Source organism: Caretta caretta, chromosome 2, assembly GCF_965140235.1.
Source record: "Caretta caretta isolate rCarCar2 chromosome 2, rCarCar1.hap1, whole genome shotgun sequence".
Classification (NCBI taxonomy): Eukaryota; Metazoa; Chordata; order Testudines; family Cheloniidae; genus Caretta; species Caretta caretta.
Genome location: NC_134207.1, coordinates 76,876,400 through 77,020,578, shown reverse-complemented (window position 1 = coordinate 77,020,578; position 144,179 = coordinate 76,876,400). Strand labels below are relative to the sequence as shown.

General features: G+C 42.0%; 3 protein-coding genes across 12 annotated transcripts; all 3 read left to right on the top strand.

The window, feature by feature from the left end:
• Positions 1 to 20,592: 20,592 nt before the first annotated feature.
• RNF125 (ring finger protein 125) lies at positions 20,593 to 38,509 on the top strand. The gene is made up of 6 exons (XM_048837178.2): positions 20,593 to 21,111; positions 30,462 to 30,615; positions 32,902 to 32,996; positions 33,530 to 33,620; positions 36,396 to 36,503; positions 37,567 to 38,509. The coding sequence occupies exons 1-6, from the start codon at positions 20,945 to 20,947 to the stop codon at positions 37,657 to 37,659; spliced, it is 708 nt and encodes a 235-aa protein (XP_048693135.2). The 5' UTR covers positions 20,593 to 20,944; the 3' UTR covers positions 37,660 to 38,509.
• Positions 38,510 to 48,065: 9,556 nt separating this feature from the next.
• RNF138 (ring finger protein 138) lies at positions 48,066 to 86,544 on the top strand. Of its 8 annotated transcripts, XR_007355296.2 has the most exons (11): positions 48,569 to 48,699; positions 49,138 to 49,264; positions 50,312 to 50,477; positions 51,838 to 51,953; positions 53,531 to 53,602; positions 54,004 to 54,109; positions 54,961 to 55,068; positions 56,774 to 56,845; positions 86,177 to 86,195; positions 86,372 to 86,422; positions 86,520 to 86,544. XR_007355296.2 is itself a non-coding variant. In XM_048840561.2 (9 exons), exons 2-8 carry the CDS (start codon positions 49,158 to 49,160, stop codon positions 56,840 to 56,842), a joined length of 744 nt encoding a protein of 247 aa, XP_048696518.1. In that variant the 5' UTR covers positions 48,569 to 48,699; positions 49,138 to 49,157; the 3' UTR covers positions 56,843 to 56,845; positions 77,617 to 79,318. The 8 variants fall into 8 exon arrangements, 7 of the variants coding, with proteins under 7 accessions (XP_048696517.1, XP_048696516.1, XP_048696514.1 ...); XM_048840561.2 differs by lacking the exons at positions 86,177 to 86,195; positions 86,372 to 86,422; positions 86,520 to 86,544 and adding an exon at positions 77,617 to 79,318; XM_048840560.2 differs by lacking the exons at positions 48,569 to 48,699; positions 86,177 to 86,195; positions 86,372 to 86,422; positions 86,520 to 86,544 and adding an exon at positions 48,066 to 48,188 and having other exon boundaries at positions 56,774 to 59,655.
• On the top strand, positions 79,396 to 140,999 carry MEP1B (meprin A subunit beta). 3 transcript variants are annotated; one of them, XM_075125250.1, is made up of 15 exons: positions 79,396 to 82,870; positions 86,177 to 86,195; positions 86,372 to 86,422; positions 86,520 to 86,563; positions 87,990 to 88,062; positions 92,091 to 92,208; positions 98,148 to 98,326; positions 101,064 to 101,282; positions 103,258 to 103,410; positions 105,556 to 105,771; positions 109,272 to 109,733; positions 111,207 to 111,386; positions 112,028 to 112,178; positions 115,252 to 115,456; positions 136,301 to 140,998. In XM_075125250.1, exons 1-15 carry the CDS (start codon positions 82,808 to 82,810, stop codon positions 136,619 to 136,621), a joined length of 2,454 nt encoding a protein of 817 aa, XP_074981351.1. In that variant the 5' UTR covers positions 79,396 to 82,807; the 3' UTR covers positions 136,622 to 140,998. The 3 variants fall into 3 exon arrangements, with proteins under 3 accessions (XP_074981351.1, XP_074981350.1, XP_048696507.2); XM_075125249.1 differs by lacking the exons at positions 79,396 to 82,870; positions 86,177 to 86,195; positions 86,372 to 86,422; positions 86,520 to 86,563; positions 87,990 to 88,062 and adding an exon at positions 89,692 to 89,822 and having other exon boundaries at positions 136,301 to 140,999; XM_048840550.2 differs by lacking the exons at positions 79,396 to 82,870; positions 86,177 to 86,195; positions 86,372 to 86,422; ... (1 more) ...; positions 87,990 to 88,062; positions 136,301 to 140,998 and adding exons at positions 89,693 to 89,822; positions 116,557 to 117,524.
• The last annotated feature ends 3,180 nt before the right edge of the window (positions 141,000 to 144,179 follow it).

Genomic DNA, 144,179 nt, shown 5'->3' with positions numbered 1-144,179 from the left:
CAGATACACATTCTATGCACCTTTTTATTGGGACTGACCCCAGGATCCATTAAAGGTTGGGCACTGAAATTGGAAGGTAACTGGGAGAAAGTACTCTGACTTTTGACAGGCATGTTTGGGGGGAACTGAAACAGTCCAAATAGCCTTTTAAAAGGCTGGAAGTGAATTATCTTAATTTGCCATTCCTGGATACTTGCTATTACTATATGGATACAGGTCATCTATATGGATACAGTCCATAGCTGGGAGAGGGAAGTGGGGTGTGAATGAAGAGGAGCATGGCCAGAGCATTCCAGGCTCCATCACCTTCCAGCCAGCATAAATACCTTTGGGGGCCCATTACCACTGGTAATGGAGCAGTCCAAATAATTCTGTCTTGTGCTAGAGGACCAAACTGAGCTCTGGCAGTCCTGGTTCCCAGATCGAAGAAGCAAAAAATATGGCATATAAGCACTCCTTCCCCCACTCCTTGTGTCATGTGCCAGCTGCAGCCAAACCTATCAGGGCCAATATCTCAATATTTCTCTAATATTTTTTTAACAAAAGTTAAAGTATGCACCTACCTAGATCAGGTCAGAAATTTTCTAACAGAACATTTTTCTTTTGGAAAATGATTTGTCAAAAATCAAAATATTCCACAGAAATATGCCAATTTGATCAAATTTAGTTTTAAAAAAATTGAAAGAAACTTTTTCGGAAGGGAACATTTTGATTTTATGTTTTGAAATGACTTTGTTATGAAATTTACTTTATAATACATTGTAAATTATAATATGAAATACAAACCATACATTACAACAAAAAATTACAAAAAATAAAAATAAGTCAACACTGAAACAAAACATTTTTATCGAAAAAGGTTTTTGAACATTTTGTTTTGTGGGAAGTTGTGAAATTTCTGCTTTTCGTTCCATTTCACAACAAACTTTTTTTTCAAAGTGTTGGAATCTCCCACAGAATGGAAATTCCAGTTGCCAACCACCTCTACACCTAACATTTCACTCAAGTCCCCACACTCTCTTGAGCCAGGATTGCCCCCTCTCTTTAGAAATGGAGCACGCTCTGGGAAAGGAAAACCTAGAATTATTCAGCTGAAGGTAGAGTTGTCACATTCTTTGAATGAGCAATGATTCTGCCCCCAGAACTCCCAGATGCCTTGACACACATACAGATTCCAGTGGGTCCACGGAAGACCAGGGCAATTCCACACAGAGGCCTGATGCCAGCTCTGGGGTCTCCTGGCCCCCCCTCTATCTAGTTCTCTGACAGCACACCTCCTGTGGAGCATGCTGCCAGGAATCCCCAGCTAGCTGCTGCCACAGATCCCCATTTTCAAGGGAAATTTCCCATTGTGATGTGCACTGGAGAGGGGGCATGGAAAATGCATTGCAGCTTCAGTCACGCATTCTCACACTGAAACAGAGGCAAAATTAATTAAATGAATCAGTGAAAAATAATTTGCTCAGCTCTACTTCAAACTGATCAGGGTAACCAGGAAATTAGCACCACACCAGATGCTGCTGATTGCACAATAGTACGTGAGGATGAACAGAAAGTCCAGAAGCCTAAGCTAAGGAACATGGAATTACTGACTCACAGAGAGAATGTGGATGGACTAATGTACTGTATGAAGGGTGGTGGCATAAGGCATAAGAGTTGGACTAGAGTTATTATATATAGGACAATCAGAGGAGAAGCTCATGATTTCAGATGAAGCTAAGAACAAGTGGAGTGAATGGCATGTCTGGTTGACGTGGGAAGTGAGAGAGAAAGATGATTCAACCTGGAGTAACAGTAGCAGTTGAGGTAGTAGTTCCAATTATGCAGAGATTCAGAGATACAGCTGTCTTATAAAAAATGGACAGAAATGACAACACAGAATGAGGATGGTTTTACTATTATTTGTCTGCAAAATACTTACTTCCACATATGTTGATAACCAGAAATATTAAAATTCCAGTGTTTTCCCCTCTGGTTATTTTTGTGGCACTTTCTCATATAAAACAAAGACAAATTAGGGGTTATCAATAACTCTATAAATCAGTGACACAAGATTCGGATTGTAAAGCGCTCTTAATGTTCCAGGTATAAAACAAATGCTTGTAGTCATACGAGTTCTTTAAAAATGATCACTTTATCTACCTTGTCCATTAAGCAGATCCTTGTCCATTAAGCAGATAAAAGGGCTTATACCATTGGTGCTATTAATGAACAAGCCATAAAAATTAAAGATTACACCATTATTCCAGGAAATTTGTGAAGAACCGGCTATGTGGCAACAGTACGTTGTTAGTGGGAAATATTTGTCTACCCAAAATTGCCTTATCCAATTACTTAATTGTATTCTTTAGTTGTAAAATATTACTCAGGATAATGAAGGTTAAAGTTGTTAAAAATTTAGAGAGATGAGCTGAAGTAACATCCTTGTTATAGCTGCTTCCTTATGCAATAGGCCTTTCCTAGAGTGTTCTTTCCTATAGTATATTCTACTAAAGCAAACCAGGTAAAATAGGTGAATAGTCATCATGCAAACAAGGTTACTGAAGACTGAATTCACATTTAAAGGAGACAACCACATAATCTGTACACTGTTCTGATGCCTGTGCGGCACCTGGCTGTATCCTTCTTTTGGGAGCAGGGAATATTTGCCTTTTGTGACTTGTGTAAACTGCAGGAAAGTGATTTGAGGAAACCCCCCAAGGTGTTAGTATATTTAATTGTGTTTATACAGTTGGCAATAAGGAGAGGCAGCTCAGTGTGTCCACTGTGATCTCAGTCAACCCAGGAGCGATTACTCTGTGGGTCAATATTGCTATACAGATCACACAGAGTCTTACAAGAGAATATGAATATAAGTCCTGATTTGGACGTGTAGCGGATATAAAGAAAATGAGTTTGTTTGTTTCTTTTTTGTTTTTGTCAGAGAGGGGTAAAGTACCATTATGTTCGGATTTCTTCTTCACATTCCTGTTGAGACAGCATTAAATTTATGAGGTTGCCTTCTGTGGGAGTGCCTCCTTAACTCTACATCTCCCTGTTTTCAAACACTTCCTCTTTGGTTTTCTTTGTAATTTTACCTTTTTAAAGGTATATTTTAGGACCGTAACTCTGAATTTTCCAGTTTACCAGCTCTTGAAATTGGCCAAGAATTCAAAATGAATCCTTCCCAAAATTCAAAGGGGCTCCATTTCAAGATTCTGGTTTTGACCCACCTCCAATTTTTATTATAATATGTATTAAAAATAAATAGAAGTAGAAATGTACCTACATTTTGGCAAAAAGTATTAATTTAGTTCTGATGCATCAGTTCTGATTATTTATAAAGTAGATTTTAAGGCCAGAAGGTACCATTAGATGATCTAGTCTGACCTATAACACAGCTGTAGAATTTCATCCAGTAAATCTCACAATGAGCCCAATAACTTTTGTTTGACTAAAGCATGTCTTACACAAAGGCATCCAACCTTCATTTGACGATTTCAAGCAATGGAGACTCCATCACTTACCTTGGTAGTTTGAGCCAATAGCAAATTACCCTTGTTGTTAAAAATGTGTGCCTTATTTCTAATTTATATTTGTCAGGCTTTAACTTCCAGCCACTTCAAGTTGTACCTTTCTCTGGTAGATTAAAAAGAGCCTTTGTAGCCTGCATTTCCTTCTTGTGAAGGTACTTATACATGGTGATCAAGTCAGCTCTTGATCTTCTTTTTGAGAAACAGATTAAGCTCCTTAAGTCTCTCACCGTAAGGCATTTTCTCCAGTCCTTGAATCATTTTTCAGAGTAGCAGCCGTGTTCGTCTGTATTCGCAAAAAGAAAAGGAGTATTTGTGGCACCTTAGAGACTAACAAATTTATTTGAGCACAAGCTTTCGTGAGCTAAGTGAGTTGTAGCTCACGAAAGCTTATGCTCAAATAAATTTGTTAGTCTCTAAGGTGCCACAAGTACTACTTTTCTTTTTGTGAATCATTTTTGTGGCTCTCCTCTTCACTCTCCAATTTTTCAAATCCTTTTAGAAATGTGGATACCTGAACTAGATGCAGTATTCCACTATCAGTCTCACCAATGCCATATACAAAGGTAAAACCACCTCCCTTCTACTCCTACTCCCTGTTTATATTAGCCCTTTTTGGCACAGCAGCGCACTAGCTGCGCACGTTCAGTTTTTTGTCTTTTCTGACTGTGACACAGAGCTAGACAAGAATGTGATCCAGCACTCTGGTCATGGCAGCTCCAATCAAACAATGCAGAGTGGAGTTGGTTAAACAGAGCTGTGCCTAATTTGTGGATGGAGCAGAGCTGGAAGGCTGATTAAGCCATTAGGCAGAGGTTACAAATCAGCACAGGAAGGAAGTAGAAAGGGGGAGAAAGCAGGTAGCAAGGGGAGGATGTCTTCCTTGCTTATTGCAGGAGGTGGGGGCTCCCTAGGATTGTTGGAGCAGAGCTGTATATAGTATTTAAGATGGTGGGAACCCATATTAGAAATAAAATACACAAAATGTTTGGCCAGCACAAGGGTCTCTGAGCAGTTTGTGAACCAGAATAGAGGCAGGAGCCACATCCTTTTCAGCATCGCTGTTTTCCAGGATCATCCTGTAGGTACTGCCTGCATTCGTTCCTAGATGTACAGACATTGCATTTGCCTGTATTAAAACACATTTTGTTTGAACAGGCCCAGCTTACCAACAGATCCAGACTGCTCTGTATGAATGTCCTGTCCTCATTGTTATTTATCATTCTGCCAATATTCGTGTCATCCACAAATGTTATCAGCAATGATTTTATATTTAGTTAATTTTATATTTACATAATTGATAAAAATATTTAATAGTATCAGGCCTAAAACCAATCCCTACGTACCCCACTAGAAAATCCTCATTTGGTTATTCTTCATTAACTATTATTGTTGAGATCACTCAGCTGGTTAGTTCTTAATTTATTTAATATGTGATTTATTGATATATTATGGTGCTAATTTCTAAATCAGAATGTTGTGAGGTACTAAGTCAAATTACTTATGAAAGTCTACATGGTTACCTTTATCCGCTAAACTTGTAATCTCCTCAAAGAATAAAATCAATTTGTTTGACAAGACCTATTTTTCATACAACCATGTTGACTGCCATTAATTATAGTCTTCAGAGTAACAGCCGTGTTAGTCTGTATTCGCAAAAAGAAAAGGAGTACTTGTGGCACCTTAGAGACTAACCAATTTATTTGAGCATGAGCTCATGCTTAAATAAATTGGTTAGTCTCTAAGGTGCCACAAGTACTCCTTTTCTTTTTATTAATTATAGTCCTATCCTTCAGTTCATTATTGACTGAATCCCACATCTGCTTTTCCATTATTTTGCCCGGGATATATGTCAGGCTAACTAGGACAGAATTACCTGGGTCATCCCACTTGCCCTTTGCGAATATTGGCACAATATTAGAACTCTTCAACTCTTCTCAGATTTCCCCAGTGTGTCTCAGGACATGCTTATTTGCACCCCTGGGTGACACCTGGATGTATTCAATCACCACTCTCAAAGAAGCTCTCATTCTGGTCTCTCTTGCCTAAAGGGCTCAGCACTCAGGTCCAGGAATGTGGCCGTCTGCATCCAAAAGTTCTGCAGCCACTGATGATTGTCCCAGATATGATAAAATTCCATTTCCCGGTGCTTGTTTTGGGGCCCAAAAGTGCCACTCCGCCTTGTGCAGCTGGCAGGGGCAGCAGAAGCTTCCTAATCAGGAAAGGGGAGGGGGGGAAACGGTACGCACCAGCACCTGAACCATGGCCCCACCCCCGAGCCACCCATTGTGCCCGAGGTCCTGCCCCTTCCCGGCAAAACACCATGCTGCCCCTTCCACCCAAGGCCCTGCCCTTGCACTGCCCTTTGCCCCTGTGATGGGTTTGGGCCCTTTGGGGTGTCACCTGATATGCTGGGATGCCACTGAGTCAGCCTCTTCTGTCAGCCTGGGTCCCCTTTACTGGCCTTGCTGGGTTAGGCTCACAAGCCTCTTCCAGCAAGGCACATAGGCAGGGCCACACCCAACTGCACAGAGAGACAGAGATCCACTCTGGAAAGATTCAGCCTTAGGGGCTCACCCCAACACTCTGGTGCCCACTCCCTTTAAGGGGTACAAACCCAAAGGTTTTATGAAATTCACCCCCTCCCTCAATGTGGAGGGAGATACGCACAACTTCTTGCCCCCCCTTCTTCCCCACCAGTTAGAAATTACAGAAACTGGATTTAATAATAAACAAAGCAAATTTTCTTAACTACAAAGGTGAATTGTAAGTGAATACAAGAGATAACAGACAGAACAAAGCAGATTACTGAGCAAATAAAGTATGCAAGCTAAGCTCAATATATTTAAGAAACAGGTTACAAAATGTAATTTCTTACCCTAAATATTATTTTAGGCAGGTTGCAAAGTTTCTCCGGTTCAGCATTCCAGTTATATTTCTTTTCAGACTGGACCTCTGTCTCAGTCTGGACTCCCCCGCACCTTCCATTCAGGTGGCTTTAGCAGTCTTTCTTCTTGGGCAGACAGGCCATGGAGAGGAGGAGTTCTGTTTGCCTTCCTCCCCACCCTTACATAAGATTTACATAAGGTGGGAATCCTTTGTTTCCCAAACTTGACCCCCCCTTCCCTTCCAGTGGAAAGTTACAAGTCCCAGGTAATGTTTAGTATCAGGTGACAAGACCACCTGCCTCTGTAGTGTCCATGAGTCAGTGACAGTATGGAGCTTCCACAAGAAGGCCAAGCCTTTTCACAGTCCATTGTACTCACTGGTGGGCCGTCCGCCCTGTCTGGCTTTTCCATCGTTGTACCTGAAGTGTTAGCAGTAGGCGTCACCCAAAGTTGCATAGTTGAAATACAGATACATAGTCAATATTCCTAACTTCAGATACAGAAATGATACAGACATACAAATTGGATAATCACATTCAGTAAATTATAACTTTTCCAATGATATCTTACAAGACCCCATCTGCATAAAGTACATCTCAATTATGTCATATTCATATCATAAGCATATTTTCATAAAGAATATGGAGTGAAACATCACACCCCCGAGCCCTTGCGCTACCCCTGAGGCCCTGCCCTTGCACCACACCTTCCCCTAGGGAATTTTAAAAAACACCACAAAGATTATGGGATGGAAAAAAAGGAATTGTGCAAACTTGACCCCAAGCTCCCACAATTCCCTGATCCCAGTGCAGTGCTGTTATCCAACAATGCACTGAAAAATTGTCACCCAACGCAGGGTCCTGGACAGTGGCACTTGGATGCCTACTTTGGGTGCATTGTGTCTTTTGCAAACACAATCTCTCACAGTGAGGACACATGTCTCTGGCAAAAACAGCCAAGTGTGCACATGCTCTATCAACATAGCCCTGTTGGCAATTGCATGCCAGCAAAAGTTGTACCGGTAAAACTTTCTAGTGTGGACATGGCCCAAGATTAATTGAAAAATAACATCTGAAAGCCAGAGATCTTCTCAGACAACTCTTTTAGGACTCTTGGGTGCAAGTTATCCAGGACTAATGATTTTAAAATATTCATCCCTAGTAGAAGCTGTTTATAATCCTTCTTACTGCATGTCTACACGACAAACTTTTGCCCACACGTTACGTTGGCATAAAGCCACTGCAGTTATTATGTCATGCGTGTGTGCATACATGGGTCCCTGTGTCAGTGCTGCGCATACTCACCAGGCATGCTTGTTTTGATGCACAGTGCAGAGCACCATGGGCCGGTATCCCAATGTGCAACTCGCCAGCATCCCGTTCACTGACTTTTGGGCAGTTTTGGCAATGCATGGTGGGGCAGAAAGGAGTCACGCAGGGGTTACTGGGATTGAGGGGTCAAGTGCCCATCATGTAACTTTCTCTATCCCATTATGCCAAATCCATCACATAATTTTCATGCCTATTTTAAAAATCTGATGAATCCACACAGGACATTTTGCTGTCCACCATCTCTGACAGAAGCATGGACCTACACAGCTCTGTGCTATTGTCATGAGTTTTGCAAGCACAGGACGCATGATCCTCTGGTATTTGCAGAGTCTCAAGAAGAGCCGTGGAGAACATGATGATTTCATGGAGGGCAGATTGCTATGGGGCATAGCAAGAACCAGTTCAAGATGTTAGTGGCATTCACTGAGCAGATGTAAAATGGTGGAGCCCACAAAACAAGCACTGACTGGTGAGATTGCATCATAATGCAGGCTTGGGATGACAAGCAATGGTAGCAGAACATTTGGATGCACAGCTCATGTTCCTGGATCTGTGTACCAAGCTCACGCCAGCCCTCCAGTGCAGTGACCCCAGAATGAGAGCTGCACTGAGAGTAGAGAAGTGAGTGGCGATTGCACTGTGAAAACTTGCAACACTGGATTGCTACCAATCAGTGGGAAATCGTTTTGGTGTTGAAAAATCCACTGTGGGGCCATTGATATGCAAGTGTGCAGGGCCATTAATCGTCTCCTGCTACACAGACCTATGATTCTTGGCAGTGTGCAGGACCTAATGGCTGGATTTGCAGCAATGGGGTTCCCGAACTGCAGTGAAGCGATACATAGCACGCACATCCCTATTTTGGCATCAGACTGTCCTGCCACAGAGTACATCAACAGAAAGCTACAAGCAGGGACTTTCTTTCCTGACTGGGGGATTATCATTGGTGATGTTGAAATGCCAATAGTGATCCTGGGCAACCCAGCCTACCCCTTGATCCCTTGGCTCATGAAGCTATACACCAGACACCTCCATAGCACCAAGGAAAGATTCAACTACCAGTTCACCAAGTGCAGAATGACAGTTGAATGTACTTTTGGTAGATGGATGGAGCACTGGCATTGTTTACTCACCAGATTGGATCTCAGTGAAAAAAAATATCCCATTGGTTATAGCTGTCTGCTCTGACCTGCATTCTATCAGTGAGGCAAAGGTTGCCCCCAGGGTAGAGGGTGGAGGTGAAGCAGCTGTCTGCTGAGTTTGAACAGCCAGATACAAGGGCTGTCAGAAAAGCTCCATGAGGGGCTCAACAGCTCAGAGAGGCTTTGAAAGAGCACTTTAGGAGCACACCATAGTAATGTGGTGTCATAAATATAAAGGGAAGGCTAAACCCCTTTAAAATCCCTCCTGGGCAGAGGAAAAATCCTCTCACCTGTAAAGGGTTAAGAAGTTAAAGGTAACCTCACTGGCACCTGACCAAAATGACCAATGAGGAGACAAGATACTTTCAAAAGCTGGGAGGAGGGAGAAAAACAAAGGGTCTGTGTGTCTGTATGCTGCTTTTGCCGGGGATAGAACAGGAATGGAGTCTTAGAACTTTTAGTAAATAATCTAGCTAGGTATGCGTTAGATTATGATTTCTTTAAATGGCTGAGAAAAGAATTGTGCTGAATAGAATGACTATTTCTGTCTGTGTGTCTTTTTTGTAACTTAAGGTTTTGCCTAGAGGGATTCTCTATGTTTTGAATCTAATTACCCTGTAAGGTATCTACCATCCTGATTTTACAGAGGGGATTTCTTTACTTCTATTTACTTCTATTTCTATTAAAAGTCTTCTTGTAAGAAAACTGAATGCTTTTTCATTGTTCTCAGATCCAAGGGTTTGGGTCTGTGGTCACCTATGCAAATTGGTGAGGATTTTTACCAAACCTTTCCCAGGAAGTGGGGTGCAAGGGTTGGGAGGATTTTGGGGGGAAAGACGTGCCCAAACTACGTTTCCCAGTAAACCCAGTTAGAGTTTGGTGGTGGCAGTGGATATTGCAAGGACAAAGGATAAAATTAATTTGTACCTTGGGGAAGTTTTAATCTAAGCTGGTGAAAGTAAGCTTAGGAGGTTTTCATGCAGGTCCCCACATCTGTACCCTAGAGTTCAGAGTGGGGGAGGAACCTTGACATGTGGTATGGTGTAACGTGCTCTCCCTGGCCCTGAAGTTTGGGAGCCTGTTAGGAATTACGTGGTATTTGGTGCACAACTGTATGGATAACACTGACAATGCACCTATTACTTTTGTGGTGCTTGCTGCACATTTATGATTATTACACTGTGTTTGTCACTGATCCTATGAGTTGTGTCAAAGTGCACAATCACAAGTAAGTGGGTGATTTCAATACCGCCAGCCATTCTGCAGCATATCTTGGGAATGAAGACAGATGAATTATTTTCCAAACAATAAGAGCTTTATTGAGTAAAAAAACACATTAATATTCTATGCAAGTTACAAGCAAATACATTAAAACCTTAACAAATGTATGGAACAGAGCTTAAAGAAGAGGGAGGAAGATTCATGTCCATTTTAGCCACACATACATCAACTGTGGCTCTCACAGATCAGCATATATGAAGCTATGGTTGTCCTTAATATCCTTAGGGGTGGAGTGCTAGGGGTAGGGATGCGACTCCATATGCCATGTGTAATGTTGAGGGGGTATGTGGGAAGGCGCTAGGCTGCAGCTGTCCATGGACTGCAAAGGCAAGTGAGCTTGGGATTGTTGAATCTGTTGGTCCACAAGAGTCTGCAGCTTCTGTGTTTGCTGCCAGAGAAGTCCCATTATGTCTTGGTGCATCTCCCTATCCAACTCCTTGGCCTTTCTCCTGACTGCTCCTTCCTTTTCCATACAGCTTGCAATATTCATCCTCCAGACCTTCTGTTCATGGTCTGATACCACACTGGCTTGCAAGATCTCGCTGAACATGTCATCCCAATTCCTCTTCCTTCTTCTCCTTATCTGACTCAGGCATTCCTCAAGTGTCGAGGGGGAACCCTTCAAGTCTGCAATGGCAGTAGCTACAGGTAAAACACACACTGTCGGTATAGGCCTCAGGAAACCAAAAGTTAAGATTTAGAACGCCTTTCCCTGGCTCCCCTAAAGCTGTAAACAAGACATACTTATTGATACTTTTGCTTCGGAGTGCTTGTGCACGGCGCCACTCACAGCTCCAGCCGTGGTGAGTATGACCCACCAGGGCTGAGGGAAATGAGGAGGGAATTGCTCAGTTGCATAAAACTATGGGTATGAGACCAGGGCAATGGTACTAACTACTGAAGAGGTGGACAAACTATAGCCTGTGGGTCACATCTGGCCCACGGGACCGTCCTGCCCGGCCCCTGAACTCCCTGCCAAATGTGTCCACATATCTATTCAGGGGACACCATCATAGGGCCTAACCACACTATCAGAGGCTTGTTCACCTGCACATCTACCAATGTGATATATGCCATCATGTGCCAGCAATGCCCCTCTGCCATGTACGTTGGTCAAACTGAACAGTTTATACGTAAAAGAATAAATGGACACAAATCAGACATCAAGAATTATAACATTCAAAAACCAGTTGGAGAACACTTCAATCTCTCTGGTCACTCGATTACAGATCTAAAAGTGGCAATTCTTCAACAAAAAAACTTCAAAAACAGACTCCAACGAGAGACTGCTGAATTGGAATTAATTTGCAAACTGGATTCAATTAACTTAGGCTTGAATAAAGACTGGGACTGGATGGGTCATTACACAAAGTAAAACTATTTCCCCATGTTTATTCCCCACCCCCACCGTTCCTCAGACGTTCTTGTCAACTGCTGGAAATGGCCCACCATGATTATCACTACAAAAGTTTTTTTCCCCCCGCTCTCCTGCTAGTGATAGCTCACCTTAAGTGATCACTCTCATTACAGTGTGTATGGTAACACCCATTGTTTCATGTTATCTGTGTATATAAATCTCCACACTGTATTTTCCACTGAATGCATCCGATGAAGTGAGCTGTAGCTCATGAAAGCTTATGCTCAAATAAATGTGTTAGTCTCTGAGGTGCCACAAGTACTCCTTTTCTTTTTGTGAATTGATATATACTGAGTATTGGCTAATGACATTTTTATCATGTAGTACTTGTGGCACCTTCGAGACTAACAAATTTATTTGAGCATAAGCTTTCGTGAGCTACAGCATCCGATGAAGTGAGCTGTAGCTCACAAACGCTTATGCTCAGATAAATTTGTTAGTCTCTAAGGTGCCACAAGTACTCCTTTTCTTTTTGCGAATACAGATTAACATGGCTGCTACTCTGAAACTTATCATGTAGTATCACTAATGTCTGCCATTGACTTTGAGCTGACATAGGGTGAGATTACACCCATAAAATGACTCCACATTTACACAGGTATAAATTAGTTTAGAGCAGCGGTTCTCAAACTGTGGTTCAGGACCCCAAAGTGGGTCACGACCCCGTTTTAATGGGGTCGCCAGCACTGGTATTAGACTTCCTGGGGCCCAAGCCCAAGCCCCACTGCCCGGGGTTCAAGCCCAAGCCTAAACCTGAGCCCTGGGCAGTGGGGATCATGCTTCAGCTTCAGCCCTGGGCAGTGGGGCTCAGGTTACAGGCCCTCCGCTCTGGGCTGAAGCCCTTTGGCTTCAGCTTTGGCACCCCTGCCCGGGCAGCGGGGCTTGGGCAGACTCAGGCTTCAGCATCCCCCTCTTGGGGTAGTGTAGTATTTTTTGTTGTCCAAAGGGGGTCAGAATGCAATGAAGTTTAAGAAACCCTGGATTAGAGTTTGGCCCATAACAGAGAATATACACATTGTGTCCTTGCTCTTTAGCAGCATGTAAAACTAAGGGAAAACAGTAACTGGTAAAAGGAAGTAAATTTACTTACAGAAAATACTAAATTCAAGGGATCTGACAGGAATGTAATCCTGACCTGATCAATTTTTTAGCACCAGCATTTGAACTCTTAAAATATATCATATGCATTAAGGCATGTTTAGCTTCAATTTTTTAATAGAAAAGTACATCATTTGATATTTTGCCCGCTTATTATTTGTCATGAAATATAAATATAACTCCTATTACACTTATTGTAATCATTCATCAGTAGTGTGATGTATGAACATATACTACATGAAGAGGAAGTATTCCTTTTACTGTCATTACATCTTTTATTTGGTAAGTTAATAATAATATTACTATAAAAGTTACTAATATTTAAACATTAAGGAGATGTAATCACCCCTGTAAAGTATGATGCCAGAAAATTGGAAAATTTTTATTTTACTTCCAAATCAAAGCTGTCACTTAAATTTACAAAGAAAACCACTTTAACAAGAGCTGGCTAATTCCAGTCAGGTCTGGATACAACTATGTAAGTTATCTATATGAGAGAGTACTCTGGTTATATCTGGGATACGTCAAACATTTTGGGTTCTCATTTTTATTTCTTACTAAAAAGTGGGTCACATTTGGTTTTTCTCATGTAAAGGTATTAAACTACAGAAAATATAGACTGGAATTTGAATACTTATCCATGCTTCATGATAATTTATTTATATTTTGTTAATATTAATAAAAGGGTCCCATTTTCTTGGAAGAATATGTAGCACAAAAAAATAACTGGCACAACCCAAATATATCTTACATATCAGTTTCCATTCTTAACTGAATATTAAAAATCAGGATAAAAATCTGGATAAATTTCTGTGCATTACTAAATTTGGAAGATAGCAATCAAAAACTTAAAACTTCCAGTACTCGTTATATATGAATATTAATAATTTTCAGAATAAAAAGAAAAGGAGGACTTGTGGCACCTTAGAGACTAACAAATTTATTAGAGCATAAGCTTTCGTGAGCTACAGCTCACTTCATCGGATGCTGTAGCTCATGAAAGCTTATGCTCAAATAAATTGGTTAGTCTCTAAGGTGCCACAAGTCCTCCTTTTCTTTTTGCGAATACAGACTAACACCGCTGCTACTCTGAAATTTTCAGAATGCCACCTTTGTTCAACACATACTTGCATATTAACAAACACAAAGGGTGAAATTCTGCTTTCATTTTTATTGATGCAAGTCCTGAGTATCCCCACTAGCATCAGTTGCTCTGGGTTTATGTCACTGGTATGATTACACTGCAGTCAGGAAGTGTGATTGATCTCGCTACATGTGCTGCAAATCTAACTCCAGTAACAAGAGCAGTGACACATCAGCAGCACAGAGCGTCATGCGCTAGCCACTTTAGTATGTACCCAGAGTTCTGGGCAGGTGGGGCATGCCGTGTTGTCTTCACAGCTATTGTTATTCCAGCTAACTACGTCAAAACTAACTCTGGTATGTCTGCAGATGGTGCAATCACACCTCCTGATTGCAGTGCAGACATACCCACAACAGAGAGCAGTATTAAGACCAATGTGAGAAGCTCAGGCTTATTCACCTTTTTCATAATTATCCTCCTGTCTCTTACAAATCCATCAGTGGTAATTTACATGTGGGTATGGGAGATCCAGGTATGGAGGGACTCCTCTATGAGAGAATCTGGCAGGAATAATCAAGGCCTTGTTGCCCAATCCTGCATTCCCTGTGCCTCAAAAACTCCCAGCGCAATCAGTGCCCATTTTAGGTGGGCAATGAACACAGGATCATGCCCTTTGTCCAGCAACAGCTAAGACAGTGGTTCTCAAACTTTTGTACTGGTGATCCCTTTCACATAGCAAGCCTCTGAATGCAACCCCCCCTTATAAATTAGAAACACTTTTTAATATATTTAACACCATTATAAATGCTGGAGGCAAAGCAGGGTTTGGGGTGGAGGCTGACTGCTCGTGACCCCCCATGTAATAACCTTGCGACCCCCTGAGGGATCCTGATGCACAGTTTGAGAACCCCGGAGCTAACACAATGCACTGCTTATATCTTTCTGGTAAATAATGCTAACTATTTTTATTTGCCACACGAATTTCTAAAGCGCTTAACATCAGGGTATTGAGTACAAAATCAGAAGTTAGGACAGGTAGAATAAAAAAATAAAACCCTTCAAAAATTCTACCAGTGTAGGAAGCAAGACAATGAGAAATCGCTGCAATGCTCTACAGATTCCTGTTGTCCTTGTTTATAAGCTTTATCTCCCAATTAAGCTGTTTCCTGAATTTGAATGATTAGTTTTAAAAATCTGCTCCACCTTCCCTGCATGTGACATCTAAGTCATTAGAAATGAAAGGGCTGCTTTCAAAATGATCTGTCAGCAGAAAAGCGAGTTAAAAATCTTCTCTTCATTAATTTAACTCTACAAAACAATAGTAAACTGCATCCTAACATAATACAGAATGAATGTACTGACCTTTCAAAAAATGAGAGGTTATTTTATTTTCAAGACCATTAATCAGTAAAGTAACGATGCAATTCTATCTGATAACCCACAACCTACAATTCTATGCACTGTAAAATACTTACAGATTTTAACACATGACAAGAAAAAGTAAGCATCATTTGCAAGAAAACATGTCTGCTTGCATCGTTTCTTTGTTTTGTTTATTCTTCTTACATTTGAGGATTCATTCCAGGATTCTTTTGCTCAGTCTTTTTAAAGGTATTGAGCTTGTTCCCCATTTTTATTTCATTATAACACATGCAGAAAGGCCCCCTCTGACTCCCCAAAAAGTATCCATTTTCTGCTTATTTCTTACATGATAAAGTCAGGGTTTGTCTATCCGGCAAGGCTTTTTAAAAAAAATAGTGAAGCAATGACACCACAAGTGACAACAAACTGAAAGTTGTGCAGTTGAGAGGTAAAAGGATTTTTATCCATTTAAAACTTTGGTGTTTGCTAGCTTTTGGAAGCAGTTTTATAATTACGGTGTCTAATGAACTCTTTGGACAAACGATATCTTTGTTAAAGATTCAACACCATAGGCAAATTCAGGCCATGTCTACATTACAGGGACTATAGTTAAGGCTATGATTTAGTCACAGAGGTTGTGGAAGTCACGGAATCCGCAATTTCCAGCAATCTCTGTGACTTCAGCCAGCAGGGGCAGGGAGCTGCAGGGTACCCCCACCGCCTCCGGCGGCCCCCAGAGTTCCAAGCCACCACAGGTGGTGGGGTATCCCGCAGCTCCCATCCCAGCTGCAGTGGGCAGTGGGGGAACCGCCCCCCTCCTGGCCATCATGGGTGGCAAAGGAACCCCTGAGCTCCTGGCCGCCACAGGCTCCCAGAGCTGTGGGCACCTGGGGTACCTTGCAGCTCCCAGCAAGGGTGGGCAGTGGGGGAATCCTCCAGCTCCTGGCCACTGTGGACAGTGGGGGAACTGCTGAGCTCATGGCTGCTGCGGGCCTCTGGAGCTGCAGGCAGCAGGGGTACCCGCAGCCCTCACTTAAGGTGGGAAAGCTCAATAACATCACCCCAAAGACACATACACACACAAAGTCCACCAGAAAAACCAGGGAAAGGCCAGACTTGAGATATCTGATAGTTTGAAGCTAAGCAAACAAACAGAAAAAAAAACCCTTAAATAAAAAAATACACGACTTTACAGGCCTCCTTTATACATCATAAAGAAGCAAATAAAAAAGTGCCCAATCCCAATTTTTCAATATCTTTTACAGGTCACTTTAAGAATCTTCACTGGAAGGCATTCTAAATCAGCCAAATGGAGCAGCTCAACTTGGGTTACGCTGTGATTTACTGAAAGGCAGAGAGCTCTGCTTCCGCCATTACCTCAACATCTCAGACTGGTACTTTGGAGTCTAGCCTGTTGGATTTTGAATTCCAAAAGTTTGGTCCCTTTTCACACACTGGATAATCTGCAAGCTAGCATGGTTAGTGGGAAAGGTTTTTTTAATAGGTAAATACATGCCCTTCCTGCATGCACTGCATGCCAGTGCAGCTGCTCTGTGGTTGAATTAGGCAGGGGTAGAGAGGGATGGGTGTAATTTGCATTCCTCCTGTGCCCACAGAAGTGAATCTGGCCCATGGCTGTTTGCATCTGAAACAATAACTTAATACTAAGGAAAATTTCTTAAAAATGTGTTTGCACCTATGTTAATAGCTTCAATAGGCCTAGCATAAAAACCTGCTAACTGCTGTCACCACTTTAAGCATGCTGTCAATTAGACCAACACCAAACAGGGTTACGTGGCAGAGTGGTTAAAAATCATCTCTTTTCAAGAATCCTTATATCTTATTTTATAACATTATTACTCATGCATATACTGCCTTCAACCCGAGCAGCTCTATGATCTCATTGGGTCATATTTCATTTTGATCTTTGTCATACTCTAAAAATATATACATAGATAGATGCCTTTAAAAGGTGAGAATCAAATCTATCACCACACTGTCCAGGTACCTATATGCAATTAAGGAAAGTAAAATGTCATCCAAAAGGATTATTATTCCCCTCCCCAAAAAAAGATTTTGCCATTTTCTAAAAGGGGTCATTCTTTCCAGGACTGTCTTCTGGGTAATGGAACTCTTCTGGTAATATAATGTGGATCCATCACAAAACAAATTGGTAACCAACTGTTAACTGAATTTACAAATTCCCTGTGCTTATGAACCCCTCCTCCCCCAATAGCACATATGATAATACTGTACCTGCACAAATATCTATTGTGTACGTATTGTTTAGACTAGAATTGCTAGAAATAAAATAGTAAACAGAGCATAATAATAATTTAGGGCCATATTCTGCCAGCCTTACTCACACTGAGTTCAGTAAGAGCGGTAGAACTGAGACCTTAGCGAGTCTAAGAACCAGAGTCATGGAAGCAGAATGTAAGAGAAGGAGAAACACACCTTTACAAACACAATTCACTTCATTTTAAGATCCACATATGAAGCTATTAGCTTACCCCGGAGCTAAGCAGAGGTATTCCAGGGGGTACATCAGCTCATCCACATATGCCTAGTTTTACAACAGGCTACATAAAAAGCACTAGCAAAGTCAGTACAAACTAAAATTTCATACAATGAGTTGTTTATACTGTTCTACATACTATACACTGAAATGTTAGTACAATATTTATATTTCAATTGATTTATTTTACTATTATATGCTAAAAATGAGAAGGTAAGCAATTTTTCAGTAACAGTGTGCTGTGACACTTTTGCATTTTTATCTTTGATTTTGTAAGCAAGTAGTTTCTAAGTGAGGTGAAACTTGGGGGTACACAAGACAAATCAGATTCCTGTGATACAGTAGTCTGGAAAGGTTGAGAGCCACTGTTCTATAGTGCAAGAACGTGGTACTTTACAGACACATATAAAGACAAGATACCCAGTGATCAAACATTTACAATCTAGTCACAGGGAGACCAGGAGTCCGGTTTTGATGGTGTCCAGTTCTTGGATCATATTAAAGAAGTTCTGTATTAAAATCACAAATGAGTTTGATTTCCCATAGTTTAAATTCCAGGGTATTACTAATTAAGAGGTCTCTTGGTTTTTGGTACTGTTTCTCTCCCTCTATGTGTGAAACTTGCAAGCTGCTAATTGCGTTAGTACATTCTAAGACAGAATCTGTTCTCAAAGCAATTCACACAGAGAGAGACTCAAAGCAATACTCTAACAACAGAAACAGCACCTAGAGACTCCCCGCCCTTTTGTTGTATTGACAATTGTGATTAAAATAGAGATAGAGGATGTATGTGGATGGATGCTTGGTGTGGATAATAACTGAATGATCAGGGAGGTGCCAGCCTAAGAATCCAGTGTCCATCGGCTGAAGAAGGCGTCAAGTGGAAATAACCAGAGGACCCCCCCCCCCCCCCCCCCGAGGGCAGACTGGAATCCACCCAACAGCCTCAAGAATGGGAGAACCAAAGAACAAGATAACATCTAGCAGCACGGAGCCCTCTGGAATGTGCTATCTGCTGATTGATTCAGCAACAGCATGATGAAGCAATTCCCACAGACTGGCCTAGGAATAAATTCCTATAAAAATAGACTCTAGAAAGTGAGAACTTTGTGTGGGGGTCTGATTCTGCAAACCAACTTCCGGGAGCATCAGATGAGCATCTGACAAGGCCCTGCTCCCTCCTCATGTCCAGGCCACCTGGCCAGTGGCTTGGCATGAGCAACTCTAAGGCTGGTAACTATGATAACAACCTTGCAGAACCTGTGTGTGTGTGTGTTTGTATGAATGAATGAATAAGTAACAATACAACAGTGTGAGTTTTGTATATATTTCTTTTTATTATTATATTTACAATAAATGTGGCATTTTGCCTTGTCCCTTTAATAAGATCCTGCTGTTTTTTATTTTATTGGTACAACACAGTCAGATCTACTGACCGGACACCCAAAGTCCGGTTACTGCGGGCAGGGGAGGTGGGTAGTCACCAAGTGATCACCCGCACCAGCCCCTACTCAGCTAGGGCCACTTCCTACCTGCATGGGGTGGCTGCAACTCCCAGCCCCACCTTTGTAGGTGAGTGGGGGGAGAGAGGAAAAGCAGTGAGCGACACAGGGAGGGGGAAAGAGGAGTGAATGGGGGGTGGGACCTCCAGGAAGAGCGGGGCAAGGTAAGGTCTGGCTGACGTGGTGGGCAAGGGGAGGTTCCAGCACTCCTGCTGGAGTGTCCAGTTTTTAAATATTACAAAGTTGGCAACCCTATCTAGTCACAATACAGAGGGACGAAGGGGGAAAGGGATGCAGGTACAATATAAAGGCAAAAAGAACAGGAGTACTTGTGGCACCGTAGAGACTAACAAATTTATTAGAGCATAAGCTTTCGTGGTCTACAGCCCACTTCATCGGATGCATAGAATGGAACATATAGTAAGAAGATAAGGTGGAAGTTGCCATACAAACTGCCCCGCAACTTGAAGCAAATACTCTCCAGCAACCACACACCATACAACAAAAACATTAATCCAGGAACCTATCCTTGCAACAAAGCCCGATGCCAACTCTGTCCACATATTTATTCAAGTGACACCATCATAGGACCTAATCACATTAGCCACGCCATCAGGGGCTAGTTCACCTGCACTTCTACCAATGTGATATATGCCATCATGTGCCAGCAATGCCCCTCTGCCATATACATTGGCCAAACTGGACAGTCTCTACGCAAAAGAATAAATGGACACAAATCTGACATCAGGAATCATAACGTTCAAAAACTGGTAGGAGAACACTTCAACCTCTCTGGCCACTCAATAAAAGGTTTAAGGGTGGCAATTTTGCAACAGAAAAGCTTCAAAAACAGACTCCAACGAGAAACTGCTGAGCTTGAATTAATATGCAAACTAGATACCATTAACCTGGGTTTGAATAGAGACTAGGAGTGGCTGGGTCATTACACATATTGAATCTATTTCCTTATGTTAAGTATCCTCACACCTTCTTGTCAACTGTCTAAACGGGCCATCTTGATTATCACTACAAAAGTTTTTTTCTCCTGCTGATAACAGCTCATCTTAATATAGCCTCTTACAATTTGTATGGCAACTTCCATCTTCTCTGTATATATATAGATATATATATATCTTCTTACTATATGTGCCATTCTATGCATCCGATGAAGTGGGCTGTAGCCCATGAAAGCTTATGCTCTAATAAATTTGTTAGTCTCTAAGGTGCCACCAGTACTCCTGTTCTTTTTGTGGATACAGACTAACAGGGCTGCTACTCTAAACCTCTAAATATAAAGGCAGAGGCTGAAGGAAGTTGAACACTCATTGAGTTAGTGCCCCCTAGTTAGTTTGGGGTGGTGTTGGTATCTGTGCTACCATGGACAATCGTGTCGCCGTCTGAACTCTTGCCAATGAAAAGAATCAGCATCTTCTTTGGCGTGGGGGGCAGGGAGGAAGAGGGACATAATTAAACAGCCAGAGCCAAAAAGGGAAGGCTGGCGCCAGGCCTCTTGTGTGCAGCTAAACTTCGGTGGGGGGGTGGATCGTGGACGCTAATCTCTGCTACGGTGCTTGTTTTAGCATCTGCGGGGCCTGCGCCGCCGTGTCCCCCTCCCCAGAGCCACACCAGCCTCCCAGTGGCTTCGTCTGACTCGAGTTGCGGAGAGGATGAGGGGGGAGGGCCGGGGCCGGCCCCCTCCCGCCCCCGCCCCATTGCTGCGAGCGACACAGGGAAACAGCAAAACCACCAGCCCGGCAGGACTGTCCGGCGGCCTCGCCGCCCGCGACCCGCAGCCGCTTGCCTCGCGCGATGGGCTCCCTGCTCAGCAGCGACAGCCGGGGCGCTGGCGCGGCTGCCCCTCGGTGCGCGCGGGATCTGGGGGGAGCTCCTGAGCAGCAGCAGCGGGTCCCGTCCTTTGACTGCTCCATCTGCCTGGAGGTGCTGCACCAGCCCGTGAGGACCCAGTGTGGCCACGTGTAAGCGCCGCCGTTTTGTGTCTGGCTCTAGCCGGGCAGAGTGGGTTCCTCCCAGCCCGGGGAAGGGGTTGGGGTACTGGAGACTTCCTCCCAACGGACCACCCGCACGCCCCTTGTTGGTTTTGGCTGAAGCCCGTCTTCTTCTGCGTGACAGATTGCCAAGAAAGGAGCAGGTCTTGGCGTATCTCAGTTGAGCCTCATGGTGTTACACCAGGACGAACTTGGCCCCAAAGAGTGTAAACAAACTGGATTTTTATTAGGAAGGAGAATTGGGCTAGTTTAGGATCAAAGCCAATGTTCTGTTTTTCAGCAGCGCCAAAGATTAAAACAAAAAAGTGAGGTTTTGTCTCTAAAACGATTTAAACCCCACCCCCCAAAGAGCTGGTTAACCTGGACTTTAAGGCAAGTGAGCTGGAGATCAGCTGAACAAGGGACGCTGGGGTTCTGTACCCAGGCCATCTGTACTAGCAATTTACTGTTTCCAAAGGGGGGTGATACCTTTGGGTGGAAAGGTGTGTTAAAAGTGGGAAGAATTATTGTTACTTTTTATCATTGTTATTCTACAGCCTATTCTTAACGTTTTTGGTAGAAAAAAGTCTCCAGGGAATTTGTCATCAATCAGTAACCCAGGCACATGCTAAGGTTTCAGTTCAGTTTCAGTGTCTAGCAGTTGTGTGATCAGCTACCTGGTGTGTTAGCTCGTTTTGGGCCTTTTCTATACTAGGATTTTTCTGACCTGTAATTTTCAGTGTGCAGCTCCACTAGAGTTGGTACTGGGGGAGAATGTGGGTGGCGTAAACCAGGTTCAAACAAGTTGAGGCATTTTTAACAGCATGTCAGATCAGGGTCAGATAGTATAGTGGTAAAAATGCCTGAGCCGTGCCTGTGTTACAGCCTCTGTTAATGCTACCTGTTGGAAATTGTGGGCCCAAAAGATTCCTACTGCAAACACAGCCAAAAAGTTGCTGTGTGTATTTGTCTCTCCTGGCTGAGCCAAGCACACAAATGCTATTAGTAGGATTTTTACACTTGAGGCAGCCAGGAAAACGAGCAGACCTTGAAACTAGGAAATCATGCCAGTCTGCACAAATACTTATTTATTCTGCCAAAGTTGGTAACAAAAAGCTTTGTTTAAACCGTGCTTGTGTTTGGAACTCCAAAGGAAGTTTCCTTTTGATTCAATAATTTAAATGGGAAAATTCTTTTCCAGAAGCACAGGAAAGAAAGAAAAAAGATTTGGGGCCTAATGCAAGAGTCTTTGCGCAGGTGAATTTCCAGTACACTAGTAACACACGAGAGGAAGGGCTGAAGGATAAGACTCAAATTTTTTGACTAAAGATTTAATATTTGGCCACAGGTGAGTTTTTAAAGCAGAGCAAGAAATACAAACCCAGAAAAAGCTCTATGAATTAGCTCAGAAACAAACACTATGAATGAAGTAGTCAAGTAATAAAAACCTAACATAACCTATGGCCAAAAATTTCCTCTTTAAAGGAAGGTTTCCGAGTAGCAGCCGTGTTAGTCTGTATCTGCAAAAAGAAAAGGAGTACTTGTGGCACCTTAGAGACTAACCAATTTATTTGAGCATAAGCTTTCGTGAGCTACAGCTCACTTCATCGGATGCATGTAGTGAAAAATACAGTGGGGAGATTTTATATACACAGAGTCTCTGTGACTCAAGTCCTGCGCCTAAATCAAGTTCTGACCAAAATGAAAACCCCTTAATTTCAAACTGCTGCTGCTTTTAACTCAAGTTGGTTGGCCTAGTAGCGGGTACAGGCTAAAGCTCAACTTGGTACAACTCATCACACTACGCAGGCTAAGTCTACTCATTTTATGCCACTGTCCTCCCAATACCTTCCTACAATTCCTCTCCATGTGCCCCTGAAAGACAAGTTCTTGCACAAGATTTCAATCAGTCAATCAATCATCCAGAAACTGTATTTGGAGAGCAGAGGAATAGGGCCCTCAACAAGATTCAAGGACAACATCCTGAGAAGCTCAGCATTTATTTCTTCTACCCCCATCCTGGCTGTTTTGTGGTATTTATGTATTTACATTTGTATTGACCAAATAAAACTGGAGAGCAAACTGTTTTAATGGTAGGACTCAGCTGTAGAGTAGTTTATGTTGTAGCCTGAAATGTATCCAGACTGCTTCCTGGTTAGTCAGTAGAGGGAAGAAGTCACTGCCCAGTAACAGAATATTATCTTGTACACAATAAATTCTTGTGTTTCCATCTGTCCTGATATGCTATATCACCCTTCCCCAATGGTGATTTGATAGGTAGGGTGGACAAAGGACAAACCGGTCTTATACCATGTGACATTAACGGGGCGGGCCCCTGACAACTCACCTGAACCATGATCATGGATGTTTATAGAAGACTATTAAACCCTGTCTAAAATACAAAAGTAATCCAGATTAAAACCTGGCTGTGAAACATGGCTGAGGTCAAATCATGTTAGAACATGGTTTATTCTTGGATAGAAAACATGTTAGGCCTGATGTACCACTCCCTGGTGCTTTGTGTAGTTGTTTACACCTGGCAAAGTAGGTGCAAAATGTCACCACCAGCCTGAGAATTCTGATTTGGTAGTATTCCACCTACTTTGCCTAGGTGTAAATTACTGTACAAGGGGCAAGGCAGTGGAGATTCAGAACCACTACAACTATTTACATTTTGGACATTCTCCAAAGATTTCCCAGTGTTGCTAACACCAGCTGAGCTCCAGCACCGTTAGCAACATTTAGAGCCCTAGGTCCAAATTCTTAGGACCAGTGTTACTGCACCGGGAAAGAAAGAAAAAAACGATATTATAATACAATTTTCCTGCATTCATATTCAAATGTGGTGGGTTTTTTAGTGCAGCTAGGTCCTTAGACCTTTTTAAATGTATAGTTTGAGTAAAGGACATTTATGAAAAACTCATTGTTCTCAGCCAATTTTTACATACTGCAGACCCATTGATTAGATTGCTATGATAATAATCTTTTTACTAGGGAAATATAAACTTCTGGTAACATGAGACACAATTTTTTTTCCAGCTTGTAATGGGATATTTACTCTGCCAGTAACTATGCTGCTTTGGATTATTGACCACAGGTCCATTGACTCCTTAGATAAGTTTGTCTCCTAACAGAGGCACACCTAGATTGCTAGTTTAAAAACGTATATATTTATCTGGATTAAGTATTGGTTGAAATGCAGTATCTGAACCTGCGAGTGATGGTTTAGCACATTCTGGATCAAAAAGGGAAATTTGAGGAAGCTATATTTGTTGCCCATTTTGTGCAATATACAGACTATGTTTCCTCACTGCATTTTTGGCTTTTGAACACATTGAAGGAGGAGAAAATGGAAAAATTAAGGTAAAAATGAAGTGAAAATATCAAAGTTTATTGCTTCTGTTCTCATTTCAGCAAGCCTAGACAAAACATCAGTAAAAGCTTTCAGCATGCTCACAGCATGATCTCAGAGAATCATGTGGACACTCTCTCTGGCAGTCTGCCATTTGTCAAGCATGTCCACAGAGAAATCTGATAACAGTTTTTGTGCACTTGCTGTTGAGAGCTTCACAGTGTAATTTCCATAGTCCTGACTTCATCCCATCACATCCTTGACAGCTTCGCTAATCTTAACAAACCAAATCCTGGTGTCTCTCATGTTAGTAGTAAGTCTCCTACTGACTTTAATGAGAAGAGGATTTAGTCCAGACTACCTGCTATTTTCAAACCTTATTTAACGTAATGAGGGTGGCAGGCCCTACCCCCACAATTGTTTTTTAAGAATCTGCTTAAGACTTTTCTTTGGTAACTCCACAACACAGCAAACAGGAGATCAAGAATGAGCTCTCAAAACTGGAGACTCTCATACAAAACCAACCTTCCACACAAACTTCCACGTGGCTGGACATTACCAAAACGAGACAAGCTATTTACAACACACACTTCTCTACAGAGGAAAAAGGACAGTAAACTATCAAAACTCCTACATGCCACAGGGGGCTACAACAGTAATACACTTAACTCACCCAACAATATTGTTAATCTATCCAACCACACACTGAGCCCGGCAGAAGAGTCTGTCCTATCTCAGGGATTCTCTTTCTGCCCCACCACCCCCACGCACATGGTACAGTTCTGCGGTGATCTGGAAGCCTACTTTCACCGTCTCCGACACAAGGAATATTTTCAACACACCACTGAACAGTGCACTGACCCACAGGAACCCTCCTACCAGCACTACAAGAAGAAGAACTCTGCATGGACTCCTTCTGACGGTCGAAATAACAGACTGGACTTCTACATAGAGTGCTTCCGCAGACGTGCACAGGCTGAAATTGTGAACACACAGTATCACTTGCCCCATAACCTCAGCCATACAGAACGCAACGCCATCCACAGCCTCAGAAACAACTCTGACATTATAATCAAAGGGGCTGACAAAGGAGGTGCTGTAGTCATCATGAACAGGTCGGATTATGAACAGGAGGCTGCCAGGCAACTCTCCAACACCACATTCTACAGGTCACTATCCTCTGATCCCCACTATCCTCTGATCCCTCTGAGGAGTACCAAAAGAAATTACACTATCTGCTCAAGAAGCTCCCTGCTATAGCACAGGAACAAATCTCCATAAACCTGGAAATCCTGGACACCCCATCATCTTGGGCATTGGCACTCTTACAGCAGGATTATCTGGCTATTTGGACTCTCTCCTCAGACCTACACTACCAGCACTCCTAGCTATCTTTGAGATATTTCCTGAGGAAACTACAATGCATCGGTGATCTTCCTGAAAACACCATCCTGGCCACCATGGATGTAGAAGCTCTTTACACCAATATTCCACACAAGGATGGACTACAAGCTGTCAGGAACAGTATCCCTGATGAGGCCCCGGCACACCTTTGTGACTTTGTCCTCACCCACAACCATTTCACATTTGGGGACAACTTATACCTTCAAGTCAGCGGCATTGCTATGGGTACCCTCATGGCCCCACAGTATGCCAGCCTTTTTATGGCTGACTTAGAACAACTCATCCTCAGCTCTCATCCCCTAGTGCCCCTCCTCTACTTGCGCTACATTGATGACATCTTCATCATATGGACCCATGGGAAGGAGGCCCTTGAAGAATTCCACCTGTATTTCAACAATTTCAACTCCACCACCAACCTCAGCCTGGACCAGTCCACACAAGAGATCCACTTCCTGGACACTACAGTGCAAATAAGTGATGGTCACATAAACACCACCCTATACCGGAAATCTACTGACCGCTGTACTTACCTACATGTCTCCTGCTTCCATCCAGGACACACCACACAATCCATTGTCTACAACAGAGGTGGGCAAACGACCGTCCTGCCCGGCCCCCAAGCTCCTGGCCTGGGAGGCTAGCCCCCGGCCCCTCCCCTGCTGTTCCTCCTCCCCTGCAGGAATGCCGCCGCGCGGGCAGCGCTCTGGGCAGTGGGGCTGCCTGCTCATGCAGGGCAGCACAGCAGCATGTCTGGCTCCAGCTGGGAAGCGGCGGCCAGACGTGCTGCTCGGAGCGGCGTGGTAAGGGGGCCGGGGTCAGGGGGTTGGATAAGGGGTAAGGAGTCCCAGGGGGCAGTCAGGGGACAGGGAGCAGGGGGCAATTGGATGGGGTGGAGGTTCAGGGGGTGGTGTTCAGGGGACAGGGAACAGGGGACGGTTGGATATGGCAGAGGTTCTGGGAGGGCAGTCAGGGGATGGGGAGCAGGGAGAGTTAGAGGGGGGGTTAGAGAGGGGGTGGGGTCCTGGGGGGCGGTTAGGGGCAGGGGTCCTAGGAGAGGGTGTCTGGGGACAAGGAGCAGGGGGGGTTGGATGGGTCAGGGGTTTTGAGGGGGGCAGGCAGGAGGCAGGAAGTGGCAGGGGGCAGATGGGGGTGGGTGCCAGGCTGTTTGGGGAGGCACAGCCTTCCCTACCCAGCCCTCCATACAGTTTCGCACCCCGATATGGCACTCAGGCCAAAAAGTTTTTCCCACCCCTACTCTACAGCCAAACCCTAAGATACAACCTCATTTGCTCCAATCCCTCAGACAGAGACAAACACCTACAAGATCTTTATCAAGCATTCTGAAAACTACAATACCCACCTGGGGAAGTGAGGAAACAGATTGACAGAGCGAGATGGGTACCCAGAAGTCACCTACTACAGGACAGGCCCAACAAGGAAAATAACAGAACACCACTGGCCATCACGTACAGCCCCCAGCTAAAACCTCTCCAGCACATCATCAACGATCTACAACCTCTCCTGGAATGTGATCCCTCGCTCTCACAGACCTTGGGAGACAGGCCAGTCCTCGCTTACAGACAGCCCCCCAACCTGAAGCAAATACTCACCAGCAACTACACACCACAGAAACACTAACCCAGGAACCAATCCCTGTAACAAACCTGGTTGCCTACTCTGTCCCCATATCTACTCTAGCAACACCATCAGAGGACCCAACCACATCAGCCACACCATCAGATGTCATTCATCTGCACATCTACTAATGTGATATATGCCATCATGTGTCAGCAATGCCGCTTTACCACATACATTGGCCAAACCAGACGGTCTCTACTTAAAAGAATAAATGGACACAAATCAGACATCAGGCATGGTAACATACAAAAGCCAGTAGGAGAATGCTTCAATCTCTCTGGACATTCAATAACAGATTTAAAAGTAGCCATCCTTCAACAAAAAAACCTTCAAAAACAGACTTCAAAGAGAAACTGCAGAGCTACAAGTCATTTGCAAACTTAACACTATTAATTTGGGCTTGAATAGGGGCCAGGAGTGGCTGGCTCACTACAAAAGCAATTTTCCCTCTCTTGGTATTGACACCTCCTCATCAATTATTGGGAGTGGACCACATCCACCTTAACTGAATTGGCCTTGTCAACACTGGTTCTCCACTTAGAATCATAGAAGATTAGGGTTGGAAGAGACCTCAGGAGGTCATCTAGTCCAACCCCCTGCTCAAAGCAGGACCAACACCAACTAAATCATCTCAGCCAGGGCTTTGTCAAGCCGGGCCTTAAAAACCTCTAAGGATGTAAGGTAACTCCCTTCTCTTCATGTGCCAGTATATTTATGCCTGTATCTGTAATTTTCACTGCATGCATCTGAAGAAGTGCGGTTTTTTACCCACGAAAGCTTATGTCAAAATAAATCTGTTAGTCTTTAAGGTGCCACCGGACTCCTCGTTGTTTTTGTGGATACAGACTAACACAGCTACCCCTCTGATACTCTGCAACACCACACCTCTATACCAATATATATTAATATTCTGCCTTAAAAGATACCTCCAAAGCCAATTCTGTCACATTTCCAATAAGACTGGTGTTTGACTGGATAATTCTTCCAGCTCCTTATACCACTCTCTTTCTAACTTTCCCAGTTTGTAGGCTCCAGTTTAATCTTGGGGTAAACACAATCCTGAGATGACTGAACTGCCTGTTGTGTTGTGAATCCATTTTTTCTCTCTTGAACAGGTCCAGAAAGAGGGTATTCCCACACCAGCCCCTATTCTTGGGCCGTTAGGGCTCAAATTAAGGGCTATGCCCCCCGATCCCTCCCGCTACTTACGGTGCACCAGCCAAGCAGGCTGGGCCATATCCAGCTGCTCTGTTTGAAACGATAGCCAGAGATCATAACTACATACTCCTGCTCCAAACAGGGCATATTCGTAGCCTTATGTTCCACAGTGATGTGTGTTCTATCACCCTGCGAGGATGAGGAACCCCAGTTAGCCAACCTTTACTCCACCTAGGTCTGCCAGAGATAATGGCAACTAATGCCCCTGACTCCTGTCTCCTCTGCGATGAGATGGAATCCTTGGCACATGCCCACCTCCAATGTGCAAGATTGCACCCACTCTTTTGGCTCCTCCAGAACCTCCTGCTGAGTTTCTGTTTGCACTTTACTCCACATCTATTCTGCTATGCACTCCCTATCTGTGACCCCAAGAAGTCATGTGACTTGCTAGTCAACCTCCTCCTAGCACCATGATGGCCATACCTCAGTCAAGGAGGAGGACACTCAACGGAGAGGTTCTCTGCAATAGTAGAGCCTACTTCCATTTCCTTGTCATTTCACTGGTCTGGGCAGAGTGTCTCTGGGCAGCATCCACTTACTCCTTGGACTCCTTTATGAAGCAGTGGGATGCTGTCTAGGGTTCTCTGCTTGGTGTCCCCATCTGGAACCCTTGTTTTGAACTTTTGACCCCAATTCCTATTCATGTTTTATCATTTGTTGTCTCATGGAATCTTGTTTTCTGAGTTCTGTGGCCCCTCCCTCAATTGAGGAGGTGGGCCTCTTGTCTAGGTGGACTTGGGCCCACCCTTCCAAAATTCAGATTAGCCCTCAAACCTTCCTCACGTCCCAATCCACCCCTATATCCCTCTTGCATTTGTTTTCTTTCTACTGAATACCATACTCTTAGATATACTATGATTTATCCCGTTGAAATTCAAAAGCATCTAATTGCCTCCATAGTTCATTGTGCATTTGTGATCTTATAGCCACTTCATTTACATAAAGTAACCTAAGCATTATCTTCCTGTCCAGGTTTTTAAGTAATTTACATAAATGTTAAAAAGGGTTGCAGACAAGTTAACCCCTTGTTATCCTGAACCCTTCACTATTTTTATTTTAGCCTAGATTCTACTGTCTGAATAAACCTCCCCTACTCTCATTCCTTCAAAAGTATTACAGCTTCTGCCATAATTTACTTGTATTCACAATAGCAAGTGCAGGAGAAATCTGCCAAACAAACCTACAGCTTATTGTTTTGAAGCCAAATATACAGCCCTTAAATACTTTTAGAGAACACACAAGCGCACAGTGATGCTGCAAAGCAGGGTTATTGTGGGTTTATATTCAGACCAGGGCTCTGACATTCTACCAACCCCCCAGGCAAATTATTCCTGCCAGAGGCAGCATTAATATGTGGGACATGGGCTGATCAGGTCAAGGGGCAACATGCTAAATTGTGGCATTTTTACTGCCTGCACCTACAGGAGTCACCCTTGCTACCATCAGTGTTGCTGTACTAATGGAACATTATGGATAAAAATTTTCCTATTGTAGAAACTCCAATGACCTGTACATTACTTTATCAACAAAGTTATAGAGTAGGATGCTACAAGCAAACAACACACCTATTAACTGACCAGATCTGCCATAGAAACTGATCATCATGCCATATTATATTAGTGATGACATATATACACACACACCCCCAACTGGAATGTCACCATAATTATGATTTATTTGTACTGCTTTAATGGAAAGTGTTTATATTTGTTTTAATTTCTTTATGCAGATTCTGTCACTCCTGTATTGTTACAAGTTTAAGGAATAATACATGGACATGTCCTTATTGCCGGTCTTATCTTCCCTCTGAAGGAATTCCAGCTACTGATATTGCCAAGAAGATGAAAACTGTATACCAAAACTGCACAGAGTGTGACACACAGGTTTGCAAGTCTAACGTTCATTACTGATTAACTCTAAAGATATTCTGTGCACAAGAAATGATAAGATTAAGGCCTCTTTTCTAGGCTGTGTCTACAGTTAAACTGCTACAGCAGCACACTGCAGTTGGTGCTTCAGCGTAGCCATACACTGCAGCAATAAGAGGGGTTCTCCCAGCGCTGTCATTGATCCACCTCCCCAAGACACGGTAGCTAGGTCAAGGGAAATGTTTTGCCATTGACCTAGTGCTGTCACCACTGGGGCTCAGGTCCCTTGAACTACAAGTCACACCCGGGTGTGGATTTTCACACCCTTGAACAATGTAGCTGGATTGACCTAATTTTTTAGCATAGACCTGGCCTCAGGGCAAGCAGAATATTTTGCTGTAGCAATGCCAGTCAATTTCCTCATGTAAACAAACTCTAAAATAAACTCAGTCAGACCAATTGGACCTACTTATCCCAGGTCCAGATTTGCCAGGGTTGAGTCTCCACTACCTTAGACTGTGGCCTTATTTAGACTAGGGAAAAAGTGCTTTTCTAAATTGAGTGAGCTCAGCTGCAAGAACCTACACTATAACAACCTGCTAGAATCAAACTAAAGGTGTTAAATTGCATCTACATTAGTGTTACTGGTGTTTTCCGTCAAGTTAAAATACCTCAATTGAGCTAACAACTGGAAAAAAAACCCACACCTTTTTTTCTTAATTTAGGCAAGGCGCTTGTGTTATCATTTACCCCTGTGCAAAGTTGCTTGTAAAATGTTACCATTGTGCACATGTGTAAATCACTAAACAAATTGCAAAGCAGTAGAGAATTAGGCCCATCATTTCTAACTTTGCAGGGTCGAGCAAGAGAATGAATTAGCAGGTCTGGACAAGGAAGACAGTTGATTCGTACTTTACTCATATACATTAATTTGAAAGTTCATACAAAACCAAAACATTTTGTCACTTTGTTCACAACCTTTCACTGCATACTTGTCCCCTTTTCATTCTGCATAATGAATACCTCATCCTGTTTTGATTTTAAGTATAGGCCAGAACAGCAACTCCTTCCTCATTCTTCTTTCTCAGTGTCTTACTTCCTTTTATCTTATCAGCTGCAAAATAAAACCTACTAATTCTTCTATATAAGCTGTAAGATGAACATATTGGAGCGGAATGCCAGAATGAAGGGATGAATTTAGGAAGTGCTGTTGTTATCTGATTAGTTAGATTACAAACAGCATCAGAAACATATCAGGAATGTTATATAATAGTGTGACTTTTATTTTTTATTTTCACCTTGTGTTTTGTATTTCAGAAAACTGTATTTCACTGGTAATGGATAGTTTAAGGCAGTGCCTTAATACTACTACATGTGCATTTTTGTAGTTTTTTTTATTTGAGACAGAGGCAACAGAAAATGTCATTGATATGTCAAGGAGTACAAGGCTCTTGTTGTTTTTCTTTGTAAAAAATACGTAAAGGACCTGGTTCACATAATTTACTGTAACATGGTCGTGAAGTAAAGTGAATGGGCCAGATCTCAGTTACATCCGTGTAAGACCCAAATCCCAGTCCCAATGAAGCCAATGAGAGTTTTGCTATTGACTTCGTCAGTATTAGGATTTGGCCCTCAGTCTAGTAAAAGTATCGTGGATTTTAGTAGAGTCAGTCCAGATTTGCACCAGTGTAACGGAGAGGAATGTGATCAAATAGGTCTTTTTACCTGCATAAGACCTGGTGGGTAGGACCCACTGTCTCCAACACTTCATTTCACGATCTAAAATGTTAGTCTGAAAACCAGGACAAAAGTCTCAAACTGCTAGATATCTAGTTCTAATTAATTTTACACTCAAAAACATGCACTTTTTTGATAGGTAATATTTTGAAATAATCTGCTCAGTCAGTAAGATCTTATAACTCCTGAGAAGTTGGGCTAATAATAGAAATTATGATATATTCTTAATGAAAATGCTACCACTCTAATGAAAATAGCTCTCAAGCAAACTGGCCTCTAAGTTTTCAGACTTGGTTTACAATAGGTTGATATAGCTATGGTGCTCAGAGGGGTGAAAAATCCAAGGAAAGGGAAAAACCCCTTCCATCGCTATAGTCTGCATCTACACTACAGGGTTATAGCAGCATGGCTACAACATCATAGCTGTGCTACTGTAGTGCAGATAATGTAAACCTGGCCTCAGAATGGCAAAGATAATAAGCTATGCTAAGTGAACAAGACCACCAGGTATATGACATGTCTGTTGGGCTAAAGAATAACAGGTTGCTTCTTAATATTGCCTAGGTATGTCTGAGTGAAATGAGAGTTCATTTAAGGACTTGTGAGCAATATATAGAAAAATATGGACCTCTACAAGAGCTTGGAGACACAGCAACGAGGTACAGCCCTTTGATGATCATAATGTGACCACTGTTCTATTGAATTTACTGTATATTGGTGTTGGGATAAAATAGTACAAAGTACAGCTGGTCAAACAATTACAAAAAGAAAAAAGGTCAAAGTTTGGAAGTTGTTTCCATTTCACAGGGTTTGACATGTAGCCATTTTCTGTTTTTTACAATTTGTCACTTTTTTATCAAAATGGTCATCAGTTTTTTTGTCTATTGAAACCCAGTAATAATGATTTTGAGAATGTTCTCAATAAGAAACAATATGAAATGTGACACTTTTCAAAAATAAAAAAAAATCAAGTCCACAGCTTTTTCATTAACGTTTTTATTTTTGAAAAAAGGCCATTTTTTATCACATTCTTCTTTGAAAAATTTCAACCATTGTATAGCATACTGCTAAGAATCAGCATTTTTAAATATTTAGGGTAAAATCCTCATTACTTTTTGGAAAACAAAATCTACCTGTGTTTTTTATAAACAAAGAAAGTCATTCATAATCATGCCATCTTTGTAATTCCCAGATATGCCTGTCCATTTTGCCAGTGTGAGTTGCATGAAGATGATCTAATGGACCATTGTCTCACTTATCATAGAACAGAAAGGAGAGCAGTGGTAACTATCTTTCAGTCAGTTATATGTACAAATGTGTACTTTATTGAACTTACATATTAAACTGATTGATCCTGTTTGGCTGCAGATACTAGGAGACATGATAACAGGTGGAAAAAAAGCATGAATTACAAACTTGGCTTGGATGACACAGTAATTACAAAAATAAGTGGCCTGCACCCAATCTGTACCAGTGATTCCACCACAGCTAGCGTGGGTGCTAGAAAAGAGTATCAAAAGTTCTATACTAGAAATACACCCATATGTCATGATGGCTCCAAAGGAGAGTTTATAGTTAGCCTTTTGGACTAATGACATGCATTTTCAAAATGCCATGCCACCAACAGTTTTACTAGATTCAGTGATTCTTCCACTTTTAAAATTCTGTATTCATCATTTCTCTCCATGGACCCAACATCAGCTCCTAACCTCCTATACTCCACTTTCTGTGCAGTATTTTCTGTCTATCTTGATAGTCCTCTTGCCTAGCACAAAACGATCTATGGATCATTATTTGAGAACTACTCCAGTGATTCATAAGAGCTACAAAGGACACACAGGACAAGGACAAATTATTACAGTTGTACAAACAAAACTACGTAGAATGGCCCCAAGCCTAGGGCTCCATGAGGCATAAGGGTCTGACTGTGGGGATCAAATTACAGGATTAAGACCTGTATATAGGCCTGATCTTGACAAGTTCTGTGCACGACTCTCACTGATTTCACTGGGAGTTGAATTTGCTTAAGACCTGATTCTGAGGGATGCCAAGTCAAAAAGTTAACAAATTGAATGACTGATATATGACACAACTATCCCTCATCACTAATAAAACAAAGGACAACACTCTCTTCTCCCTTATGGTGCAGGTTAGTTCTCAATCTGCTTAACTACTATCAGATTGATGTTAACATTTTGGTAGGTCTGTGTACATCACGGGTGGGCAAACTTTTTGGCCCAAGGGCCACATCTGGGTATGGAAATTATATGGCGGGCCAATGCTCACAGTTCCTGGCTAATGAGAGCTCCGAGGGGCGGCACTTGGGGCAGGGGCAGCATGCGGAGTCCTCTGGCTGCCCCTACACATAGGAACAGGAGTGGGACATGCTGCTGCTTCTGGAAGCTGTGCAGAGCCCCAGCATGCCCGGAGCAGGGCAAGTCCCAAACCCCGCTCCCCATTGGGAGCTCGAGGGCCAGATTAAAATGTCTAAAGGGCCGGATGCGGCCCCCGGGCCGTAGTTTGCCCACCCCTCGTGTATATAGTATTGGGAGTACAAATTAAGGAAAGAACAAATAAGGTTACAGTTGAACATTGGGTTCACCATTAAGAGTTACTACCCTAGCAGATCATATTTTGCCAAATTTTAGTTGTGTGGTTTTAAATTAGGTTCGGCATTTATTTGTTCAAGTCTGCTGATTGTTCAGCAGATATAGAAGCCAACCTGGTAATTGTCAAACAAAAATGTTACATTTTTTAGCATAAATATGTTTATTTATAGTACTTAGAGCAAATGCGTAAGCAGTAGCTGTGTGCAGTTATGGGGCAGAATAAGGCCTTTACAACTTAGTTAACCCTCTTGTGTTAAAAGGTCTCACTCCACAATTAAACAAGTTTATCCCTTATACACCAGTAAATAATATACATTACACAGCATTTCATTAAAATGGTGTAACACCTTCCTTGAAAACCTCACACAAATATACAAACTATAGTTTAATTTAAATAATGTTTAGATTATAGAACAAACCCCCAAAAGAGTCAAGAAATTCCTCTATGTCACATTGATGTCATAGCAACATGACCTATAAATGTGACTAACTGGTACAGCAAGAGCATAGACACTGCTCATTGCATAATTTGTTACCAGAATCCTGCCACATAGCAAAGGGTTCTCCAGGGCAGGTTGGGGAAACACTCCATAGGGCAGTGGTTGCAGCTAGAAGACTGGCCTCTCCCCTTAATCTTGAAACCCTAGAAGTGTAGGACTGGAAGGGACCTCAGTAGGTCATCTAGTCCAGTCCCCTGCATTCAAGGCAGGACTAAGTAATAACTAGATCATCCACCCTCCATGGGATGTATTGTGTGGGTTGGCACATTAGATATCTGTTTCTGAGAGTGCTCAGTTGAGGTTCATGGAGAGATTCTGGTCTGCTGTTTCTACCTCCTCTTTCATACCAGAAGAGCACAGAGCACGATTTAGCTCTAAAAGTATCAGTCAATAAGTTAGCCTTTTAAACATGCTATTCAAATGCTGTTTTAATGTGTACTAATATTTTTATGATATGATTTGAAGTAAATGTTGCAACAATTACAATGGTTAGCTATATTGCAGAGGACCAAAAATTATGAAGGAACTAAAATCTCCTTCCAAAACAATGAAGGCATTTTTGTTTTAAGTAGCACAGTAAACCACCACATATTTTCAGTGGAAAAGTAAATCATGTGGCACATAGGTTGGGAGCACAACAAATAACTTTTCATTTTACAGTCTTGGGTTAGCCGGTAGCAGGGAAGGAGTTAAGCATGAGATGAGGGCAGACAGACACCCCCATGGGATCACTGAACAGAAAACGCGCAACTGGGATTAACCTAACTTTACTGCTGGACTGCAGGTATATTGTGTTTGGCAGTAAATATATTTATGTCACTCAAAGAAAGCCATTTAGCTATTACTGTTCCAGATATTTCACATTTCTCTCCCCTTAACACTGATAATATTTCCTTCTGCAACGTCTTTGTAATGAAAACTCAATATTGATAGTTTTTCCCGTTTACAGTACTGTCCAATTTGTCGTTTAATACCTGGTGAAAATCCAAGCTATTTTAGCAGGAATTTTATAAGGCACCTTCAACTCAGACACACATTCTACCATGAAGATTACATAGTGAGTAAATAATATAATCATTTTTATAAGCTACTGTCCTGACTTCTTTACATATCTCCCTCTGTACCTCTGACAATCAATATGTCATATGAGGGTATGCATTAAATTGTCAGAATGTCATGCTTAGGATACGTTGTGAGGTTACGAAGAAGTAATAGATATTAGTGGGGGCAACAGACTCTAGTGGTAAGAACGCAAGACTGAGAGTTGGGAGACATGGATTCTATTCCCATTTCTGCTGCTAAGTCATGGTGTAACCTTTGGCAAACACTTAACCTCTCTCTGTTCCTCAACTTACCCCACTGGCTTCAATGGATTGAGCTATTAAACAACAGCTACTTACACTCTCCTAACTCGATAAAATTTAGACTATACATAACAAGAGTTGAAACACTATTAAAAATATCAAAAACATTTTTTCAGTGGTTTCCTTTATCGCCCTGACTGACATTCATCCAGACATCATATTGAAAAAAAGAGATGAATCCAATACTTTCTAAAGTGAGGGCAAACCCCTGAGGAAGTGGTGCCAGACTTGAGAAAACCACATGTGCCATCAATAAAATGTTAATCTATACTACATGCATATAAGAGTAATACACCTGGGTTGGATAATATTTTATTGATGGCTCATGTATTTTTTTTATCTTCTTTGCCACAGAGTGCTGAGATACGCAACATTTTGTTATTTGTATATATAATTACATAATATGCATCTGTGTGTCTGGGGCCTGTAATAAATACCTTAGGAGTTACTGGTGTTTGCATATCATATTTTACTTGTCAGTCTCTTCTGGCATTCTTCCTTTTATAATTAAATTTGTTTCATAGTAAAGATTTCACCCACGATAAATTGTCAATGCTTAAAACTGAGTAGTATAATGTAAGTCCCCAATCCTGCAAACTACTTATGTATGTGCTTAACTTTAAGCATGCATATAGTTCCACTGAAATCAATGTTTTGTTGGGTCATGGTCTAATCAAGCTCTCAAGAATAGAAATAGCTTGTTAAAATGGTAATTGTTTTTATCTGCCTAAATATCTTTTTCTTTTCTTATTCCAGGATATAAACATAGTAGAAGAAGCCCTTATTGAAAACGTTCTACACCAGTCATTTTTAGAATATGTGCATGTGAATCATCCAAACAGCACATAATTCTACTGAAAAGGGTGGGATAGATGTTCAACAGATTACGTTGTTCATTCAGATTCAGTTTTTACAGTTACTGGGACGTTGTCAGATTTTAGACTTAAACAGGTTGATTGAAAAAATAGTTTTGTTTTTAAATTAAATTCCAACTCCATCAGACAAAAATGTAAAAGATCACGCTGCCATATTGCTGTTTTTGAACACCTAAAATGCAGTAATCACTGTCTGCCTGTACTACCTTATTCCTCATTGACAAACACCATTATCTTTATACAAAGGGAAAGCAATGACTGGAGCAGAGAGCAGCTTGTGCTCGCACATTCCATGAGCAGGCCACAGTCGCCATGATACTGCTGATGATGTTGCAATGCTTGGGCCAGACAGCAAACAAGGCACAGCCATTTTTGGATTCTGTAGCCTATCAGACTGGGCGGGGAGGGAGCTCAGGGCTTCTGCCGTGCACCAGGGTGGTGGGGCTAGGGTCTTCTCTGCCCAGCAGGGATGGGGGTCTCAGGACATCAGCAGGTGCCTCATGTGGAGAAGGAGCCCCGGCAGTAGCACCCCGGCTCTCAAACTACTGAAGATTGTCGTATGCGGCTCGGAGGCTCATTACGTTTGGCCACCCCTGCTCTACAGTGACCAGAAGATAGGGATATAGCCTTGTTTCAAAACGTACCTCCAACAGAGAAGTAAGCACACAAACTTCTTTGTGTAATTCCACACATTTTCATTGTTGAGATTTCATTTCACAAATACGTTTTATCATGAGGAATAAAAAGTTGGCAGGGCCATTGATTTAATCTAAAAAAATAGTCTGATTTAAAACGCTTTCCTTCAAATAAATGTTCTTCATAAACCTCTGCTGTCTGATTTCTTTTTACATGTTGTCTATGTCAGTGGCAAAAATGACATGAGATTTACAAGGTTGGTGCCACGCTATATATTGCTCTATGGCATACTACTTGTCAACATCAAGGTCACAGCTTTATTAAAGGATTAAGATTTACAACAACATTAACAACATGAACACCTTCACATAAACCTCCCTATAGTTTACTTCTCTGAGGTCAACAGCCCGATTTCTTCCCCTTCCAGAAGCTGCTTACCAATAATTACTGCAGTCTACTGAATAAAGTTCAAATGGACCAGCACTTTCTTTTTATTATATTTTGCTCTTTCTATAGTACTCTTTACAAACAGTTATTAATTCAGCTTCATAAAATCCCTATGAAGTAGGTAAAAATTATTACCTATTTACAGATGTGGAAACTAAGGCACAAGAGAAGTTAAGTGTCTTGCTTAAAGCAACACAAGAAAGCTGCAGCAGAACATGAAATACCACAGGTCTCCCTGACTCCCAGTCATGTGCTTTAACCACAAGGCCATGATGACTCAACCTGTGCTGGATTTGAACAGGATTTGTAAGATTCACCCCTTTTCCAATCCTCAAAACCAAAGTGTGGAAAAACTGTCCTGTCTACACTGCAGCTTCTATCACTAGTAGCATCAGGGAAGCTGCATCAGGGAAGCTGCATCAATGCAAAAATAAAAAAAGGCTTCAAATTTTCCCAGTGTGCAGAGCTGGAAACAGAACTCAGGAGTCAAATCACTGTCACGTAATCATCAGAAATAAAACACTAATCATTACAATCATTTTGTCTGAGGAAACATGCAGTAATTATAATAATGAAATCTCTATTTAGCTGGTATTAGCATATTACAGAGTCAGCCTCTTTACAACACCCAAGTCATGTTTCTGGTGATTTTAGTAAACTGAATGAAAGTACTGACTGCTCATATTTATCAAACCAGGTGTGTACATCAAACATTAATATTAAAAATCATTGGATAGGTATGCTTGGATTTTTGCTGTACTTTGTAAGTGTACTGGCTAAACAGTAACCATATATCTAACTATCTGTTTGTCCTTGTCTATTTTACTGGATACATAACATGCATAAGTATTTCTGAACCAACCTCCCATAGTTTTTGGATTGATTCCTCTAATTTTGGGCTATTTTTCTTTTTTCCAATGAGAAGCTATCAGCAGCCTAGCAGCTACTAGCAGATGACAGATTAATTCTTCATTTCTTTGAGGCTGAACACTTCTGTTAGGAAGCCCAGAAGAATTAGTAAAGGATCATTTGGTAATAAATATCCAACAATTTGTAATATTTAGTTACTAATCACATCCCAATACTCTCTAACTGGATATGTCTGCCATATATGAATGAAAATCTCTATATTTTTAACCTGACTGATGTGAGCTACCATTGAAAGAGTATCATAAAGACATTTTTATTTACCATAATACAAACTGAGACTGCCCATCTTTTCCAAATCAAAGCCCTTTCCTCTTGTGCAATCTGTCAATCCAAATCTTTTCCCCCCACCATGTCACATATGGACACTTCTTTGTTAGGAATGTTGACTGCAAAGACAGAAATAAATTAATTTCTTTTTTTCCCAAATCCACCAGAAGCCAGCATTTCTACTAAAGTTTCTCTATAAAACAACTTTTCTATAATGTTGATAAACATAATGTCTACCCTGAAAATACTTGCACTATGGGAGAGTGGGTGAGTTAAAGTTAATTTTGATTTCTAAGAAGTTAGAAAAAAGTTTCTTTGGTGAACAGCTGGCCAGCCATACGTATTAGATGGCTCACGGAACCATTAAAACTCTGATTTGTGATTTGATTTAAAATCTGGATTATTTGCAATGGGTTTCATTGGTGAAGAAAAATACTGCATTTAGAGTTCTGTCCTAAACCACAGAGTAGTCTTTGCTAAAAGATGTATATAAATTGCAGAAGGATGTGATTTTTTATTAAACTGGTAACCTAGTAATATTTACACTGCCACCAGTTTCTTACTCAGTAAAGACCCAGTGTTTGGCTTAATTAGAGCACCTCAATCCACTAATGTTTTGGATTGATAGTACCATATGTTTAGAAGAGCTGGTCCACCCTGTTTAGTGGCTCTGTACAAAGTATCTGCACTCATTCTGTCTTTTTTATTACATATAAATTCAAACAGTCTCTGTATTCCTGATAGAGTTTTGTCTAGGATGATTATAGGAATATTTTGAAACAAGAAAGATATCCTTGGCAGAATAGAAAAGGAGTACTTGTGGCACCTTAGAGACTAACAAATTTATTTGAGCATAAGCTTTCGTGAGCTGCTCACGAAAGCTTATGCTCAAATAAATTTGTTAGTCTCTAAGGTGCCACAAGTACTCCTTTAGTTTTTGCGGATACAGACTAACACGGCTGCTACTCTGAAACTTGGCAGAATAGTCATTTTGACTATTTTTCCTAACCAATACATTGTATACTTTCCCCACACCCCAAATCTTTTTTCATTTGCTGAAACAACGATATGACATTGAAATCATATAGCTCTTGTAGGTTGTTTGAGAGTTAAATTTGCCAGTATTTTATAGAATTTGTTGCCCATTTGTACCCAAATGTTTTATGGAGGGATAGCTTCTCTGAGTTGGGCAAATTTATAACTAGTATTTCAAATCTGGCATAATTCACTTTAAACCAGATCAAAGATTTCTTTAGACACTAATTTTAGAGAAATCTTCAGGTTAGATAAAAATAACATCATCAGTGTTTTTTCTGATGTATTCCTGCAAGTTTTATTCTTGAGATAAATTCACTAGTCCTATCCTCTGCAAACAGTTCCATGGTCAATGTGAAGAGTAAAGGAGGCAATGAACATCCCTGCCTAGTTCCCATGTATAATTCAAACAGGAAAGAATTAACCTTATTGGCTTGCACAACTGCTTCTGGGCTGGTATAAAGAGCTGTTTGTGATGAGTTCCCCCCAGGGTGCCAACTGGAACTGTGGTACCACTGAGCCCCCGACCCACTAGCCTGGGCTCTCTTTACACTGTACAGCTGTGTCCAGCCTGCACTTTCACCAGCACACATACAGGTAGAGACACACTAAGCTGCCGTCACGTGCAGACGCTGTGATCAGCTCTGCATAGGAAGGCTCCAGCTAAGGAACTATTTTTTCTCTTCAGTGATAGGGAAGGCGAGCGCACGTCCTCTGGGGGTATGTCTTCACTGCAGAGTTAGCACAGGTTCCAACTGGGTGTTACCTTAATCCTCCTTCTGTCCCCAGACAAAAACCTCTGACCAAGTCTGGTGGTGCTTTCAGCCTGAACTAGCTAGTGTAGCTAGAGCTATAGGCTAAAGCCTGAGAGAGGCTTTCACTCAGGCTGGTAACCTTCCCACTTTGCAATGAGGACACAGGCTGAACAACTAGAGTGCTGACAGTTCTCCAATGCCTTCCCTTTGTTCCCCCAGGTGCCCAGGACAGACAGGTTCTCCCACAATTCCGTAGGAAAGAACCATAGAGCTGCTCATCTTACTGCTGTACAAAGAACCATGGGATACACTCCCAGAAGTCCTAGTGGCACACATAGATGAGTGCACCACAAGTGAGGACACAGTAACTCAAGTAGGGCTTCACATTGTGATTGCTCACTTTTGGGAGCCAAGTGCTTAGCCTTAGGCACCAATCACCCGAGATAATTCTGCAGCAAAGACATACCCTAGAGATGCTGCCAGGCTCGCTGCTACCAGCATCTTCATGCCAAGTCAGAAAACACAGAGAGAGCTGCTTTGGCATGTGTGGGAGGAGGGTAAAAGAGCAGAAATCAGGGAGAGCTCAGTGGTTTGAGCATTGGCCTGCTAAACTCAGGGTTGTGAGTTCAATCCTTGAGGGGGCCATCTAGGGATCTGGGGCAAAAATTGGGGATTGGCCCTGCTTTGAGCAGGGGGTTGGACTAAATGACCTCCTGAGGTCCCTTCCAACCCTGCTATTCTATGATTCTATGATAGCCCTTGGAGACTGAAACCCACATATCCCTAGAGTGAGCACAACCTGGGCAACAGCTGGGAGAGTCTTCCCAACTGACTCCTGGCCAATGTATCTTAGCATGGCCTGAAAGGAACCTGTAAGAATAAGAAGAGAGTTCAGCCTCTCTGGGCCATTCAGCCCTTAATCTCTCTACTGAGGCTTATAATGAGGGAGACAGTTAGGCCCATTATTGGTGGTTATTTGTGTGATGCAGACACCTGTTTGACCATGCTGAGCTCTCCATCTTCTTTAGCTCCACCAACTCCCCACCTAGGATATGTGACACAAACAAAATGTTTAATCAGCTCTCAGAAGTCATTAACTGTACGTCCAATGGACAGAGACACTCACAAAACATCTTTGCGCTTGTTTTTGGCTCTGAGGTCTCGATACATCTACATTCCGGTGGAACAGCAGGTGCCAGAATAAAGGCAACACCTGAGAGATCCACAATGTAGAGTCAAACTCAGGAGACCAGAACAATCTTCACTCTCAGGGGGGCTTGTCTACATAGCGAAATTATGCTGGAATAAGGTCAGATGTGAATTTAAAGTACTATTGTTATTCCAGAGTAACTCTTCATGTGGACACTCTTACTTTGGAATAATAGTGCAAACTGGGCTAAACTAAACCAGAAAAAGGCACTCTTATTCCAGAATAAGAATGTCCACACAGGGAGTTATTCCAGAACAGCTATCTGGTCAATCTCACCATGTAAACAGGTCCTCATACATCTCTTCCTCACATCCATGCAGTCTAGAGCTCATCAATCAGGGTTTCTCCCTCTGGTTTCACCTATCTTTGGAAAGAGTTTCCATCTGCCCTTAGGTCTGGGACATGGCTCTTCTCCTTCAGAGCTGGCATTGGTCTTCTACTTGTCCTTTCTCTTACTGGAGGTCCATGCTTTGGGCTGCCTCCTCCCCAGCAGGGAGAAGAGTTGTTGATTTCCCCCAAGGAGCTCTCAGGACTGCAGATTGGCTCTGGGTGTTCAGGCCAAGTTGCCTGCTCCACCATCCAAAAAATTCACTTCATCCTATCCAGAGGACGGAGAAGTCACAAGTCAAGGTTCAGTGTAGTCTCTTCCTAATGGGCTCATCAGGTCCCCACAGCTGTGGAAGATTCCACTTCTCATCTCACTGACATGGTCACACTAATGGGAACAAAGAACCAGGAAACCTCACACACAGACATGACAGCATGTCACATAGTAACTAACTAAATGGTACCAAGCATGAGAATTTATACCATTGATTGAAACTCAACAATTAAATAATACTCTTCCATGTTCTAGCACCTTTGAAACAAGACTCTGAAAGCACTTTATTAATGTGGACTGAATAGAGACACTGGATTTATGGCTTATTGCCACAATCTGTAACCCACTAACCCCCTCTTTTGTCCTCTGACTGCAAATGTGTTAACAGGCCACTCTATTTTGAATGGTTTCAGAGTAACAGCCGTGTTAGTCTGTATTCGCAAAAAGAAAAGGAGTACTTGTGGCACCTTAGAGACAACCAATTTATTTGAGCATGAGCTTTCGTGAGCTACAGCTCACTTCATCGGATGCATACCGTGGAAACTGCAGCAGACTTTGTATACACACAGAGAATATGAAACAATACCTCCTCCCACCCCACTGTCCTGCTGGTAATAGCTTATCTAAAGTGATCATCAGGTTGGGCCATTTCCAGCACAAATCCAGGTTTTCTCACCCTCCACCCCCCCACACAAATTCACTCTCCTGCTGGTGATAGCCCATCCACTTGATTATCATGCACATTGTGTAAAGAGTTGTCACTTTGGATGGGCTATCACCAGCAGGAGAGTGAATTTGTGTGGGGGGGTGGAGGGTGAGAAAACCTGGATTTGTGCTGGAAATGGCCCAACCTGATGATCTGCTATTACCAGCAGGACAGTGGGGTGGGAGGAGGTATTGTTTCATATTCTCTGTGTGTATATAAAGTCTGCTGCAGTTTCCACGGTATGCATCCGATGAAGTGAGCTGTAGCTCACGAAAGCTCATGCTCAAATAAATTGGTTAGTCTCTAAGGTGCCACAAGTACTCCTTTTCTATTTTGAATGGTTCCTTAGATTAGAATATGTGCTAACTACTTATGCTAAACAATCTGTTTCACCTTGCATTTAGCTGTAACACTAGGAATACCTTTCCCAGACCTGAAGAAAGGTTCTGTGTGGCTCCAAAGCTTGTCTCTCTCACCAACAGAAGTTGGTTCAGTAAAAGATAATCTCACCCACCTTGTCTCTCCTACAAAACACAAGACATAAACTTAAACCCTTAGTCCCTACCTGCATTTTCAATCAGTAAACTCTGACAAGGCCTCACCATGTGGCCCATCACTTTGGCCAGCAACCATTGTTTCCAGCTCTTAAGCAATATAAAAGGGATTTTACTGCTCCTCCCACTAAGTCTGAAAGAATGGTGCTTAGCACACCCATCAGCTTTAACCAGGTCTTTGACAGTCTCTGGATCAAAGATTGCCATCAAGTGTATTATTAGCATCTTTCTGCATAACAATATCAATAGTAACTGGAGTTAGGCCTGAATCACTGAATTAGTCCATACCCAACATCCCCTGATCTGATCCTGAAGGATGGACCTCAGCTCCAGCTCAGTTTCCTCCAACAGATTTACCTCCATCCACCCCAAAAACTACAGGCCCAGCCTGAGTCTTTGAGTAAAGGGCTACAGGCTTCGATCTTGAGCCAAGGCTCTTACCCTCCAGACATTCAAGATCAGTCAGGCAGGTCCACCAATCTTCAGGGTATTATTCTGTGTTTTTGGGTAGTCCTCACTGCACCAGAAAGAAGCATAAGGCTACCTGTTGCAACCATCACTGGCTGATGTAGTATAGAGCTCTGGTTGGTTGCTAGGATCCTAAATAGTCCTAAGAGGCCACACTGGCCCATGGACTTAGGGTTTCACATTGCATTCCTCCCACCTAAAGACCCATGGATTTAGAAAGAGGGGTGGGGGTTCCCCTGCCTGGCAACCCCTTCTATACATTCACTGTGGAGAGTAGCCAGCTCTCAGCTTCAGAGTGGCGGCAGAGTAGAAGTCAAGGGCACCATTTCCTCCCATCCTCCTTTTTTTCAACGAGGGCCTCAAATAAGGGGACTGTGCTTTATTTTAAAGTAATCTAATCTCTACAAATGAGGCCTGTTTATCTTTAAAAGGGAAAGTAAGAGTTTGTTTGTTTTTTGTTAACTACCAAGACCCAAATTCAGATAGGTCACTACAGAATCTGCTTAATGTGTATGAGGGCTTCCCTACACAGGGAAATTTGCCAGCATAATTATACCACTATAGTTATATCAATAAACACACACTATGAATACTATTATTTGTGTATTATCAACCTATGGAGATCAAAACTCATGAGTCAGTGCTTCCCCTTCCAAATCATGAGATTAGTGGAAAATGCTGTTTGTGTGTGTGCGTGCGTGTGTATGTATGTATGTGTGTGGGGGGAGAGGGGGCAGGAGTTTGAACAGCAATGCTTCTCTGCCTCCGGACTTCTCTGTCTGTGACACAGTGGCAGCAGTTCACGGACTTCGTCCCTCCCCCGGAAGCTACTCCTCCATCAGGGTCCCAGCAGAACCACTCTCTGTCCCAACTCCTCCCTGCTGCTACTCCAAGCCTCCTCTCTCTGATCTAGGCCCTTACATAAAGGCAGGGCAGGTCTGTGCCCTTAGCCTCAAGGCTCTTGCACAGAGCTCTGTTCATGTGCCCAGCCCTGAAAATCATGGGTCCACAGGAGCTTCTGATGTAATTTTGACAATTCCTCCTGCAGGCACCAACATCCCCTGTCTCACACAACCAGTTTGTGAGAACTGGCAATACTACAACCCTGCCTTCCCCTGGCTGTTTGGAGGGGACTCCCGTTGCTCACCACTATCTCTATGCTGAGGCAGCTGCCATCAACCCCTGCATCTCCCACCCCATCTCTATCCTCTGCAACGCCTCACTCTTCTCATCCACCTTTCACAGTGCCACTGCTGCTCATCACAGTCCCTGTGTCCATCTAGCCCCCTGAACCACAGAGTGACAGCCATTTTGCCTGGTTTAATTCTCTTTGAGAAGAGTGGGAAGTGGCAGCCACCTTTATTAAGGGAAGCCCCACTTCCACATACCGATAGCATGTGAGGAAATGACAGCCATCTTCCTGGCTTCACCCCCATTGACTGTAAAAGGAGAAGGTGGCCATTTTGAATAAGGGAAAAATTGTGTGTTGGCACCTTTCATCATGTATACATGAGACAGGTACCACACCCCACAGTTGCTAGTCACAATATAATCATGGCCATTGGCAATAATGTTATTCCCTGATGTTGCTACCTGCATAGCGTACTCCTCAGGTGAATACACAGCCCCTGTCTGGCAACAGACACTGTCGCACTCTAAGGTAACTAGCCAGATTTCCCCAGAACACACTGCTGCAAATGTAACTGGAAAGCACAGCCACTGGGAACGATAGTTGGACACTTTGAAAAAGGCAACTCTGTGGACACTTCTGCCAGAAACTGGAAGTGGAAGACAGGGAATGGATCACTTGGTGATTGCCTGTTCTGTTCATTCCCTCTGAAACACCTAGGCTTGGCTGGATATTGCACTCGATGGACCATTCATCTGACCCAGTATGGCCATTCTTATATTTAAGTATTTCTTCACACAACACATAGTCAACCTGTGGAACTCCTTGCCAGAGGATGTTGTGAAGGCCAAGACCATAACTGGGTTCAAAAAATAACTAGATAAATTCTTGGAGGATAGGTCCATCAATGGCTATTAGCCAGGATGGGCAGGAACGGTGTCCCTAGCCTCTGTTTTCCAGAAGCTGGGAATGAGCGATAGGGGATGGATCACTTGATGATTACCTATTTTGTTCATTCCCTCTGGGGCACCTGGCACTGGCCACTGTTGGAAGACAGGATACTGGGCTAGATGGACCTTTGGTCTGACCCAGCAGGGCCGTTCTTATGTTCTAAACCATGCTGGCCAACAATCCCCTCATTTTCCACCTGCAGACACAGCCAGTTAGTTTCCTGTTAAGCAATCTGCTCAGAAGCTGTAATTCCCCTATTAGGTACTCCTACAGCTGCCACATTATCTTGCATATTATTGCTGTATAGTGAACATCGCCTGCTCCCTCTCATCCCAGCTGAGAATTCTGAGATCTCAGCATCAATGCCCAGTCTATGCTAGGAATTAGCTTCAATTTCAGCCACCACAGTGCCAACCCCTAGTGCGCAGAAGGTACCAATTCTGGAGGTGGTCTCTGCTAGTTAACTTAGGGTACATATCTGCTTCCTGGAGCAAATATTTGGAGAGTGCCCGATTAGCCTTTACGAAAGGGTTCAGTACCGCCAGTCAATTACCCACCCAACACCGGAGCACCGCCATACCCCTCGGCGTTTGCACCACGGCAGCAACAATAGAGGCTGAAATCAGAGCTAATTCTCCATTGAAGAAGCACAATTGCTGCCCACTCCGCCCACTTTGCTTGACCCAGGGGCAATGGACAAATCCATCGGGAAGGACAGCAGCCCAGGAAAAGCCACGCTGCAGAAACCAAAAGAGGGAGGGGAGCTGCGGGCACCTCTGCTGCCAGGCTGGGCTGGCCCCCGCGCGAACGCAAGGCAGGTCGCTCCCACGGGACGGGGGCGCTGCTCGCCCCTGGCGTGAGAGGCGTTCGGGGCAAGCGGCGGGGGCTGAACCGGCCGGGCGCCCAGGGCCCCGGAACTGCGGTCACACGCTGCCCCCCCTCCCCCTCCCCGGCCGGCGCAAAGGGGAAGCTCGGCGCCTGGCAGCGGCGGAGGGGCTCCAGCCAAGGGGTGGGGACGCGGGCACGGCAGGGCCCGTGGCGGGCTCCCGGGGGGGGGGCTCTGTACCAGCGCGGGGGTGGCGGGAAGGGGGCTGTCCCGCAAGGGCCATCCAGCGGGCCACAGCGGGGGGCGGGGCGGGGCGCTTGTTGTTTCATAACAATCCCGCCGGGGCCTGCCGCAGGTAATCGCCATGGAAACCCGGCCCACCCCGCCCCGGGGCAGCTGCTGCGGCCGCCCCGGCTGCCGCATGGAGTCCGGCGGGGGCTGCGGCTGAGAGGCCCTGAGACGCTGGAGCGGCGGCCCCGCCCAGGGGGGCCCCCGCCAGGTACTGCGGGCCGCGCTCTCGGCCCCTGAGCGGGGAGGGCGCCGCCCGCTGCCATTCGGGCCCAGTGGAGAGGCGGAAACAGACAGGGCCTGTGCGGGGGGAGAAGACCGGTCCCCTCCCGGCGTCCCGGCCCATGGCCTCTGGCCGCGGCCTCTTTCCCCGTCCCTGGTGCCCGGGTCCTCGCTGCGACAGGGACCGGCCTGCCAGCCCCCTTTCCCCGCTGGCCACCACCGCCTTCCTGCAGCTCTGCCCCTGGTTAGTAGGAGCCCCCTCTGCCCCAGCTGCCCGCATAGCGCCCCCTCAAAGTAAGCTGGCGGGGGACGCTGCCAACCAGAGCGCAGGGGCCTGTTCCCCCACCCGCCCTTCATCCCCGCAAGGGGGAAATGGGTTTAGACTTATGTCTCCTTAAGTGAGTGATTTCCCCCCTTACTCCCCCAGAACCGTCAAGACTCACTGCCATGGCCGAGGAACCTGCCACTATTTGTTTCAATGAAGAGGATTTTTACTGTCCCGTGTGCCAGGAGGTCTTCAAAACGCCTGTGAGGACAGTAACCTGCCAACACGTGTAGGTATCAGTTGCCCCTGGCCTTCCCCTCGATGAGCCCTTGTCCTCTAGCCTCCTGAGAGGCTGTTACTCCTTTTGTTTCTTCGCCCTAACTTTCCAACACTTGGCCTGGGAGCAGTGTCTACTGCAGTGTGATACATACAGTAAAACCTGACCTTTTAAAGCTTTTCCAGTCCACTGATAATAAACCTCTAGCCAATGCTAAATTTGGTTGTGTATGAGGTGTTTCAGAGCTTTTGTCCTTCTCATTTCATTTGTAGTGAAAGAACCATCAGGTGAAAAATATTTTTAAATTCCTTGCATGATTATTATTATCGTACATATTTGGAAGTGAAATGATTTTACAAATCTTATTTAATATGTACCTTTAATTTCTTCTCCATTGGCTAGTCTCTCAGATTAGAAAATGGAAAGAGTGTAATCAGTTTCATTTTCTAGCTGTCATTCACAATGCTGCAGAAAGTGTATGTTACTTCTGAGACATGTTTAATTACAAACTAGAAATTTGCCAAAACTACCTCAAAAGTGTTCCTTTTAAAAATCAACACAGACACTGAAAGGAATGTTGTTTATATATGGGAGGTAAGGGGGACTGCAAAACCAACTAATTGGAATTTATGGGGGCAGTTGCATAAGTGAAGGGCTGCAGTATTGGGCTATATTACTACTGGTCTAGTGATAAACATGAGCATCTGATAATTTTCTCAATATCACATGTTCAGTATCTCACTAATGATCATTCAAATTATACAACTCAAGAATTAGAAAGTACAATCTCTGTGTAAAATGGAATTGCCAAACATCCCATAACTTGATCAGTAGTATGTTTCTATAATAACTTTACCTCTTTTTATCTATATTGTTTTTATGAGGACTTCAGCCAGTGACCCTTATCCTGCAGAACTTATTGCTGGTTCAAGGCCTGACTATTATTTTTATGATAATTAATAATGTAGCTACTCAGCTATCCTCGATGCTAAAGCAGAAAATATTGACCTACCCAACTTTTTTTTTTTTTTTAAACTAATTTGTGTTACCTTTGATTAGCTTCTGCAGGAAATGTTTCCTGACAGCAATCAGAGAAAGTGGAACGCATTGTCCTCTGTGCCGGGGAACTGTGACTAAAAAGGAAAGATCATGTCCCAAAAGGGCTCTAGATGTTGAAAACAACATGAAGAAGCTTTCTGGGTGTTGTAGATGCTGTGAAAAACAGGTGAAGTAAACATAAAAGTTATTACAAGTAAATAAACTTTCCTTACTTGGGACCTGATCCTTCATGCTGCTATGTGTCATTAATGGCCAGTAGTTAAAGACTTGCAGCATCAAGCCCCAAGTGAGGCAGGTTTGCATGCACCTGCATCTGAAGTAGAACGTGGTCCTTAGCTATCAAACACACTTTGAAATCAGAGCAAAGTGGCTGCTGAAATAAAGTTGCAATTTTTTTTTATAAAGTGCCAAAGTGATAGTGCTCCATAAGTTAAAATAATTGAGAGGAATGAATGAAAACTCTAAAACATGCCAAGAGAACATGAATAACTATGACAATGAGAAATGTCATACAACTAGAAAATATACTGAAGAGCTCATAATGTGCTATATTTTTAAAAAATGCTCAAATTTACAGCAGAAGAGCACAAAAATAAAAAATGCAAACAGCAATACAAATGCCAGTAAACTACCATATTATTTAATCTCTCTGCTTTCCCTTTGGTAAAGAGATCACTAATGTTCAGATCACTGAGTTCTGGCCCCATTGAGGTCAAAAAGAGTCTTGCCTTAAATGGAGGCAGGATTTCACCCAATAGGTTTTGTTTATGAAGCATTTGAATCCAAAAAGTCTTAATATTACCCTTACTCACTCTTGGGTCTCAGAGGAGTGTGTGAGATCCTCTATTAGTACAGAGTTTGGTGCTTTGTTACTCATGATCTCGGTTTAAAATGAAATAAGGTGAGGGAATCATTTAAACATTCTGGTTTATAAACTATAAAACCAAATGCCATTTACACTCAGTTGCAAACAGGTAGACTGGAAATAACAAAGTGGCTTACATACGTCAATTGAGCATACTATTGTGAAAGATAATGTGTTCTTAGAACCTTTGGACATGTTTCTATCTGTAGCTGTTCTGCTCTCACTTCCTTCTGTGAAGCTCTTCATTGTGCTCAAGGGAGCCAGTATTCCTGCTTGACAATAGGAATCCCTGAAAATGTTAGTTTGAGGTGTAACTGACTACATAAATGGCAAGAGGGCTAGGATCACAAAGTAATACATTATTGCTGAAGGGAAAGGGTGTATTTAAAACAAATGAATATCCCATAGCGCCTTTTTCTTTTGTATCAAGAGTTGGATATAATGCCTAATATGTTAAGTGTTATATGCTTAGATAAGTGGATGCAGAATATAGTTGTTAAAGCTGCATTAGAAGAGGAATTAGAATTTAATATATTGTTATACAGGGTTGTTCTGTTTTCCTTTCTTACATGCCTTGTTTTATCTGTTGGCAGAAGTAATTATTTTCCTAGATGTTCTAGTTACACTGTAACATCTACATGGTTTGAAATTTCATTTACAGGTTAGGTTTTCTCGCATGAGACACCATTATAAAACATGTAAGAAGTATCAGGATGAATATGGTGTTCCGTCTGTTATTCCAAACTTTCAGATTTCCCAAGATTCAACAGGGAACAGGTAATTAGTGTATTTTATGTATGACTCAGTTTTTTCTAGGGCACATTATCTTTTTGTAAACAGTGTTGTCTAAGTTCTTATGCTTCAAAAATGAATATTTCTCTAGAAACACCCTTTAGATCCTGTTCTTTATTCTTCAATCTGTGGCATTTAGAAAAGTGCTCTACAGCATGTTTTGGAATGACTTCCAGAAGCCTTCCCTAAAGGGTGTATAGTGTGAGAGTACCTCCAACTGTGTTTTTGCCTTAACAGCAATTGAACAAGTTGCTTTATAGCAGGTCTGATTGCTCTTAGGTTTAGAGAAGTTTTATTTTTCTCACGATTCTTATTACTATTTAAATGGATAGGTGGTCACTTAGCCTCCTCTTGTTTCAAAATGTTGCTGTCTGCTGTTTAGGATTTTGTCTTCAGATTTGACTCATCTTGAGTTAATCTTCTTGAAAGTGAATAATAGCCCTTTGGCATCTTTACATGTTGGTTTATAAATTATATAACCAGATGCCATTTACCATCTCTCAGTTGCAAGCCATAAGGCTAAAGAACCTGTTTTGCCAATACCAGAGTAAAAACAAAGCCAGGCATTCAGAATTCACATTTAGTTTAGTATATACTTACACATACTGTGTACCTTTGTTTATCACCATCTATTTTCAGTAGTTTGACCAGTTGGGGGAAAAAAATCCATTTGAGTTTCAAATGAATCTGTGGTAAAGAACAAGGAATATGTAGCAATGGGCTCAGATGTTGGTATTTTACATACCTGTCACTCCATGCTGCTCTGAAGTGGTTGAGTTGGAAAAATATTCTAGAAGTTGTCATGTTACTGCACACCAGATTACACACACACACACAATTCCCGTGTCTAACACTATAAGACATACAAATTGTAGTAGGGTTTATTTTAGCCAAATGTACAGTTGTAAATATGCATATTCTTAGGGCTCATTTGCATAGTTGAGCAATTTGGCTTTGCTTAGTTAAAGATACATACATGGTCAAAACCTGCATTTAAAGAAAGTAGCATTCTTACTTATAACACACTGTATGAAGTACCTAGTTGTGTGCACAAACTGCAGAAACTCATTTCTACAGTTTCAAATTATGGAGGATTTATGCCTTTAACTACTGTTATAAAGTATCATCCTGAGCAAACAGCTGTCTAATGCCTTTTAGAAAACAGCCTGTCTTCTGTTTACACAGTCCATACTGCTATTGGAGTTATTTGTCCTCTTCCCGTTCCCCTCCCTGCCCCAAAAATTCAGTCTTGCTGTTGAATGGATAAGCATATACTAAACACTATTTTCATACTAAATTACTCTGCATTCTATTAAAGTTCATCATGCTAACCAAGTGAAAAACAACATCTTGGTGCAAAAGAAAAAAGTTGAGTGATATTTAATTATTTGTCATGTTATATATGATTACCATATGTTCTACCTATATGATCAGTTTACAATTAATGGGACTCAATGGATTTTTTTTTCTTACAAAATTAGAAAAAACCCACTATATTTTTGGGGGCTAGGTATTCAAAAACAAATTAAACTTGTATACTTTGTCTAACATTTTATATAAAGTAATAGGAGTGATACATCTACATTTGATAACGGAGAGATGGCTAATCTTCAGACACTTCAGGGAGATGCAAGGTAGGCTTCTTCAATTCAATATTGTAAAAGTAATTTAATTCAAACTGACAAACTTCTTTAAGAAAAAAAAAATCCTTGGATTCATGTACATGCAGGTTTATCAGTAAGAATCTGGTGTTCTTGTTACTTCTTGAAGAACCTCCAGGGTGCATTGTATGGCCTCAATAAAAAGACAGAAGAATTGTGTAAATTCCCTAACTTAATAGAATACATAGTGACACACACATATACAGTTTTGCTTGAAATTTACAATTTAGCAAAGTGGCGTCAGAAAGCCTTTTCTGTTAGTAGTCAGAATAAAGGAAATGACAACATCAGCAGATGTTGTGTTATCTCCCTCTGATATCTCTTAAGTTCTGTTTTAATGGATCCATATAATACTGTATAACTTCCATTTCCAGTGCACATCCCACATTCAAATGCCCCCTGTGTCAGGAAACCAACTTTACCCGGCAACACCTACTGGATCATTGTAACAATAGACACCTTTATCAGATAGTTCCTGTAGTAAGTATATATATTTTCAATGTAAGCATCTTAAACGCCCCTTATTTTAGTTAATTAGAGTAATAGTTTATTTCTATGGACTCTTACAGTTCCCAAACAAGCATTATGCTCTAAGAAAAGAATTGCATTGATGACACTGTAGTTAAGTTGAAGGGGTTTTCATTCAAAAACATTTCCCTGTTAACCATAACTTTTCTTACTTCACTTCAGTCATAAGGCATTTGTTTTTTCTTTGTCATTAGTTTCAGTTGCTGTGTTGAGTTGAAATGTAAACTGTTTTGTTTTTTGAGCTTGATGCTTTTATTTTCTGGTCTGTTAACTAGAACTGTTACTTATAGAAACATTGTCAATTTAAAAATCTTATTTGTCTTGTAATTTACTATTACGTATGAAACCTAAAATTTCTAAAACCAAAAGATAAGGAGGGAAAGATATTTTTATTTTCTCTGTGTAATCTGTTTCACTGTTTCCTCTGTATAGTTTCCTCTTGCACCTTAGTTATGTGCAAGACCCACACAAACAGTGGAGTGGAAGGGAGAATAACTTTTTTAAAATACAGGAATTTTTTATTTAAAAAGCAAATTGACAGAAGGAACTTACAGGCAGATGTAGTAACAAACTACTTTTAACCTCTTTTAAAAAACGGACTAAACTTTAAGTTTACAATCTCAAATGTTAGTCATATTTTTCTGGAAAATTGTAAGTTGTGTAACATTCAAAATGTTTATGTAAAACTCTAGTACATTCACTTTTGAGGGTAGATAAATATCAGATTCAGGTTTACATAGAATACACAATATAATGTCTTATTATTGGCTAATACTTTTTTTTTAATAATTTTTCAAATTTAGATTTGTCCAATTTGTGTGTCTCTCCCATGGGCAGATCCCAGTCAGGTTACTAGAAATCTTGTTAGCCATCTAAATCTAAGACACCAGTTTGACTATGGAGAATTCGTGGTAAGCATTTTTCCTTTTTTCTTGCTCTTCAGAGAAATGGGAAACTTTTTTCTCTCTGAAGGAAAGTACTAAATTAGCCTCTGTGGCTGCAGAGCCCACACAAGATTTGCAACTTTTACATGCTTAGCTGCTGTGGAACCTGCAGAGGTAGTTCTGCCACTTCTAAACTGTTGTCTACACTATAAACAGTAACTGCTATTGACAGTGAGTATTGGCAACAGATGCAGCTAAATCATGCTGAACACCCATCTAGTGTAGACGAGGTTGTTGCACAAAGCTAATTTCAGCCTTGCACAGCTGCCCAAGGCTGCCCCTATTCCCAAGGGAAGTGTGACAGACTCCAGACTGCTACCTTTATGGTGTCTGTCCTCTCTTTTGGTTGGCAAAGCAACAATCAGAGGCCTTGAAAATACGGTTTTAGCATGCATCTTTGATGTCCTAGTGGTATATTGGCTGCCTGAAAACCCTCTCATAAGAATTATCTGGTAGAGAATCCATCTCCCTAGCTAACTAGCCTACAATAAAATCAGGGAAAGGAGATGGACTGGGTTCATTAGGCTATAGAGTTCTACTCCTCTGCTTTCGTCTCTCTTTGGTATCTGTATAAGATATAGTACTGAGTGTTTAGCCAACCTTCTTGATCAGGGTAGATTTCATTTAAATCAAATTGATTTAAATCAGGAAGTCAAGAAAACTCGATTTAATCATGGATTTCTACGTAAAAGTGCATTCTTTTTAGTTGTTATAACCTTAATACATATTCTTCACAACTCGGAGATAGATGGAGACCCAAACTGGGTCTCTTACGGCCTGCTGCCATTTTAGGTTTTCCCTTCTCGTAAGAGAATGGTATGGTAGATCTCAAATCAATGAAGGCTACTCTCAGAAAGACCTCAAGACTTCTGGAATATGCTGCTCAAACAGTTTCACTTTTGTTTCTGTTGCCTGTCCCTCCCTTCTCACATTTATTTGAAGACTTCTTCTCCTTGTCCAGATCTATTCTGCCCCCAACAATCTTCTATTCATTGAACTTTTTGAAACTTTGCACTTTTAGAGAGAGGTAAGGGACTGACTCTGTGTACACAAATGTGCAGAGGGACAATAGGGTTGAGGTCTGTTGTTTCTCACCTCTATATTTATTTATTTTTAAAAAAAAATTTTTGTTAACAAGCATGTTATCTCTGGAGACACACATCCACAGTTTGAGAACTGCAAAACTAAGCATCTCCGATGCTATCTTCTAGACTTAGCACTGAGTCCTATGGGGTGGGTAGATTTATTTAGATTAATCTTTCTATACAGAAGCCCCACAAACCCCATAAAATTGGGTCCCTAATCCATGAACTATTGGAACTCATTTACAAAAACTTTTCTTAAACATTACATGAATATATTGTCTCATACTATAGAATTAGAATTTATAATTCCTATTCCACGATGAGAGAGGTTTTTTCCTCAAAGCATTTTATCAAAAAAATCCAATTTAAATAAAAAAAACCTGATTTTAATTTTTTAAAAAATCATTGATTTTTATCCACCCTGTTCTTGATGCATATATTGTAACACAAGAGATGCTTTATCTAGCTGCCATTTACAATACCATATGTTGTCAACAAATAATACAAAGAACAGGATGGGGTTGAACAGTTTGATAAGCATGTACAGCTTTTGTCAGGTTTTTGATCAAATGTTTTATTGTGTTTAGAATCTTCAGCTTGATGAAGAAACCCAGTACCAAAATGCTGTTGAAGAATCTTGTCATGTGAATATTTAAAGTGTAGGTCCTCTGCATTTTACTGCACTCTGAGGGAAAAGCTACATGAATCCAATCAGTAATCTGAAATGTATATTAATAAAAAGGGAATTCAGTATCTGTTTTTTCAGGTTAAATATCTTTTCCAAGAACAAGAGTTTTAAAATGTTTTTGATTAGACAAAAATGGAGTAAATTTTATTACTATAATTCTTAATTCTACATAATTGATCGTACAGCTATTGGAAAGGTGTTAAGTCATTTTACTGAGAGTAGCGTTTTTACTTTAAGTAGGGACCTTCCTGGAGCTATTCACTGGTGTCTTGATTTCTGTGTACGTTTTCATGGTTTTGTTGATCTTGCAGTTATATTTTTGTTAATGCCAAATTCAGGGGCGGGGGGTGGGAATCAGATGCAAAGATGCTGTGTTGCACTTTGAAACCATGACTATAAAAAGCAAAATTATATCCTCGAGAGAATATTTGTGTGTAACTTTTGTTTAAAGCTGAAGTGATATTTTTACTACCGTAATTTCTAACAATAAAAGTGAGAGTGGCCATTATGGAAAGTTGAAATAGTTCTTTTCAATAGTGCAGTATTTTAGAGCAGATTGGTTTCACTTACATCACTAAGAAGGAATGCTATATCATGGCCTGAGGGAAATTATTTCTATTTTGTTATTTCTCTGGCGTATCACTAAAATAGGACATCTTGCTTCCTGGACTGAGGGGCTATGAGCTCTTCCCACACACGCTGCAAACTGGTGGGGAGAGGAAGTGCTTTGTTGCTTTGCGTTACTTGACAGTGTGCCTTGTGAATGATTTAAGGATAACATGCGGAGAAAAAAAGTGTCTCTTTTTGATACATGAAAAAGGCCAGAGTGTTTTGCTTTTATATATTATTTTTCTGGTTAGTTACATTAGAAATCCAGGTTGTGTCTACCATGAAAAACAGGGAAGACATTAAACTTGAAAACTGGTAGGATTAGGACATAATTGGTATCAAGGCATTGATATATGTTTTGTCAGTCATTGTTTAAAACTTTAACATGTGTTGTAAACCTGAATAACCAGTTGGGAGGTGGGGGGGGGGAATCTCCTTAAGAAGATTCACCACCTCCATACCTTACACTAAGGGCTGCGCAAGTTCCTATTCTAGTTCTCCCTATCTCCAAGATGACCTCCAACAAAAACAGGGAAGGCAAGACTTGATATTCCCACAATTTTAAAAACACAAGCTTTTATTTTTAAGTTTGGAGCTTTTATATATAAGAAACAAAAAGCCCTATTTTGTTCTCTTGCATGTCCCTAAGAAATGGCTTTATCAGGTGTATAGAGAATTCCCAAGGCTGGGAGAAATAGGATGTTTCCAAATGGTCAATTGGGACTCAGTGTTTTTCCCCTAACCCATATCTCTAACTGTCATTATTGTACATGGGTGTTGTGTACATAAAAAAAGAGTATATCCAATAATTTTGCAGTGCAGTTAGTGATCTGAGTAGTGGTATTGTCTAAGCACAAGCAACAGTACAAATGGCGTTCAGGTGCCTAACTCATTTGTGCCTTTGGAAAACCTCCCCCTAAAAGGTATGTGATGCTATTTCCAAACAAAGTAATCTGGAGAAAGCAATGCATTTTCCTTAAACGCTTCATAAACCAGATCTATCCAGACTGGAATGTATGTAAAGACCAGAACCTACAGTGTAAGGATTTTCGAAGTTGAAACCTAATTCTGTGGTCCATTCATGGGGTGGCAGGGAGAGGGCGGTATATATAGAGCTATAGTGCCGGATATATACTAATTATTTGAAAGTGTAAATGGATAGTATACTATCTCTCCTGGATAGTTGCCAAAAATATAGAGGAATGGGCTATTTCACAGATCCCCTAAAGTTCCAGCCTGTTTACAATATCTTAAACAAAATTTGAGAGGGGGCAATAAATTTCAAGGAATTCCACTGCTAAAAAGTTTGTAATTTTTAAAAAAAAAAGCTCAGAACATGCTAACTCTTCTACTGTGAACACTTCTTATAGAATGTGTTTATTTTTCAAAGTTTAGTTATGCATACATTTGTTCTCAGAGTCAACAAAATAGTAACATAGTGGAGATGGCAATAAATGCCGAGAGCCAGTACAGATTATTTTGAATCATTCTGAGATCAACACCTGATTGAACAAGTCATTTCAGCTACCTGAACATGTCTTGAGAACTGTAGTTTAAATTACTTACGTTTTAAAACACTAACTCAGAGACTAAAATCCTTCTACTGTTACAGCAATAATTATTCACATTTGATAGGATTACTAAAATTTTATTTCAGAGTTTAAATGTTTTGAGATTTTAAAAATAACAAATCCTTTTGCAATATGTTACAAGGAATTTAATCTTTGAACAGTAATTTTCATTTATTGCATTCTAGTTTTGTGTATTTAAATGCAGTATAAAAATCCTTAATGGCTGGGATGTTTCCCTGTTTAGCATATAGTAAGCTGTATATTGGCAAATCTTTCTTATTTAAGGTTTTATATTTTTACTATGGTGAGATGGCCTCCAACTACATTTTTTTAGATAACTGATGAATGACAAGAAAAGAAGCAGTTTGGTCAGATATTATACTGCTGTTGTCATTCTCTTTCCCACTCTGCATCTCAAATGTACCCATGAGGAGGCTGTGTATTGGTGATGGGTGGTGATTGCACTAAAATGTTCAAATTTTATTGGAAGTGTGCTGTTGAGAAACCCTTTTATTAACACATTCTAATGTACTGATGTTGAAGACGGTGTCTGATGCTTGAATTGTACCCTCTTGGTTTTCTATTAAAACAATTTATTTTCTATGTGTCTTCACTCTCTAACAAGGAGGAACTTGTCATAAGGCTGGGGATTAGAACCAGTTCTCTTGATTCTACTTCGTCCTTTGAGATTCTAATTCAGGAACTTTATACCTACTTCTGGTGGCATCACAGTTTAATTGATGATAAATATTTAAACATGCATATTACTAATGACCTGTCCTGTTGGCTAATTAATATTGGCTTGTCCTTTATGATCCTTTCCGAGCTGGTCACTATCAATATAGTGACAGAGGCCTTACGTTCTTCATTCAGTTTTGAGGCTAGAAGCACAAGACTGGTTTGGGCAGTGCAGAGAGGTGCATGCTTCCAAGTCTGTTTGCAGATTCAACTACAGCTGTCCCATGGGTCATCACTGGGAAAAGCAGAATGTATTAAAGGGAGTGGTAGGGGTGGCCTTGAAGCCATTAACGAAGATGGCAAATCTGGTTGCTGAAGAGATATCTTAAGAGTTTGTCTACAGATGGAGTTGTTCCATATTAATTTTTCCTGATTAACTCCACGTATGGACACTTATTCCAGAATAAGAGTATCCACACATGGAGTTGACCAGGAGTAACTCTGTGTGTAGACAAGGGAAGATATGTGAAGAAGTTATGGTTGATTGCATTGCTGAACCATGCCCTTCTTACTCAGGTCACTCTCCCAATATCTTTTGAGTTGGAAAAAACTTGTGTTCCTCTTCCTCATGTTGTACATCACTTCTCCTAAGTATACATGCCCAATGAAACTCAGTGCAGAAATAATCCATGTTCATAAGTGTTTTCTATTCTAAATTCCCTTCTTTTGTGCTCTGTTTTTTGCTCAAGCAAAAATTTGGCTCACCAAAATGGAACTAAGAGATTAAGGATAATAGAATATGTGAAGTCTACTGGTGTGGCTTTTGTTACTGTACAGTTTCCATTTTTTTTCTCCTAAAACCCAGTCATCCAATCTACAGCTCTCTCTTTCTGCTTTTTCAAGTGGATTAACATGGCACGGCCCAAAACCTGGTTATAAAATTGTGATACTAGAGATTCCATCAATTTCCCTTTTGCCACAAAACACTGAAAACATACATGCTTAATTCTCACTGAGGACCATGAGTCTTAAACATATGCATCAGTGTTTTGTTGAACTGAGCCAGAAATGAATGAATAACTCCAGTCTTTTTACTATATTTTAACTAGTAGAAGTCCCAACAACCAAAAAATTAATTTATGGACAGTCCCAGGATACCTCTAAATAACTTGTCTGTTTTGCCAAAGGTTTCTTTACGCAACATTACAGGGTTGGGTTTTTTTTTTAAACATTCCGTTAATCATACAACATACAAAATAAATGTATTTAAACTTTTCTGGAGTTAAATAGCATTGATAGAGAATAAGTCCTTTATTATGTCATAGCTAAACTATCCTTTCCTGTGCCACTGGTACTATCAGATTGCTAAATACACTCTCTCCTGGAATGCTTTACCAATGGTCAGGAGGATATGGAGGAGTATGTCTTGCAGCCATAATGCAATTTTAGGACCAGCTGTAGTTTACCTTCTGGATGTTTAGGTTCTACATATGCCAGATTTGTATAACAGGTATGACCAGCTACATACATAGAATCATAGAATATCAGGGTTGCAAGGGACCTCAGGAGGTCATCTAGTCTAACCCCCTATTCAAAGCAGGACCAATCCCCAATTAAATCATCCCAGCCAGGGCTTTGTCAAGCCTGACCTTAAAAACTTCTAAGGAAGGAGATTCTACGCATTCCAGTGTTTCACCACCCTCCTAGTGAAAAAGTTTTTCCTAATATCCAACCTAAACCTCCCCCACTGCAACTTGAGACCATTACTCCTTGTCCTGTCCTCTTCTACCACTGAGAATAGTCTAGAACCATCCTCTCTGGAACCACCTCTCAGGTAGTTGAAAGCAGCTCTCAAATCCCCCCTCATTCTTCTCTTCTGCAGACTAAACAATCCCAGTTCCCTCAGCCTCTCCTCATAAGTCATGTGTTCCAGACCCCTAATCATTTTTGTTGCCCTTCGCTGGACTCTTTCCAATTTATCCACATCCTTCTTGTAGTGTGGAGCCCAAAACTGGACATAGTACTCCAGATGAGACCTCACCAATGTCGAATAGAAGGGGACAATCATGTCCCTCGATCTGCTCACTATGCCCTTACTTATACATCCCAAAATGCCATTGGCCTTCTTGGCAACAAGGGCACACTGCTGACTCATATCCAGCTTCTCGTCCACTGTCACCCCTAGGTCCTTTTCCGCAGAACTGCTGCCTAGCCATTCGGTCCCTAGTCTCTAGCTGTGCATTGGGTTCTTCCGTCCTAAGTGCAGGACCCTGCACTTATCCTTACTGAACCTCATCAGATTTCTTTTGGCCCAATCCTCTAATTTGTCTAGGTCCCTCTGTATCCTATTCCTGCCCTCCAGCGTATCTACCACTCCTCCCAGTTTAGTATCATCCGCAAATTTGCTGAGAGTGCAATCCACACCATCCTCCAGATCATTTATGAAGATATTGAACAAAACTGGCCCCAGGACAGACCCCTGGGGCACTCCACTTGACACCGGCTGCCAACTAGACATGGAGCCATTGATCACTACCCGTTGAGCCCGACAATCTAGCCAGCTTTCTACCCACCTTATAATGCATTTATCCAGCCCATACTTCTTTAACTTGCTGACAAGAGTACTGTGGGAGACCGTGTCAAAAGCTTTGCTAAAGTCAAGAAACAATACATCCACTGCTTTCCCTTCATCCACAGAACCAGTAATCTCATCATAGAAGGCGATTAGATTAGTCAGGCATGACCTTCCCTTGGTGAATCCATGCTGACTGTTCCTGATCACTTTCCTCTCATGCAAGTGCTTCAGGATTGATTCTTTGAGGACCTGCTCCATGATTTTTCTGGGGACTGAGGTGAGGCTGACTGGCCTGTAGTTCCCAGGATCCTCCTTCTTCCCTTTTTTAAAGGCACTACATTAGCCTTTTTCCAGTCATCTGGGATTCCCCCGTTCACCACGAGTTTTCAAAGGTAATGGCCAATGGCTCTGCAATCACAGCCGCCAATTCCTTTAGCACTCTTGGATGCAACGCGTCCGGCCCCATGGACTTGTGCACGTCCAGCTTTTCTAAATAGTCCCTAACCACCTCTTTCTCCACAGAGGGCTGGCCATCTACTCCCCATGCTGTGATGCCCAGCGCAGCAGTCTGGGAGCTGACCTTGTTAGTGAAGACAGGGGCAAAAAAAGCATTGAGTACATTAGCTTTTTCCACATCCTCTGTCACTAGGTTGCCTCCCTCATTCATTAAGGGGCCCACATTTTCCTTGGCTTTCTTCTTGTTGCCAACATACCTGAAGAAACCCTTCTTGTTACTCTTGACATCTCTTGCTAGCTGCAGCTCCAGGTGCGATTTGGCCCTCCTGATTTCATTCCTACATGCCCGAGCAATATTTTTATACTCTTCCCTGGTCATATGTCCAACCTTCCACTTCTTGTAAGCTTCTTTTTTATGTTTAAGATCCGCTAGGATTTCACCGTTAAGCCAAGCTGGTCGCCTGCCATATTTACTATTCTTTCGACACATCGGGATGGTTTGTCCCTGTAACCTCAACAGGGATTCCTTGAAATACAGCCAGCTCTCCTGGACTCCTTTCCCCTTCATGTTAGTCCCCCAGGGGATCTACGCATCCGTTCCCTGAGGAGTCGAAGTCTGCTTTCCTGAAGTCCAGGGTCCGTATCCTGCTGCTTACCTTTCTTCCCTGTGTCACGATCCTGAACTCAACCAACTCATGGTCACTGCCTCCCAAATTACCATCCACTTTTGCTTCCCCCACTAATTCTTCCCGGTTTGTGAGCAGCAGGTCAAGAAAAGTCCCGTCCCCCCCCAGTTGGCTCCTCTAGCACTTGCACCAGGAAATTGTCCCCTACGTTTTCCAAAAACTTCCTGGATTGTCTGTGCAATATCTAGTCAAAGCACCTACACCTCTTCACAGGATCTTAGACATGGAAAAGACCTTGTACACTAGTCTATCCCTCTACCCATTCAGAATTTGTTCAAATGCATTCTTGATATTTGTATGCAGGAGTGCCCTGATGATGTATATGTGTTTTTCAAATGAAGATACAAGACAACCCCTAGAACCTCCTTTGTTGGGAGACTGCTTGCGAAGACAGGCCTTAAATATTGTTAAAATGTGCAGCTGCCTACTACAAGTGCGTGATTGACATCAAAATCATGGATATTAGGATTTCTTTATCAGCTGAAGTTCATTAGAGAAAGCAGCGCTGTACCATTTCTCGAGCTACCCCAAAAATTCAGCCTTTTATTGGGAAAGGCCAATGCTCACCTTTTACTTTTCAAAATTAAAGCCTTAAGCAACTTAGAGCATTTACCGTCACCAGTTCTCCTTTGGATGGCCACTTCCACATTTTTGTGGGCACATTCACCAGTAAGGACTAGTAAAAGTTTATCTGGATAAAAATTTTTCTCTATCCTTCTAGACTGGGGGTGTCAAACTCATTTTCAGAAGTGGGCCTAATTCCATTTTTAATTATTGTCAAGGATATAAATTTAGGATACCATACTCCCCTCAATCCATGGTACATCATCTTTATAGCAGTAGGGATATATGACAGACCACCTGACCTGGATGGTGATAGTGACTGTGAAATGCTCAGGGAGATTAGAGAGACTATTAAAATTAAAAACTTAATAATGGGGGATTTCAACTATCCCCATATTGACTGGGTACATATCACATTAGGAAGGGATGCAGGGATAAAGTTTCTTGACACCTTAAATGACTGCTTCTTGGAGCAGCTAGTCCTGGAACCCACAAGAGGAGAGGCAATTCTTGATTTAGTCCTAAGCGGAGGACAGGATCAGGTCCAAGAGGTGAATATAGCTGGATTGCTAATATAATTAAATTTAACAGGTCTGTGGTGGGAAAACACCACAGTGGCCCAAGACTGTAGCATTTAATTTCAGAAAGGGGTACTACACAAAAATGAGGAGATTAGTTAAACAGAAATTAAAAGGTACAACGCAAAAAGTGAAATCCCTGCCAGCTGCATGGAAGCTTTTTAAAGACACCATAAGAGAGGCTCAACTTAAATGTATACCCCAAATTAAAAAACATAGTAAGAGAACCCAAAAAGTCACCATGGCTAAACAAAGTAAAAGAAGCAGTGAGAGGCAAAAAAGCATCCTTTAAAAAGTGGAAGTTATCCTAATGAGAAAAATAGAAAGGGGTGTAAACTCTGGCAAATGAAGTGTAAAAATATAATTAGGCCAAAAAAAGAATTTGAAGAACAGCTAGCGAAAGACTCAAGAAGTAATAGCTAATTTTTTTTTTTCCGTACATCAGAAGCAGGAAGCCTGCTAAACAACCAGTGGGGCCACTGGGCGATCGAGATGCTAAAGGAGCACTCAAGGACGATAAGGCCATTGCGGAGAAGCTAAACGAATTCTTTGCATCGGTCTTCACGGTTGAGGATGTGAGCAAGATTCCCAAACCTGAGCCATGCTTTTTATGTGACAAATCTGAGGAACTGTCCCAGATGGAGGTGTCATTAGAGGCAGCTTTGGAATAAATTGATAAACTAAACAGGTTTTAGAGTAGCAGCCGTGTTAGTCTGTATCCGCAAAAAGAAAAGGAGTACTTGTGTTACACTGAAGTAACATCCTTGTTATAGCTGCTTCCTTATGCAATAGGCCTTTCCTAGAGTATTCTTTCCTATAGTATATTCTACTAAAGCAAACCAGGTAAAATAGGTGAATAGTCATCATGCAAACAAGGTTACTGAAGACTGAATTCACATTTAAAGGAGACAACCACATAATCTGTACTCTGTTCTGATGCCTGTGCGGCACCTGGCTGTATCCTTCTTTTGGGAGCAGGGAATATTTGCCTTTTGTGACTTGTGTAAACTGCAGGAAAGTGATTTGAGGAAACCCCCCAAGGTGTTAGTATATTTAATTGTGTTTATACAGTTGGCAATAAGGAGAGGCAGCTCAGTGTGTCCACTGTGATCTCAGTCAACCCAGGAGCGATTACTCTGTGGGTCAATATTGCTATACAGATCACACAGAGTCTTACAAGAGAATATGAATATAAGTCCTGATTTGGACGTGTAGCGGATATAAAGAAAATGAGTTTGTTTGTTTCTTTTTTGTTTTTGTCAGAGAGGGGTAAAGTACCATTATGTTCGGATTTCTTCTTCACATTCCTGTTGAGACAGCATTAAATTTATGAGGTTGCCTTCTGTGGGAGTGCCTCCTTAACTCTACATCTCCCTGTTTTCAAACACTTCCTCTTCGGTTTTCTTTGTAATTTTACCTTTTTAAAGGTATATTTTAGGACCGTAACTCTGAATTTTCCAGTTTACCAGCTCTTGAAATTGGCCAAGAATTCAAAATGAATCCTTCCCAAAATTCAAAGGGGCTCCATTTCAAGATTCTGGTTTTGACCCACCTCCAATTTTTATTATAATATGTATTAAAAATAAATAGAAGTAGAAATGTACCTACATTTTGGCAAAAAGTATTAATTTAGTTCTGATGCATCAGTTCCGATTATTTATAAAGTAGATTTTAAGGCCAGAAGGTACCATTAGATGATCTAGTCTGACCTATAACACAGCTGTAGAATTTCATCCAGTAAATCTCACAATGAGCCCAATAACTTTTGTTTGACTAAAGCATGTCTTACACAAAGGCATCCAACCTTCATTTGACGATTTCAAGCAATGGAGACTCCATCACTTACCTTGGTAGTTTGAGCCAATAGCAAATTACCCTTGTTGTTAAAAATGTGTGCCTTATTTCTAATTTATATTTGTCAGGCTTTAACTTCCAGCCACTTCAAGTTGTACCTTTCTCTGGTAGATTAAAAAGAGCCTTTGTAGCCTGCATTTCCTTCTTGTGAAGGTACTTATACATGGTGATCAAGTCAGCTCTTGATCTTCTTTTTGAGAAACAGATTAAGCTCCTTAAGTCTCTCACCGTAAGGCATTTTCTCCAGTCCTTGAATCATTTTTCAGAGTAGCAGCCGTGTTCATCTGTATTCGCAAAAAGAAAAGGAGTATTTGTGGCACCTTAGAGACTAACAAATTTATTAGAGCATGTAGCTCACGAAAGCTTATGCTCTAATAAATTTGTTCGTCTCTAAGGTGCCACAAGTATTCCTATTACTGTTTAGTTTATAAAAAGAAAAAGTCACCAGGACCAGATGGTATTCACCCAAGAGTTCTGAAGGAACTCAAAGGTGAAATTGCAGGAGTAATAACGGTCATCTGTAACCTATCATTTAAATCAGCTTCTGTACCAAATGGCTGGAGGATAGTTAATGTGATGCCAATTTTTTAAAAGGGCTCCAGAAGTGACCCTGGCAATTACAGGTCGTTAAGCCTGACTTAAGTACTGGGCAAACTGGTAGAAACTATAATAAAGAACAAAATTGTCAGATACATAGATGAACATAATTTGTTGGGAAACCGTCAACATGGTTTTTGTAAAGGAAAATCATGCCTCATCAATCTACTAGAATTCTTTGAGGGGGTCAACAAGCATGTGGACAAGTGGATATAGTGTATTTAGATTTTCAGAAAGCCTTTGACAGGATCCCTCACCAAAGGCCCTTAAGCAAAGTAAGCAGTCATGGGATAAGAGGGAAGGTTCTCTCATGGATTGGTAACTGAATAAAAGATAGGAAACAAAGGGTAGGAATAAATGGTCAGTTTTCAAAATGGAGAGAGGTAAATAGTGATGTCCCCCAGAAGTCTGTGCTGGGACCAGTCCTATTCAACATACTCATAAATGATCTAGAAAAAGGGGTAAACAGTGAAGTGGCAAAATTTGCAGATGATACAAAACTACTCAAGATAGTTAAGTCCCAGGCAGACTGTGAAGAGCTACAAAAGGATCTTTCAAAACTGGGTGACTGGGCAACAGACTGGCAGATGACATTCAATGTGGATAAATGCAAAATAATGCACGTTGGAAAGCATAATCCCAACTATACATACAAAATGATGGGGTCTAAATTAGCTGTTACCACTCAGGAAAGAGATCTTGGAGTTATTGTGGATAGTTCTCTGAAAACATCCACTCAATGTGCAGCGGCAGTTAAAAAAGCAAACAATGTTAGGCATCATTAAGAAAGGATTAGATAATAAGACCGAAAATATCATATTGCCTCTATATAAATCCATGGTACGCCCACATCTTGAATACTGCGTGCAGCTGTCGCCCCATCTCAAAAAAGATATATTGGACTTGGAAAAGGTTCGGAAAAGGGCAACAAAAATTATTAGAGGTATGGAATGTCTGCCGTATGAGGCGAGATTAATAAGACTGGGACTTTTCATCTTAGAAAAGAGACAACTAAGGGGTATATGATAGAGGTCTATAAAATCATGACGGGTGTGAAGAAAGTAAATAAGGAAGTGTTATTTACTCCTTCTCATAACACAAGAACTAGGGACCACCAAATAAAATTTATAGGTAGCAGGTTTAAAACAAAAGTAAACTTTTGAGGGTAACTGCATTTTTTTTTGTTTTTTTTTTTGTTTAGCTCTTAGAAAAATCTTTTGTAAAGTCTTTTTATCCAGCAGTTTTGTGAGAGAGGGCTTCCCCCCCCGAAAAAACTTTCATAGTCTATCATTAAACCACAACAGGGCACTAAGTATTTTTAGTTGTCTAAATCCAGAAACAAAGTGCATGGAAAGGTTTCACCTTTGAATTAAATGTTTTTATATTTGTTCCATTTAGAGATGATAATTCATTGAACAGTTATCCTATTCCTGGGTGGGACATCTCTATTGAAATATTTCACCTCTAAAAAAAAAAATCTATCTGCAGTAATAGACTTGCTGTAACTGTTCCAAGTCTACATTAATTGTGTTACTGATTTGCTATTAGTTAAAAGCTGACACGTCCAGATTTCTCTATTTATTTGATTACGTTTTACAAAGGGATTAATAGCTCTGTGTTCTCAAAGGATCCAACATGGAAGAGGCAGAGTACTCAACTCCCATTAACTGAAACAGAAAAAGAAATTAAAAAACCATGTCACGCCAAATTTAAACATTAAGGCGGGGTGGGGAGGAGAGAAAGAGAGGTACAAATCCAACTTTTCCCCACGCTTTAGTGGTCACCTTTAAAATTAAAATGGTGTACAAATAAGAACCACAAGGGAGCATCTGAGGGTAATTACATTGTACAATAGTGAAGAGAAGCAGGCATAGCTGAATTTTGTTTCATTTAGATTTCTTTCCTTATAAACTGCTAACACCTCAGCCACACATAGCTTATTTTTAAGGAGAGAAATGTCTGGACAGCTCACAGCCTGAGTACATAGGTGGTACAGGGAGAAAGTCTGAGATCAGGAGAATCCTTCCCTGGGGCAGTCCAAAGCTACAGTACCTGCTCACATTGGCACTATTGGTTCAAGGGAGTGGCAAAGGACGGACATAGCAGCCAGGGATTTCTGGGGCACAGAGATGTCCAAGCCTTTTCCTCTTTTCTCAAGCCACGTCTCCTATTCTGGCAGCTGGGACAGGAGTGGCAGAACAGCTGTTTTGCTGGATCTGTATCTTTGAGAGATGCCCTTTATTGGAATAGTTCTTGGTGGCCAGCATCCACTGTAGGGTGACTTTGTGCCAGCAGAGGAGCCGAGAGCAGCTGGACTACACCACAGTGCAGAATCTGCCCCACAGAGGAGATTTACTTCAAAAAATATTAGTGTAAAAGTATTTCAGACATGAGCCCAATTCCAGTTGAAAAAAATCGTTTGAAATAATTATCAAAACACATGAAAAAGCATTTTTTACAGTCATTCCTAAAGATAACATGTACATGTGTGTGATTGAAAGAGAGAGAGAATTTGGAGGCGGGGAGGATGATGGGCGATGAAATGCCGCAGGCCCAAGCTCGTGCTTTGTGCCTATATGTTGCTCTTTCATTTAACTACGGCTGAGCAGTGGGATGCCTAGAGGCTGGCAGTGATGTACTTGCTCAGAGGCAGAAATGTAGAGGCCTAGGGAACTTTTACCCTGAAAAACTTAGGCACTGAGTGACTTTAGGTGCCAAAAGGGGTAGGTGGCAGTCAAGTGGGGGGTTTTGTGGCTCACAGTGGTGCTTAAAACCTTTGAGGATCTGGGCCTAAGTGACTAAGTTTTTCTGGAAGCCTATGGTAGAGCTGAACATGAACCCTGGCCTCGCACATTTCAAGCTGGCATCCTAATCACTTGGGCCCACCCAGCAGTCAGTGCACAATCATCCATCACCCTTGTCCTTTAAGCAACATTCCCCTCACAAAACTACCCGTGCGTCTGTTCTTATATCCAGAATAGCTACAAAGAAAAAAAGATAAGTCAAAAACAAGGCAAAGCTGGCTCTTTCACTTTCAGTCATTTCACAGCTCTCAGTCGTTAGCTCAAGTTACAATTGGGGATTAAATTTCTGTAGTTTATGGTGACAGTATTTGCAAACAACATGAGCAACATTTTGCCATTTCCTCCTGCTTATCTGTTTTCCTCCCACATTTATCCTGTATGCCCCTCTTACTATCTCTTTCCCCATCTGTAGAGTATTATCCCTCACCCATAAGTTCAGCCCCTTTCTTGTTCTTTATCTCCCCAAATATCTTCAAGTCCTACAAATTTTTGCGCCCTTTCCCCTCTGATTATATTTTCCATCCTTGTCCTTAAGTTTTCTGTTTTTTCTTCCTTCCCCTCACTTTGTGCACTTTTCCCCCACTCATTTTTATGTCTTGTATAGCTGCTAATTCAGAAAATCTTCCATGATGGAGAAGGAACCCTGACAAAGTCAACGTCACCTGCTGTAGGGAAATACTCACCGTTTGTTGAAAGGATAGTGGCCTTGACATAATTGTTCCTGTTTCCGTATCACCTAAAGGTCCGGGCCCCAGGGTGGTTGGCACTGTACAAATACGTATCAAAGAGATGGTCCCTACCCAGGACAGCTTATATTCCTCTCCCAACATGGCCCCCCGTGTGCAACAGTGGGGATGTGAATGTGCAGAGTGAGGTTGGAAGGTTACTAGAATAGACCTATATCACCCTCCACTTTCTGCTGGGTTTTACTCCTCTCTGCTTGTCTTAGTAAGTGGGGGGAAGCATTTGGGCTTATGGGAAAAAAAAGAAAAAAAAGAGGCATCTAATTGGCTGCCAAAGGACCAGAGTTTGCAGCGTCTCTTATAGCTGCCCAGGACTCATTAAGCAGTTTTGCCCTCATTCAAGTTGTTATTCCTATCCAAGAGGACCAATTGCAAGGAGAAGAACTCAGATAAATGTCCTAAGCTTTTAGATAATGTAATTATTTTTTCAAATGTACAAGTACTACAGACTGGGGAAACTGAAGATGTTTATGGCCTAGACAGACCCCAAAAAGAATCTCTTCGTCCTCAAGCCAATGACTCTGAACCTAATTTATGGGCACATGCAGGTCAGTAGGGTAATAGTACAACTCAGCGCAATGGAAAATACACTATTACATTCCACTGAGTTCCTGGCATGAGCAAAGAAAGGTTCTAGCCTACTTTTGGCTGTCTTATGCAGAGCTGATTGAGGAAGAAAGTGACAATATCTCAGACTGTCTGTCAGACTGAATGAGAGACAGGGTGGGTGAGGTAATATCTTATATAGGACCAAGTTCTGTTGGTAAGAGAGACAAACTTTTGAGTTTATACAGAGCTCTTCTTCAGGTCTGGGAAATGCACTGAATGTCACAATTACATACAAGGTGGAAAAGATAGTTTAGCATAAGTAGTTTACACAAATTTCAAAGGGCTACTCAAGATGAAGTGATTTGTTAACACCTCTCCCGTCATAGGGGGAAAAATTGATTTGCAGATTGAATAGCACTGTTTTGTACAGTCTAAAATATATTAGGTACCTAATATATGGGAATACCAAGATGTCTTTTGTTAATGCCTCTCCAATATTAATTTAAGAATCCTCAGCTTATGTGCTTGTGATTTATGTTTAAAACTATATCTTATCCTGCTACATTAGCCACAAAACAGCGCACACACACTTCTTTGTTAATTTACACTTAAGTTTGCTCAAGTGTATTTCCTACCAATCACTAAAACTCAAGGAAATCACTGGTTAAATTAATATCAGCCCCCACACTGATGGCAATGCACATGCTTTACCACTCAGTGTAATCAGCTCCATAACAAATTCACTTTCAGTTCCACTCACAGTGCACTCATCCAGTTCCTCAGTCACATTTCAGAGGCAGAACTTGTTTCCATCCTTCCAACAGAGATACCTTTAAACTGTGTATGGTGTTACTTCCACCTTAAAGTTTGTTTTGTTTTTTTTTAAATCTGAGGTTAGATTTCAGTTGATGTCAACCATGGAATTCAGGGAAGGATTATCCCGATGTGGACCATTGCCTTAAAAACACAGTTTGGCACAAAGTGCTGTATATCCTATGAATTAGGAGACTGTTATTCTATTCACATTTTAAAGATATGGGTTAAGTGACATGCCTGAAGTCACAAAGCAAGTTAGTGTCAGAGCTGGAGGCTCATTGCCCAGGCATGTGATCATATAATAAAACCCATTATAACACTTAGACTTTAAATAATATAATTTTTGTCTTAAAAGTCCAGTATGAACATTAAGCACTTACTCATCACCTTAATGCTTTCTTCACCTTGTGCTGTTTGCTGGGGTTGGTGGTGCAGACTCATATAGCATGTGTGATTGGCACAACTTTTATGAATCAGCTGGCTAGGCCTCACATTCTTGTTATTTTGGAAATCAGTTTTCCTTCTCCTGCATGGGCCACCTGCCAGACCTGAGTCTAAACATTAATCAATCCATGTACATGCTTCATGGGGGACAGAGTTACTGTTGCTCTAAGATCTTTCACTCAATGTCCTGAAATTTTGTGATTAATATATTGCTTTTGTATTTAGTTCCCTGTGATGTGATTGGTTTTATTATGATAATTTAGGTATGCATATAAGTGTTCACATGTGCCTCCATTTTAATTTTCTCTTTCATGGTCACATTTACTGGTTCGTTGAAAACAGCGGTTTAATTGAGTTAAAGTGGGACTAACAGATTGTTGAGAGTTATGGCTGCCCTGGTTATTTCTCTGCCAAAAAATCCAGCCTACTCTATAAAGAAGGAGTACTGGAAAAGGGAAAGTTGGTTATTTTCTTTTCCTCTAAGATCTGTGGTGGATAGACCTCAGAGCTGCTGAGAGAGGGCAGTAAAAAAGGAGAGCACTTTTCTTTTGGAGAAAAGAAGAGGTATACAAGTAGTAAATTATTATAAACAATAATAGCACTTGACATCTGATAGATAATTGTGTATAACCACTCAGCTGTTTCTTAGTTAGGGCTTTGTTTAATTAGCTGGTTTATAGCTTTAGTCATGTTTAGTTTTGTCTCTGTTGAGGGCCTAGCTTGGCAGTCTGCCCAAGTGGCACACCAAGAAGCTGTCTGTATTATGGGGATGGTATTTGCTATTGTGTGTTTAGTGGCACACAATAGCAAGTGTGCGCTAGTGGAAAAATACATCCTGCTGAGAAAATGGAAGTCTGAAGCAAGTCCTACATATACAGACTGGTTGGGTGCAATGTCAAACCCAGCATTGATTAATTTGATTTGGGATAAATAATTGGGGAAAACCAACTATATGGAACAGATGAAAATGCTACAAACACTACTAAATATAATTCCTTCCTTCCATATGGCTCAGTACCCCTTCTTCCCCCCTCCCAGTACATTATGGACTCTTTTTTAGGTCACTCACCTACCTGCGGGCTGCTCCTTACAGTAGCTGCAGACATGACAGGTGGGCTGTTATGCAGTATCTGCTTGCAGTAGTGGTGTTAAGCAAGACATCCTACTGTCTCTAGCTGTAGAGTGGTTGGGGATGAGTCCTCTTTGCTGGTAAGGCAGTTGGGGAATGGATTCCCTTTGTTTCTTGAGGGAAGTTGAGCTTCCTTAACTGCTGGATGTCTCTTATAGCCAGCCAGAGAGAGAGAGAGAGAAAGTGTGTGTGTATATAGAAAGGGGTTGTCTCAGACAGGTGTATGTGTGGGAAATTTGAGTGGGAAGGGAAATAGGCCCCCAGAGTCACTCCCAATACCAGCTGTTTAGACTCTGGAGCTGACGTTACAAAGGCCTCGTCAACACTATAGAGTTAGTTGACGTAAACCAGCTTACATTGACCTAATTGTGTAAGCATCTACACTACAATGTTCCTCCTGCCGCTTTAACTCACCCACTACACCGACCTAATAAATCCACCTCGGCGAGAGGCGTAGCATGAGGTCAACGTAGGCCGATGTGGTGTCAGTATAGAGCAGTATAGAGTAACACTGCTGTGTTACTTACGGTGTCCCACAATGGCCCGAAGTGACTGCTCTGGTCACCCTTTTGAACTCTGCTGCCCGGCAGCCAGGTACACAGGTCCTCGCCTCTCCCCTTTTAAAGCCCCAGGAATTTTTTGAAATTCCATTTCCTGTTTCCTTGGCATGAAGAGCTAACATTGCCTTTTATGATGAGATTACTGGTTCTGTGGATGAAGGGAAAGCAGTGGATGTATTGTTTCTTGACTTTAGCAAAGCTTTTGACACGGTCTCCCACAGTATTCTTGTCAGCAAGTTAAGGAAGTATGGGCTGGAAGAATGCACTATAAGGTGGGTAGAAAGCTGGCTAGATTGTCGGGCTCAACGGGTAGTTATCAATGGCTCCATGTCTAGTTGGCAGCCGGTATCAAGTGGAGTGCCCCAAGGGTCGGTCCTGGGGCCGGTTTTGTTCAATATCTTCATAAATGATCTGGAGGATGGTGTGGATTGCACTCTCAGCAAATTTGCGGATGATACTAAACTGGGAGGAGTGGTAGATACGCTGGAGGGGAGGGATAGGATACAGAAGGACCTAGACAAATTGGAGGATTGGGCCAAAAGAAATCTGATGAGGTTCAATAAGGATAAGTGCAGGGTCCTGCACTTAGGACGGAAGAACCCAATGCACAGCTAGAGACTAGGGACCGAATGGCTAGGCAGCAGTTCTGCGGAAAAGGACCTAGGGGTGACAGTGGACGAGAAGCTGGATATGAGTCAGCAGTGTGCCCTTGTTGCCAAGAAGGCCAATGGCATTTTGGGATGTATAAGTAGGGGCATAGCGAGCAGATCGAGGGACGTGATCGTTCCCCTCTATTCGACATTGGTGAGGCCTCATCTGGAGTACTGTGTCCAGTTTTGGGCCCCACACTTCAAGAAGGATGTGGATAAATTGGAGAGAGTCCAGCGAAGGGCAACAAAAATGATTAGGGGTCTGGAACACATGAGTTATGAGGAGAGGCTGAGGGAGCTGGGATTGTTTAGCCTGCAGAGGAGAAGAATGAGGGGGGATTTGATAGCTGCTTTCAACTACCTGAAAGGGGGTTCCAAAGAGGATGGCTCTAGACTGTTCTCAATGGTGGCAGATGACAGAACGAGGAGTAATGGTCTCAAGCTGCAGTGGGGGAGGTTTAGATTGGACATTAGGAAAAACTTTTTCACTAAGAGGGTGGTGAAACACTGGAATGCGTTACCTAGGGAGGTGGTAGAGTCTCCTTCCTTAGAGGTTTTTAAGGTCAGGCTTGACAAAGCCCTGGCTGGGATGATTTAACTGGGAATTGGTCCTGCTTCGAGCAGGGGGTTGGACTAGATGACCTTCTGGGGTCCCTTCCAACCCTTATATTCTATGATTCTATGATTCTAACATAACAACTGCCCAGCTGACCATGCCTGCTCCATGCAGCCAAAGCACTCCTGCCTCGAGTACACCAGAGGTAGTGGATCTCCTGGGTCTGTAGGGAGGGGACGCCATGCAGTCACAGCTCCAATACAGCTGTAGGAATTTTGAGATCTATGGCCAGATCGCTCTGGGCATGGGGGAGAAGGGCTACAACTAGGATTACCACCTTTGAAATGCAAAAAACCGGCACCCCCTCCCCACAAGGCAAGCTCACCGCAACCCTAACCCCCATACACAAGGCAACTTTGCAAACCTCACCCCCGCTTCAACAGCCACTTATAGTATCTAGAGAAATAACATATATAGATAAGATTAATAACATTGCACATCTCCTCACTCTTGACTCAAACCCCCTCTTGCACACACGTGGTGCCTTGTGTGTTGGTGGGCAAACAGCTGCTGTATTTTCAACAGTTTTGATCCATTAACACGTAAGCAGTGGAGCTGGGAACACTGCAGCATCTTTAGCTGGACACAAACACTTTTAATATTACCTATCCCAGTGTGTTGTGCAGGGCCAGCTCTAGGTTTTTTTGCTGCCCCAAGTGCAAAAAAAAAAAAAAAAAAAGGCCAGAGTGCTGCCCCTTGAAAAGTGACGCCCCAAGCATGTGCTTGGATTGCTGGTGCCTAGAGCCGGCCCTGGTGTTGTGATAATAATGCAAATCTTTAGACCCACGTAAAAAAACCCTGGAAGATTACATTATTTTTCTGGCAACTGGCAAATCCTTAAAAATCCCAGCCAGGCCTGTCAAATACCGGCTAGGTGATAACCCTACCTATGAAAGGGACATGCAGCCGCACCGCGTGAAAAATCAAGGAGCTGCTGCAGGCGTACCAGAAGGCAAGGGATGCAACAGTCGGTTTCTATGAGGAGCTGCATGCCATCCTCGGCAGTGCCCCCACCTCTACCGCCAAGTGCCCCATGGATACTTTGGGGGAGCTGGAGTCACAGGCCACCACCTGAGGACAAGGACACTGGACAAGGAAGAGGAGGAGTAGGAGTATTGGGGACAGGTGACCAGGGGTTCCAGTGGCATTGCAAGGTAGGACCTGTTTTTGATTCCTGAGCAGTCGAGCCACTCCAGCAGTCCAGCACTGGCAAGCCTGATGCAGGAGAGGGAACCTCTGGTAAGCACTCAGTTTGCTTCAGTATTGCAGGGACACATCTGTTCATATACTATTTTTTTTGATCAGGCTAGAAGAGGAAGTGAAATACCCAGTAGAGGTGCAGTTGCTACCTGCTTCTCATTCCCCTGTACAGCTAGGCAAAGGGTGCCCTGCGGAATAGTTTATGTGCACCAGGATGTCCTGTGACTCCTCCATAGAGACCGCTAGGAAACTTTGCTAGCCTGCAACCCTCTGCTAAAATTTTCTTGGGCAGGCTGCCTTATTTCTTCCACCACAGTAGGACACTTTCCTACACCAGTCAGCAATTACTTCAGCAGGCACCATAGCAGCATACGGGCTAGCAGCATACAGCCCTGGTCTGCAGGCAGACATATGCAGGAGCTATTCCCTTTCAGCCTCAGTTACAGTCATGAATGAAATATCTGCTAAAGTCACCACTGCCGGTGGAGAACGGTGCCAGTAGTCAGTTTAATTGCCCCATCCTCTTGTACTGATGCCTGAGAGCTACCCCCTCTTATTGTCCCAACTCCCTCCCTCCCCTTCAGCTGTACTCTTCATGGCTGGGACTGCCGCTGTGCTCTATGCCAGCCGTTCTCAACTGGGGGTCCAGGGCCCCTGCAGGCGCCGTGAACAGGTTTCAGGGGGTCTGCCAAGCAGGGTCAGCATTAGATTCACTGGGGCCCAAGGCAGAAAGCTGAAGCTGGAGCCCCGCCGCAGTGGGGCTGAAGCCCAAGCTACTTAGCTTCATGGGGCCTCCTGCAGCATGGGGCCACGGGCAATTGCCCTGCTTGATACCCCCTAACGCTGGCCCTGGCTCTTATATACAGAAAAGCAGTTGTTGTGGCACAGGTGGGCTGTGGACTTTTTATAGCATGTTGGGGGGGGAAGGTCTCAGACTGAAAAAGGTTGAGAACCCCCTGCTCTATTCATCCCAAGGGGAAGTCAGAATGTTGTGCTTGTAACTTATGTGGCTCAGGAGGAGTGAATGTACTCACAATAGTACCTCTGTCCATTGTTTCTTTAGCAACTGCAAATGTGGCCTTGAGGGTCTCTCCATCCACACTGGCAGAGTGGCTTGCCCAGATAAGGAGGAGAAAGAAGAGGACAAGGGAAGACATGTTCCAGGATGTCATGCAAGCCTCTGGTGCATCGGATTGCGAGAAGAGGGCTTGGAGGGGGACAATCAATGACAAAATGCAGAGAGATAGCGAGGACAGGAGAAATGGGTGGCAAGAGAGGATCATGCTGCTAATGGAGCAAACAGACATTCTGTGGTCCCTTATTGAACTTCAGGCTGAACACATTTGCGCTCGCCTCCCCCTGCAGCCCATAGAGAACTGCATTCTAGGACCTCCCTACACTTCCCCCTCACATTCCACATGTCTTCCGAGGCCACAGCAGTACCCCAGCCACTCCCGTGGGGGAGTATACACAATTACAGCCCCCACATACACCCAACTGTGGGAGACTAGGTTGCTGTATGTGTTTGTGAATTCCATGTTCCTCCCCCTTTAAAGATACCTTTACCTGTATGCATGATACTTATTTAAGCTTTAAGCAGGTATGTTTGCATGAGTGTGGAATAAAAGTCTATTTATGGAAACTTAATCCATCTTTATTAAGCATTTGGACATTTGGCTAACGTCCAAAGATAACAGCAATAGTTGCATTTGCACTGTTACATTAGCACACATTCAGCACTCATTACAAGGTTCACAGTATGGTGCAAAAAACCAGTGCCAGGCACAGCATATTACAGCAACACATATTACTGTGGTTCATTGTTAAAATGCTCCTTCAAAGCTTCTCTGAGCCAAATAGTTCCCCGTTCAGCTCTTCTTATAGCCCTAGTATCTGGCTGCTCAAAAATCAGTGGACAACCGATCCACCTCCATGCGCGAACCCTGCAGAAACTTTTCCCCCTTTCCTTCACAGACGTTATGAAGTGCACAGCACGCAGCTGTGACCATGGGATATTTTCTTCACTGAGGTTGTGATTCATGACCAGAAAGGGTTAAGCAGCTTGCAGGCTAAATAACCCAGAGCCAACCTTTAAAGCATGTTAGAAAGTATGTGAATGGTAATTAGGGCCATTCGATGCTAGATAAACTAGAATTTTGAAATGCAAACCTATGTTGTTAGAAGTGATACTAATTGTGTGTATCTTAGACGCTAGCCATGTAAACAGACAGTTCCTGTCCGTCACTATAACTATTAATTTGGGGATTAAAAAGGGAATATTAACATTTAGATGAATCTTGGGTGAAATAATGTCATTGTCTATGTCTCTTTGAAGTTTGTGATATACTGCCCAATAGATAAATTGCCCTATGGTAATTTGTGTAGAAAATTAGTGGTGGTGCTTAGGAAACAGAAGGTTACATCAAAAGCCTATAGTTCACCCAGGACTGTAAGGTCAAGTAGCTGCTAGACCACTGTATAAAAGACCCTTGGATCCTGATCCTGTCATCTCAGATCTGCTTGAGGTTTCATGCAGGGGAAGCCTAAGCCATAAGGACTGAGATCCCAGTTCTGACTGGACCACCCTGAATATAAACATTGGACTATAACCTATGGACTATTTCTGAAAGAACTCTTTGCATCTACAAAGCTCTCCATCTCTGCTATGAATCTGAATCTCCAGATTGACTCATGTCTGTATGTATACTGTTCTTTTAACCAACTCTCTCTCTCTTTTTAATAAATTTTAGTTTAGTTAATAAGAATTGGCTGTAAGTGAGTATTTGGGTAAGATCTGAAATATTCATAACCTGGGAGGTAATGTGTCTGATCCTTTGGGATTGGTAGAACCTTTTTTTTTTTTTTATGAATAAGATTTTCATTAATCCTCCTCATATTTGACATGGGTGTCTAGGTGGAGGCCTGAGGCTGGGTTAGTTTAAGGGAAATGTGTTGGTGATTTCTGAGTAACTGGTGAGGTATAAAAGAAGCTGTTTTGTTCTGGCTTGGTAAATCTAAGTATTGGAATATCCATCAGCTTTGGGGATTGCCTGCCCCATTTTTTGCAGTTCACCCTAATTGAGTGACCTCAGCTGAGTCCCCTGGGATTCCGGTCTAATCACAGAGGTCTAATCTCATGAGCAGACAGCACAAGCAGCCCTTCAAACCAACGAAGGCATATTCAACAGTTACTCTGTACCTGCTGAGCCTGTTGTTGAAGTGCTCCTTGTTACTGTTGAGGTGGCCAGTGTATGGCTTCATGAGCCACAGAAGTAAAAGGTAGACAGGGATTACTGTTGGTGTTTCAACATCCCAAAGGGTAATCCTCTGGTCTGGAAAGAAAGTCCCTGTGTGCAACTTTCTGCACAGGCCCATGTTCCTAAAGATGCATGCATCATGACCTTGCCTGACCAGTCCACATTGATGCCGATGACACAACTCTAGTGATCCAGTGGTGCTTGCAACACCGTAGAAAAATAACCCTTTCTGTTGATGTACTCCATTGCAAGGTGGTCTGGTGCCAAAATAGGGATCTGCATGCTATCTATCGCCCCACTGCAGTTTGGGAACCCCCATTGCGGAAAAATCATCCACTATTACCCACACATTGCCCAGAGTCAGTCCTTCGTAGTAGGATACAATTAACGGCCCTGCACATTTGCATCACCGCAATGCCCACAGGGGATTTACCATCTCCAAATAGATTCCTGACTGATCAGTAGCAATCTGGCAATGGCAGCATCCACACAGCAATCACCACTCGCTTCATTATGAGTGCAGGTCTCATTTTGGTGTTGCTGCACTGGGAGGCTGGGGCAAGCTCTGCATACAGTTCCAGGAATGTGGCCTTGTGCATCTCAGAGTTCTGCAGCCACTGCTCGTCATCCGATATCTGCATAACGATGTGATCCTATTAGTTCATGCTTGTTTCTCAGGCCCAGAACTAGCAGTCCACCATGTGCAGCTGCTCAGTGAATGTTAACAGCAATCTTGAATTGTTTCTTTCCACGGCGCACTGCAAGGCAGCCACCAACTCATCGTTATCAGACTCGCAGCTTAGGAAGTACTGCAGGATCAGGCACATTGTGTTTGTAATGCTCAGTGCAATATTGAAGAGCAGTGCGGGATCTATGCTTCTCACGGAGATGGCGGACGTGCAGGTTAGCGGGGCTTCCAAAAAGTAACATGAAATGTAATAGGATTGCCATTGAATGATGGGATGGAGAAAACTGCATAATGGGATGCTGAACACGTTTCCAGCCACCCTTGCACAACTCCTTTGCACCAGGGCTTAAATACTCAGACAATTTCCCAGACCCCCCCAGCTTCCCCCGCTTCAGGGCTCCTGGCTTCAGCTGCTGGGATGGGGGGGATTTCTAGGGGCTTCAGCCCCACAGGGGGGCAGAGGGGCACTGTGGATTGGGGTTTCTGTCCCACAGGGGCAGAGTCGGGGCTCCCGCAGGTTTGAAAATATTTACCAGAGCTCCGCTCTGGATGGCTCCATTTGAATTTAAGCCCTGGTTTGTGGCCACGAGGCATTGCAAACTCTTCCCAAAACACCCTGCACTAGATGGTGGCGAATTGCACTGTGGGATAGCTACTCACAGTACACTGCTCTCTGGGCTGATACAGGTGCTGCTAGTATGGATGCACCCCAGCAACACAAAGCATGTAGTATGGACATGCAACAGCAGCTTAATTATTGCAGCAGCTGTACTTCAACGTAACTTAAGTCGACTTAATTTTGTAGTGTAGACAAGGCCTTAGCCAAGGGCTAATGCAAGATTATCAACATTACAATCTGTGACAAAGCTCCGACCTTGTCTCAGTTGGTCCCACGCTTCCAGGCAGACTTTTGCTAGCCTCAGAGGCTCACTGTGACCTTCCACGTAGCCCTTCTCTCTCCAGAGGCAGGGGTCATAGCCTACTGAGCCATTTTCATAATATGGCAGAATAATAACATAAGAAGAAGAATGATAACATTCAAAAACCAGTCGGAGAACACTTCAATCTCTTTGGTCACTTGATTACAGACCTAAAAGTGGCAATTCTTCAACAAAAAAACTTCAAAAACAGACTCCAACGAGAGACTGCTGAATTGGAATTAATTTGCAAACTGGATACAATTAACTTAGGCTTGAATAAAGACTGGGAGTGGATGGGTCATTACACAAAGTAAAACTATTTTCCCCATGTTTATTTCCTCCTCCTCCCTCCACTTCCGCTGTTCCTCAGATGTTCTTGTCAACTGCTGGAAATGGCCCACCTTGATTATCACTACAAAAGGTTTCCGCCCCGCCACCGCTCTCCTGCTGGTAATAGCTTACCTGATCACTCTCGTTACTGTATGTATGGTAACACCCATTGTTTCATATTCTCTGTGTAAATAAATCTCCCCACTGTAATTTTCACTGAATGCATCCAATGAAGTGAGCTGTAGCTCACGAAAGCTTATGCTTAAATAAATTTGTTAGTCTCTAAGGTGCCACAAGTCCTCCTTTTCTTTTATTAAACTCATGGTTACCTAATTTTACCAAACTTAGGCACCTTTTATTCTAAGTATAAGGAACATTTGTGGTAATCTTAGATCTCTGTGGGATGTGTGTTGGCAAATGGTGACCATTATGTATGCAAAATAGTAGAAGGCTTAACTAAGGCTGGCAAGAAACTAAACAAAATCTAGACAGAAGTAGAACTATGTTCAAGGATAACAAAATGGTAATACCAAAATGAATAAATTCAATCTGAGGAAACTTGTAAATGATCCAGCAGGATACCATGACTCAATTTATTGACAAATGCAGTACTTCAAGTTAGAGAAAGGCATTATATAAGGAAGCATGGTCTCAGATTCGAGCATTGGCTTTGACAAGACCTCCTATGTGGCCTTAGGAAAGTCACAAACTTTCTCCCTCAGTTTCCCTTTCTGTAAAATAGGTATATTAATAATAATTTCTCTACCTCACAAGAGTCTTGTGATTAGTTTCCAAAATTAAATGCTAAGTATTATTACTCTTATTTTTCATAAGGAAAAGTGACTTGTAAGATACGCATTAATGATCTCAATGAACACATGTATGGTGGTAATAAATCTGATAAAAGAAATAGACTTTACTGATTGGACAATTTAAGATAAAGATACAAAACATCTAGCTACAGATCCTAGGGCAAAGGTTCTGAAGTATTCTATTTACTTCCTTAATTAGAAAGTTGCTCTGAAATTGAGTCCACAGCCTTTTGCAGAGTAAAGCAAGATGGGTATGTTGTCTGTGCCTGTGCTCCTCACTTGGTCTCTTCTTCAGGTTGGCTGTGGTCTGGTAAGAAAACAAAGACAATCTTTACATTTTGAAGTGTAATATAGGTCCTGACAAGCTTGTGAAAAAAAGAAAAACTGCTGCATATTGTTCCTGCAAATGAGCAGTTCTCTCCCGTCGTTAAGAACATTGAGGAGGAACACAGAAAATTTTGTTTTCTGAGTAGATTTTCTCATTACTGCTACTTATGATCAGTCCACCTCTATATCTAGAGGGCCTGATCCTACACTCCTTATTCTGGCAGAACTCCCATTGATTTTTCTATAGCAATTTTGGCTGAATACACAGTCCAGCCCTGGAATCAGGGTAAGTGGTAAAACCTATTATACTATTTGGAATATAGATAGTGACACCAAGTATTTTGTTTAATATAATAAATATGTCATGGAAGTGAATGCCCTCTTAGTCAAGCTGGACATGCTTTTCTTTGGCTGTGCTAGCAGCTTCCCCAACCTGTGGTGAGCTATTTTATGACACCGTACAACAATAGCAACTTTGAAATTATATACTGCCTTATGTTTTTCCAGAGAAATGTAGTATTTTCCTACTTCTGTGAATAAGACCCAGTGTGATTTGCAAGAATTTGGAGCAGACAATATTCTGAATCTGTGGGTCAGACAAACACTGTGTGGGTGGAAGTGGAGAGTCTGATTACACTGTTATTACTTTGCCAGGAGCTGGTACCTTTTCTCATGTTGGTATCACTGGGACAACTCATGGAGCAATGTATTACTTAATATGAGTTAAGGTGGCAGAATCTGGCCACCTTACATTTTAATGTATATAACATCATTCAAAGTGTTTCCCAAAGTTAGGCTGAATAAACCACAAACAGTAAATTATTCAGGAAAGAGGAAACATCTTCCCTTTAGATTTTAAAATAGTATTCAGTGGACGAACTGGATTTTTCCTTGACACACCCTTAATTGGTGTCAGCTAGCAGTGCACGGTGTTATTCTTAATTGTGAATTTGTTATAAATGTACAAAATTGTAGCTATTCATAAAATAGTAGGGGCTGGCATTCTGGTAAGTTGTGTTGGCTTTGAGGTTATGGACACCTGCAGCCGGATCCTGCAGCTGGTGCTCCCCTGAGTAATCTTTACACGCACAAGTATCCCCACTAAAATAGGTAATTTCACTGGGATTTGTTGGATTCCATAGCTACATATGAGTAAGGATTAGGCCCTATGTAGCAGGAAATCACCAACTCCTTCAACATTGAAGCCATCAGTGGTGACAGTTTTCAGTCACTGCTGAGCTGGGCTGGATTTCATTACATGAGGAATTGGAAATAATTTGGTATTTGAATAATCTCCCACTCATGCTTTCTCTTACTCACCAGGAGTGTTTAGGTTGGAATCAATTAAATTGTTTTACGGCTGTACTTATGAAAGTTTTGATGCAGCTGGAAAATCTTGTCCGTGGACTGAAAAAAAATTAGCTTTGTGATGTATGTGTTGTTTGCATGATGGATTTTGAAGCCTGGAGGCATTGTGATTGTAATCATAGCGACCACAGAAATGCTTTACCTTTCATTAATGGCACTAAAGGCATTCAGCACTTTGGATAAAGCTTTTTTTTTTAAAAAAAAATTATGTTTATAGAAACTGTTATTTCAATTTTTGGATAAACCATCGTGAAACTGACAATATTAATTAAATCATTCTTGGGGGATTAATTTTAGTCAGATTAACTATCAAGGTGATTATTAATTACTTCTAAATCAGATCACCATTAATTGAATTATGAGACTTTTTGCAGTTTGGAAATAAATTGGCTCCTCTGTGTATTCAGTCCAGAGGCAAATTACACTCTTTCATTACCAGTCTCTAAAAAAACCCCTACTAACAAGAAGCATTCCAAGGATTGGTTTAATTTCCTTACGTTCATCCTAAACCTTGCACTCATTTACTCCTCTCAATGAAACTGCTCCGATTTGGCCACTTAAGAGCCTGATCCAAAGCCCATTGAAGACACTAGAAAGTCTCCTACTGAATTCAATGGACATTGGATCAGACTCCATGTACAAAGAAAATTAAATAAGCCTAGGAAAATGAACAGGATGACAACTATGTATTCTATGCAAGCTGAGTTGGAGCTTGCCAACCCTTACTTGTGTGGGGGTAGTCTTTATCCATGTAAGTGAGGGCTACATGTGTGAGTAAGAGTTTACAAGATCGGATTCTTCAAAAGCAGATGGAGTCTGTGAAAATTCTTTGGTATCATTCCCATGGCATACCTGTATCGGTTAGCCATTGTACTATGCAATAATATATTTTTTAAAGGTAGATCTATGTGATGGTAGGACATAAGTGCCATAGAATCATAGAATCATAGAATATCAGGGTTGGAAGGGACCCCAGAAGGTCATCTAGTCCAACCTCCTGCTCGAAGCAGGACCAATTCCCAGTTAAGTCATCCCAGCCAGGGCTTTGTCAAGCCTGACCTTAAAAACCTCTAAGGAAGGAGATTCTACCACCTCCCTAGGTAACGCATTCCAGTGTTTCACCACCCTCATAGTGAAAAAGTTTTTCCTAATATCCAATCTAAACCTCCCCCACTGCAACTTGAGACCATTACTCCTCGTTCTGTCATCTGCTACCATTGAGAACAGTCTAGAGCCATCCTCTTTGGAACCCCCTTTCAGGTAGTTGAAAGCAGCTATCAAATCCCCCCTCATTCTTCTCTTCTGCAGACTAAACAATCCCAGCTCCCTCAGCCTCTCCTCATAAGTCATGTGTTCTAGACCCCTAATCATTTTTGTTGCCCTTCGCTGGACTCTCTCCAATTTATCCACATCCTTCTTGTAGTGTGGGGCCCAAAACTGGACACAGTACTCCAGATGAGGCCTCACCAATGTCGAATAGAGGGGAACGATCACGTCCCTCGATCTGCTCGCTATGCCCCTACTTATACATCCCAAAATGCCATTGGCCTTCTTGGCAACAAGGGCACACTGCTGACTCATATCCAGCTTCTCATCCACTGTCACCCCTAGGTCCTAAAACTTTAGTATTTAATGGAGGGCTATTGACATTATAGAATCAGGGAAGATTGGGCTGGAAAGGATCTCTTGGCTTATCTAGTCTATACTCTATACTGGAACATCTGAGTGCATGGAACACAGAAACAGCCACATGGTTCCCAGTGCAACCTGATTGTAGCCTATTAAAACACACTGAAAGTGGCCAGCAATAAATGCTGTTAGTTGAGCTCAAGCTGGATCTGTAATATTATTAAAAGAATAATGTTCGTAGCCTTTCATTTTGTGCATCCTGATAATCTCTCTTTTTTTTTTCCCTCACTAGCCTACTCCAGAGTCATTTGGTGAGTTCTGTTTAGAGTTCTATTTGAGTGCACTGGAGGCAGCCAACAAAAACAGCAGCTCAGACACAGCAGGGACAGATTTATAATTACTATTATTGTTATTACATTAATTTTCACACTTCATAAAGATAATAGCAAAGACTAATGTCCTATGTCACTTGTCTTTTGTTTTTCAGAAGTAGATGTAGATGGTGGAATTGATCGAGATATCTTGGACATCAATGAAGGTTATTTTTTAATTTTCTTTTTCATATTTTGAAAGTTTCATTGCAACAGTGAGAAATCAGTACAATGTCTGAATGTTAATCAGCTCTTACTTTTTAGCTTTAGGACTGAACCTTTTTGAGGGAGATATCAAACTTGATGGGGTGAGTTCAAACATAAAATATAAAACCAGAAATGTGTCATTGAGTTATGGAATATAAAGCATGGCTGATCTGAACATGCTCAGCCCATCCAGCTTGTACTAGCCATAAATGTTGTTTATGTAACAATAAATTGAAATAATTTGGGAATGTATTTGTACAAAATGTCATAGATAATGAATGAGTCATGTAAATTTACAGAAGCATTAACTAGAATAAAAATCAGTTCAGCCATTAGATCAATGTAATAAACTTCTTATTTCCCTTACTGTGATTTAGACTTGTAGTTTTAAGAGTATTGGCATTAATCACATGCAGACAGGCGTGCTTGAGATATCCTTAGTTTATCTGCAATTCTGCACAATATTTGTCAGCATATGAAACTTCAGACTCTTCCCTGCAAACCCTTCCTCCTCATGTGAGTTGCCTCCTCATGCAAGTTTAGGTCCTTGATTAGCATCTCATTTTAGAACATCCCTCTGGTATCCCTATTCACCTCAAAAAATTATTGCATTATATCTCAAAGAATCCCAGTGGGAATACCTGACAATCTACTTTAGCCTAATTCCTTTGAAGTCAATGGGAATTTTGCTATCTAATTCAATGGGAGCAGATAATTATTAGTCACTACTGAATTACTTCTGGGATGGAGGATGGAAATCAATCTGTACGTGGTACATCAGTGACAGTAAGGGTAGTTTTAGTCAAGGCCACTGGAACAAATTCCTAAACTTATGAAAAGAGTCATGGGATTGTTAATGTCCAGGCAGAGCAGATAGGACTTTATATTATAATGAAAGACAAACCCTCCTAAATGGCAGGGAATTTAGGGTTTAGCTGACCTTGCTGGGATTTGAAATTTTGTTCCTGGGAAGTCTCTAGAATAGGCGCCGACTTTCCAGTGTGCCGGGTGGTACTCCCCCCAGGTGCCACCGCAGACCCCACCCCCACTCCACCCTTTCCCCCAAGACCTCATCCCCGCCCCACCTCTTCTCGCTCCTGCCTTGCCCTGTTCTGCTCCATCCCCTGAGCACATCCCAACCTCGCTGCTCCCCCGCAGTGCCACCTGTATGCCATGGAACAGCTGATGATGGTGAGCAGGAGGTGCTGGGGGGAGGGGGAGGTGCTGATAAGGGGGCTGCCAGTGGGTGCTCAGTACCCACCTTTTTTTTTTCCATGGGTGCTCCAGCCCTGGAGCACCCATGGAGTCGGTGCCTATGGTCTCTAGTATTTCAAACCTGAGGCCTACACCACTGGGCCATCTTCCTCAGTATTTGTGCTCCTAAGCTTATTTCTCAACTACTCACAGAGATTCATAAGAGACATATTTCTTACTTGCAGGTTAGAGCTACAAAATTTTGTTTTTGCTGCCTACTCCTATGTCATCCCTTACTGAACTCTTCACATTTATTTTCCTTCTCAAATACAGGAACGAAACTCCATTATTGGTGACAACTATCGGTGGCCCCTCACCATCCCATATGTCCTTGAGGATAGCCTGGGTACAGTATTTGCCTTTGAAATATAAATATACATACATATATATATAAATAATAGTGTCTGCTTTGGTTGAAAAGTTGCACTAGTTTTAAATAGAAGTTTGTTTTTAAAGTCATCTGCCTAAGGTATGACACTGCATTAAGTGAAAAGAAAGAAAAAGTTATTGGGGATCTTTTTTAATTCAGGGAATCTCACCTTTCCATTTGTATGGTTCAGAGTGACAAAAAGTTTGGATATGAATAGATGAAGAAATAGGCTAACCAATTTAAGCCAAGTAGGTCTCCTAGAGATGACGACTCAGATGTATTGCTAGCATTCAAGGATCTGAGCAATGCCAGTGAGGTGTTTATAACCCTTTACTTGCTCTGGGTGAAATCTGAGGTTTTTACTCAGTTTTTATTCAATCCTTGGTCCTATAAACTCCACTGAAGTCAGTAGCAGTTGAGAACACTCAGCAACTGTCAGGATCAAGCATTAGGTACTCATCATCTTATACTGTATACATAAAAATCACTCATGAAACATATCGTATTATGTTTAAACAAAACAAAGGTAGAATACAATTGTCTGGGTATACCGCAAGAAGGACATTTGACTTGTTATGGGTTTTAATCAGGCTGCAACTTTATTATATATATGTCTGGGACCACCCAGCAGATAAAATGTACAGTGCAAGCAAATCCATGCTTATTCAAATCAATTCTCCGGGGCTTCCACCAGTCCCCCCTTTATTTCCATCCAGGTTCCCCAGCTGACCCATGGCTTGGAGCTTACCATCCACCAGCCTCATAAGAGGGTTAAGGAGGGCTATGAGAATGGTGGGGGCGGGGCTGTTGGCTCCCTGACATACCAATCATAGGAGTCCCCAACCCCCTCCCCCGTTCTGTTCCTTTATCCAGTACCTCCTTTTAAGTTCTTTACCAGGCCATTTGTCTGGTCACTGGCTGCCCTCCCTATGGAGTATCTGCACTGAACATCTGCCCCAAGGAGGCACCAGCCATTTGCTTGGCTGCCTCCCCCCAACCCTGTCGGGTTCCCAGACATCTCCAAATGGCCTCTTGGCTAGCAGCCCTACTGGGGAGAAAAAACCTGCTGTCCCATGTGTGATCGTCAAGGGGCACCAGCAGCTGCATTGTCCTTGACCCAGTACTGCAACAACCACCCTTAACGGAGGGCTGCATAGGCGACTCATTCTCTGGATCTTTGAACTGACAAAACTCCTTAAAAGAAAACAAAATAAACAACTTGTAAGTTGGAGCATTCCACCAACCACATGACATTCCGAGGTTCCAGAGAGCCCACAGCTTACGTAATTTGGCAAACTGGAAATGAGATAAGGCATTTGCTATGCCATTATCCATGCCCGGCATGTGCTTGGAAGAAAAAACAGATGTTGAAGGGTAAGCATTGGAGAACAAATGCCCTTACCAACTTCACAACCCTGTGTGATCTGGAAGTTTGGTGATTGATAACCTGTACCACTGCCATGTTGTCACACCAGAAGCACACCCTTATATTAGCTCCAATCCCCAAATTAATACCCATATTAATACCCATTTGTCCCTCCACAATGATACCCCATTAAATTGACTTAGAAAACTTTCCCACACCCACAAGTCTTCTTTCATCTCTGTAGTGACTCTGTAGTGACTCGTATGTAATGGTGTGGCCTGGCTATGCTGGCCGTTGCTGCTGCCAGCCTGGCACAAAATGCCCGCCCTGGGGCAACAACCCTGCAAGCAAAGTTCAGCTCAATGCCCAGGTAGGTTAATGTAGTGGAAGGGCCTTCTGTTTTGTCCTTCGCTAGGGGTTCCCCCAACTATTTAGCCAGGGCCTGAAATGTGTCCAACAGGTGAAAACACTCATGTGACCTGGCTCGCCCTCCAAACAAAAATTATGCAAATAATGCACTATTTAATTTACTCCTGCTGACTGCACCCCTTCCCAGTGCACCATTGGACTGAAATTCTCAAAAGCTGCACGGGATACTGAAGAGCCCATGGGCATAGCCTTGTCAAAATAAAATTGCCAGCCGTAGTCGTCTTGCAAACATGCCTGTATCTACAGGGGTTGTGAAAACAACCACCATTATTAAATGCCCAGCAAATACTATTACGTGCCTGCGGCCCCTTCTGAGCTTGTTGCAATATGAACAAACCCCATGCACCCTTGGTGTCATCCACTGCAACCACAGTGTGTGATGCCACCTTATCCCAGTTTGTCTTGCTGCCCTTAATTGAAACTGCTCATGACATGCCCCCAAACATATTGTGTGCCCGTCTGATTATAGCCGTATACTTAACAAAGGCAGGGCTGCTGTCTGGGTAGGCCTGTACTGTAACACCCGCCTAGATGAGGAAGGCAGCCTTCCAATTTTTCCATGTTCTAGGCACTGTTGGCCTCTTGGGCACTTCGCTCTTTTGCTTGTCTTGCCCATGTTTACTGTTTGTTAACACCTCCCTGTGCAATAGGGATAATGTAAATAAGGAAGGTAGCCTTTCAACTTTTCCATGTTTTAGGCACCCTTGGCCTCTTGGGCAGTTCTCTCTTTTGCTTGCTTTGCCCATGTTTACTGTCTGTGAATACCTCCCTGTGCCATAGGGATATTATATCCACGAATTCGCCTCTCAGGATGTTATATTTAGTTGTACTGAGTAGGTGAACTCCCATCGGGTAAGCCACCCCAGCATAATTGTATTCAGGACTGCATGGAGGGAGCTCTGCAGAGCCCTGCTCCCCCATAGACCCCCCCCCTCCCCGGGAGCATCTACTCTGTCCCATGCGGTTACATGTCCTGATGGCCGATGAGTTCCCATATGCCCTTCCCTGTCCTGCTGCCCAAACTTGAGCCCATGCTGGGCCTGCCCTGTCACCCTGTGCAGACCCCTCACATCTAACTGCCTGAAGCTGCTGTAGTAAATTCAGATTAGCTTGCAGCAGCTGTGTAATGCCATCAGTGTCCACACTGAAGGTGCCACCCCTAGGTGGGTCTGCCCAGGCTTCTGGACCTCCCACTCCTGGGCCCAGAGTATTTAATACCCCAATAGGCTGACTCCTATTCCCCTTAGGTGAACTCACTGAATGACTGGTTGAGCAAGGTCCGTGCAAGTGCCACCCCTTGCCAGGCTGGAAGGCTGGATACCACCTCTGCCACCCATTCCCCCAACCTCTGTGTGGTTCAGATTACACTCACCCCCGAGATCAGCATTACCGCCATCCCTTGTGTTCGGTGGAAGAGAACATTCTGGTTCTAGGTGACCTTGTGTCCTCTGAAGCGCTGTAATGCTGTGGAGAAAACCTCAGAAACAAAGTCACTGACCATTTGCTGCACAGCTTCGCTGACTACCCCATTGATCCACACAGCCTGCCCCCCTGAATGCGTGGATGCTTTCCTTTGGTCATTTGCCTCCCTCAGTCCATGAGGCTGCCCTGGGTTATGCCTTGGGTTATTAAACACACCATCCTGGACAGTAGCAGCCCCCATACTTGTGAGCCCCCTTGCCCTGCTGCAATACTGTCTGTCTTGGGTCCCCTTCCAGTCCATGGGCTCCCTTGGGACTGCCTTGCGCTGTAGCCTCTGCCTGTCCCCTTTCCAGCAAAGGTACAGGTACCTGAGCAGCAACCTGCACACAGCCAGAAAGACTTGCAGCCTGATATATCCACTTGCAGCACTGCTGGTACATGAAACAGTTAAATGTCCTTGCCTTGCTCTGTCCCCCCTCCCTCAATTCACATTGATTGTTTCAGAGGCTGACTCCCTTGCCTTGCTCCCTCCCCCTCCCAATGCACCTTAATTGTTTTGAAATCGCCCATGAAACATATTGTATTATGTTGAGATAAAACAAAGGTAGAATACAGTTTTCCAGCAGTCTAGATTCTTAGGCCTTTACTGAATTTTTGCTCAATCCTTAATCTGTCAAAACTCCAAGATTTTAATAGTAGTTTGTCAGAGTGAGGTCTATAAAAAGCTCAGCAAGGACCTTAGGATTTGGCCCTATATTGATAACAATGCTATTTGTTTCTCTTACAGAAATGAATGCTAAAGGACTTATCCTCAAAGCATTTGAACGGTATCGCCTAAAAACCTGTATTGACTTCAAACCTTGGGAAGGAGAAAAAAATTATATATCAGTGTTCAAGGGCAGTGGGTAAGAGGAAAAATGTGACAAATTCTCATTCCATTTGGATATATGGCCAGTTTTTATGTGCACTAATTAGGATGTTCTCCAAAAACTGGGAACGGAATATAATTCCTTATCTCAACCTATTCATTTCTCAGATTTTACACACTGGAAACTGTAATAGCCCAAAACCTGGTATGAACTGGATAAAGGTTAAGTTTTCCCCTTATTATACTTGTTTGCAAACAAATGCTCTAGGACCCAATGGAAGTTGTACCGATGCAACTGAGCACAGAACTGAATCCTTAACAGACATGGGACCTTTCATGGTAAATCAAGCTATTGGATCAAATCATTTTTTCTTGTTTGGCCTGTGGGCATATGAAGTTCTATTCTCATGTTCTCCTACTAAATTTGTCTTATAAAAAAAAAATTTCCCCACAATGGGAATGCCATAGCCTAGACTGCAGGACTGCAAATTTGTCCGACCATAATAAAGGGAATTACATATGGGTAGTGACATAGCAGGCTTGTTTTGACTCCCACCTGTGCCTGGAAAATGGTACAAAGTCAGCCCCAGGCTATTTGTTCTTCCATGATAAATATTTTACTTTATAGACCTGTGTACTAATAGTGAACCACCAAGGTGCAAGTGTGATCTGAATGCTATGGGCTAAAGCCACAAAGGGATTTAGGCACTTAACTCCAAAATATAGATCCTCAAAACCCCTGCTCAGCTGCAACCTAACCCTGTAGTTACCTAAATTTCAGCCACTGGACATGCACACAGCCACTTCAGTCCTGACACCCAGCTCACATCCTTGCCCCAGCAAGATCTTCAAACTAGGCACTGCCCCATCTATCTTGCTTGTGGGGCCCATTCCAGTAAAGGCATATTGAGAGCATGCCTCATAGATCAGGCTTCACATGAAACACTATTAGTGGTGGTAATGCCACCTCCTTGTAACTTTTAGCCCAATGATTAGCACATGCACCCAGGAGAGGGGAGATTCCGGTTCAAATCCCACCTCTGTCCCACTTCCACCTATGTGGAGCAGGAATTTGAAGTCAGGTCTCCCACCCGACAGGTGGCTGCCCTAACCACTGCACTATAAAGTATTCAGGGATGCCTGTCTCTCAGTCTCTCCTGTTGAATCTCTTCCACTTTGTGTGAAATACTTAAGGCACTGGGCCAGAGACACAATGATAATGATTCTTGGAACAACGCATCCCACCTGGGATGTGTGAGGTCCAAGTTCCAGGCCCTGTTGTAATGACTATTGATGCAAAGTGGAACAGGTATTATTTTAGGTGTCCACCTCGTTTTGAGGAGTGGGGCTTAGGCCAACTGCTCTTCTCCTCTGCATTTTCTACTTGTTAGGTTAGGCAGCTCCCCACTCAATATCATGCTGGGCTTTGGTGGATCCTATTTTTGTCACCTGACTTTCCTCATGCCTTCTATAGGGACTGGGAGCCTGGGCACCTAACTCAGGGTTGTGGACTCCACTGGCTGGCAGAACGCCTATACGTTAGCCATTGCAACGCTGAACCTAACCTATGAATCTATGGCCCTAGACCTATGAATTTTCCATGCTCATAAATCCAAGTGTTTTAGCAGCCAGATCAAAAAAGACCATATCGGGCTAAATCCTGGACGTCTGAACTCCCACTGACTTCAACAGTAAGAATTGCAAGGTTTAGTCAATGGTGTTTAATAAACCTCATCATTATCATAGAATCCTAGAACTGGAAGGGACCTCGAGAGGTCATCTAATCCATTCCCCTGCACTCATGGCAGGGCTAAGTATTATCTAGATCATCCCTGACAGGTATTTGTCCAACCTGCTCTTAAAAATCCCCAATGATGGAGATTGCACAACCTCCCTAGGCAATTTATTCCAGTGCTTAACTACTCTGACAGTTAGGACATTTTTCCTAATGTCCAACCTAAACTGCCCTTGCTGCAATTTAAGCCCATTGCTTCTTCTCCGATCCTCAGAGGTAAGAACAATTTTTCTCCCTCCTCTCTTGTAACAACCTTTTATGTACTTGAAAACTGTTATCATGTCCCCTCTCAGTCTTCTCTTCTCCAAACTAAACAAACCCAATATTTTCAATCTTCCCTCATAGGTCATGTTTTCTAGACCTTTAATCATTTTTGTTGCTCTTTTCTGGACTTTCTCCAATTTGTCCAGATCTTTCCTAAAATGTGGCACCCAGAACTGGACACAATACTCCAGTTGAGGCCTAATCAGTGCAGAGTAGAGCAGAAGAATTACTTCTTGTGTCTTGCTTACAATACTCCTGCTAATACATCCAAGAATGTTGTTTGCTTTTTTTGCAACAGCATTACACTGTTGATTCATATTTAGCTTGTGATCCACTATGACCCCCTGATCCCTTTCCTCAGTACTTGCTTCCTAGACAGTCATTTCCCATTTTGTTTGTGTGCAACTGATTGTTCCTTCCTAAGTGGAGTACTTTTGTCCTTATTGAATTTCATCCTATTTACTTCAGACCATTTCTCCAGTTTGTCCAGATCATTTTGAATTTTAATCCTACCCTCCAAAGCACCTGCCACCCCTCCCAGCTTGGTATCGTCCGCAAACTTTATAAGTGTACTGTCTGTGCCATTATCTAAATCGTTGATGAAGATATTGAACAGAACCGGACCCAGAGCCGATCCCTACGGGACCCCACTCGTTATGCCCTTCCAGCATGACTGTGAACCACTGATAAGTATTCTCTGGGAATGATTTTCCAACCAGTTATGCACCCACCTTATAGTAGCTTCATCTAGGTTGTATTTCCCTAGTTTGTTTATGAAAAGGTCATGTGAGACAGTATCAAAAGCCTTACTAAAGTCAAGATATACCACATCTACTGCTTCCCCGCAATCCACAAGGCTTGTTACGCTGTCAAAGAAAGCTATCAGGTTGGTTTGACATGATTGGTTCTTGACAAATCCATACTGACTGTTATTTATCACCTTATTATCTTCTAGGTGTTTGCAAATTGATTGCTTAATTATTTGCTCCATTATCTTTCTGGGTACAGAAGTTAAGCTGACTGGTCTGCAATTCCCCGCGTTGTCCTTATTTCCCTTTTTATATAGATGGGCACTATATTTGCCCTTTTCCAGTCTTCTGGAATGTCTCCCATCTTCCATGACTTTTCAAAGATAATTGCTAATGGCTCAGATAGCTCCTCAGTCAGATCCTTGAGTATTCTAGGATGTATTGCATCAGGCCTTGGTGATTTGAAGACATCTAACTTGTCTAAGTCATTTTTTACTTGTTCTTTCCCTATTTTAGACTCAGATCCTACCCCATTTTCACTGGCATTCACTATGTTAGACATCCAATTGCCATTATATTCCTTTTTGTACCTCTATTAGAACTTGCCCTAGCAGACAAAAGCATTGGCCCATCTAGTCTGGTAATGTATCCAGCCTTCATCGCTAAGTTATGCAATGCTGTGCTTAAGGAGAAATTCCTTCCTTATATGCTTCGACAATTCGTTTGATTACCCTTATCTTGACTAACTTATCAGTAAAAGTTATTGGTAGTCATAAACTTTAAAAAATGCAGCTAAATTATATGACTTTACAACCTCTTCGCTGGCAATGTCTCCACATCACAAGTGATGATTCACACTCTTCTTAGCAACATCACAACAGAGATCAAGAACTCGATGATTGAGGAACTACCTGCTTACCCACAAATGTGCTTTCTTTAGGTAAAGGTTGGGGCACATTGTCAGGAAGCTGGACTCCTGCTGATCTGAAGAACAGCTCTGTGTAAGCTCATAAGGCTGGCCATACTGGCTCAGACCAATGGTCCCTCTAGCCCAGCCTCCTGCCTTTCAACAGTGGCCAATGCTAGGTGCCCCAGAGGGAATGAAAAGAACAGGCCAGTTGTCAAGTGATTGATCCTCTCTCATCCAGTCACAGTATCCGGCAATCAGAGGCTTAAGGACACCCAGAGCATAGGGGTCAATTAGTCAAGATGGACTTATCCTCCAGGAAAGTATCTAATTATTTTTTTAACCTAATTATAGTTTTGGCCTTCACAACATCCTCTGGTGACAAGTTCCACAGGTAGATTGTGTGCTGTATGAAGAAGTACTTCCGTTTGTTTGTTTTAAACCTGCTGCCTATTAATTTTATTGGGTGACCCCTGGTTCTTGAGTAATGTGAAGGGGTAAATAACACTTCCTTATTCACTTTTTCCACCCCATCCATGATTTTATAGACCTCTATCATATCCCCCCTTCGTCTTCTCTTTTCTAAGATGAACAGTCCCAGTTTTTTTAATCTCTCCTCCTATGGAAACTGTTCCATACCCCAAATCATTTTTGTTGGTCTTCTCTGTACCTTTTCCATTTCTAACAACATTTTTGAGATGGGGGACCAGAACATCATGTAGTGTTCAAGGTGTGGGCATACCATGAATTTATATTGTGGCACTGTGATATTTTCAGTCTTATTAGCTGTCCCTTTCCTAGTGGTTCCCAACATAGTTTGCTTTTTTTGACTGAGGTTGCACATTAATCGGATGTTTTCAGAGAACTATCCACAATGACTCCAAGATCTCTGTCTTGAGCAGTAACAGCTAATGTAGACCCCATCATTTCGCATGTGTAGTTGGGATTATGTTTTCCAGTTTGCATTACGTTGCATTTATCAACATTGAATTTCATCTGGCCTTTTGTTGCTCAGTTACCCAGTTTTGTGAGATTCCTTTGTAACTCTTCACTGTCAGCTTTGGACTATATTAAGTAATTTGGTATCATCTGCAAACTTTGCCATGTTGCTGTTTCCACCTTTTTTCCAGATCATTTATGAATACATTGAACAGCACTGGTTCCAATACAGATCCCTGGCAAACATGCTACCTACCTCTCTCCATTCTGAGAGAGGTAGGTAGCATGCTAACTCCATTTGACCATTTATTCTGACCTTTTGTTTCCTATGCTTTAATCCATTATTGATCCATGAGAGGACCTACCCTCTTATCCCAGGACTGTTTAGTTTGCAAAAGAGCCTTCAGTGAGGGACTTTGTCAAAGGCTTTCTGACCGTCCAAGTACACGATATTCACTGGATCACCCTTGTCCACATGTTTGTTGACTCCTTCAAATAATTCTAATAAATTGGCGATGCATGATTCCCCTTTACAAAAGCTGTGTGGAACACAATGTGTTGAACACAATTCTGTTCTTTTCTGTAGTTTCAACCAATTTGCCTGGTACTGAAGATAGACTTCCCGGCCTGTAATTGCCAGGAGTGCCTCCGAAGCCTTTTTTAAAAAATTGGTGTCGCATTATTCTCTAGTCATCTATCTATCCTCTAGCATCTGGTATAGAAGCTGATTTAAGTGCTAGGTTACATACCACAATTAGTTCTACAATTTCATATTTGGGTTCCTTCAGAACCAAAAAGTCTGTCTCTCTCACCAAGGGAAGTTGATCTAATAAAAGATATTACCTCACTCAACTTGTCTCCCTATTTTTAAGGCCATACAGATGGCTTCATTCTTCAGGGCTGTCAATGCCAGCATCTTCCACAAGCAACTCATTTTTATGTAGCTCCTCATTTCTGGGGTTTTTGCAGTATCAATGAAAATCCCACCAACCCTTTCTGTCATTAGTATTGTGACATTTTCCTGTTAAAGAAATAAACCAATATAAACAAAGCAAGTTCCAGACAGACAGACACAGTGAAAACCACTAAACTGAATATTATAGGAAGGGACAAGTCTGAAGAACTAACTCCAAATATATTAAACCAGAATAAATTATAGAAAAAAAGAAATGCATTCTCTGTGTAGCAAACACATCATTTCATAAACCTTTGTACCTCTTACATTTAAACTGTATCTGTCAGAGCAGACTGATTACAAATATTATTGGGGGACATCAGTTATGTATTTCTCAGATCTGTCCTGCATTTTATTTTATTATTAGTTGCTGGTCCTATGTAGGGAACCGCCAAGAAGGGAAGCAACAACTCTCAATTGGAGCCAACTGCGACAGGATTGCAACTATTCAACATGAGTTCCTTCATGCACTCGGATTCTGGCATGAGCAATCACGATCCGACCGGGATGATTATGTCTCCATAATGTGGGACAGAATTCAGTCTGGTAAACCATTTTCATTTGCTTTCTTTTCACTTAAGGCAATGGAGAATACTAATCTGTGTAACATCTCATTCAGCTACAGTAGGATTTTAAAAATTTGATTCCCTCACCTCAATTTACTTATTTTAACCAATACTCACACCAAAGAGGTAAATGTTAAGGGACATAGACCTCAATATTTATTATCATCTGTATCAAGGCATTTCCCGGAGGCCTTAATGCAGGATTCGGGCCCCAGTCTGCCAGGTGTAATACCAAGAGTAAGGGAGCACTTTGGAGCACAGTAAAATAATTGGATTAATTTATTGTAATTTACAGTGGTGCCACCCACTTCTCTAGATGCTTTTGACATTATTTAAAAAACAAACAAAAACCCAGTGCAACCAAATCAAAACCAGGAGCAAACCACGGAAAATCCCAGCAAACTACAACCCACGGATACCACCCAACCTATGGGACTCTTTTCCCACTAAAGTTTCCAATCCCCTTAAACAGTCACCTGGGTAAAAATATGAGCCATGCAGCATGGGAGTTCAACAATCTTGAACTATTATAGGCAAGGGGGGTAGAAGCTTGGTCCACAACTGAGGCCGTCTCAGGAATCTTATTGATCTCTATTTCTTCAGCTCATTGTGATCTTCTGTGTTTGTCAGGCAATATGAAGGTTGTGGTATTGAATATGAACTCCATTCCTTCCTAACTCAAGAACACTTACAAAATCCAACACCGAAAGACATAATTATTAGATCAAATACATTTTATTTACGGATGATCAGCCAGAAGCTGCAGGTGCAAGAATATATTGCAGAGAATGACTTAATTTAAACTGCATCTGGTTTTTGGATTGGTATTTAATTCTTTTTTGCTGATGCTTTATCAGCAGGTAACACTGCTGTTAACATTTTTTAAATGCTAATATATTTCCAGAGACAAAGTAGGTGAGGTAGTATCTTTTATTGGACCATCCTCTGTTGGTGAGAGAGACAGAAGTTAGTCCAATTAAAGATAATATCTCATTCACCTTATCTCTCTAATATCCTGGCTCCAACACAGTCACAACAGCACTGCATATGTTTCCACAAAGCTAGAACATGGATGCTCTTTTTTTAGACTAATAAAATAATTTAAAAACATTTTTAAAGTTTAAAAACTTCGCTTCAAACAGATGACTTTTTAAAAAAAGTCTAGAAAATATGTATAGGGACATGTTCTGAGGGTTAACTGAGGGTTGCTCTAAATGGTTTATTACAGGGGTGGCCAACCTGAGCCTGAGAAGGAGCCAGAATTTACTAATGTACATTGCCAAAGAGCCACAGTAATACGTCAGCAGCCTCCCATGAGCTCCCCCTCTCCCCCCGCTCCCAGCGCCTCCCACCCACCAGCAGCCCCACCGATCAGCCCCTCCCCCTCCCGATCAGCTGTTTCATGGCATGGAGGAGGCTCAGGGGTGGGGGGAGGAGCGAGGGCACTGCAGGCTCAGGGGAGGGCATGGGAAGGGATGGAGTGGGGGCAGGGCCAGGGGTTGAGCAGTGAGCACTCTCCGGCACATTGGAAAGTTGGCGTCTGTAGCTCCAGCCCCGGAGTCGGTGCCTATACAAGGAGCCACATATTAACTTCTGAAGAGCCGCATGTGGCTCCGGAGCCACAGTTCGGCCACCCCTGGTTTATTAGATTATGTACTGCTAAGTGAAATAACCAGGCACAAAACATAAGGGTACATCAAGCAGAAATAGGGTGGCATTATTACCATTGCATAGAGCAGTACTGAGACAGTTACATGAATCCTGTGTCCAGTTCTGGCGTCCACACTTCCAAAAGGATGTTGACAACTGGAATAGGCCTGGGGCAGAGCGGGTGTCGAGCCCCCCCCGGGAAACTCAGAAAGTTGGCACGTCTGCTCTCCAGTGTCTAGTATCTAGGGGGGAAGGAGCTGATTGGCAGGGCTGCCGGTGGGTGCTGAGCACCCACTATTTTTTTTCCCAGGGGCCCTGCAGTCCTGGAGCACTCACGGAGTTGGCGCCTATGCTAGAGAGGAGCTGTCCCCTGGAAGCCAGGATCTTTTGAGGATCTAGGACCTTGATGCCAGCCAGGTGAAGAGCCAGCCCCAGTCATGCCTGCAACAATGTACCCAATTCCTGCCCTGCTGTGAAGCAAAGCACCATGGCCTATCTCTACCCCAAGAATGCTATTTCCTCAGTTCACAGCAAATTACCACCATGTGTTCACACCAGGCAAACTGAAAACAGAACAGACAACCTGGTGTATGCTATTGGTGCAACATACGAACTGGGAGTTACATCAAAAAGTTTTATATTAAACCATCCAAAGTCAAAAGTTTCAATGGTCAGAAGCTGAAGCTACAAACATTTCAGGCCAGAAATAAGTTTTTTTTTTTTTTAAATTATAATAAATAAACAACTTACCTAGGAATGTAGTGGAGTCTTCGTAACCTGAAGTCTTGAAATCAAGACTGGAGGTCCAAAAGATATGCTATAGTTTAACCAGAAGTTATGGGTTTGATGCAGGAAGCGTGCGGTAAAATTCTATGGGCAGTCTTATGCAGCAGGGCAGACTAAATAATCATAGTGCTCCCTTTTGCCCTTAAAAACCTATGACTCAGTCCTAGAACTCTTAAATTACACAGGTTTTTTAATGTAAAAGCAGACTGTACACATATGCATTTTAGGTAACTTTTATAGCCTGATTGATCAATTACCTCTCCCTTCTTTTTCTTCATTAGGTAAAGAACACAATTTCAATACATACGATGATAAAACATCAAATGCCCTGAACGTTCCTTATGATTACACTTCTGTGATGCACTATAGTAAAACATCGTTCATGAACGGAACTGAACCAACCATAGTAACTAACATACCAGAATTCATGGATGTGATTGGGCAACGAATGGATTTCAGTGATTATGATCTCCAGAAGCTAAATCGCCTATACAACTGCAGTAAGTTTTTCAAGTTCTCTTGAATCATTGTTGCACTTTCTGTTCATTATATGGAAGAAATCAAGAAAAATTTACCCATATGGGACTCACCTAGCACAAGTAAAAGAGAAGCCAACGGTTTAGAAAAATGGATATGTTAAGAGCACCAGAAATATCAGTGCAATTAAGACAGCTAGAAATAACAGACCACTCCTCCGGGAGTCCTGCTGTGCAGAGGCAATGCAAAGCTCCCTCTGCAATTTTATTTGACCTTTAGTTAAAGAACACCTTTACTAGGCAGCTGATTTGTATTCATCCCTTGGGTGCTTGTTTTAAGACATGCTTTGCTGTACAAAGTTTTTGATTCCCCAGCAGTTGCAGTAGACACTATAGAAAAATTGACATCTCTGCTGTCTCTATTATATCTGCACTGGCTGCACCCTTACCTCTCACAATTTGGGAGATATAGGGTGTGTGTCATCAAATTACACTGTGGGGTGTTTCTCTGAAGAAAATGTGTTTGTTTGTTTTTAAATCCCTTCTAAATCCAGTCTATATACAGTATGGTGATAGTGTGAGACCAGTACCTCTGCACATAGGCCATGTAATTCAAGAAGATGAATGAAAACAAGGGAGGGAGAATTATAGTATATGGTTCCATTATCAAAGGGGATTAAAAATCTGTAATTGTGATTGGCTAAACCAGTTCAGATATGATCTGCATGCCAGTGTATACCTAACTTTTTTGGTAACCTCACCACCACAACAAGCAAATCATGCATCAATAGACATTATGTTTATAAAAACAATTATGGTTTCAAAAAACATTTTACAATAAGTATGAACATTAAAATTCTACAAGATCCTAGTAAAAATCTCTTTGCTTGCTTAGGCCCCAGTTCAGCAACACACGTAAACACATGCATAACTTTAGGCACATGAAGCATTTGAGCTCAGTGGGATGTACATATGTGCTTAAAATAAAGGGTGTCCTTACATGCTTTGTTGAATTGGGGTCATAGTTGGGTCCTCCCCTTATCTCTTGCAACTCTGACTGTTCCCCCTTTTGTAAATTGTATACAACCACTTTCTTTGTCTTTTCCGCACATTTTATTATTTCCTCATTACACATGTCCCATTCTATATCTCTTATCCTTACCTCCAGTCACATCCACTCAATGGGAGAAATCATAGGCCTATTGAAGTCAATGTGTGTTCTGCTATTGATTTCATCGGGGTCAGGATTTCAACCAGTCTCTCTCCTAGCTTAGACAGAGACCTAAATCTGGCCTGTACTTTCCCTTACAGTCTGCTTAATATTTATTATTAAACTACGTGTTATGCATTCACTCAGTATGGTTTTAGTTTATTTTTATATGAGACAGACAAAATGTTCAAAATTTCCATGGGCTGATGTAACCATAGGTTTCAAATGCAAACAGGTTTTTGTGTTTAAAAAATTCCAGCTAAATCATGTCCTCTTTACTGGTCTTCAGTGTTACATTCAACTGATATTCCAAAATTAGTAGTCTAACCAAGTCGTCAGGGAAGTTTTGGTAAAACTGGTGGCCATGCCTGGGATAACTGGAGGCGACGGAGATCTGAAGGGGAAGGAGAGTCTATCGTCATTTTGATTGAGTAAGGACTGGAGGATCTGGGCTATCATTTTTATAAACTGTCTATTGCACAATATCAATACAACACTTAGAGATGCAGAAGATGATTAATGGATCTCTCAGGTGCGATGGTGTCACTTGATGTTCACGATTGCTGAAAAAGAACCCAAACTTTGCATTTGTCAATCCCATTCCAGTCTGTCGCAGGTAATTAAAGGCCCAATCATGTGAAGTGCTAAACACGCAACTCATGTTGACTTTGATGGGATTGGTGGATGCATAGGATTCCATAGGAGCCTAATGTCTTAGTATTCTCTCTTACACCAGCTTTGGAAGACTAGAATTCAGATGTACCACTTTCTTCCTTTTGTATCTTGCAGCCTCCTCACTAAGCTTTATGGACACATGCAGTTTTGAACTTGAAAATGTATGCGGCATGATTCAAAGTTCAGAAGATAACAGTGACTGGCAGCGTGTGTCTCAGGTACCTGCCGGCCCACATACTGATCATACCAATATGGGAGACTGCAAAGGTAATGTAAAGGAATTCTTATCTCTTTTGAAAATGTTTTCTGCTATGGCAGAATTGTGACTTTGATCTTCTTCAGAGGGCACCTGAGGATAAATTTTTAACCAAGCAGCATAAAATTATCAGGGACACATGCCATTTTTGCTGTAGATATTTGCTGTAGGTTGAAAGTTCTAATCTCTTTCCTCTGCTTTCTGGCCTTTGGTATAATAATAAAACAAGAGAACTACACAAGATGTATTAACTAGCTTAAAAAAAGATTTACAAACCATGGTAGTTCAGAGATATGAAAAATATTTCTGCTATAACCATAAATTCTTGTTTGTGATTAACTGTTCAGTAGTAATTTTGGAAAGGGTTGGGATTTGAGAATATATATTATTTGGGCTGGGAAAACAGTTCATTGGGAATACAAACTGATTGTTTTGAGCCTGCCAAAACAAACATCATGAGTTTTGGTTCAACAGCGTCAGCCAAAACTCCAGGCAGTATGTGCAAGCAAATAATGGGCCATCTGGAAAGGAGACATTGGGACAAACAACTTGACTAGTTTCAAGATAGAGCTTGATAGTTTATTAATGGGATTCTATGATGGGGTTGCCTGAGATAGCAGGGGACTAGACTCAGAGATCAGGAGGTCCCTTGCAGTCCTATCAGTGGTGGATTTAGAGTTAGTGAGGCCCTGTGCACAGCTTCATTTTCGGGGACCCCCCTCAGGACCCAGCAAAGAAAAAGAACATTCTCTCATCTCCCCCCAGTTTTTCATTCTTTTTTTCTTCATCCTCCTCCTATATTATAAGCAATGGGAAGTAAATGAAAATAAAGCGAGCTATCTTGATTGGGGCAGGGAGTTTGGATGAAGGAGGAGGTTCGGGGTTGGGCTTTGGGAGGGAATTTGGGTGCTGGGTGCGGGGTTTGGGCTGGGGCAGGGGGTTGAGGTGGGGGGGCGGGCTCTGGGAGGAAGTTTGGGTGCAGGCTCTGGGCTGGGACAGGGGCTTTGGGTGCAGGAGGGGTGAGGGGTCGGGCTCTGGAAGGAAGTTTGGGTGCAGAGTGCAGGCTCTGGGCTGGGGCAGAGGGTTAGGGTGTAGGGGGTGGGGCTTACCTCAGGCAGTGTGGCTCCCAAAGCGACTGGCACACACACCCCTCCGGCAGCACCTCCTAGGTGGAGGGTGGTGGGGAGGGGGGTCTCTGCAGGTGCAGTTCCCAGACAATGAGAGCTGCAGAGTCAGCGCTCAGGGCACCACAGGGACATGCAGGCAGCTTCCGGGAGCGGTGTGGCGCGAAGGGAGGGAGGCAGAGCAGGCAGGGAGCTGCCTTAGCCCTGCTGCTGGAACGTCTCTGCATGCCTCTTGTGGGGAGGGGGGCAGTGGGTTTCCTTGGGCCACCCAGGGCGAGGGCAGTGTACGGAGCCACCTACCCCCTTGCCAAGGGTGCACAGAGACATGCCAGCAGCCGTCTGCTTCCAGGAGCAGTGTGGGGCCATGGGCCAAAGCATGCAGGCAGCCTGCCTCCCTGAGCCTTGCTGTGCCGCCGGCCAGGACTCGGGGGCAAGTTGTCAGATGAGATTTGTCCTGCATTTTGGGGGCCCCCCAGTCATTGGGGTCCCCATGCCACCAAACGGTTTCATGGTAAATCCATTCCTGAGTCCTATGTCCCTCAGTGGCTAGACCAGAAGAGCCTATGCTTTGTAACATGGATAATAAGAGACAGGCAAATGGGGAAAATAGCTAGCAAAAGAGAAAAGGAGGACTTGTGGCACCTTAGAGGCTAACCAATTTATTTGAGCATAAGCTTTCGTGAGCTACAGCTCACTTCATCGAAAGCTTATGCTCAAATAAATTGGTTAGTCTCTAAGGTGCCACAAGTACTCCTTTTCTTTTTGCGAATACAGACTAACACGGCTGCTACTCTGAAACCTAGCAAAAGAGAAAAATTCTCTTTACTCCAACACTCTATCCCCAGAGACTTTAAGGCCTTTGGGGTAGGGACCATCATTTACTACATTTATACAGGGCCTAACACAATGGGGCCCCAAGCTGGCTGAGTCCCCTAGGCATTATCAGAACGTGATGTTAAATAATATTAATAAAAATGTAACCGGAAAAGTATGCTTTCTTTTTCTTTTGTATTTCCCATGCCCTTTTCACAGATACTGGGTACTTCATGCATTTTAACACCAGTGCTGGCAGCGTGGGAGAAACAGCTACTCTGGAGAGCCGCATTCTATATCCGAAAAGAGGATTTCAGTGCTTACAATTCTATTATTACAACAGTGGTCATGAAAGTGATAAGCTGAACATCTTAGTCAGGGAGTATGCTTTAGCCAGCTCCAATAGTACTTTAAGACTCGTTGAAAGGATACAAGGTATGAAATAAATTTGCTTTTTAAATGTGTGCCTTCTGGTTGGATATATATTCAATATGCTTAACAGACAACTGGGAGTGAAAAGCATAGTATAATGAAGTGGCGTTTTTCCTTTACCATTGTTCATCTTCTAACTCCTGTCCTCTGTAGTTTCGTTGTTTGCTTTCTTCTCTCTTGCTACTGCAGTGATTCTATTGGCTGAGGAGACATTCTGAGATGCAACCTCAGCCAGTCATTTTCCAGTAACTTAGTCAGTTACTACAACTGACTTGCACTTATCATCAGTATGGTTCTCTCACCTAACGTAGTGAAATATCCACAAGCATTCATGGTAGCTGATCTAAAATTGTAGGTAGATGTGTCTTTGACAACATAAAAAGTTGCAGAGCAAATTAATAGTTAAGATATTAATATTACAAAAGTGGAAAAGTTGGAGTGAATCTAAAAGATTAGCCCAATGCCCTGGTCTGAGGTATCTTATCAAATTAGAAAAAAATATTTCCAGACATTTATTTAACAGTATTTGGACTCACTTCACAGAAGTATGTGAATAACATATCATAATTTGCAGTTGACATGTAGCATGATATATTCTGTGAGCTTTCAACTGTAAATAGGTTTAAGTGACTTAGTCCTGGTCTACACGGGGGTGGGGGGGAGCGATCTAAGTTATGCAGCTTCAGCTACGTGAATAACATAGCTGAAGTCGATGTACTTAGATCGACTTATCGTGGTGTTTCCACCACGATGAGTCAACTGCTGCCACTCCCCCGTCGACTCTGGCTGCACCTCTCGCGGCGCTGGAGTACAGGAGTCGACGGGATAGTGCTTGGAGGTCGATTTATCGCATCTAGTCTAGGCTAGATGCGATAAATCGATCCCCGCTGGATTGATCACTGCCCGCCGATCCGGCAGGTAGTGAAGACATACCCTTATTAGACACCTAACTCCTACTGAAAATCAACAGGGTTTAGTCACTTGGGCCCTTTTGAAAAATTTACTCTATATGCTAGTTTTCTTCCTGTTTCTTTTCTCCCTCTTTTTTGAAAATATAATACACTTTTTAAAACTGATTAAAAAAAAAAAACCCTCACCAATCTCCAGGTTTACAGGACCAGTCTACAATAGTGTATTTCCCAGATAAGGACTAATTAAAATGCATTGAAATCTACAGAAGTTTTTTAATTGATTCATCGGGTTTTGGATCAGGCACAAGATCTTTTGTCATTTTTAGTAAGTCAGAGCAGATCTCATTAGAAAAAGCAAATGCATAATAATTATACATACAGTACCCAGTTATTCATATGCTCACTCTTTTAGACTGAAGAATAATAAATACTACTAATAATAAATAGACTTGTTCCCCTTTATGACGAAGGCTTGTTCTACACTTAAAAGTTAGTCAATATAGCTATGATGGCCAAGGGTGTGAAAAACACCAAACCTCCAAAGACATAGCTATGCTGATCTAACCGTGCCCCCAAATCCCCTCAGTGTAGATGCAGCTATGTTGAGGAAAGAATAGTAGCTATCAATCATTTGGGGAGGCAGTATTCCCACACTAATGGAAAAAACCTGTTGATGTAGGCTCCGACTACAGGGTTATGCCAGCATAGCTATGCTGACATGGCTATGTGGGTATAGTCTCCATAGTGTAGACATAGCCTACATCTAATTAGACCTGTTTGCTTGCAAGGTCTTCCCTGTAGCAAATATCAAGTCCTCTAAGCCTTTTTTTCCTGCGTGCTTGATTGCCCCATGAACTTCACCAGCCGGTTGCTCTGGTGTTTTTGGCATCCCTGTACACTATCAGATTCCTCTCATACAGACAGGTATCAGGGCTTCTCAGGGCTGGTGTAGACCTCAGGTTAATCTAAAGGGAACCCCTAATTCTCACTAAACCTATCCTGGGAGCAAGTTTACTCTCTCTGTACTTCAGCCTACTTCTTGAAATCTGTCTCAGGATATTTGGTTGCAGGACAGGGTGGATAAGTCAATGACTTTTTAAAAAATATTTACATCAGATTTTTTTTTAATTTAAATTAAGTACAGAGTTTTTTTAAAATAAAGCTATTTAAATTTGATATTGAAAACCTATATTAACCTAAATTTATTATCTATTAATCATTTAAACTAAATAAAAAAAAACTTTAAGCAGTACACATTTGCTGCCAAGTTTTAAAGGAAGTCAAACCATTGAAATGGTGGAAGTCACTGGCTAAGCACCTGGAACCAGAGTTTGTTGACATGCTAAGCCAGATTTTGATAGCAGTAGTCTCTTCTGCAGCTGCAGAGAATATTTTCTGCATTTCAGTTTATTCAACTAGTTCAGTTCAATGATTAATTAATTCAGAATTAAGAAACCAGTTGGCAGCCAAGAAAATAGGTGTGAGAGGATGAGATCTGCTAGTTCCAAAATCCTGGAGAACATGGTGATAGGAAATAATTTATTCAATTCACTAAATACAGATAATATTTCCTTTGCTTCATAAATCAGGTAGTTTTCAATAGAAAATGTTCGATAAACTTTTTTTCCTTATGTATCTAGAATATTTAAGGTAGTTTTATTTAATAAAACAATTAAAATACTTCTCTTGTACATTTTAATTGATGTGAATTTCCATACAAATAGAGCTTGACACAAATCACAAGTAAAAATTAATCTAGTAAACAAGAAATACATCATTCACCATTTTCTAATATAAAAATGTAAAAATTAAGAATCTGAATACGTATATATTAAGCTATATAACTGCTTAAATAAATATGTACAGATAGAGCGTATTCTCCTGATTAGCAAAAAGAAGCACCAAATTTAATGCAAAAGTTATATTTAGTTGCTAATCAGCATGTTTTAATGGTTACCAACCAATGAGAATCAGTCTTTCTTCAGGAAAATAACTAAATGGTACAATGGCAAAACACAAATAAAATGAATATAAATCAAGGTTTCTTGCTTGCTGATTTATATCGTGATTAAAATTGGTAATTTAAGTAGCTCTGATTTAAAATCAATCCATCCTTTTCTGTTCTTTTGATATGTAACTATTTATGTGCATGGGCTGTGTTTTGGTGCTGGTAGAGGTGAGCAGTGGACTGTTTTGGTTAGGAGGGGATTGTTACTGAGATACTAGTCTGTTTTTTGTGCACGTCCAGTTCTCACAACATTTGGATTAACTCACTGTCAAATTCTTTTGAAAATACATAATCAAGAAAAATAAATCTCTAAGAACAATAACTTTTTTCCACTATTAAATTCAGTAAATATTATGCATGTTAAACAACTAAACATACGTTAGAAAATTAGAAGGGAAAAGAATGTGCTCCTGCATGCATATTTAAATTCCGTGAAAAGCAGTGTTTATAAGAGAGATATTGACACAACCTCAACTCTAGTGGAATTAATAAATTTTTGTGTAATGTTGTAACAGATCCTGAATACTGTACAGTATTTGACTGCTTTGTTTGCCATCTTTGAAAACCCCACAATTCTTTTTCAGGTTCACCTCTGGATTATTGGCAGCTTTACCATGTTCCTTTGAACGCCACAAGTAAATTCAGGATTGTATTTGAAGGCATAAAAGGAAATGGTTCATCAAATGGTGGCCTTTCTATTGATGACATTAACCTTTCAGAAACACAGTGTCCCCATCATGTCTGGCATATAAGAAATTTCACACATCTCCTCAATACAAGTCCTGCACAAAATAAAATATACAGTCCTCCTTTTTACTCTAGTAAAGGATATGCTTTTCAGGTTGGCTTGTATGTGAATGGTACCAGTAGCAACCCATTTAACTTAGCAATATATTTGCACTTAATCTCTGGAGTAAATGATGATCATCTGCAGTGGCCTTGTGAATGGCAACAAGTTACTATGGTGCTGTTGGATCAAAATCCTGATATTCGTCAACGCATGTCAAATCAAAGAAGTGTAACAACAGATCTATCTGTATTAACAGGTTAGTTAAAAACTGATGACTACACTACATTACATTAGTAGGGAATTTGATGCAATGGCAGGAAGCAGTGACATTGGGGAATTGTATATCCCAGAGCAGGATAATAGGGTTGAGCAGGGGCCTTGGGTGGCATCCTTTATATAGAGAGCGGTGACCAGCTGTTACGCATGATTTAATACAAGACAAGAGTGCCATCATTAACCAGAGCCCATGATGAAGGGAGCATTGGTGTCAAACCTAGTCTTCAAGTGGACAAAGAACAATAATTCAAATTCAATAATCTGCAGCTGGAGGGGGTGAGAGGGAAGAGAAGAGAAGAAATGGCAATAGCTCACAGTCATTTTAAAAGGAGAAAATTCAATGAAAAGGTAAAGACTGAAAACAGAAGAGAGTAAGAATTTCTATGGGGAGGTAAATTATAGGATTTTATTTTAATGTACATTGGCTATAGGCCTGAGACACTTTCTATATACTAGTGTAGTAAGAATTTTGCTACAAAAGACAACTACCAGTATCACAATCTTTAAGTTCTTGCTTTGCATGGAAATACAACTAGCTGTGTGGATTCCCAGACTTTAGTAACGCTAGGGTCTGAAAAGCATTAAAAATTGTCTAAAAGTCACAATATTTTTTTTTAAGTACAAATATTCTGTGATGCACACACACATCAAACTCCCTAATGTGGAAAGTATGTGAGATAAATACTCTAGAATGACAGGATGGGATCCCCTTTTAATAAAACAACACTACACAAGATTTCCTGTTGATAGTCATCTTCTTGCCCTATACATTCTGGTCCTTGCCACTTAGTTCCCTTTTACCCTACACACCTGGGCATAGTGCTCAGCCCCCTTGGTTCTCTGCACCCATGCACCTGCAACTCACTTTCCTTCTTTTTTCACTTGGTCATTCGTATCCTGCTGACATCTCCAATCCCTGAGGGCAGCTCTTGATTATTCTCCTTCTAGGTAGTGGAAGCCCCTAGTACAGGCAGCAAGGCTGGCTCCTTCTCTGTGTTACCAGCTACTTTCACAGGTGTTTGATCTCTGCTTTGCAGTGTCAAGCTGGCATATCTGGAGGAGGAGCTGGCAACTTGTGACCAGCTAGTTCTCCACAGACTACCAGCAAATGCTTCACTTTGAGAACCACCAAACTAGTGCATTTTAAAAACTAATCCCGTGTTACCAATTTTTCTTCCAACTTTCTTCCAAAAAATATTTTTTGGATGACACACAGAATAGGCCTCATGTTCCATCCCAAGATAAAAATCTATTTAACAAGCCACCAGAAGACTTTCTTGATAATAGCCTCCTGCACACTTGAGTTGATTCTCAGGACCGGGAAGTGTGGAGGGGAGAGAGACAGTAATTTATATAATCGTACAACCAATATAACTCCTTATCTGAGTTTTGAGTAACTTCCTGTTTAAATATTCAGGACACACACATACACGCATTTTTTTCCCCCTTGCAGATTCCTCATCTTATTTTTGGGACAGGCCAGACAAAGTAGGATCGCCTGCTAATTTCGCTAATGGGACTCAATTCATGAGAGGGCCAGGACGTGGAACTAATGGATTTCTAACTCATGAAAGGCTTAGAAGCCTCAACTTCATCAAAGAAGATGGTGTTTACATTCTTTTAACAATGGAAGGTATGTAAGCATTGATGGTAGCTATATAAAGTAACTCTTTATAATGCAGTAAGCATGCAGTATGATGTTTTTAGTACTACATAAGGCTCCGTTCCTATAAACATATATTCACATGATTAATTTTATGCGTGAGTAGTCCTGGGAGTCAGTGGGCCTACTCATGTTTAAAGTTAATCATGTGCTTGACTGAAAGTATGGATAGATATAGTCACTGTATAATCATCTCAACCTAGCTCATTAGTGGGTTAGAAATCTAATTATACACTATGTGATGCTGTTCCTATACAAAATTTCTTCGCTAGACCACTTCTGGTCTCTTGACTGTTTCTGAATATAAACTGCAAAACATGGCAGAGGAATTTCATGCTGCTGAAAGGTGAAAATACCAGTTATTTATTTATAACAGCTGAAAATTGCTTAGGATGTGTCACAGCCAGTATATTATTGCTATTTACTTTTAGAATTCATCAGTAGTGCAAACTTGTGGGTGTTATATATTCTCATTTTAATGTAGGGAAATGTTGTGTCCATTTGCAGAAAATCAGAGAGCTTCAAAAAACAGGGTAATGGAAAAGTCTTATAGCTGGTCAACTAAAAATTAGTATGGCATGAAAACCACATGCTCTTTTTTTCCCCTTTAGATATCTCACATCTGATATTAACTGAACCAAGCTTAACAAATGCTATCGCCACAGCAACCACCATTCCCACAACAGTACCCGTGACAGCAACTCTAAATTTCTGTGTAAATGGTGGTATCTCCATTGTCGTCGATGAAAAACCAGTGTGCAGGTAACTAACTTACTTCAATCCCAAGGTGAATTTTGTGATCAGAAAGAAAACCGTGGAGTAGAGTTTAATCATTTAAGAAAATAAATTAAACTTGTTACCCGCAGAGAAGACTGGCTGGTTTTAATACAGCGAATGTCTAACATCACAAATCCTGACTAAATCTGTGACCAGTTTGGGCAACACAGCTTTTCCCAGTCTCAGTCTTTCCCTATTTTAAAGTATTCTGTTTTTAATCTATATTTATTTTTAATGGCTTTGTTAATGTGTTATCATAGTTAAGGATTACCTCATCCTAAACTGAGGGTTAAATATTAATGGAGATGAAACAGAAGTTAAATGTAATCTCAAGGAAATTTATATTTTTGAAACAAGAAGTCAACCCATGTATTGTTACATGCATTCTGAACAGTTCTTTCAGAAATATCAGGTGATCCTGATTATGGCTCTGAATTTCAAAAGTGTAACAGCTTGCCTTTGAAACTAAAGGGGACAGGAAGTTTGATGACTAAACTAGGTTTTTGCCTTCAAGGAAGTGTATAGCAGCATTTCTGGAATTTATTATAGCTAAGCAAGGTAGATTCATTAACATATGCAATCTGATTGGTTAACATTGTTCCAGATCTCAGTATCATCATCCTTTCCATTGGTTAGTAGTATAGCAATGTCATGCCAGAGCATGCACACCTTGGGACTGCTGTGAGGCAGAATTCTGAAGGCCAAGTGCATCAAGCTTTTAATTTAAGCCCTGATCATGCAAAATCTCATTGAAGCCAATACACTTCATGTGAGCTTATAGTTTCTATGCAAGTGGATCCTTTTCTAGAAATGTGGCCATAATTTAATAGACAGGGAGTTTAAAGGGGCCAGACAGCCACAAACTGCAGCCTGTAGGGCTGCCAGGCTTATGGATTAGAAGAAAAGTGGCAGTTGTATTGTAAATTTACAGTAATATCTTTCAATAAAAACCTCAGGAACACCTGCTCCATGTGCCATAACTTATATCTCCTGGGGACAGTAGCAGTCCTGGCTAAGGAGAAGGAATCATAGAATATCAGGGTTGGAAGGGACTTCAAGAGGTCATCTAGTCCAACCCCCTGCTCAAAGCAGGACCGATCCCCAATTAAATCATCCCAGTCAGGGCTTTGTCAAGCCTGACCTTAAAAACTTCTAAGGAAGGAGATTCCACCACCTCCCTAGGTAACGCATTCCAGTGTTTCACCATCCTCGTAGTGAAAATTTTTTTCCTAATATCCAACCTAAATCTCCCCCACTGCAACTTGAGACCGTTACTCCTTGTCCTGTCCTCTTCTACCACTGAGAATAGTCTAGATCTATCCTCTTTGGAACCACCTTTCAGGTAGTTGAAAGCAGCTATCAAATCCCCCCTCATTCTTCTCTTCTGGAGACTAAACAATCCCAGTTCCCTCAGCCTCTCCTCATAAGTCATGTGTTCCAGTCCCCTAATCATTTTTGTTGCCCTCCGCTGGACTCTCTCCAATTTTTCCAGATCCTTCTTGTAGTGTGGGGCCCAAAACTGGACACAGTACTCCAGATGAGGCCTCACCAATGTCGAATAGAGGGGAACGATCACATCCCTCGATCTGCTGGCAGTGCCCCTACTTATACATCCCAAAATGCCATTGGCCTTCTTGGCAACAAGGGCACACTGTTGACTCACATCCAGCTTCTCGTTCACTGTAACCCCTAGGTCCTTTTCTGCAGAACTGCTGCCTAGCCATTCAGTCCCTAGTCTGTAGCGCTGCATTAGATTCTTCAGTCCTAAGTGCAGGACTCTGCACTTGTCCTTGTTGAACCTCATCAGATTTCTTTTGGCCCAATCCTCCAATTTGTCTAGGTCCCTCTGTATCCTATCCCTACCCTCCAGCGTATCTACCTCTCCTCCCAGTTTAGTGTCGTCTGCAAACTGGCTGAGGGTGCAATCCACACCATTCTCCAATAGTAGTTCTTTAGAACAGAAGACCATTTCTACTTTTTGGTGCGATGGTCCAGCTCTGTTTAAGTCGTACCAATATCTTTTGGAGTTGCCCCAGCATAAGGAAAATCCCCAGGTGGCAGCCCTACACCAACATCTGGGTGAGGAAGCCTGGCCAAGGAAAGGGGACATGACTGAAGCATCTTCAGTTGGGCCATCCACAGAATTGGGGTACAACAGGGGTGAAGTTACCTTTGCTTCCTCAACCCCAGCTCCTGTGCCAAACACTACTTGGTCAGACCTGACAATTTGGTCCATAGTTCCTGTCCTGATGGTCTTCCAGTTTAAAAATTGACAGATGAGCTTAATTGATAATGAGGGAGAGAGGAAGAGGTGGGGGTGCAGAAGAAGAGGGTTGCTAGAACATGCTAATTGAGTGCTTTTGAATTGTAAGGATAGCGTAAGGCACTAGGTGGTTGGTTGAGCTGCTTTTGTTGATAACCTTCTGCTCCCATCCACACACTTTTTTGAAGTGATTGGCTGAAGGAAACAGAAGTGCAACAGAGAGGAGATGAGCATGGCAGGTGGGCAGAACAGCAGCAGGTCAGTACAATGAATTAACAGTAACACAGGCAAGCCGCATAACAGCTCTGCTGATAGTAGCACCAGTTTCCAGGAGTAGAAAATTAATTTTGTATTACCTGGAATGTCATCAGTTCAAGGGGGAAAAGAAGAGCTAATCAGCAGCCAGAGGGGGGGAAGAGGTCCAAGGACACTAAATTCTCCTCATAGGTTGTGCCTTTTCAGTGGTGGGTTTTGTTTTTTTTTTAGAGGGACATATACAACTAAGTCAACTACTAAAGTAATCAGAATGATCAACCAGTCTGATCTTTAGACTTTCCCTAGAAGGCTGTCAACTAGAGTGGCTCCATCTGGAACACGATAGCAAAGGGAAACAGCAGCAAGGTGGCAGCTCTCTGTGTATATACAGATGGGAATACCCCATAGAGCAACTTTAATTCAGAGTTAGATTGCATCATGAGGGTTTAGTGTATACTAATAATGAACCTACAATTTACAGAACTGTATCTTTCTTTAATTTTTGTTAGATGTCAAATAGGTGTTGCTCTTATTTTATAGATGTCCAGCAGGTAATGACTGGTGGTATATGGGAGAAAAGTGTGAGAGGAGAGGCTCAACTAAAGAAAATATTATAATAGCTGTTTCCTCGACAATGGCTGTATTTGTCATTATGCTCCTTGTCACTATTATAAGCACATGTTGCATGAAGAAGAAATACCACCAAAAAATGATAAAAAACAAAGAAGCTTGGATTTTAGAAAACGTAAGTATTGTCTTTTTAGTTAAAAGATTCAGGTATTTTCTAAACAAGGCTTTTTCGCAAAATAATTGTGTGCTGAATAGGTGATATAGTTGAACTTAAATGAACAAGAGCTGAACAAATGTCAGGGGGAAAAGAAGATATCCAGGACACTCTGGCTTGATACTTAAAAAAGATCAAATAAAAAGCCTGTAACTTACAGTATACACCATTTTATTAGCTACAAGAAAATGTTTTTCAGATATCCACTGTTAAAGCTTTACATCCCTGTATAAAGTAGCAATTAAAGTTAACCTAAAAAGTGAAGGAAAATGCACTGAGTCATGATGGGTGAAATCTTGACCTCACTGAAGTTAATGGAGGTTTTGCTCCTGACTTCACAGAAGCCAGGATTATATATTATACACACGCATCTCTCTCACTGTTTGTAAACCCGATTTCCAACTGGTAACTGTCCTCATCTCCTCTGTCCTCGGTCATTCCCAAACTTAAAACATCTGATCTGCTACTGCATTTTCCACTATTTTTATTATTTTATTTCATCTTAAAACATGTGGGTTACTGCACAGGATGACAAGCATCTCTGCCCAATGGTGATTCCTTTTGCAAATACAAGTTTTTTGATATAATACGTTAAAATAATAAAATAAAAATTAACACTAAAGAAGAGAGCAGGTTAAAACTGTTTTATAAACCAGAATCACCGAATCAGGTGGCCTTCACTGTGTCTTGAATAACACAGGGTCTCTGGCAGTCTTCGAGGCAGGGAGTTGTACATATGTAAACTGAGGAAACTCTTTCTTCCAATCTGATCAAGATGAAAGCTCAAAATACAGCAAGGATGAACTGGCTAATCCCAACATCCATAGCAAGGCACAGGCATACCCTAAATATAGAGAACAGCAATAATGTAGTACAAGTCTTCCAACAGGATACTGACAAAGATTCACTTTCCCCTAAAATTTCTGTCTCTTACCTCGTCTTGATCTGCACTCAAATTATACTGTTTAATGTTGTTCCTGAAAATTGTTGTTTGTGTTTCTAGAGTCATTCAAGTTTTGGCATTTCCTTTAGTTATAAGATGCATTTTCTTCATTTAACAGAATGAACATCTGAGACATAAAATGAATGAAATCTGAGACATAAAAGCCAATGACCAAAAGATCAGTGTTTGAAGTCACCTGGATGTCTCAATCACACAATTATTTTACAGTTATAGTTCATCTTAGTCATTTTGCTAAAATCTGTTAAGAATGAAAAATAAAGCATCATCTTAGATAACGTCTGGGTACTATGACAAGACCAATAAAGTGTCTGAAATTGGTAGGCTTACGGCTTCTACTCATCGCACGTGGAAATGTGTCATTGTGTGAGATATCTGACATTTGCTTTAAATCTCCCTGAACATGGTGAAGATATACAGAACAAAGAGAGACTAGATTTTTTAAAATCTGTTGAAGTCTCACCAGGCAGCCTAGATTATCCATTTTACCAAGACAACAATTAGACACTGTCTCATTGGGCTGCTGGCACCTCAGCTTGGCATACAAATCCAAGTAAACATGTACACCTACTAAATGCTCCTGATGCATTTTCATGAACTGATTCATGAGACGTTGCTGGCAGCTGCATATTTTTATTGTACAAAACATTCAAAACAAGACTAGCTTCAAAGACTTGAGTACATGAAAGTAGCTAAGCACTAAATGATAAATACAACATTATCCGACACCATGACTTGACTGTCTTTTTGCATCTTGTCCAAGAGACACCACACTTCCTTAGATTTGAAAGGTTGATTATTTCCACTGTTTATAGAGTGAACAAGCTGAGGAACAGGGATATATTGTGAGCAAGTTGCTCTGAATGCTTTCAGAAGAGCTGCTTTAACCTCTTTACATCTGGCAAAAGTGAGAACAGTTTTAAGGAAAAAGGACAGACTTTTTAGAACACTCAAGTTCCAGTGTACTTGTTTCACAGAAAACACATCTCTATTTTTCCAGAGTGTTAATGATGGTGCGTATTAGTGATAATATCACCTGTAATTTTTTAAATAAATTTTAAACACTGACATGCTCAGACAATTACTATTATTCAGCATATTCACTATCGCTCTTGGAATATGTTTGTATTTAATTTGTTTGAGATCGAAATTGTCTTTCATATGTCCTTCAGCAATAGATATTCTTCATTTTACTCTGCAAGTTACCTGCATCCTACACAAGGCTGTTATTTATTTTTATTAATGCAAATATACATCGTATTTCAGGAAACGGGATGTTCTAGAAAAGTGTTTATGCTAAATTTCACATCATTTGAAATTTCTTATATTTATTTATATTACTGTAGCACCTAGGAGCCCTAGTCATGGATCAGGACCCCAATGTGCTACGCGGTGTACAATCACAGAACATGATTAAACTCCTTGGGGTAGGGACAATCTCAATATAAGGCAAGAGTCAGATGGATACAGAGACACAGGGAAGTTCAATAAAACAATATTGGTAATAGTCAGTACAACACAGCACATCAGACACAAGACCTAGTATTGCTAACTAAATTATTTATATGACTCCCACTATAGTAGTATCTGGGCACCTCACAATCTCAGTGTATCCTCACAATCCCTCAAGGTAGGAAAGTATTATCCCCATTTTATAGATATGAAACTGAGGCAAAGAGAGATGAACAGACTAAAGCAAGGTCACACAGGAAGACTTTGGTAGAAAAGGATCTGAACCTTGGTCATTCCAGTTCCAGGCTAGCACTCTAGCTATTAGGCCATCCTTCATCTCTGGGCTTATCAAGTTGAGCACGAGAAATTAGTGATCTACTGTATTATGTAGATTTGTATGTACAGTGCCCAGAGGTGTAACTTTCTACAAAGAACGTGCCAAGAGATTTTGCAGATCTGTAGGCAATTCACCAGTACATATTTTAGATACTAAGTACTTGAAAAAAGTATTTATATAATAGCAAATACAACTTGATTAGTAAAATTTTTCAGTTTTCAAATTTTTCCAAAAATCATAATCCAAAAATTTTCATTTCTTTAGATTTTTTTGTGTGTAAAATAGTTACCATTTTCCCATCAGCTCTATGGTGAAGGCATTTCAACAACATTGTCTGAAAATGCAGCTAATATTTTTAAAGCATTTTTAGCTGTTTTCTATTAGCCTTTGTTGGAGCTGAAGACTACAGAGAACAGTCAGGCAAAACTAATAAGGGTGATTAGAGGCAATAAGCAGGGTGGATTAAAAATATATATCTGTATCATACTGTATCTGACTTGAAATAACTTCCTTGTTTGAGGCACCTCACTGATCAATTTGCATGTAAGTAGTCGAAAATGCCCCATCTCTTAAAATAAGGAGACAGATTTGCGTGGATTTATGCAACAGCAGACACACAAAAAAGTCTTATGATTTTATATGTTTCAACTAGCTCTGGCTAAAAATATTTAAGAATGGAATGTTGTAAACAATCAGCCTTTCATAATTTTAAACAAACTACAAGACGTAGGACTTCAGATATAATATTTATTTGAGTCAGAAGCTTATCAAATTTATTCTTAAGAGGCCTGTAAATAAATGTGCCACCTGAACTCTAACATGACTAGCTCTATCAGAGCGAGAAAGCTTAAGGTATATAGTACTCCACTGACGAAGGCCCAGATTCAATCAAACACTTAATCATACACTAAGTCCTGCTGGCCTCAAATAGCAGTCGATGAAGACTGCATAAAATTAGGAGACTAAAGGTGTTTTTTTTATGGGGAGGGATAACCATCAGAACACACCAGAGCTTAACCAACTGTTGATACTATTTTTCTATACAAATAGGGTGGGGAATTAAAAACACATCTGGGTTGGGTGATAAAGTGCTGCATTTTGGGAATGTCTTCACTGTCAACAGGAACTTACCTTGAAGTTCTAATCTGACGGGATGAAGCTGAATTGCAATATGACCATTTCTAGTAAAACCAGCACTGAAGATATATCAAGATCTGGTCTTATATAGTCTTCCCAAAGACCTGACTCACATTATCTCAAAATGAAAATTTCCCTACAGAGGTTCTATCACGTTTAGTGAAACATTTTAACTTTTTAGATGAGCTAAAACAAATCTTGGAAGGAAGGAGGTGAACACATTTCAAGTTGTTAATTAATATTTTGTCAATAAACACACATCAAGGTATCAGAGGGGTAGCCGTGTTAGTTTGGATCTGTAAAAGCGGCAAAGAGTCCTGTGGCACCTCATAGACTAACAGACATATTGGAGCATAAGCTTTCGTGGGTGAATACCCACTTCGTCAGATGCATGTATTCACCCACAAAAGCTTATGCTCCAATACGTCTGTTAGTCTATAAGGTGCCACAGGACTCTGAGACATCAAGGTGTTACAGTTAACGTACAGCTCAAGCCCTATATGGAGTAAACTAGACATCCCACTCCAGCTCATGAGTTTAAAAAAGGTATTTTTTAAGGTATATTTTATTAAGATTATTACATACTTGGCTGGGTACATAGGTGCTAGAACTAGGGGTGCTGGGAGTGCTGCAACACCCCCGGGCTTGGAATGGGTTTCCATTATGTACAGGGTTTACAGTTTGGTTCAATGGCTCTCAGCACCCCTACTGTACAAATTGTTCCAGCTCCCCAGGCTGGGTATGATCTTTACTGGTGAAAAAGTAGGAGTCCTGAAGTGCTTTCAGTTCATGACTTTTCTTATGTCTGGAGCTCTTCCTTCAAGAGAACATTAAAAAAAAAATTCACCTGCTCCACAGAAGCTAGGGTTTTTTGTTGCTGTTTGTTTTGGTTTTACTTGATGCCATATTGACTAAGCGCTTCTTGGCTTGACCCCTTATCCTCGTTCTCTTCATTTACTTTTCTTTTTTTTTCTGGTTCCCCAAGACCTTTAAGATAATTTTAAAATTTCTAGTAATTCCATCAAATTTCTAAACTAAAAGTTAATTGTATTAGAATACTACAGCTTCACCTTCTTGAAGGAAGCAACTTGAACCAACTCCAATGCCATTTCAGCATCTTGAAGGTCTATTGTCCTGCTCATTGTGGCTTTTGTGTGAGCAGCTGATACAGCCAGAGTTGACTGGGTTAACTGGCATTGTCTAAATGTAAGTAAACATATACAATTCAGATAGCTACTATCTAGCACTATGTTTCAACCAAGCCCTTTCAGCATGTACAGTTTATGAGACTTGTACACTCATTCCAAGGGGACAATGTACTGAAGCAGATTTCATTCTTGTGTGTGCAAAGCAAGAGGTTAACATTCGGGATCTGTCTACAATTGGAGTTGGAGGTGTGATTCCCAGTTTGAGGAGACATACTCGTGCCAGCTCACATCCAGCTAGTGTACTAAAAATAGCCAGGCACCCACAGTGGTGCAGGCAGAAGCTTGCGCTCACCACACAAAGAACGTCCACATGGGGTCCAGTCTGGACAGGTTTGTAGTCTGGGCCGCTAGCCTCTCCCGCCGTTGCCCACACTACTGCAGCTACAATACTTTTTAGTATGCTAGCTCAATGAGAGCCAACACAAGTATGTCTTCTGGAGCTGGGCCTCACATGCCCAGCTCTGAGTGCAGACATACCCTTGGAGCCAAATTCAGGTCCATAAAAATTTTACCTGCTTACTCTAGAAGTCTCTGGGCCAAATTCAGCAGTTACATAAACAGGGGTGTAAGTGACCCAGTTTTCTGAACATCCTACACACACTGTGTAAGGAATCATTCCTCTTTCAGTAGTGTCCCTATGGGTGCGCCACTGAAGGTGTGCTTGCATTCCTGTGCTGATGATCGGAGGACTTCAGTAACAGCATCCAGTAGGCCCGCACATGAGCTGTCTCTCCTCGTGCCCTGCCATGAGGCTAGCCAGCATGCACAGGCTAACCCCCCTCAGTTCCTTCTCAACCGCCTTTGGCTGGAGATGGAGCTATTAGCAGTCCGTTTGTGACCATTATTTCATTAACATTTCTATAGTTAGTTATTCTCCCCAGTCTTTGTGTAAGGGGACTGTTGCCCCCTTACTAACATTCAGTGGGGGTGTTTTAGTTGTTAGCTCCCAGTACTCAAAGGGGAAGGGTTGATGGGGAATCAGGACCCTGAGACTCACAGTCCCCAGGTACAATGGGGAGAGGCCAGTGCTGCAGGTCAGCCTGAATGACAGGGCGAGCAGGCTAATCAGGGAGTCAGGAGGCCAGGGAGGTCCCGTCCTCCGTGTGAGCTGGATTTGCCTGGGTCAGACAGAGTGGGGCCGAGCTAAGGAGAAGGCAGGGGCCCAAGCTCATCTGGGGAGCAGAGCTGGGCCAGATCCAGAGGGACCAGAAAAGCAGCCCAGAGAGAGCAGACCCTGTCCTGGGAGCAGAGCTGCATCCCCAAAGCTAGAGGCCCAGCCCAGAGAGAGCAGACTTGCCCTGGGAGCAGAGCTGCAGCAACGAGAGCCAGAGGGGCCAGAAAAGCAGCCCACGAAGCAGGTCAGTGCTGGGAGCAGAGTCACAGAAGCAGCCTGCAGAGCAGACCTGTCCTGGGAGCAGAGCTGCAGCAACCAGAGCTAGAGGGGCCAAAGAAGCAGCCCAGGGAGCTGGAGGCAGAGCAGCAGCAGCAGTGCAGAGACAGAGTGGTGGAGCTGGGGCTGGAGCAGTCCGGAGCTGGGTGCGGTGAGCAGCTGAGGAGAGCGAGGGGAACCCTGGGCAGTGGGCCCAGCACAGGGAGATGCCTCAGCCAAGAGGCTCTGTAGGCCAGGCTTGGATCGTAACCCCGACAGGGCGGGGGCGACACTGGGAAGAAGGGTCCTACCACTTAGACCCTGAGAGCGTGTGGCCACCACCAGAGCAAGTGTCCAACCAACTCACAGCATCCCTACAGCACAGCCAGGGCCTGAGAAGGGGGCCTGGGACTTACAAGGAATAGACTGTGAACTGCCCTGACATTCCAGAGACACTGTTTGTGATGTTCCCTGGCACAGAGTGGGTTGATGTGTTTCCTTTAACCTTTCCCATTTTTCCTTATTCTTTTTAAAATTAATGTTGATTAAATAACTTGCATTTGCTTTAACTTGTATGTAATGGTCAGTGGGTCAGAGAAGTGCTCAGTGCAGAGAGAGTACCCCGGAGTGGGTACACCTTAGCCCCTGTGCTAGCAGGGTTGGGGGTCGAGCCCCCCAGGAATCCTGGGCCCAGCCTTGTTGGGGTTACGAGGACTCTGCCAGACAGGAGAGCAGAAGGGGAGTCCTCAAGGGCAGGGAGGCTACTGGGTAAAGGAAGTGGGAACGAGGACTCAGATCCTTTCGCTAGCCCACTTCACCGGGGTAGTGCAGAAGCCAGGAAAGTTCCCCACAATAGCGGTTCTATTCCCCCACTTACATTTGTTGTAGTTTTCTTCTTTTATTTTCTTCCTGAACAAAAACACACACCTTGCTTTCAGCTGCTCCTGTGTTGCTCTCTGATTCTTTGTGGGCTGCCTACTCACAACCCCCCACAACCGTTACCCAAACAATATTCAACAAAGCCCCTCCAGCCATTCAGTCCAAAGCTGCTGAGTGGGTTCACATACCCCTTTTGTCTTGTCTTAGGGAGGGATTTATGATTAACTTATTCTTACAATTATGTTAATTGACGTGTATGTTCACACCCGTCAATCTCAACATGGTTTGTGACCCATGCAGTCTCCAGTACTTTTCAGCGTAACATGTAGTTATGCAGATAGTACAGTAGCTCATTCCACCATTTTACAAGAGAGGAAATCGAGTAGTAAGGTCACCATAAATCACTGTCAAATCTGAGATTAGGTCATGAACACAGCGCCTCGTGTTACGGAGCTGTCCGTTCTTCCTCATGACCGGGGGGTCGCTACTTGTTCAAGCAGAGTCAGCTCAACTGCAGACATCCACCTACAAGATAGTTTGGAGCAGCCCTAGGGCCATCAGAAGCAGACAGGGAAACATTACCCTCCCACAGCCATGAACTGGGTTGAGGTCCTTTCCCTTCTTAAACTCCTTCCCAGCTCTACCCCAAAAATCATACGCACACCAAATACACCCATGGCCGGGGTGGACCTCTGGTCACAGCTTTCAGAGATACCAGAAACCAAATCTGGGTAACCGGACAGAGACAGTGGGAATAGGATAGAGAACAACATGTGACCTTTTAGGAAGGCTCAGATGACAGGATTTTAAAATTGAAAGCAGTTGGCTTTCATTTTTGAGTATTTCACAAGGCAGAGGGCTAGGAATTTACCTGTTAAAAAAAGTCTTATGTTAGCCCTGACATTTCTAGGTCCCTCATTTCAGAGGAGCCTGCAGCCATGGACTTCAAGAGCTCGGCTTTGGCAGCCAGCTAAAAGTCAGTTGTAGCTAAAGTTTGCAACATATATTTTAATTGTGGTGACAAATGGTTCATACGTTGGATGCTTGTGGACTGCTATTCCTGTGCAAAAAATGGGTGAAGGTAAGAAACCTCTAAAAAGAGAATATTTAAATGAATGCTATAGAATCACATACAGATACATAGATTCCAAGGCCAGAAAGGACCACTGTGATCATCTAGTCGGACCTCCTGTATAACTTAGGCCATGAAACTTCCCCAAAATAACTCATAGAGCAGATCTGTTAGAAAAAAACTCAGAGCAGATCTGTTAGAAAAAAACTCCCAATCTTGAATCCATCAAGATCCTTGATAAATTGTTCCAATAGTTAATTACTCTCACTGTTAAAAATTGACACCTTATTTCCAGGTTGAAAAGGCGATATATCAGACACAAAGTTTAATTTAATCCTGGAAAAAAAAGGGGCGGGGGTGGGGGATGGCGGGAGGGAGAGAGAGAGAGACTTCCAAAGCTTCAGTAAGTCCTGTAAGCAACTTCAAATATCAGTAATATGTTATTTCCAGCTTCCGTGACTTGTATTTTATACTCGCCCACCCCCCAAAAAATAAAAGTTTTCATATGAAGACCATGAAAGATTAAACTTTGAATGTAATTTAAAACTTGAAAGCTATTAAAAAGTGATAATTTAGGCTAGATAAAAGCAAGAGCATTGACCTAGCATTTTTAATTATTCTAGGAATGATGATCTTCTGTATTGGACCCCATGTGTTGCAAGCAGCACAAAAACAAAAGTTGAAGCACTTAAATAGACCTTTACAATGAGACTAAACTAGTAGTTTAAGCCTTAACATTTTAAGAATCTGGTGGGAAGTCTCCTTTGCATTCTAGAATTCAGATATTTTATTCCAGCATTTCCTTTTGTCCCACCTAGTTTCAAAACCATGCCTCAACGATTAACTGCCAAAATGCTCTCCCTGGACCCAGGCTAACATGTATGTTGCTAGTGTACAAAAAATATTGCAAGTGAAGAAAGTCATGTTGATTTCAAACTCAAATTAGAAACAAGAAAGAGAACACTGACTTTAGAAACAGAAGTGTAATAGAGTGTAAAGGACAGACCCTGGACTTCATAAGAATGCTACATTTTACAGAACCAAGCTATTTTAGTACAATAGTTATAAAGAACTGGAAAAAACCAAAACAATCTTTGTCCATTGCAATAAGACTAGAACGGTGAAGGGATGGTCACACTTTTCTGACAGGTATGATAGAACCTCCCAAATTAGAGACTTTCCCTTATGATTACTAGATTCCCTAGCTCCTGAATCCTCATGGAATAATTGGCATCTGTTATATATTCTTCAGAGAAATGTACCTGAATTTCCTGTTCCCTGAACATTCCATGAAGATTTTTTTTTAAAGCTGTATTCCTATTACAACTGTTCCAAAGAATTAGTTCAATGTCCATCCCAGCATTTTGTTTTACTAACGACAGAAGTTTGATGGATATTGCTTTGGGTCAAAAGGCCCTGTAGATTCATTAAATGTCTAGCATGAATATTAATGGCTGCACACATAATGTGCCTTCATACATTGCAAGGTATTTCCTTCACGCTCCTATACAGGCCCCTTTAGACAAGAAAAGATGGGACTACTATTTTTAACTGAGTTAGTTAAAATGTAGGCAGTAAACTGTACACAAAGTATCATTTTGATGACACCAGTAACTGCCCATGCAAGTTATCCATTTGAAAAGAAAAGGGAAGCATTTTTTAAAGAGATTCTGGAAGGATTTAATACTCTCATTATTTCATGTTAATCCATTTTTAAAGACAAGTTACCAAAACAACTTGATCAGTTTGATATGTATAAGAAAGTTGTTATTTCTACCAAGAGGTATCAAGTACCACGTTGGTATCACTAAGTTAACATACTTTAATTATGAAGACCTAAAAGAAGTGATATTTGCAAATGAAGCAGTAACTGAACTTTTACCATGCCTACCCGTAACAGAAGTCTAGTTTCACAAACTTGATAGAGACACTGATGGACCATTCTTGAAATCAGTGAGTGTTTTGCCAGAGGAAGGAGTGCAGGATTAGGTTCTACATTTATTGCCCATTATGACTCCACAAGTTATGAACATAAAAGAGATGTCAAGCAAACGGGAAAGCGTGGGACAAAATAGAGACTGTAAAAGCGTGCCCCAAAATAAAATACATTGATCCTGAGACAGTAACAAACATTTTTGTAAAAGACAAAATGATGTGAGTCATTGTACTAGTTTGGCTTTTACTTTCTTACTAATGCATAACAGAAGAATATAGGCATATTTTGTGATTCCCCATAATTCTATTTGTGGTTCTCCATGATTAGTCCGCCACAGTTTAAAGTAGAGGGCACTACCAGTTAAAAGATCTTTCGGGTCTCTTGTTAACTTGTAAGCTGCTGACAGTGTCTGCATAAAGCTTGTAAACCGCGCAATTGCTCTAAGCGATACTTTGTAATTTGATATTGACATTTTGTGACAACAACTGTTCTTAGAAATGACACAGAGACTCCCACCCTCTGTAGTTTTATCTGGCTTTACATATTAAAAAACAGTGAGTCTCAAATGAATTAGCAACACCCCGAAAGTTAAAGAGACAGTAGAATAACTGTGATTAAGATAAAGAATGTATGTGAATGAATGATTGGTTCAGATGATAAATGAATGGTTGGGAAGGTGCCAGCCTAGGAATTCAGTATCGATCAGCCAAAGAATGTGCAGAGTGGAGACAACCAGAGGACCCCCTGCAGGGCAGACTGGAATCCACCCAACAGCCTCAAGGATGGGAGAGCCAAAGAACAAGATAACATCTGGCAGCACGGAGCCGTCAGGAATGTGCCATCTGCTGATTGATTCAGCAACAGCATGATGAAGCAATTCCCATAGACTGGCCTAGGAAGAAATTCCTATAAAAATGGACTCTAGAAACTGAGAACTTCGAGTTTGGTTCTGCTGCCACCCTCCAGGAGCATTGGATGTGCTTCTGACATGGACTCGGATCCACTCTCGTATACAGGCTACCTGGCCAGTATTCTGTCACGGGCAACTGCTAGGCTGGTAACTATTACAACTAAGCAGAACTTGTGTGAATGAATGTATGAATGGATATGTGTATAAATAAGGTATAAGTAAGGAATAGTAGTGACATAGAATTGTGTGTTTTTACAAAAAATGCGGCATTTTGCCTTATCCCCATTACAAGATCCTGTTGGTCTCATTTTTATGATATAACATAATTGGTGGAGAATTGCGAAAGGGGGAATATTGGTAAAATACCTCAGTTATTGTAAACATTGGTGTGCACACTGCCAAGTGATTTGGCATAATATGATCGGGTTAACCAAACCTGCTGGCCTCTGGGAAGGTAGCAGGGGAAAGTGTATAATATAAGATTAAGCTACGATTACCGGGTCCCAATCCTATTGTTCACTGAAGTATCGGGACAACAAGAAGGTCCAAGAGCCAGGTTAAGCTACTTGCTGGAACAAGGAGTAGCAGGATCAGGGAATCTAGGCTGTGTCACTCGCTGAGTAAAGATCGGGAGTGACAAAGAAGCCACTCACTGAGCAAAGTTCAGGGGTAACGGGGGAAATTAAAGATTTGTTAGGATGTTGAGGAAAAGACAGGGAAAATCAGTTACAGAAGGAGGAATGGAACTGAAAGGAGCTCCAACCTCACCTTTCATTAAAGAAATTACACCTTTCAAACAAGTCCTTCAAAAATATGGGCATAGTCTGTGGAGTGAACAAGCCCTTGTAGATGTCTGTACTATTTCAAACCTAGAGGATAGATTGGCTCAATACATTCTCATGTACAAACCTTCTAGCACTGCCAAACGAGACGCGGCAGCAATTTGGCTATTATGGGAGACATGTAATGACAGTTACTTCCGCTTAGCTACCTGCAAAGAAAATAACATCTCTCTGCACGAAAAGCTAATCAATTAGAAAAAGGGATAGAAAATTGGAAAGTAATGGCAATAAACTCACAAAGTCAGATGGAAATGATAAAGGAAGCACTGCAGGAATGCAAAGGTGAAGAAAGATTCCTGACAGAACAAGTTACTGCACTTAAAGAATTAGAAAGCGAAAAACAAGCCCTAATTAAAGAAAATCAGGTCCTACAAGGGATGCTTAAAAAGTTAACATTGGAACAAGGCAGAACCCCCGTAAACCACAATCGCTGCGAATCCATTATTAAGCAGCTAAAACTAAAATTGGGCTTCACTACCCGCCAAATAGCGGCCATTAGTTCAGGAGAATGGGACCCTGCCAACCTTAAACTGAAATCAGATTGGGAAGAAGCAGCCTGGGACCCCCAGGAAATTTGGGAAGGAGACATTTGGGATGACCTAAAGGAAAGTCCTACAGCCCTGGTGGCCACTTTAGAACGGCGCACCATAACTGCCCCCAGAGCAGACGCCAAGGGCAGGGGTAACGAACAAATTACAACTGTCCCGGTGTCAGCAGCTGACCTAAAGGCAATTGCTGACCACCTAGGAACTCTGAGTAGAGAATCCTTCTTTTGGTGGTGTACCGATGCCTTCCTACTAGCCGGGAGAGAAAAATTAACTACTACAGAAATTTACCGGCTTATGGGGATATGTGCGGCACCAGAAATAAGAGCGACTCTGGTCCGCATTTAAGTAGATGAAGCTGCCAACAAATTATCTTTAATGGCAATCTTCGGGGAACAAATAGGGAGAGAAATTTTATAGCCCAAGCTGTAGCTTCCACCCAGGGTCCCAATGAGGACCCGGAAAACTACCTCACCCGATGGGCATTAATGCAGGTAATGTCCGGTCTAGTAACAGTGACTGGTATTACCAATCTGTACACATTACCATTCCCCGTCTCATCCCTGAGAGATTGTGTCGTGTCACTACTACCGTATTATTCAGGGAAACTCGCTGTTTGGCAGGACGGGCACCCCGCTACTCTAGAAGAATTAAGGAGGATGGTGCAACAAATCACCATGCATGCGGGGCCAAAACCTAATATAAAAAAGGAAAGAGTTGCATATGTGGCAGCCATGGAGCCAACAATTACTTATTCAAATGAGAGCGGAACAAAGGGAGTTGTAGGACCCTGTGGAGGCTACTCAAGGGGGAGGTCTCAAGGTCGGGGAAACTATAAGCCAAGAAGGAAATTGTATCCAGAATTACCCAAAACTAAAACAACCGAGGGAAGTAACCAGCCTCAGGGATGTTCTGATAAGCCCGGTTCAGATATGCGCTGTATGACATGGAGATTGTTAATGCAGTTTGGGGGAGATTGGGAAAAATGGGACAGGGCTCCCATGACTGATATCATGAGGGAAATCCTAAGGCTGCAAAGCTATCAAAGGAATGTATTGGGGATAACCACCCCGAGCGTCCCTCTAATGGATTTGCCTCCTCCCCTGGCAGAGGACCAAGAATACTTGGAGGGAAGCCTGCTGAACGTAGAATCTCCACCTGGCATAGGAGCACAGCAGTGGAGATTAATAGGAAAGTTGACCTGGGATCCAGGAGGGAGACCCCACATATACGTTCAGCAAGGTAATCAAGCTCCTACCCTAGCCCTGATTGACACCGGAGCCTCAGTCTCCCTGATTAGAGCAACCCCCGCACTGGCAAAAAGGGGCAGGAAGTGATCCTGCAATCATTTCAGGGGAAACCCAGCATAGGACAAGAATGATTATAAGTCCCTTTCACGGTACAAGGTTTTCCCTTCTTGGTACAATGCTTTAACACAACCGGGAATTTAGTCCAAACAAAATATATAACTAATGATGTAATTCTGGGAACAGACGGGCTGTTTAAAAATAACATCATAATTGACTTACCCCAGAGTGCCCTATGGAGTCTGGAAGCCGTCTCCCCTTTTCTACCAACAGAAAGGCAAAACAACATTGTTGCCAAAAGAGGAAACCAACTGATCGCAGCCCTTGCCACCGAACAGAAGGAGGAGTGGTGTGCAATGTTTCCCACGGTCTGGATCCAGAAGAGGACAGATTGTGGTAAAATCAATGCTTGTGTCAAAATTATAGGTGAACTGGTGCAACCCCAGAAACAGTACCACTACCCCAAGGAAGCTGAAGCACAATTGGTCCAGATCATCAAGAACCTGGAAGAACAGGATGTTATCAGGAAAACGAACTCTCCCTTCAACTCCCCCATACGGCCAGTCATGAAGGCACACGGGCAATCCTGGCAACTGACTATTGATTACAGAAGGATCAACAAAGGAAGCATACCCATGGCCCCCATCGTGGCAGATATGACACAAGTTATCCAAAAGGTACAAGCCACCTCCAGGTACTTTTCAGTTATAGATCTGGCTAACTGTTTCTTTGCAATACCATTACACCCTGATTCACAGGATCTGTTTGCCTTCACCATAAGGGATCAGCAATACACTTTTCAGCTTTCAGAGGAACAGCCGTGTTAGTCTGTATTCGCAAAAAGAAAAGGAGTACTTGTGGCACCTTAGAGACTAACCAATTTATTTGAGCATGAGCTTTCGTGAGCTACAGCTCACTTCATCAGATGTTTACCGTGGAAACTGCAGCAGACTTTATATACACACAGAAATCATGAAACAATACCTCCTCCCACCCCACTGTCCTGCTGGTAATAGCTTATCTAAAGTGATCAACAGGTGGGCCATTTCCAGCACAAATCCAGGTTTTCTCACCCTCCACCCCCCCACACAAATTCACTCTCCTGCTGGTGCTAGCCCATCCAAAGTGACAACTCTTTACATAATCAAGTCGGGCTATTTCCTGCATAGATCAAGGTTTTCTCACATCCCCCCACCCCCATACACACACAAACTCACTCTCCTGCTGGTAATAGCTCATCTAAACTGACCACTCTCCAGGTTTAAATCCAAGTTAAACCAGAACATCTTGGGGGGGGGGGGGGTAGGAAAAAACAAGAGGAAACAGGCTACCTTGCATAATGACTTAGCCACTCCCAGTCTCTATTTAAGCCTAAATTAATAGTATCCAATTTGCAAATGAATTCCAATTCAGCAGTTTCTCGCTGGAGTCTGGATTTGAAGTTTTTTTGTTTTAAGATAGCGACCTTCATGTCTGTGATTGCGTGACCAGAGAGATTGAAGTGTTCTCCGACTGGTTTATGAATGTTATAATTCTTGACATCTGATTTGTGTCCATTTATTCTTTTACGTAGAGACTGTCCAGTTTGACCAATGTACATGGCAGAGGGGCATTGCTGGCACATGATGGCATATATCACATTGGTGGATGTGCAGGTGAACGAGCCTCTGATAGTGTGGCTGATGTTATTAGGCCCTGTGATGGTGTCCCCTGAATAGATATGTGGGCACAATTGGCAACGGGCTTTGTTGCAAGGATAAGTTCCTGGGTTAGTGGTTCTGTTGTGTGGTATGTGGTTGTTGGTGAGTATTTGCTTCAGGTTGCGGGGCTGTCTGTAGGCAAGGACTGGCCTGTCTCCCAAGACTTGTGAGAGTGTTGGGTCATCCTTTAGGATAGGTTGTAGATCCTTAATAATGCGTTGGAGGGGTTTTAGTTGGGGGCTGAAGGTGACCGCTAGTGGCGTTCTGTTATTTTCTTTGTTAGGCCTGTCCTGTAGTAGGTAACTTCTGGGAACTCTTCTGGCTCTATCAATCTGTTTCTTTACTTCTGCAGGTGGGTATTGTAGTTGTAAGAAAGCTTGACAGAGATCTTGTAGGTGTTTGTCTCTGTCTGAGGGGTTGGAGCAAATGCGGTTGTATCGCAGAGCTTGGCTGTAGACGATGGATCGTGTGGTGTGGTCAGGGTGAAAGCTGGAGGCATGCAGGTAGGAATAGCGGTCAGTAGGTTTCCGGTATAGGGTGGTGTTTATGTGGCCATTGTTTATTAGCACTGTAGTGTCCAGGAAGTGGATCTCTTGTGTGGACTGGACCAGGCTGAGGTTGGTGGTGGGATGGAAATTGTTGAAATCATGGTGGAATTCCTCAAGGGCTTCTTTTCCATGGGTCCAGATGATGAAGATGTCATCAATATAGCGCAAGTAGAGTAGGGGCTTTAGGGGACGAGAGCTGAGGAAGCGTTGTTCTAAATCAGCCATAAAAATGTTGGCATACTGTGGGGCCATGCGGGTACCCATAGCAGTGCCGCTGATCTGAAGGTATACATTGTCCCCAAATGTGAAATAGTTATGGGTAAGGACAAAGTCACAAAGTTCAGCCACCAGGTTAGCCGTGACATTATCGGGGATAGTGTTCTTGACGGCTTGTAGTCCATCTTTGTGTGGAATGTTGGTGTAGAGGGCTTCTACATTCATAGTAGCCAGGATGGTGTTATCAGGAAGATCACCGATGGATTGAAGTTTCCTCAGGAAGTCAGTGGTGTCTCGAAGGTAGCTGGGAGTGCTGGTAGCGTAGGGCCTGAGGAGGGAGTCTACATAGCCAGACAATCCTGCTGTCAGGGTGCCAATGCCTGAGATGATGGGGCGCCCAGGATTTCCAGGTTTATGGATCTTGGGTAGTAGATAGAATATCCCAGGTCGGGGTTCCAGGGGTGTGTCTGTGCGGATTTGATCTTGTGCTTTTTCAGGAAGTTTCTTGAGCAAATGCTGTAGTTGCTTTTGGTAACTCTCAGTGGGATCATAGGGTAATGGCTTGTAGAAACTCGTGTTGGAGAGCTGCCGAGCAGCCTCTTGTTCATATTCCGACCTATTCATGATGACAACAGCACCTCCTTTGTCAGCCTTTTTGATTATGATGTCAGAGTTGTTTCTGAGGCTGTGGATGGCATTGCGTTCCGCATGGCTGAGGTTATGGGGCAAGTGATGCTGCTTTTCCACAATTTCAGCCCGTGCACGTCGGCGGAAGCACTCTATGTAGAAGTCCAGTCTGCTGTTTCGACCTTCAGGAGGAGTCCATCTAGAATCCCTCTTTCTGTAGTGTTGGCAGGGAGACCTCTGTGGATTAGTATGTTGTTCAGAGGTATTTTGGAAATATTCCTTGAGACGGAGACGTCGAAAATAGGATTCTAGGTCACCACAGAACTGTATCATGTTCGTGGGGGTGGAGGGGCAGAAGGAGAGGCCCCGAGATAGAACAGCTGCTTCTGCTGGGCTGAGAGTATAGTTGGATAGGTTAACAATATTGCTAGGTGGGGTGAGGGAACCATTGCCCCTCTGCCATGTACATTGGTCAAACTGGACAGTCTCTACGTAAAAGAATAAATGGACACAAATCAGATGTCAAGAATTATAACATTCATAAACCAGTCGGAGAACACTTCAATCTCTCTGGTCACGCAATCACAGACATGAAGGTCGCTATCTTAAAACAAAAAAACTTCAAATCCAGACTCCAGCGAGAAACTGCTGAATTGGAATTCATTTGCAAATTGGATACTATTAATTTAGGCTTAAATAGAGACTGGGAGTGGCTAAGTCATTATGCAAGGTAGCCTGTTTCCTCTTGTTTTTTCCTACCCCCCCCCCCAAGATGTTCTGGTTTAACTTGGATTTAAACCTGGAGAGTGGTCAGTTTAGATGAGCTATTACCAGCAGGAGAGTGAGTTTGTGTGTGTATGGGGGTGGGGGGATGTGAGAAAACCTTGATCTATGCAGGAAATAGCCCGACTTGATTATGTAAAGAGTTGTCACTTTGGATGGGCTAGCACCAGCAGGAGAGTGAATTTGTGTGGGGGGGTGGAGGGTGAGAAAACCTGGATTTGTGCTGGAAATGGCCCACCTGTTGATCACTTTAGATAAGCTATTACCAGCAGGACAGTGGGGTGGGAGGAGGTATTGTTTCATGATTTCTGTGTGTATATAAAGTCTGCTGCAGTTTCCACGGTAAACATCTGATGAAGTGAGCTGTAGCTCACGAAAGCTCATGCTCAAATAAATTGGTTAGTCTCTAAGGTGCCACAAGTACTCCTTTTCTTTTTACGCTTTTCAGCATTTGCCCCAAGGATTTCAAGACTCTCCGGCTATCACCCACAGACATGTGTTAGATATGTTGGACCGGTTAAGTCCGTCAGATCGACCACTCATCTTTTCCTATGTGGATGATATTTTGGTTTTCGGAGAACTCGAGACGCAGGTACAAAAACTTACAGAGGACGTCCTCGCACTAATCCAGGACACCGAATTCAAGGTAAGCCTGGAAAAAGCACAATTAGTGCAAACCCAGGTCATTTACCTAGGTATTATCATTGGCCAGGAGGGAAGGCAGGTAGATCAAAGGAAGGTAAGGCCACTAATTGAAATGCCAGCCCCTACCGATGTACACTCATTAAGGGTTTTGTTGGGAGGATTCAACTTTTTACAGCCCCATATCTATAAATATGCAGAGATCACCCTTCCTTTATGGAAACTGCTGAAGAAAAGACACATTGGGAATGGGGTCCAGACCAGGATACTGCTTTAAATACCCTGAAACAAAAAGCCCGAACCGCCCCTGCTTTACGCTTCCCGGACGAATCTAAACCATTTGTCATCCGGTTAGCAGCTAATGAAGTGGCCATGGCGGCCACTCGCCTATAACAAAATGAAAATCAGAAATTGGTACCTGTGGTATACGAATCTAAGAAATTGCAGGGAGCCGAACTAAATTTTGACGCTCGCGAACGTGAGTGCCTGACAGCTGTATGGGCAGTTCAGTCCTTTGAGCCGCTTACCAGTGCCCCGATTACTATACAAAGCGCACACACGCCTCTGAAATACATCCTATCTGGGAAATTAATAAGAGGCAGGGTGTCCAACACCAGGATGGCACAATGGACTCTAACCCTGGTAAACAGGGGAGTCCGGGCTGACACAGTATCCAAATCTGACATGATGACTCATGCTCTTATCAAAACGGGGACAAGGCATGAATGTCCGGTAGTCACACTAGAACAGAGAATCGCACAAGCCCAAGCGTCCCCCCTTGAAGAATTAGATACCATGGGTTGGGAGAGACATATTTGGTTCACCGACGGCAGTTCCACGGTGGTTCACGGTAAAAAGAGAATCAGATATGCAGCCATAAACTTAGAAGAAGAGGTGCTAAAGGGGTATTTGGATCACAGCTCAACACAACATGCCGAACTCCATGCAATATACCAAGTCTTAAAACAGTATGAAACAGAGATCTGCCCTAAGACTGTATACATCTATGCTGACAGCAACTATTGTGTAAACAGGGTGCAATATTGGATGTTTGATTGGCAAAGAAATGATTGGAAAGCTGCGGACGGTAAAGAAATAGCATACGTAGATGAATGGAAATGGATTTATGCCTGGGTTCTCTCTCATCCCAACCAGTTAAAAATCAAACAAGTAAAGGCACATGTGAAAGGCTCGGCAGTTGAAACTGTATGGAATAACCGTGCCAACACTATAGCCAGAGATTATGAAGGGATAGCAGCGGTAACCCGAAGACAGGAACAGAAAGTATTAGAATCAGTCCGCATCCTAGGAAGAATTGAAAGGCAGGAACTGATGAATATAGCTCACCAGTTCATGCATGAAGGAGTGGAAGGGACGCTGGGAAGGTTAAAGCAAGTGACAGAATGGAGGGGGATGAGAGATGATGTAGAAACGTGGGTCAGGAATTGTGTACAGTGCGCCAAAAATAAAGCTCGACCCCCCCACACCAGCCCCAAATGCTCCATCAGAGGGGGCTGGGTCCCTGGCATAGAATCCAAATTGACTTCATTGACAAATTGTCAAGGAGTAGAGAAGGGAGGGTCAACGCTTTCCCCACCAGGAACAATAGCGCTCGCACTGCTGCTAAAAAGCTGTTCTCTGAAGTAGTTTGCAGACATGGGACTCCTGAAATTATTGATTCAGACAACAGAGGGTCATTTGTGGGAAACATATTTACCCTAATGCTTAAAGCCTTGGGGGTGTCACACAAACTCCACGTCTCATACAGACCCCAGTCCTCAGGACAAGTGGAAAGAATGAACCACACCATTAAAGAAGCCCTCAGAAAAGTTGTAGATCATACCAGTAAAAACTGGCCTGAAAAGCTGCCACTAATACTGGCAGCCATCCGCAGCAGTAACAGGCTAAAAACTAAAATCCAGCCATACCAGATCCTCTTCGGACAGGCAGTGAGGCTGGTCATTAACTCCAAGCAAGCGGCAGATACAGAGACAAACAATCCGCTTGGAACTCATGAGCATTGGCAGTGGTTAAAACAGTTACAGGAAGATAAAGCCACCCTCCAGCACAGGGTGAGCCAAGCCATTGAGCTCATGCATAAAAAGATGGATCAAAAGAAAACTGGGGACTCCCTACTATGGGAGCCAGGGGATCAGGTAATGTATTTAAAGTTGGACAAAAGGGATCACACACTGGAGTCAAAGTGGGCCGGTCCCTACTCCATAGTTGATCACCTCAGCCCTCTCATTTACCGCATAAACAAAAATAGCAAATTAAAGTGGGTTCACGTTTCACAAATCAATTAATTCTGTTCCGTTGTAATTATATTTTCAGACACAACACCCCAACAACAACTGCGAACCAGGAGCTGTGAACGTGGTGTGTTTTTATTTCTGCAGGACTGTTGGGCACAGAATACTGCTGCTTAGACCGCCAGTTAAAAAGAGAGGCAGAACAATGCTTCGAATGAAATGGAAAACAGAACTGCAGCAGGCAAGTCAGTTCTTGGTCTGGATCAAAGCATTCGCCCTAATCACGGTGGTAAAGACACAACCTAAACCCAAAGGAAAAATACATCCATGCCCATCCATAACAATGATATCCATGCTCCAGGATACCTGGGACAAGGTGAAACAATTCTCACTGCCTTACTGATACATAACAACTCACAAACAGACAACGTACCATGGACCCCAGTACAACAACCAGATATACATTTAAGATGGGTTGATTTTAATACTAATCTTACATTAACACCTTTAGGGGAAACTCAGGTATATGTTGGGGAAGGGGAACTGGGGCTACAAGCAAATATTTCAGTCCCCGTAGGAAAGGAAAAACATTGGATGGTGGGGGTACGAACAGAAGGGTATGTGGGAGATACCGCCATGCTTTCTGACTACCCCTCACTCCCTTATGCATGGGATGAATTCGTAAAATCAGGGATCCTTGTAACAGTAATCGTAGTATACTGCCCGAGTCACACACATGCAATACCATTCCCTGATGGGTGTTACTGGAAATGGGAGAAAGAACATGTGTTTATAAGAAACACCCGTTACATATGGCAAAACCTGCCTTATTTAAGGTCCAAACTACTCCAGTGAAAGTCTTGGTGAGCCCCCTTCTGGTAGAAGTAAAAATTGACGTGGATTGGACACGATTAAATGTCTCAAGAGTAGAGCCCAAGTCTATGCCCTTTTATCCGATGAAGTGAGCTGTAGCTCACGAAAGCTTATGCTCAGATAAATTTGTTAGTCTCTAAGGTGCCACAAGTCCTCCTTTCCTTTTTGCAGATACAGACTAAAACTGCTGCTACTCTGAAACCTCTCCCTATACTGTTAGCCTGGATGAGGATGCACAAATTATCCCTCCCAGATACGCCTCACCCCAGAACTAAAAGAGATATTATGGATACCATGCTGGGGGGGTTTGGAGCGGGAGCGGAACTTGCCAACTCAGTGGATTTGGAAACTATTAAGAACAAATTAAGCTCCCTGGCTCGACTGCAGGACAGCCTGATACAAAAACAAATACATGCCAATGTAGAATTGGTCTGGGTAACCTAAAAGCCAGATGGAATCTTTGACAAAGGGTTAATACTACCACATGACTTATGCATAAGAAAAATTTAGAAATAGGAAACTACATGGCCATAGCTATGGGATGCACTGAAATGCAGATACTTGCCCTAGCTACTTTGGAACATGAAATGTTCTGGGTAATATCAGAAAATATTAAGGTTTTGATGCATTTGTTAAAACAAAAAGAGATAATTGTTTGACACTTATCAATATGAATGGATGCAATACGTTATGCAATACGATATAATAACACTAGCATGAGGAGGAGGAGGGGGACAATAAAAATAACTCATCAATGCACTATTAACTCTACAGACTCTTACTATTAATAAGATATTGATGTCTCCTCTAATGCGTGTCCCATTGTTGAGAACTTTCTCATTACTTCCAAGTAACATACACAAAATGGCTTTTTTAATATACTCATGGCCACAAATGCTTGGTGCTAAAGACTTGCTTAAATGGTCAAAGATATCCTGTTTAAGAAACAGGAAACACTTAAATTGCATATTATCAACATTAGAATGGAATCTCATTATCCATTAGACTCTGTTAGTGCAATTTGTAATATACTTTAGTTTGAGCTTTGCAGAATTGCCTGATCTTTGCCACACCATCAGCTGAGAATGTGGTGCTATTTCTTTGCTCATCAGTTTTGATATTATTAGCCAGCCTTATTGTGCTAGATATTTTTTACCCAGATGCAAAGAAAATTACGTAAATTAACTATTAAACAAATACTGGAATGAAGACTATTGTCTTCATGACACAAGAGCCGCTTGGGAAAAAAGAGGGCAAAGAATCAAATTCTTGGTTTTAAAATGGTTATTAGATTTATCCTTTTTACTATGCCTTAATGAAGGAAATCCTCCCCTAAAAAGAGGATTTAATGAAGTCTCAACATCAGAATAGCATAGTTTTCCAGCATTTGGGATTTTTCTCTCCCCTCTTCCTCCCTGCCATCCTCCCATTCTCCCCACCTCAAAAATAACCTGATTAAGCCATGTTTTCCATGCTGTAAGAGGTACCCAACTACAGAATGGATTTTTGAGTTTTGGGAGAGGATTTCTACTTGAGGGAAATGAAAGAGAATGACAAGCAGGTTTTTTATTTGTTTTCAAAGAGGCTTGCACTTAGTCATGTACAGCTGACCAAACAACTCTTTTAAGCTATGCTGCAAATCAGAAGAAATATTTTGAAAACAAGCTGCATTTCTGGACCATAAAAGCAATGGAACACACCTTGATTTGTGGCCTCTAAAGTTATCTCTCTTTAATTTGTTCTCTTTACTCTATAAACTACTTCTGAGAAAAGAATATATAAGAAAGTTACTTTTAAAAAGGTGTAATGAGAAAATGCTTCCTGCCAAGTTATCCAAATGAAATATAAATAAAGTTGTTGTTCATGCAGAGCACAGACCTAAACTTGACTGCAAAGGGTTGGTATATTTCTTTAGAATTGTTGGAATGGAGGAAAAAAAAGGTTTTCTATTTCACAGTTAAAACAACTTAAATTGAGCACAAATTACCTCCTACCTAAATGTGCCAGAGGTAAGGTTTCCTTTCTTGGATGGGAGGCAGTAATATTTCCCACTACCTGAACTCTGTCTCCAGGTTTACATATGTTCACCAGATCATCATAAGTAATAATATCCACAGAGTGAGGAAGCTGACCAGCTGGTACTTTTTCAGTCATTCCAGAGGACTGGAAAAGGGCAAATATAGTGCCCATCTATAAAAAGCGGACTAAGGACAACCCAGGGAATTACAGTCAGTCAGCTTAACTTCAGTATCTGGAAAGATAATGGAGCACATAATTAAGCAGTCAATCTGAAAACTTCTAAAGACAGTCAGCATGGATTTGTCAAGAACAAATTGCGTCAAACCAACCTGATAGCTTTCTTTGACAGGGTAACAGGCCTTTTGGATGGGGGGAAGTGGTATATATGGTATATCTTGACTTTAGTGAGGCTTTTGATACTGTTTCGCATGACCTTCTCCTAAAGAAACTAGGGAAATACAACCTAGATGGAGCTACTTTAATGTGGGTGCATAACTGGCTGGAAAACAGTTCCCAGAGAGTAGTTATTAGTGGTTCACAGTCAAACTGGAAGGGCATAACGAGGGAGGTCCTGCAGGGAGCAGTTCTGGGTCCAGTTCAGTTCAATATCTTCATCAGTGATTTAGATGATGACATAGAGAGTACATTTAAAAAGTTTGCAGATGATACCAAGCTGGGAGGGGTTGAAAGTGATTTGGAGGATAGGATTAAAATTCCAAATGAGCTGGACAAATTAGAGAAATGGTCTGAAATAAATAGGATGAAATTCAGTAAGGACAAATGCAAAGTACTCCACTTAGGAAGGAACAATTAGTTGCACACATACAAAATGGGAAAGGACTGCCTAGGAAGGAGTACTACAGAAAGGGATCTGGGGGTCATAGTGGATGACAGGATAAATATGAGTCAACAGTGTAACACTGTTGCAAAAAAAAGCAAACATCATTCTGGGATGTATAAGCAGGAGTATTGTAAGCAAGACACGAGAATTAATTCTTCCACTCTACTCTGCACTGATTAGACCTCAACTAAAGGTCCAGTTCCGGGCACCACATTTCAGGAAAGATGTGGACAATTGGAGAAAGTCCATAGAAAAGCAACAAAAATGATTAAATGTCTAGAAAACGATCTCTGAGGATAGGACTAGACGCAATGGACTTAAATTGCAGCAAGAGCAGTTTAAGTTGTATATTAGGAAAAACTTCCTACCTGTTAAGGCGATTAAGCCCTGGAACAAATATCCTAGCTTGGCTGTGGAATCTCCGTCATTGGAGATTTTTAAGAGCTGGTTACGCAAACATCTATCAAGGAAGGTCTAGATAATACTTAGTCCCTCCATAAGAGCAAGGGATTGGACTAAATCAGCAGTTCTCAACCAAAGGTCCGGGGTCCCCTGGGCGGCCGCGAGTAGGTTTCAGGGGGTTCGCCAAAATATACAGGAGAGCGGGTCTGGGCATTAGACTCACTGGGGCCCAGGGCAGAACGCCGAAGCCTGATCCTGACTCCTGGGGCTGAAGCCAAAGCCCAAGCAACGTAACTTTGCGGGGCCCCTTGTGGGGGACCCCACACAATTGCCCTGCTTGCTGCCCCCTAATGCTGGCCCTGGCTTTTAATCTATTGTATATGCAGAAAACCAGTTGTTGTGGGCCGTGGAGTTTTATAGCATGGGAGACGGGGGCTCAGAAAGAAAATGGTTGAGAACCCCTGGACTGGACGACCTCTTGAGGTCCCTGCCAGCCCTATGATTCTATTATTTCCAGCATACTGATAACTTGCTGATCCCTGCAGATGAATAACCCATACTCTGTTTCTAAAGAATTATTTTCTTCATCTGTGAAAGGTGGACATTGTACTAGGTATCGTCATCGATGGCATGCTATGCTATTAGTTTTTAATTAAAATTTTTACAACACACTTTATGTTTGTTGCATGTGCTGTGTTTGAGAGTTGTGAGATCAGTATATCTTCTTTCAAGTGTCTTTTTTTATAGCAGGACACCAACAAACACTTTGTATAACTTTAGGTGTCATCAAGAAGTCTAGTTAGTAAAGTCATACGCTGGCTTTGTTTTAGTAGTAATTATAGACGTCAATCACAGAAGTAACAATACTTGAAATCATGTTTACAAGAAATCATTTATTTTAATATTTTTATTAATATAAGATGATCTTCTGTGGTTTATATACCCAACACTAAGTTGTTATGCACCTAAGTCATTCCCTACATAAAGTTAAAAATCTCATTCATTCATTCATTGTTAAGAGGGCCATTTCAATTTGTAGTTTCAATTTGGAGAGACATGGTCAACCAAATATATTTAGATCTGGTTTTGAGAGCATTTTTATGACTTCTTCCATCTGTGCCCCTCCCTGCCCCCCAAAAAAGATAATTTAGCTACTTAATATGATCACCCTTTGCAGAAATTTTAAACTGAATGTTCCCTTCCTAGGTATGCAACATCTTTGCACTTTTCCACCCAGGAGAACAAGGGGGAAGGAGGAGCATCACTGTCATAGTCACAGCACATAATGGTACAAGTAGGATGAGAATCACTTTGCTAAATTATTTGAATAAGAACTAAGGTTACACCAGCCACATGTGTACATGACAGGATTCATTCCCTCCCATCTCCACCCCACAACGCTTGGTGCTCCACAAACGCACCCATTTCCACATGAGCTTACAGTCAAGGATTCCAATCCAAGAAATCCATGCTGATAAACTCTTACAGTAGCACGGAGCCGCACTCAAATCAGTTTCCAGAATAACAGCCGTGTTAGTCTGTGTTCGCAAAAAGAAAAGGAGTACGTGTGGCACCTTAGAGACGAACCAATTTGAGCATAAGCTTTCGTGAGCTACAGCTCACTTCATCGGATGCATACTGTGGAAAGTATAGAAGATCTTTTTATACACACAAAGCATGAAAAAATACCTCCCCCCACCCCACTCTCCTGCTGGTAATAGCTTATCTAAATTGATCTCTCTCCTTACAATGTGTATGATAATCAAGTTGGGCCGTTTCCAGCACAAAGCCAGGGTTTCACAGAAGTAGAGGGGCCTGCCTATGCAGGTGTGATTATAGAATCAGGACCCAAGATGACAAGTGACACAGAAAGGGTGGGAGGAGAGGGCTATATTTTTATATATACACCCCTTTCAAGCAGCAGGGAAATAAAGCCTAATCAAAAGGTACCTAAACGTTCAAAATAATTACATTTGATCACAAATCCTTCCACCCAGACCAAGCTACCAAGGAAATGAGCTGACAGGATATGAGGAGAGACATGATTTGCTCCAAAGTTTCCTTCTAATCCAACACTGAACTCTTTGGACTTTTTTGGAATAGGTTGCATCAATGGAAGCGACAAAATCTTTTAATGCTTTTCAGAGAGCAATCAGCAATGCATCAATCAACCAGCTGCAATATAAAATAATTAAACCAGGGAAAGCTGCTACAGTAGTCTTACTTAAAAATCCTGAAAACCTTTACATTTTGGGGATTTGATGGCACTGGCTAAAGCCAAACACGTTGGTACAGGGACAGAAACTACACAGTCGTCTTAACATAGCGCAACTAAATATACCTCTTCCATTTCCTGAACAGCAACAGCTTAACTTTATGAGGACTTGTTGTTGTAGCAGATCACAAGAAAACAAGCCTAAACCCAAATTCATTTAACTCCTAGGAAAATTGTATTGGAACCCTGGTCTCTAGTGGCTAGCCAGTCACCCTCTACTTTTATATATGAAAATATAGAAAATAAATTGAGCTATTAACAGAATTTATCTTACTAAACAGAATTAAATCCAAGTGAAGATCACAAAGGGACACAGTTAAAGAAAAATGCATTCAAGAAATCCTTACCTGTGCGACTAGACTTTGATTTTAAAGAAACCCTTACCATTTTAATCTAGGCTACTTTTCACATTTGTTTACCTTTTCCACTTCACTCTGCTTGGACAGAGCATATACATTAACCAGTTTCACTTCCTGTTTATAGATCAGTTTCATTTTCCTATCACCACATAGAAGCACAGTATTATGTTAATGTTTTCACTATTGCAGGAGAAATGTTTAAATCCTATTAACCCTGTATGTTGATTTTTAAAAAGAGGCCAAGGACAATATTTTTACTTGTGCTCAATCTTGTAAAATCTTATTTAACAAAATCAAAATATGTGGGCCTAGCCATCTTTTCAGCACCCCTTTAATAATGTGTCAATTTTACAGAGTACTCCTTCACATTCATTTGAAACATGTAATGATCAGTTTTAAACATTACATAAATAGTAAAGCTGTCTCATTGTGGAATACAGCTATGTATAAATACCTCCCAAGTATTTACAATGTATTTAAAAAGAGGATGAGTTGAGTTATAACCAACCCTAAAAAAAGGTCAAATAATTCCATTACTATAACTAGAAACGTGTTTAAGAACTCAACTTGCAAGGGTTAACACAGAACGATAAATAATGGCTCATACATAAAGCATGTCATTGGAGCAGAGCTCCATTGGAAGGACTCTTTGTAATTTATGGGGAGTCTCATTTTCCTGACTGAAATGATATTTATCACTAAGAATTCCTGTATGGTTCCAGATTGTTTGATTTCCGTGGGAGTTTTGTCTGATGGGTGTAGGATCCAGCCCACTGAGGCAAATATCACAAAACAGAGTCAGGGAGACCTTGATCTATTAAGAAAGAGGACAAGTTAGCAACGAGTATTTCATACTACATATTCAGAGGCCTTAAACCAGAATCTTTTTGTTTCCTTGTAGGTCTTTCTAATTATACAGAGCAGAATGCACAAGTATAAAAGGAGTATGATGGTGTTCTGCAGGCTACTGCATTACAGGGGTTCTCAAACTTTTTGATGGGATCCTCTTTGAAAATATTTCAGGCTGTTATGACCAATGGTGAGCTGGAGCCGGTTCGCACCAGTTCATGCAAACCGGTTGTTAAATTTAGAAGCCGGTTTAGAACCAGTTGTTAAAGGTTTGGGCAAACTCTGGTCCGCAGGACCATCCTCTCCGGCCCGCCTGAGCTCCTGGCTGGGGAGGCTCCCCTTG

Bases quoted from the DNA above. Each gene is read 5' to 3' on its own strand.
- RNF125 (XM_048837178.2), top strand. From the start codon at position 20,945: ATGGGCTCCCTGCTCAGCAGCGACAGCCGGGGCGCTGGCGCGGCTGCC. The intron at 30,616-32,901 runs GTTTGCAAGTCT...AATATTGCCTAG, and splicing joins GCACAGAGTGTGACACACAG to GTATGTCTGAGTGAAATGAG. The intron at 36,504-37,566 runs GTGAGTAAATAA...TTCTTATTCCAG, and splicing joins TCTACCATGAAGATTACATA to GATATAAACATAGTAGAAGA.
- RNF138 (XM_048840561.2), top strand. From the start codon at position 49,158: ATGGCCGAGGAACCTGCCACTATTTGTTTCAATGAAGAGGATTTTTAC. The intron at 49,265-50,311 runs GTAGGTATCAGT...ACCTTTGATTAG, and splicing joins ACAGTAACCTGCCAACACGT to CTTCTGCAGGAAATGTTTCC. The intron at 50,478-51,837 runs GTGAAGTAAACA...TTTCATTTACAG, and splicing joins GTAGATGCTGTGAAAAACAG to GTTAGGTTTTCTCGCATGAG.
- MEP1B (XM_075125250.1), top strand. From the start codon at position 82,808: ATGGGTATGTTGTCTGTGCCTGTGCTCCTCACTTGGTCTCTTCTTCAG. The intron at 101,283-103,257 runs GTAAGTTTTTCA...TGTATCTTGCAG, and splicing joins AAATCGCCTATACAACTGCA to CCTCCTCACTAAGCTTTATG. The intron at 105,772-109,271 runs GTATGAAATAAA...ATTCTTTTTCAG, and splicing joins ACTCGTTGAAAGGATACAAG to GTTCACCTCTGGATTATTGG.